Consider the following 126,910-nt stretch of genomic DNA (forward strand, 5'->3'; position numbering starts at 1 on the left):
TAGCAGGTCAGCAACTGGAAGCAGTTAATTCCAGAAATTATCTGGGAGTAGGCATTAGGAGTGATTTAAAATGGAATGATCATATAAAGTTGATCGTTGGTAAAGCAGATGCCAGACTGAGAGTCACTGAAAGAATCCTAAGGAAATGCAGTCCGAAAACAAAGGAAGTAGGCTACAGTACGCTTGTTTGCCCGCTGCTTGAATACTGCTCAGCAGTGTGGTATCCGTACCAGATAGGGTTGATAGAAGAAATAGAGAAGATCCAACTGAGAGCAGTGTGCTTCGTTACAGGATCATTTAGTAATCGCAAAAGCGTTACGGAGATGATAGATAAACTCCAGTGGAAGACTGCAAGAGAGACGCTCATTAGCTCAATACGGGCTTTTGTTGAAGTAGATGTAGAAGTAACAACGATTCACGAAAGCCCATTATAGAGACAGCTGTCTTCAAACGTGGCATTTATGTGTATCAATGATTGTGACCTTAAATTATTGCTGCTGTAATACAACACAATGAGCGGAAGGAAGTTTGCTACTAAAGTCACTATCATCAGATAGTGATTATCATCAATACAGTGACTCGACATACTTTCCCACCCTCCCAAACACTGCAGACATATAATACAGGTGGCCCACGACCAAACACGCCTACAGAGAAAATCTCTTATCACACTGACACTAAATTACGTGATCAGTAACTCTGCATATACTCTGTTTTTTCTTCTTCGTTCCAAGGCTGACTTTTCCTTCTTCAGAAATTTGTACGAAAATCGAAGTTAAAGGTCACAATAACGTGAAAACAAAACTTAAAATCCAGGAAACATTGTAACGCAGAATTGTTAATGATGGGAAAGCATTATATTGAGACGACAGGACTTCTGTTGGGACTGACAAAAATGTAACAAGTGCTATTTCTGATTTTTTTGTTTTTTGGTGCTGTGCTGATAGGAGATGGAAGAGGACACAGCACCAGAGGTTAGTTTGTGGACTAGACTGGAGCGTTAACTGTGGTAAATTTGCAACCTTCTGGCTTGCATTTGGACAGGCTTTTCAATATCATTCCACTTAAGGATCCAATAAAAGCAGGCTACCTGATGAGCAACATTTATGGAAAAAAGGCTAAACACATTAATATTACAACAATCACAGCCAATATAAAGCTTCAGTTATAACACCGAGGTGAACATCACAAGTTACAAACAACAGAGAGAAGGAACAGGAACCTGCATAACTGTTGTAAACAGTTTAAGACATGTGCAGTAGACAATAAATAACAAGTAATTTGCTATAAATAAGTAAATAAATAAATAAAATGTACAAACATCAGTACACACTGCACATACTGTCACCAGGTTGTATCTAGACCAAGTGGTTTTTTAAAAAGTATTTTTACTGTCTTGTTCTTGATAATCACATATTACTGTCAAGAAAGTAAGACATTTTACAGCTAATGACTAAATTTTGTTTTTTTAATGACAACTTTATCTTTTGCTGGACTGACAGTATTTTGGCGTGACAGTGAATGCTAGGGCAACACCAGCTAACTGAATACAAATAACCTCAATTCTAGAAAAACTAAGCAGAGGATACAAAATACATTGCACGCACTACTGTGGCTACTGTTTTCCTTTTCTTTTAAACTGACAGAACTGTGACAATAAAGATGGTGCCATACTATCAGAGAAGTAATAATTACATGTTCACTGAGCAAAATACACAAAAGTTACAAGCAACTGCTGTAAGAGTTTGGATATCCAGGAAAATTCAGTGTGGTGTCTAGCACCAGCTTCAGTTTACAATCTTAATGTGATTTACTCATAACCAAACACATCAAATTTTGAAGTACTGACCACAACTGAGAAGAGAGTGCACAAGTCGGGCATGCATTGTGATGTGTTCTACAGCAGAATAGTACACACACTTCTAAAAAGCATTTTCCAAATACAATTAATGAAACATTATAACTCTGACTGAATTGAAGTGTGCTAACATGTCCAGAAAAAAAAAATCAAATTTTCAATGTTTGTTTGTCAGCAGCTGCTGTTACAGTGATTGTTAAAATTAATCCCTAACTCACGAGGTGACTTTTCTGTAACGTATACTACAAGGTGGGTTCTTTGGGACGCCATAGTTTAACCTATGATTTAAGGTGCAAATCATTTGAAAATTTAAATTTAAGTCATATAACAATTCGTTTTACAATTATTTGTGTTTTGTTCAAATACTTCTTGTCGATTGCATTGTACTAAAGAATGCCTACAGTATTTTACTTTTTATCATACAAAATCACATACCTCTGTGCATTTTTTAAAACGGTACACAAACTGTTACAGCACTGAATTTGATGTCCTGAAAAATTACATTATCTCTCTATCGGGCACATTTTCAAGTGAAAGTAAATTTCAGGGTTTAAACCTGCACAGAAAATTTCACTCCATAGGTATAAATGAACGTCTGCAAAATTGACATTCAGTACTGTAACAAAGTAGTTATAAGAAAATTGGTTCATAAATAAAGAAATAATAAATGTTTAAAATAGTGAGTGACTCATCAAAACACCCTGTAGACACAGTCCACCAGAACTGACCGCTGAGGGCTCGTTCAAAAATTTTCAGGTGGTCTGAAAGCATGCAGCTCACGAGTTAAGGGTTAATACTAATACTGCATCTGCAACTACCCAGATGTGTTTTTCCTTACAAATACATATTCCATTCAGTTAGAGCACCACCAATGGTAGAATTTTCTCATCCATTTCATGTGTACAACAGTAGTGTGACATCTGCATCCACATTTCACTAGAATTTTCTTGTTTAGCACTGGTGCTCTGCATATAAAATAAAAGAAATTGGGAGACCATAAAAATCATACGACAAAACACGATGCTGACAATGAAATCCTTTAGTAAGGCAGTATTTCTTGACAGCAAATAACACAAAGCGTTGACAGTTGCTCCCCATTGAACGTACACACTAATTCAGTCACTGCTACCTAACCCTTCTGTTGCTACAGTCGTACTCTTTGTATTCCCTGCTGAGGTAGCTTTTGTTACAGCTGCATTGCTTGCCAAATACTTGTGCCTTTGCTAAGGGACCAACATTAAAATACTTACTGTGCAATGTTTTGCAAACTATTAGGTCAAAACTATTGATTTTTGCATATCGTACAGTCTGATACCTTCACTCAAAAAACAACTTAATTTATTTTCTCTATCCATCATACTTACTGCACCGCATCTAATTAAGTAAAACATCGCACAAAATTTTAAAGAGTTTGCAGAAGTAAAAATTCATTGTGTAAAGTTTGTGATATACGAGTTACAATCAACTGTACGCAGAACACAAAATGTAGATAAGATATTGAAATTTGAGGGCAGAAAGGTATCTCATTTCATCCACGAGTTATTGGGTTTTATATGTGATGGAGAGTCCAGCACAATGCACCCAGTTCCATCTGTGGGGACTTGCAGGCTTTTAAGCAAAACATTGAGCAAAATTTTTAGATTTTGCAGAGCTAGAAATGCATTGCATAAACTTAGTGTGTTTGATTTTACCTCATACATTGCACTGAGTGAAATTTATTTAAAACTGACAACAGAAAACTATCTCATTGCATTCTCGAGTTATATCTAGAGGACGGTCACGCACAATGTACTCGTTCATGTCGTTGCATATCATGTGGTCATAAGAATCATCATATCTCATAAATGATTCAAGATTTTGCACACAATAGCACACAATAAGGCATATATATTATGTTGTATGATAAATACTCGAAACTATTTTATAACTGGTCTGCAGCAGTGAGAGGTCAGTGGCTCAAGACACATTCAGATGTCTGTAGCACTGTAGAAAAAATCCTAGTGGTGCACGCATGCACGTCCACAACACCTCGGGAACAGCACAGTACGACTTTTATACACACCCACAGCAGCAAAAGGGTGAAGAATTGCTAGCTCATCAGAATTTACAAATGGGCATTGCAGATCCATTGTCTTCACAACAGGAATTCAAATAATATTATTATATGTGGTTTGGTTCCACCAAAACATTTTCAAAATGATCTGCAATTACCTTACTTCAAAATACTTTCTGCCCCTGTTAACATGGTATTACAGAAAATCCAACAAATAAACAATGTTACAAAAATAAATAAATATCTTTGGTTTCACAGCATTAGAAAGCACTTGGTAGACCTCCCTAATGCAAGGGCCAATAACTACTTCTGTGAAGTATAAAATTTTGGCCCAGTTACACAGTTACAGCTTAGATGCAACCAATATTGTGAATCATTATTCCCTATAAACATCAAATCACTTTTACGAAATGAATTGTGCGTACAGAATATTCTGGCAGAGAGTGTCCTTTCATCTATTTCGTCTGTCGTGTGCAGATCTTTTTATTTTACGCCACCTTGGCGACTCGCGTGTTGACGACGGCGAAGGTGGCACGACACCCAGTCCCCGAGCGTAGAAAATTTCCAAAGCAACCGGGAATCACAACTGGACCCCTAGCACAGCATTCGGTGACGCCGACCACTCTGCTACGGAGGTGGACACGTCACTTTTGTACGTCCCCTAGGAAGATAATAGCTATACTGCTATCACTTCGAAAAATATTATCACTCTCAGTATCACTGTTACTACCACCATCACTCCTCACCACTCCCCGAACTGTCATCCCACACTTCAGTCCGCATCGTCGAGCTCCGCATTCTCTCCATTTTCTTCCTCTGCACCTTCCGCATCGTCGAGCTCCGCATTCTCTCCATTTTCTTCCTCTGCACCTTCCGCATCGCTCTCGTGAAACTCCTCGTCTGCATCCGGTTCCTCCACTTCGATGTAGCCGTGGAGTTCGAGTCCGGGCATCTGCTCGACCAGCCCGTCTGTGGCCGTAGGGTCGCCTCTGCACCACTGGACACTCAACACCCTGTGGTGAGGATGGAAACAGAGCTGTTACTGGACAGTCACACTGAAGTATCTCTACAGAGAAGTTTATGGCAGTACTGCTGAGATATTTCAACTGTGTACATGCAGGCTCATATTTACATAAAAAAAAAGATTAGAAAACAATCAGAAAGAAGGTAACAAATAATAGAGAAATACGGTACATAGGGAATGACAATTAAAGGTTGCAAAATATGCAACCCTAAGTGAAATATCAGTTTCGAGACTTGGCAGAGATCTGTGCAATGGAGCATAGTGTTGTGTTACTCGTAGCAGAGACTGAGGTCAGAAGGATTTCTGGTAAGTATATTTATGTAATATAAAATATTTACATACATTATTATTGTAAATTTGACACGGTATTTAATAATTAATTTGGTGTCATATTTATGGTTATTTTAATATGTTTGAGCATACAGCTTCATGTGTATATTAATAAATAAAATAAAAAATTAAACAAAATTTAAAGAAAAAATATACAAAAACACAACACAATAACAAAAATTATAAAAGATAAAAAATATGAAAAAATTAAAATATAAAACAAAAAACCTCTTGCAAGCATGTGACCTTCTGGTGGTGAGGCTAGTATGCTCTGAGGACACAGTAGGCTATACTGGACATGTTCATCCATACCAGGCAGGTAAGTGTAGGGGAGCCAGACTTACGATCCCCAATTCGAGCAGCGTGGTACTGAAGACAGTAAAAAAACCTATTCCTGATTAGTCAACAAAAATCTACATCTGTTGCCAAGCTGTGGCAGTCTGATGTCAAAATTCTGGTACAGTAAAAGTTGGGAACGAGAATGAAAACTGCTATCTTAGCACAAAAAAAGGTGAGTATGTACTGGACAGAGTTAGGGACGTAAAAAAGGGAACTAGCTTCTCGATCTACCTGGCAGCTCGAAAGACATTTAAATCTAAATAACAATATAAGGGAAAGGATATGTTGCTACTCACCATAAAGATGACACACTGAGTTACAAACAGACACAACGAAATTACTGTTACACATTTAGGTTTTGGCCAGAGCCTTCTTCAGAAAAAAGAATGCACACACATTCACCCACACAGGCAAGCACACCTCGTGCATACGACTGCCATTTCTGGCATTCTGGTCCGAGCTGGTACAGATGGCAGTCACGTGCACGGGAGGTGTGCTCGCCCGTGTGCGCACGCATTCTCTTTTCTGAAAAATGCCCTGGCTCAAATCTAAAATGCGTAACAGTCTTTTTGTTGTGTGTTTGCAACTCAAGGTGTCATTTTTACTGTGAATACCAGTCTATCCTTTTCCTTATATTGTTGATATTTCAATGCGGAGTTTCCTTTTCTCCCCCAAATACTGTTTACGTATTCATACTTTTTTATGAGTTAACCCAGTTTCCCCAGTGCAGTGAGCTCTCGCACCTGCAAGGTGTTGGCACATCTGCATCTTGCAATTTATAGGCTAAAGTCCCTCATTCTGTGTCCAAAACCATAAGATTCGCCAGCCCAAAACCTTAAGATTCGCCAGCCACAGTAAACAATATATAATATGGTATGGCTGAAGAGCTTACACATAATAGCTAAAAACATTTTTCTGGGGGTTGATTTGTTTCTGGGGAGAATACTAAAATGATTTTTAGGCTTCTGGATGGGTGGGGTGTTGATTTTTTTTCCCCCAAGGGGACCATATGCCCCCAAACCCGCCCCCTGTACGGTAAGGGGAGTAAAAACAAATACACACAAATTTATGTGAGTCTAGAGTGGGATGCGCCCACAGCAGGAAGGATCTGACAGTCGAGGTACATTTATAATAGGAAATATCCCAGAGGAGGATGTGCATGCATCCTAAACTTTAATCACACATTGTGTCATACTGCACAACATGACGAATGCCACGTTAGATAAGATGATGACATATGTTGTGTCATACAAAGTGACATGTATTGTGTTTCTTTACTTGACAAAATGAATTACATTACATGACATGGGTACTAATACCAACAAGTAAAAAAGCATGAATATGTCAAGGTGTTTCAATTTAAATATCTTTAAGTTGCTAGTTAAGTCAAATAGCTATTTCCCTTCTTTTACATCTGTAACTCTGTCCTGAACATACCGTATTGACTCGAATCGAAGCCGCACCTGAAAAATGAGACTCGAAATCAAGGAAAAAAAATTTCCCGAATCTAAGCCGCACCTAAAATTTGAGACTCGAAATTCTACGGGAAAGAAAAGTTTTAGGCCGCACCTCCAAATCGAAACAAAGTTGGTCTATTGTAATATGAGACACAATTTAGGTTGAATGAATGACGATACAGCTACAGTAGTTTGGTTCGAATCGTTAGCTTAACAGTTAAGCTTTACCAGGTAGCCACTGCTATGCGTCAGGTGCTCCATCTGTATTTGTACGGATACCCTTCCTTTTTCACGTGCTTCATCTGATTTGAATCTGTTGCTTATTTTGCTTTGATCGGATAAGTGCCGTTCTCTTTGTTATAGGTGTTTACGTCACTCTAAGCTGAATATGCATTATTTTACTGTGTCATGCATTGTTTGTCGCATTCTGATAATGAGTGTTTACTACCTGTCGCCGCTCACAGCATGGCTTGCTTTTGTACCACCACTTACAATAAAAAAAAAAAAGGGAGGAATTGTCTCATTGGCGAAACAATGGCAATAGACTGCTATTTGTTGTTACTTACACTGCTGCTTTCTTTGATAATGATCAACAAGAACCAAATAATAGACTGTGTATGATAGATGTTCTGCACGAGAGTTCAGCGAAACTTTTTCTCCGTTTGAAAATCTTTGCAGACGCCTCTTTTGTACATTACATTCTGCACAGAAATTAGTCATCTTAGATTTAAAAATCTAGTCAATTGCCGTGCTTCATTTCTGATCGTATCACTATCAGGCATAAGAATAATATGAATATAAACATGACACGATTTGTATATTCTTCCGCATTTGCTGTTGTCTCACACTAGTTTCATAGGTTATTAGGCAGACAGGATTTAAATGAGATAGCAGCAAATACGAAAGAATACATGGCAAAATGTTTATATTCGTATTATTCTAATGGTGAAGAGAATACTGCATGTGATTCACAATTCATAAAAGTTCCTATTAGCAACCATCTCTTCTCACAGGTAGGAAAAAATTCAGAACGTAGAGTTGGCCATATTGACAAACACCCCAGTCTTGCCAGTCGGATTTTCGTAGCCCATTGAAATGCTGTTACATTCGAAGATGAACAATACGGAATTTGTATTTACTTCGTTGGATAATGTATGAAAATGCAGTGGTCGAAACTCGGGGCGGAGAAAAAAGCTCGTCTTCCACCTTTTTCTTTAAATGTATTTACTGACGCCGAAGTTTTGGCGCCAGTATTTATCTTTGTGCCTGAAAAGCATGCCTGTGTAGTGCTACATATATTCGACGGCAGAAGTTAGTTGTGGCGGCACCTACCAACATTTTTCAGAACTTCCGCTTGCTTTACACTCGATTCTATGCCGCAGGCGGATTTTTGGATTACAAAAACTGGAAAAAAAGTGCGGCTTAGATTCGAGTAAATACAGTATTCACGTTTCCTTGTGCTATGATGGGTGCATTTTTCATTCTGGTAACACTATAATAATCATGTTTTATGATTGACCGGCCTATCTGAAAGTCCTTATTCCCTTCTTTCTAATGAACATCTTATCTCTTCTGAAATATACGTATTTCAAAAATTACCCTTATTCAAAATAATTATTGTCTTCTGCATTCCAGTGTTTGATCCTCCCACAAATGTCATCCTTTCATAAATCTGATGTCATACTACTGTAGCCCCCAATTTTTCTATTTTACTAAAATAACATCTTAAGTAAAGAAGTACTTCAATTAAAACAACTGAGTCTCTAGAAAATTCCTGGCTGCACCCCACAGATAAAATTGCACATCCAAATCTGCACTATATGAAACAGAATCCATCATTTAGGCTAGTGGAAAACTAAACAGCACACAGTTAAACAAAGTAACATACTTCTCCAATTCATATATGTATTCTCTGGTTTTCCTGTATTTATTTATTTATTTATTTATTTATTACTGCAAGTGTAATAACTCTTAATGTTTTCATTTTGAAAATAAGAGCTGCACACAATGCTAAAGTCTTGAAAATATACTTTAATTATGTTATGAAAAATTATCTGAAATTTACTCACAGCAATCAAATCAATCAATCATTAATCGGACAATGAAAGAAGACGACTTATAACACACTCTTTCAGTTGGGCTGATAATCTTACGTCTCACATTTTTGGGTCATTCACAGCAATACAATCCCTGTGACAAGGAGTTGGAAATAGGTGTGGTACAAACACAGACTTTGTGGTTTGAGTGTGTGGCGGAATGCAAGATCAGCAAAGTGAAGAGAATTCAGGGAAGGAAGTTTTCACTTCACAGCACAAAAAAAAGGCTGTTTAAGATCTGGCAGATGACAGAGTTAAGTTTTTCTAGTTCGGAATGGTTAGTGGGTTGGCTGGAGGCAAAGACATGTGGATATGGCCTGGGAGATCTGCCTGTGGACTAGATTTGGGGTTAAAAAAATGTGCCAGGTCAAGACATCAAACCTTTGCCTTTTGTGGGCAAGTTATTTACCAACTGACAAGAGAATTGTGCCTTCGCGTCATTGATGATGCCAAATTTATGGTATATACAGGGCTTAGCCAGAAATGAGTGGTAGACGCAGGAGTGCCAGATGGTCAAAAGTTTGGTGGGGGGGGGGGGGGGGCGGGAGGTGGCAGCATTTTTGGTACAGGTTGGGCAAGGTATGAGCCACATTTATATTCCTGTCGTTTCCAGGCAGTGGAGGAGTACAGAAAAGTAATCAGAGGGTCTTTGGGCAGAGTTGCTATGTGGAAATCTCTCTTTAATTTTCCGTTCTCTCTCTCTCTCTCTCTCTCTCTCTCTCTCTCTCTCTCTCTCTCTCTCTGATGTAGAGATTATAATGCTACCTTTATTAACATATGGCAAACATGGGCAAGGCTCCAATTAGGATATTTGACAATGCTAAGTTACATCATATCTCTATTACATTTTTACACGTACAGAAAATCAATAACAGTCAACCAAAATCATTAACTATGGTTTCTGTGACCGTAAAGACCAATTACAAACATGAAATCTGAAAAATTTGCTAACAGCAAAATCTTATAAAAAATTATTTAATTATGAAAATAACGCTGTATTGTGAAATGTCTGTCTGCTTTCATAAAACATTGCTTCAGTATTACCTATTCATTAGAAATGAGACAAATGAACAAATTGTTGGAAAATTAAAGAGATTTACACTAAAACAACAAAATGATGCACCACGAACAAATTTTCTAAATGGGATGGAAATCTGTAGATGTGATGAACACGTACAGACAAACAAATGATCACAATTTCAGATAAATTGGACAATTCATTCAAGAGAAAAGGATTCACAAATTGAGCAAGTCAATACTGCATCGGCCAATCTCTAGCCTTTGCCTCGGCACTGATTGACAGAGTTGTTGTCTGATGCCCTCCTGAGGAATTCGGTCCAATTGGCACGTTAAGTCATCAGACACCTGAGCTAGTGGGAGGGCCCAGCCCATAATGCTCCAAACTTTCTCAATTGGAGAGAGATCCAGCAACCTCATCGGCTGATGTAGGGTGTGGCATTCGAGAAGACGAGCAGTGGAAACTCTCGCAGTGTGCGGGACGGCATTATTTTCTGAAGTGTAAGCCCAGGACAGCTGGTTCTTTCAGTTTATCCCACCTTTTTACAGTTTCTTCAGTTTTAATCTAAAGTTCTTAACCAATAGACTGTGGTCAGAGTCCACATCTGCCCCTGGAAAAGTCTTGCAATTTAAAACCTGGTTCCTAAATCTCTGTCTTACCATTATATAATCTATCTGATATCTTCTAGTATCTCCAGGGTTCTTCCATGTATATAACCTTCTTTCATGATTCTTGAACGAAGTGTTAGCTATGATTAAGTTATGCTCTGCACAAAATTCTACCAGGCGGCTTCCTCTTTCATTTCTTGGCCCCAGTCCATATTCACGTACTATGTTCCTTCTCTCCCTTTTCCTACTCTCGAATTCCAGTCACCCATGACTATTAAATTCTTGTCTCCCTTCACTACCTGAATAATTTCTTTTATCTCATCATACATTTCATCAATTTCTTCGTCATCTGTACTACTGTAGCAGGTGTGGGCTTCGTGTCTATCTTAGCCTCAATAAAGCGTTCACTGTGCTGTTTGTAGTAGCTTACCCGTACTCCCATTTTTTTTATTCATTATTAAACCTACTCTTGCATTACCCCTATTTGACTTTGTATTTATAACCCTGTATTCACCTGACCAAAAGTCCTGTTCCTCCTGCCACCGAACTTGACTAATTCCCACTAAATCTAACTTTATCGTATCCATTTCCCTTTTTGAATTTTCTAACCTACCTGCCCGATTAAGGGATCTGACATTCCACGCTCCGATCCATAGAACGTCAGTTTTCTTTCTCCTGATAACGATGTCCTCCTGAGTAGTCCCCTCCCAGAGATCCGAATGGGGGACTATTTTACCTCCAGAATATTTTAGCCAAGAGGACGCCATCATCATTTAACCATACAGTAAAGCTGCATGCCCTCGGGAAAAATTACGGCTGTAGTTTCCCCTTGCTTTCAGCCTTTCGCAGTACCAGAACAGCAAGGCCATTTTGGTTAGTGTTACAAGGCCAGATCCGTCAATCATCCAGACTGTTGCCCTTGCAACTACTGAAAAGGCTGCTGCCCCCTCTTCAGGAACCACACGTTTGTCTCGCCTCTCAACAGATACCCCTCCATTGTGGTTGCACCTACGGTACGGCTATCTGTATCGTTGAGGCATGCAAGCCTCCCCACCAACGGCAAGGTCCATGGTTCATGGGGGGTCAGATATAGTGCTACCTAAAGAACTACAGTATATAAAACACCACAATCAGATAGATTTAGAAGGTACTGTAAATCTCATTGTACAATCGACAAAAGTAATGCAAGAAGCTAAAAAGTTATACAACCTAGCAAGGCTTCATATTCAATAATTAGAATGAATTCTGAACAGACAATATTGTGAATCATGTACCATCAAGAGCGATGTTCATCATTAATGGATTAAAGTTAAGTATCAAACTAATTACGTCCGCTTTCTGAATTCTAATTCCTTGTCATGTTCCAGACCTCACGTCAGTACAGTTCTTCCCTCCTCACGCCAGCCTGCGTGAGCTAAAACGCGTGCATTTCGGCCTCCTCTAGTAACACGGTGTTGGCTCTTTTGCCAACACAACAGAAGCTATAGACAAGTGTCTTGGCCAAGGTCAAACTTGTCACCGTAGGGAGTGGGGGTAGCCACCAGACCCGTACATTCCGTAAGTACATTGATAGCTGTAGGGAAAAGTGTAACACAAAACAGGGAGCTGTGATCAGCAAAATGCTCCCGAATCCAAAGCCGTGGAGTGCGGTCGAGATACGGTGACACTACACATAACTTTATAGACAATTACAGACACAGGAAAGTCGTGTGAAATGCCGCTTCTAAAGATTATCTGAATAAAAATTTGAGATGCGTTGCCTTGAGCATCAAGTATTAGATAAAGTCTCCTTCATATTACTGTAAAGAATAAGATATAGCACTGCAAGTTATGAAGTAGGAAAACAGATAAATAAATCAAAATTTATGAACAGTGTATGTGAAAACCGTGGACGAATGTTACTGCTATGGTGACATAATGTTGTTGTTGTTGTGGTCTTCAGTCCTGAGACTGGTTTGATGCCATAATAGCACATCTGAAAGGAGAGATGGGGCATGTGTTGCTCCCCAACAAACTACTAAAAACACAACTGAGCACTAATGACACAAAAAATACAAAATTGGAAAACATAAGTTCTGTTCTAGTGTAATTTAGTCTTGAGATTCCCAAATTTGTCAAGTCCTAGTTATGCTTACCTACATTAAATATAATCTTTCAATATTAAAGTTGTGTAAAAATAATTTTTTATAAAATAAAGTACAGATGACGCACTGGAAGTTAACTGATCTTCACATAACGACTATGAACCACCCTAAAGTACTTCACAGTTTCAGAAGTAATCACTGACACGTTTTATTTTGAAGTGTGAAATAAATGGTTCAAACTGGTATAAAAGTCACAGGTTAGTAGCTAACAAAATGTTATCGCAAGCCTTATCACTGCACGTTCCCGTGCAGAATATCTAAAATCTCGCTGTGGCCGCCTCCTGAATTTGCCAACAAAACATTGTCATCACTTTGTATTTCTCACACCTGTTATTTAGATAATTCTTTACACACTGTCACTTTTACATTTTTTATTGTTGCCTTTTCATCACAATCAATGCAGCGCAACCTCCTCAGCAAAGAAGGTGAGCATTAGCAGAAGGCTCGTACAGTAGGGTGATGTGTGGAAATGATAACACCCACAGGTACACGTACTCTTCACACAAATTTAGTGGATGCCCTTTTACTCCTACGCATCTGTGACTGCTCAAAAGGAAAGAGGCATCCTGTGGACACAATATTAGGAAGCATAGCAGCTGCTTCACAAATGATTGAGGCAATACGATTGCTCCGTCATAATTTTGTACTTCTGCTCGTTAGGTTTTGCAGTTTGCTGTAATTCTGCTTCAAATAAGTCAAGTTTGTCGAGTGAACAAGAAATTTTGGAAGTGCTAAATGTGAACTGCCGAGTTTTTACCTAAGTGTAGATCTTTCCTTACCGGAGGCTGACAAGCTTTCCCGGAAACCTATCAAATGGCACTCCAGTAACAAGGGAACTGTCGAGTGTCAGGCTGCGCACACCGGATAGTTCGAGGATACTGTTCAGTCCTGGCTGCAGCACTGGAAACTCTAATTCTTCCATGATCAACGTGTGAAGTTGTGGTAGTCTGGCGAGGCAGGGGATCAGGGCTCCGCCGAGACCTTTGCAAGCTGACACGTTCAGTCTGGAATAAAAAGAGGAAAATGTTAATTTCAATCGTCATCTGTGAAACGGAGCAACTTTGATGAAAATAAAAAATTTATCACCAACTACGAGAGAATGTCTTACACAGCTCAACTCCAATCTAAGAGGGGCATTTCGAAAGTTCTGCACACTGTAACATAGAACTAAAGAAAATAATTTACTTTACAAAATACCATCACAGGCCTTCAATATACTCTCTGTTCCTGCTTATGGCAGCTTCCCAACATTTTGGCAACTTCTGTATTCCAGATAGGGCATCTTCACTGTCGGGCTGTCTGATCGCTTGGGTCACCTCACTGGAAGCTTCTTCGATGTATCGAAATGTTTTCAACAGAATTGTTCCTTCAGTTTGGGAAACAAGCCAAAGTCTGGTAAGGCAGCTGAGGAAGTAGACCCGTCCATATTTGTAAAATGTTTCTCACACTGGTACGGTAATATGTGGTGTTGCATTATTGTGCTAAATGAGGAAATCAGCTGCAAGTACGTCAGGTCTTCTCTGACGAATTCTCAGGTGCAAAACATTTTACAGAAACAGTTTGTAGTATGTGCCAGTTACAGACATCCTCTGGAGCACTCTATCTGTAGCTATGACTCTGTCCGTGTCATACACAAAGATCGTCATCAATTCACCTTTCAGTGTTGGCGGCAGAATTTTTTCGGGTACTTAAACTTAAAACTTTTACATTGTGACGATTGAAATGTCAGTTCCAGCTCAAAAGCTCATATCCACATTTCATCAGGTGCAACTATCCTTGCCAGAAACTGTTCTGTTCGATACCACCGAATCAATTCTTCTGCTATGCTTTTGTGACCAGCTTTCTGCTCTTCACTCAGGTCATGCGGAACCCATTTGGCCGCAACTTCTCTCATCTTTTAATTTTCAAATTTTGATTTCTGTATGCTGAATTGATAGACATTGGCCTCATATGCAATTTCCTCACGTTTTTCATCACTCCTCTCTCAAAACATCATTAGTAATAACTTGAGAAATGTAGTCTGTTGCAGTTGACAGCCTTCCACTTTTTGGTGCTTACCTGACCTTCACAGTAAAAAGCAGGGAAGTCTTGTAAATTCCCATTGGGTTCTTTCCACACACGAATTTGATTTTGACGTAGAAATGCTGGTCACTACATGTAATTTAACTTGCCCCTGTCTCACTTCCATTAAACTGAATTACTAAGAACAGTGTCACGCGAACCGGCAAACACACGTATGACCTTCACACCTGAAGTCTCATCCCCAACTGACACAAATTTCCAACTCAATTACACCACTCTAACAGTCGTGAGTGTGTAGTGCGCACAACCACAATAACAATACCTTACACAAAATGGAAGGTTCTGAAGCAAGGAAACAACTGTGTCTCAATTTGAAGAAAAAGTTATGCTACACATATAAACAGCCTAAATATCTGAATATAATTCTCAATTTGCAAGCCCTCGATAGCACGGTGGGAAAGAATGAATACTGTAAGTAAACAACTCTCTTACTATAAGAAAAGTTAAAGCTGTATTCAATACAACATTAAAAATAAAAAAGTAAATGTAAAAGTCAATGAAACAGTACCGGAGATGTATCGCACATCACTGCCCTCTATTCCACAACGAAAATGATGCAGCAACGACTAAATCAAACATTTAAACACCTGAAACTTCCTGGCAGATTAAAAGTTTGTGCCAGACCGGGCCACAAAACTGTGAACATTGCCTTCTGCAACTAATGCTCTACCGACTGAGCTACCCGAGTACTACTCATGACTCAACCTCACAGCTTTACTCCTGCCAATACATATTCTCCTGGCTTCCGAATCTTACAGAAGTTCTCTCACATACGAGGCACATTTAAATGTACTAAGGTTTATTTTTTAGTAAATAGTGTATTTGAAAAAAATTACAGAATATTGTTAATACATCAGTTGACTACTTTTCCACATAATCATCATCCTGTTCAATGCACGTGGTGAGCCACGGCACAAGCTTCTTTACTCCCTCCTTGAAGAACTCTCGCGCCAGCTCCTTACCCTACCTCAGAGCATCTTTCTGCACCTGCTGCTGGTCAGTTCAAAATTTAATTCCACTCGCGTGCTTTCACAGAGGTGAAAAGGTGATAATCTGAAAGTGCCAAGTCAGTGGAATATGGGGGTGGTTCAAAACATCTCAATCAAATAAGTCCAAGACAGCCTCGGTGGCTAAGGCCGTGTGAAGGTGGGCATTGTCGTGCAATGAACACACTTCACTCCTCAGCATTCTCCTCTTCTTGTTTTAGAAGAAAGATTACGGAAAGGCAAACCTACGTTTCTAGGATTTGTAACCTTAGCGAAAGCTTTTGACAATGTTGACTGAAGACTATCTTTCAAATTCTAAAGGTGGCAGGGGTAAAATACAGGGAGCAAAAGCCTATTTACAATTTGTACAGAAACCAGATGGCAGTTATAAAAGTCGAGGGACATGAAAGGGAAGCAGTGGTTGGGAAGGGAGTGAGACAGGGTTGTAGCCTCTCCCCGATGTTATTCAATCTGTATACTGAGCAAGCAGTAAAGGAAAGAAGAGAAAAGTTTGGAGTAGGTATTAAAATCCACGGAGAAGAAATAAAAACTTTGAGGTCCGCCGATGACATTGTAATTCTGTCAGAGCCAGCAAAGCACTTGGAAGAGCAGTTGAATGGAATGGACAGTGTCTTGAAAGGAGGATAGAAGATGAACATCAACAAAAGCAAAATGAGGATAATGGAATGTTGTCGAATTAAGTTGGGTGATGCTGAGGGAATTTGATTAGGACATGAGACAAAGTAGTAAAGGAGTTTTGCTATTTGGGGAGCAAAATAACTGATGATGGTCCAAGTAGAGAGGATATAAAATGTAGACTGGCAATGGCAAGGAAAGCATTTCTGAAGCAGAGAAATTTGTTAACATCGAGTATAGATTTAAGTGTCAGGAAGTCGTTTCTGAAAGTATTTGTATGGAGTGTAGCCCTGTATGGAAGAGAAACGTGGACGATAATTAGTTTGGAGAAGAAGAGAATAGAAGCTTTCGAAATGTGGTGCTACAGAAGAATGCTGAGGATTAGATGGGTAGATCACATAACTAATGAGGAGGTACTGAATAGAATTGGGGAGAAGAGGAGTTTATGGCACAACTTGACAAGAAGAAGGGACCGGTCGGTAGGACATGTACTGAGGCATCAAGGGATCCCAAATTTAGCATTGTAGGGCAGTGTGGAGGGTAAAAATCGTAGAGGGAGACCAAGAGATGAATACACCAAGCAGATTCAGAGGAGAGAGGCTGCCAGCACATTTTGCTGTTGCGTTTCCAAGGACGACATTTAGCACAAACTAGCGCGAGCAAAACACGACAGCTGTGTTACAAATGTAGGACCAGATAGTCTCTACTGGTCAAAATCACCGTGAACCCTCCCGCCACACCACACTGCACTGAAGCACATACGCAGACAGCAGACACAGGTACAAATGTAATCAACATTTTCCAGGTTTTAGTGTACTTTGTTATTATTATTATTATTATTATTATTATTATTATTATTATTATTATAATATTCTTTTCTCAGACGTTATGTCTGGTTAAAAATGGAAAGTGGCGCGGACCTTGATCAAGCGTGACTTCCTTTTAACTGTACGGTATATGTTACATTGCATTTAGGAACTTTCAGGTAATTGAACATGTATCAATAACTACAGATTTCTGTAGTTGTATATATACGTTTGGATGTAGCTGTATTGCATTGATGTACTGGTGCATATTGTGTGGTATGACTCCTGTAGTTGATAGTATAATCGGTATAATGTCAACTTTATCCTGATGCCACATGTCCTTGACTTCCTCAGCCAGTTGGATGTATTTTTCAATTTTTTCTCCTGTTTTCTTCTGTATATTTGTTGTATTGGGTATGGATATTTCGATTAGTTGTGTTAATTTCTTCTTTTTATTGGTGAGTATGATGTCAGGTTTGTTATGTGGTGGTGTTTTATCTGTTATAATGGTTCTGTTCCAGTATAATTTGTATTCATCATTCTCCAGTACATTTTGTGCTGTATACTTGGATGTGGGAACGTGTTGTTTTATAAGTTTATGTTGTAAGGCAAGCTGTTGATGTATTATTTTTGCTACACTGTCATGTCTTCTGGGGTATTCTGTATTTGCTAGTACTGTACATCCGCTTGTGATGTGATCTACTGTTTCCATTTGTTGTTTGCAAAGTCTGCATTTATCTGTTGTGGTATTGGGATCTTTAATAATATGCTTGCTGTAATATCTGATTTTTATTGTTTGATCCAGTATTGCAATCATGAATCCTTCTGTCTCACTGAATGTATTACCTTTTCTTAGCCATGTGATGGATGCGTCTTGATCGATGTGTGGCTGTGTTAAATGATGTGGGCGCTTGCCATGTAGCGTTTTCTTTTTCCAATTTACTTTCTTTGTATCTGTTAATGTTATGTGATCAAAAGGGTTGAAGTGGTTATGAAATTGCAGTGGTGTAGCCGATGTATTTATATGAGTGATTGCTTTGTGTATTTTGCTAGTTTCTGCTTGTTCTATAAAGAATTTTCTTAAATTGTCTACCTGTCCACAATGTAGGTTTTTTATGTCTATAAATCCCCTTCCTCCTTCCTTTCTGCTTAATGTGAATCTTTCTGTTGCTGAATGTATGTGGTGTATTCTATATTTGTGGCATTGTGATCGTGTAAGTGTATTGAGTGCTTCTAGGTCTGTGTTACTCCATTTCACTACTCCAAATGAGTAGGTCAATATTGGTATAGCATAAGCGTTTATAGCTTTTGTCTTGTTTCTTGCTGTCAATTCTGTTTTCAGTATTTTTGTTAGTCTTTGTCTATATTTTTCTTTTAGTTCTTCTTTAATATTTGAATTATCTATTCCTATTTTTTGTCTGTATCCTAGGTATTTATAGGCATCTGTTTTTTCCATCGCTTCTATGCAGTCGCTGTGGTTATCCAATATGTAATCATCTTGTTTAGTATGTTTTCCCTTGACTACGCTATTTTTCTTACATTTGTCTGTTCCAAAAGCCATATTTATATCATTGCTGAATACTTCTGTTATCTTTAGTAATTGGTTGAGTTGTTGATTTGTTGCTGCCAGTAGTTTTAGATCACCCATGTACAGCAAATGTGTGATTTTGTGTTGGTATGTTCCAGTAATATTGTATCCATAATTTGTAGGATAGTGGGTTCAGAGCAAGGCACAACCAAAAAGGACTTAATGAGTCTCCTTGGTATATTCCACGCTTAATCTGTATTGGCTGTGATGTGATATTATTTGAATTTGTTTGGATATTGAGTGTGGTTTTCCAATTTTTCATTACTACGTTTAGGAACTGTATCAATTTAGGATCTACTTTGTATAGTTCCAACATCTGTAGTAACCATGAGTGGTGTACACTATGAAAAGCTTTTTGGTAATCAATGTACACTCCTGGAAATGGAAAAAAGAACACATTGACACCGGTGTGTCAGACCCACCATACTTGCTCCGGACACTGCGAGAGGGCTGTACAAGCAACGATCACACGTACGGCACAGCGGACACACCAGGAACCGCGGTGTTGGCCGTCGAATGGCGTTAGCTGCGCAGCATTTGTGCACCGCCGCCGTCAGTGTCAGCCAGTTTGCCGTGGCATACGGAGCTCCATCGCAGTCTTTAACACTGGTAGCATGCCGCGACAGCGTGGACGTGAACCGTATGTGCAGTTGACGGACTTTGAGCGAGGGCGTATAGTGGGCATGCGGGAGGCCGGGTGGACGTACCGCCGAATTGCTCAACACGTGGGGCGTGAGGTGTCCACAGTACATCGATGTTGTCGCCAGTGGTCGGCGGAAGGTGCACGTGCCCGTCGACCTGGGACCGGACCGCAGCGACGCACGGATGCACGCCAAGACCGTAGGATCCTACGCAGTGCCGTAGGGGACCGCACCGCCACTTCCCAGCAAATTAGGGACACTGTTGCTCCTGGGGTATCGGCGAGGACCATTCGCAACCGTCTCCATGAAGCTGGGCTACGGTCCCGCACACCGTTAGGCCGTCTTCCGCTCACGCCCCAACATCGTGCAGCCCGCCTCCAGTGGTTACGCGACAGGCGTGAATGGAGGGACGAATGGAGACGTGTCGTCTTCAGCGATGAGAGTCGCTTCTGCCTTGGTGCCAATGATGGTCGTATGCGTGTTTGGCGCCGTGCAGGTGAGCGCCACAATCAGGACTGCATGCGACCGAGGCACACAGGGCCAACAGCCGGCATCATGGTGTGGGGAGCGATCTCCTACACTGGCCGTACACCACTGGTGATCGTCGAGGGGACACTGAATAGTGCGCGGTACATCCAAACCGTCATCGAACCCATCGTTCTACCATTCCTAGACCGGCAAGGGAACTTGCTGTTCCAACAGGACAATGCACGTCCGCATGTATCCCGTGCCACCCAACGTGCTCTAGAAGGTGTAAGTCAACTACCCTGGCCAGCAAGATCTCCGGATCTGTACCCCATTGAGCATGTTTGGGACTGGATGATCGTCGTCTCACGCGGTCTGCACGTCCAACACGAACGCTGGTCCAACTGAGGCGCCAGGTGGAAATGGCATGGCAAGCCGTTGCACAGGACTACATCCAGCATGTCTACGATCATGTCCATGGGAGAATAGCAGCCTGCATTGCTGCGAAAGGTGGATATACACTGTACTAGTGCCGACATTGTGCATGCTCTGTTGCCTGTGTCTATGTGCCTGTGGTTCTGTCAGTGTGATCATGTGATGTATCTGACCCCAGGAATGTGTCAATAAAGTTTCCCCTTCCTGGGACAATGAATTCACGGTGTTCTTATTTCAATTTCCAGGAGTGTATGTGTAGTGTAACGACCTTTGTTTAGTTTTAGCTTGATATGTCACCTCTGCATCTACTATCAGTTGCTCTTTACATCCTCGTGCTCCTTTGCAGCAGCCTTTTTGTTCTTCATTTATAATTTTGTCCTGTGTTGTATGCGTAATTAATTTCTGTGTAATGACTGAAGTTAATATTTTGTATATTGTTGGTAGGCATGTTATGGGGCGATATTTAGCTGGGTTTGCTGTGTCTGCTTGATCTTTAGGTTTCAGATAAGTTATTCCATGTGCAAGTGTATCACGGAATGTGTATGGGTCTCCAATGTAACTGTTAAATAATTTAGTTAAATGTGAATGTGTTGAGGTGAACTTCTTTAGCCAGAAATTTGCTATTTTATCTTTTCCAGGGGCTTTCCAATCGTGCGTAAGATTAATTGCTCGGGTGACTTCGTGTTGCAAAATTATCACTTCAGGCATTTGTGGTATCATCTTGTATGAGTCTGTTTCTGCTTGTATCCACCACGCATGTCTGTTATGTTGTACCGGGTTTGACCATATGTCGTTCCAGAAGTGTTCAATATCTGTTATGTTTGGTGGATTGTCTATTTTAATGTGTGTGTCATCTAATGGCTGGTAAAATTTCTTTTGGTTTGTGTTGAATTTTTGGTTTTGTTTCCTTCTATTTTCACTTTTTTTGTATCTTCTAAGTCGTTTGGCCAATGCTTGTAATTTTTGCTTCTTTTCATCTAATTGCTCTATCTTGTGAGATGTTACCTAACCTTCTTCGTTTTTTGTCTGATATTTCATTTCTTATAAATTGTGTTAGCTATCCGATGTCTTTTCTCAGTTTTTCTATTCTGATCTGTAGCCTGTGTTGCCATGCTGGTTTTGTGGGTTTCTTCTGTGTGTTGGTTGGTTCTGATCTCTGCCTAATGTGTATATTTAGTGTAGTGAGTGCTCCTATATAAACCAGTAGTTTTAATTCTTCCATAGTAGTATTTTCATTTATTTTGTTGTGTATGATTGTGTTGATAGTTTTTATTGTTGTTTCGACTTGTGGGTTATTTGGTGGTCTATGCAAGAATGGTCTAATGTCTGTATTTGTGTCTTTGTATTCTATATATGTCAGCTGAAATTTTTCTTCTATATCTAACATGTGTGTCACTTCGTGTTCTATTTGTGCTTGTTCTGGTGGCTGTCTTAAGATTTCGTTTTCCTCTGATTGTTTTTTGATGCGTGTTGGTCTTTGTTTGTTTGCTCTGGGATGTTTGAGTCCTTTACTTGGATGTTTGAGTCCATTACTGTATTTTCTTCTTCTAACTGCACATTATTTTGTTCCAGTATTTGTTGTACTTGTTGTTTGATGTTTTCTAATTCTGACTGCGGTGTCCTGTTATTTTTTATTATTACACGGATGTGATCAGCTAGTCGTCGTTCTGTTAAAAATTTTAATTCCGGGTATCTGGTAATAAATGTTGTGTATACTTGTGATCTGTATCCAGTTGTGTTGGTTCCTGTTTGTTGATTGGTAGTAACAGAACATGAGGTGTCGATTAACTTCATCTGACCATCTCATCCTCTGTCTTTGTTTTCCTTCTAGGGTGGTTGCAGGAAGCATATCCTGAAAAACACCTCTATTCGGATTTAAATCTTTTTCCATGTGGCTAGCACTGTTGTTACCATTGTGGACGGGCATAGGGTTCAAACGTCATCCCTGACCACGACGGCTCTTGTCCGAGGCTTCTTTAGTTCTGTCCTGAACCAAGTAATCACACTAAAAGTGGGGTTAGCCCTATTAGTGGTTTGTTCTTTTAGTCGCCTTTTACGACTGGCAGAACATACCGGAGGCCTATTCTTTTCCCGGGCCTCCACAGGTATTATTATTATTATTATTGACTTTTTTTTCTCAGACTTAAGTCTGGTTAAAAATGGAACGTGACGCGGACCTCGGTCAAGCGTGACTTCCTTGTAACTGTATGGTATGTGTTATATTGCATTTAGGAACTTTCGGGTAATTGAACATGTATCAATAATTACAGATTTTTGTAGTTGTATATATATGTTTGGATGTAGCTGTATTGCATTGATGTACTGGTGAATATTGTGAGGTATGACTCCTGTAGTTGATAGTATAATTGGGATAATGTCGACTTTATCCTGATGCCACATGTCCTTGACTTCCTCAGCCAGTTGGATGTATTTTTCAATTTTTTCTCCTGTTTTCTTCTGTATATTTGTTGTGTTGGGTATGGATATTTCAATTAGTTGTGTTAATTTCGTCTTTTTATTGGTGAGTACGATGTCAGGTTTGTTATGTGGTGTTGTTTTATCTGTTATAATCGTTCTGTTCCAGTATAATTTGTATTCATCATTCTCCAGTATATTTTGTGGTGTGTACTTGTATGTGGGAACGTGTTGTTTTATTAGTTTATGTTTTATGGCAAGTTGTTGATGTATTATTTTTGCTACATTGTCATGTCTTCTGGGGTATTCTGTATTTGCTAGTATTGTACAACCGCTTGTGATGTGATCTACTGTTTCTATTTGTTGTTTGCAAAGTCTGCATTTATCTGTTGTGGTATTGGGATCTTTAATAATATGCTTGCTGTAATATCTGGTGTTTATTGTTTGATCCTGTATTGCGATCATGAATCCTTCCGTCTCACTGTATATATTGCCGTTTCTTAGCCATGTGTTGGATGCGTCTTGATCTATGTGTGGCTGTGTTAGATGATAAGGGTGCTTGCCGTGTAGTGTTTTCTTTTTCCAATTTACTTTCTTTGTATCTGTTGATGTTATGTGATCTAAAGGGTTGTAGAAGTGGTTATGAAATTGCAATGGTGTAGCTGATGTATTTATATGAGTGATTGCTTTGTGTATTTTGCTAGTTTCTGCTCGTTCTAGAAAGAATTTTCTTAAATTGTCTACCTGTCCATTATGTAGGTTTTTTATATCTATAAATCCCCTTCCACCTTCCTTTCTGCTTAATGTGAATCTTTCTGTTGCTGAATGTATGTGATGTATTCTATATTTGTGGCATTGTGATCGTGTAAGTGTATTGAGTGCTTCTAGGTCTGTGTCACTCCATTTCACTACTCCAAATGAGTAGGTCAATACTGGTATAGCATAAGTATTTATAGCTTTTGTCTTGTTTCTTGCTGTCAATTCTGTTTTCAGTATTTTTGTTAGTCTTTGTCTATATTTTTCTTTTAGTTCTTCTTTAATATTTGTATTATGTATTCCTATTTTTTGTCTGTATCCTAGGTATTTATAGGCATCTGTTTTTTCCATCGCTTCTATGCAGTCGCTGTGGTTATCCAATATGTAATCTTCTTGTTTAGTGTGTTTGCCCTTGACTATGCTATTTTTCTTACATTTGTCTGTTCCAAAAGCCATATTTATATCATTGCTGAATACTTCTGTTATCTTTAGTAATTGGTTGAGTTGTTGATTTGTTGCTGCCAGTAGTTTTAGATCATCCATGTATAGCAAATGTGTGATTTTGTGTGGGTATGTTCCAGTAATATTGTATCCATAATTTGTATTATTTAGCATGTTGGATAGTGGGTTCAGAGCAAGACAGAACCAGAAAGGACTTAATGAGTCTCCTTGGTATATTCCACGCTTAATCTGTATTGGCTGTGATGTGATGTTATCAGAATTTGTTTGGATATTAAGTGTGGTTTTCCAGTTTTTCATTACTGTGTTTAGAAACTGTATCAATTTAGGATCTACTTTGTATATTTCCAAAATCTGTAGTAACCATGAGTGGGGTACACTATCAAAGGCTTTTTGGTAATCAATGTATGCGTAGTGTAGGGACCTTTGTTTAGTTTTCGCTTGATATGTCACCTCTGTATCTATTATCAGTTGCTCTTTACATCCTCGTGCTCCTTTGCAGCAGCCTTTTTGTTCTTCATTTATAATTTTGTTCTGTGTTGTATGTGTCATTAATTTCTGTGTGATGACTGAAGTTAATATTTTGTATATTGTTGGTAGGCATGTTATGGGGCGATATTTAGCTGGGTTTGCTGTGTCTGCTTGATCTTTAGGTTTCAGATAGGTTATTCCATGTGCAAGTGTATCAGGGAATGTGTATGGGTCTGCAATGTAACTGTTAAATAATTTAGTTAGATGTGAATGTGTTGAGGTGAACTTCTTTAGCCAGTAATTTGCTATTTTATCATTTCCAGGGGCTTTCCAATTGTGTGTAGAATTAATTGCTCGGGTGACTTCATGTTGCAAAATTATCACTTGAGGCATTTGTGGAATCATCTTGTATGTGTCTGTTTCTGCTTGTATCCACCGTGCATGCCTGTTACGTTGTACCGGGTTTGACCATATGTTGCTCCAGAAGTGTTCCATGTCTGTTATGTTTGGTGGATTGTCTATTTTAATGTGTGTGTTATCCATTGTTTGGTAAAATCTCTTTTGGTTTGTGTTGAATGTTTGGTTTTGTTTCCTTCTATTTTCACTTTTTTTGTATCTTCTAAGTCGTTTGGCCAATGCTTGCAATTTCTGCTTTTTTTCATCTAATTGCCCTATTGCTTCTTGTTGTGAGATTTTACCTAACCTTTTTCGTTTTTTGTCTGATATTTCATTTCTTATAAATTGTGTTAGCTGTCCGATATCTTTTCTCAGTTTTTCTATTCTGATCTGTAACCTGTGTTGCCATGCTGGTTTTGTGCGTTTCTTCTGTGTGTTGGTTTGTTCTGATCTCTGCCTAGTGTGTATATTTAGTGTAGTGAGTGCTCCTATATAAACCAGTAGTTGTAACTCTTCCATAGTTGTGTTTTCATTTATTTTGTTGTGTATGATTGTGTTGATAGTTTTTATTGTTGTTTCGACTTGTGGGTTATTTGGCGGTCTATGCAGGAATGGTCTAATGTCTGTATTTGTGTCTTTGTATTCTATATATGTCAGCTGAAATTTCTCTTCTATATCTAACACATGTGTCTCTTCGTGTTCTATTTGTGCTTGTTCTGGTGGCTGTCTTAAGATTTCGTTTTCCTCTGATTGTTTAATTGATGCGTGTTGGTCTTTGTTTGTTTGCTCTGGGATGTTTGAGTCCATTACTGTGTTTTCTTATTATTATTATTATTATTAGATGCTGTCCTTTCATAACCACTATAACCACTTCTTGTTGAGAGTCAGAAAAAAAGCCTTGAATCACTTTTTGAATACGTTTTAATTTCACGTAACTCAAGCCCTACATCGAGAGAAATGAAATGAACCTCTAAATCTGCATTGTTTTGCCGAAGATCTTTTCTTTCTGATTCTATAATTTCCAATTGTTGGCGTAAATGTGCACTGTTGCATTTACAGCAGTTTTCGTTTTCACAATTAACGTTTTGTCTAGTAGTAATTTCTTCATTACTTGGTAGTATATTTATCTCTAAAATATCATTTACTTCTTTACGGTAACTTTGTTTTGTACCTGAATATTTGCCACATTGTTATGCTCATTATTACTCCCTAAATCATAACTGGAGGATGGTAAATTTAGGGTCGGAATAGCATCAGTCTTCATCTTGTGTTCTGAAGCGATATTCAACAGTTCACTTTTCAACTGAAAACGAATCTGCACATTTACAAGCATTTACCCATTTTCATTTCATCTTATCATTTTTAGGAAATATATGAAGTTCAATCCTAACTAACTTGTGTGCTACGGTTAGTACAACTGGCGATCACACGGCAAATCATTATTTTTCACTTAAAAACTCATTGTAAAAATCACTCAATACGCTGATAATTACAGCATAACTCTGAACTCAATCAGCAGTCACTAATAAAAATTCACACATCCGTAAATAACCTCAGTTTCACTCGTAACTGCAATTACGACACAATACGTTGTGGCAATTGCAGGCTCCCGGTCGGGTTCACTCCGACGTCAGCAGCACAGCTTGCTACTGCACGTACAGCTCGTGATCCCTACTGTGTGTTCTAGTATCTGTGGCTACATCATTCCAGCTAAAACTCTATCCCAGAGTATCGACTGTTGCAGCGGAGTGCAACTGTCTCAGCAGTCCTCGACCAGATGTTTTGGGTGGCAATCTAGAGAATTCATATTTGGTACCGTTTTGCTCAGAGATATTGCCAAGGAGACCTCAACAGATACGTGACAGCCACCGGCCTTACCACGTCAGAAATGTAACACAAGCTGTCTGAATTATAAGTTTTTCTATGCAAACTTGATCCGGTTGTGTAGCCAGTGAAACTCATAGCATCACACTGGGAGCCAAATCCATGTGTCAACGATAGTCACAACCTGACAACGTTCATTCTGCTCCGCGTGTCGCTGCAGGTGCCAGGGTGAATCAAATATGAAGCAGAATTTTTTTTTACACATCTTTTCGCAAAGACGATGCGGCACTATCTCTGCACATTGTTGCTTTCATTTTCAGTGATTGTTCTCCACTGCTAGAACATTTCTTTAGTCAAAATCACGATGTCAGAGCAAGAGGTAAATCATCTGTTACACGAAGCCTTATAACTGAGTTTCTCACAACGTGGGATGTAAAACTGTCCGAAATTTTGAAATAAGGTATTTCAGTGTCTTTGTTGTTCGGAAGTACTGTGCAACGTTCCTTCGTACGAGCACGCGACTCCGAAGGAACAGGCACTGCGGTTACTACAGCCATTATGAAATATGTGAAATGTATTTGCAGTGCAGATAGGGGCAACCGTCACCTGTACAATGGTATCACAGAAATGAAAATTTGTGCTCGACTGGGACTCGAACCCGAATATCCCACTTATCGCGAGCTGTCACCTTACCGTTAGGCTATCCCAGCACACTCCACAGTCACACCCAAACTTTTGTATGTCGTCAACTGTGTGTCTACGACCTGGACACTCATATTTGTTACGTATATTCCTGTACAGGGAAACATCAGTTAGAGTCCCAGTCTGGAGCAAATTTTTACTGTTGTCATGCCACTATACAGCAGACAGTTTCCCACATTCCAAACTGAGAGTATATTTAGTGTATTTCATAACAGCTGTAGTCACCGGCGTACCTGTTTCTTCTGACGTGGGCACACGTTCGAGGGAACATCGCATCACACTTCTGATCAACACAGGCACTGCAATATTGTGTTAATTCACCAAAACCAGGTAAGTGACTTTCAATTAAAATGTCTCCACTCTATGAGAATACACATAATGAATATACAAGTACAGATAGTCAACACACCGTTGACAACATATGGAAGTTTTGGGCCGGCCACAGAGTGTGCTCGTGCAGCCTAAAGGTTAGGCAACCGCTTGTGATAAGTGGGAAATCGGGGTTCGTGTCCCGGTCCGGCAGGAATTTTCCATTATCGTCAATCAACTGTACAACTGACGCTTGTCCAGACAACTGCGAATACATTTCATGAAATTTTGAAACAGCTTGAGGCACAGTTCAGGGACAACACTCTGAGAAAGACTCAAGTGTACGCATGGCACAAACAGCCTTTACAAGGACAACACACAGTCGAGATTGCAGCTCACTGACACCAACTGGGGACCAGCACAAGTGAGGAGAATATTCACATCCTCAGTTAGCTTACTGAAGACAGTCACCAAATAACAGTCACTAAAATTGCTACTTAAGTTGGCGTAAGCTACGATCATTACTGACAAAGTGTTCGCAAGACGGGTGCCTCGTCTCTTCATCGCAGAGCGTAATCGTCATCTCGAAGTATGCAAATGGCTACAGACATGCTGCGAAACCAAAGGGGAACATTTTTTGCAACAGATTGTGACCTGTGATGAATCATGGGTGCACCATTGCAACCTGAAATTGTAAAAAAGCACACACAGAATGGCACAAAAAAAGGACAAATCCATAGAAGCCAAAAACTGCCTCTCACCACAGAAGATTCTCACAATAGTCTTTTTTTTTTAATTTAAAAGGAGTCCTCACTGATTTTCTCCAAAAATATTGTACTGTGAACAGTGCATACCATTGCCAACTTTTGGAGCAAACAAAACATGTCAGGAAAGACTTGCCTTTCCCATCCAGGATGTAATTGTGCATTGTGGGAAAACTCAGCTCGACACATTTGCCCAGTCGACAAAAAAATTCAGGAATTATTGTGGATCTCACTAGAACAGCCACCCTAAAGTCTGGACTTATTGCCCTACGATTTTCATTTGTTCAGACAGAGAACACAGATCGTACGACGATGGCGCTGTCTAACTGTGCGCACACGGTTGCTGTCACAGCCATGTTTGTTTTATGAAAGAGGATTGAGAAACTGCCTATCTACTGGGAAAAGTGTGTTTTCTATTCAGGAGACTATACAGAAAAAGTAAGTTCACGTGTAGGAATTTTCCTGTAGCATAAATAAAATAATAAAAAATAATTCCAGTTTACAAACTGTTCAAAAGAATTAGGGGAACACGTCTCAATGTCTGGTATGTTAAATCCATTTTGTTACAGGTGGCACTTGTGGTCTTATTGCACCGCTCGAGATCTTTGCTTTCAATGTAGCTGACGATTTAAACTGTTTACCCCACATAAGGTGTGTTACACATTACAGCGTCAGAAGGAAGCGAGTGCCAGTGTCCCAGAGTTTCCTAGTGAGATACGTGCACAGTAGTTGTCATTTTTTGATGTCTTATTCGATCCACCACATGCAGTACGATATCTTAAAGCAGGGCAAGTTGTAAGAGTGGTCTCTTAGATGCAGAAAGGATTGATTTTCGGTCGTACTGCTGCAGATGCTAATGCCTCTCCATGTGTCATCCACAGGTTTTGAACCTACTCCAGGGAGACAGGTCAGTACAAAGGTGAGTGGAGAAGGTTGCCGACACATTACAACCCCACACAAAGACCGATATCTGGTCACCTCTGCATTGTGCTGTCATACAGTACTGTACGATGATCTCAGAAAGTACATTGGAGCCACTGTGCCCGATCAGACAGTAATGAACAAGTTACGAGAAAGTGCCGTACGATCTAGAGTTCCTGTTCGAGTATCCCAACTGACACAACGTATCACAGCCGGCTTTCAGTTGTGCCATTCCCACGTCCACTGGCAAACTGTGTTATTCGCAGACAAATCCGTATACCGTCCGAACCGAGGTGACGGCCGCATCTGTGTGCGGAGACGCGTGGTGAGCGGTACCCGCCAAATGTTGCCCAGGACACCGAGTAATTTCCAGTGTTCTGTAATGTCACAGGGAGACTCCAGTGTCGACAGCCATACGAATCTCATCATCCTCGAGGGTCACCTGAGAGCCAGACAGTATCTCGAACACGTCCTGTCGGATCGTGTGACGGCTGCTGCACATGACGGTGGCTCCGAATTTCTTCTAATGCCAGGGCTCACGTGGTGAGTGTCAGCAGGAATGTTTTGCGAAGCCCGGACACTGAAGTAACAGACTGGCCAGCGTCGAGTCCATACTTAAATCCCACAGTGCGTATGTGGGACAGGCTTGACAGATGTGTTTGCGATTGTCTTGTCCTACCACAGAATTCCCGTGAACTCTCGTGGGCTCTGACTGAAGAATGGGAACGGATACCACAGGGTGATCTCCGTAGACTTATAAAAAGAACGTCGTGTAGGTGTCGGGCAGAGGGGACATAAAATGTCATCGAAGCTCTACAGTCCGACTAAGCAACCGAGACGATGGGACGAATGACTGTTTCCACTCTCTTCTCGACACCTGTCAGACATTTCAGCTCTTTTTGTGTAAACAATTCTACATCTACATATCTATATATATATATACTCCACTAGCCACCAAGTGGTGTGTGGCGGAGGCCACAATTCGCGCCAAAGTCATATTTCCCCACTCTGTTTCACTTGCGGATTGCACGAGGGAAAAAACGATTGTCTGAACGCCTCAGTACAAGCTCTAATTTCCCTTATCTTTGAACGGTGATCATTGCACGATTTGAAAGTTGGTGGTAATAATATATGCTCTACATCCTCAGCGAAGATCGGATTTCAGAATTTAGTGAGCAGCCCCTTCCGTTTAGCGTCTCGTCTGTCTGCAAGTGTGTCCCACTTGAAACTTTCTGTGAGATTTGTAATGCTCTCGTGATGGTTAATGTACCAGTCATGAATCTTGCTCCTCTTCTTTGGACCTTCTTAATCCCTCGAATCAGACCCAACTGGTAAGGGTCCCATACAGAAGAACAATACTCTAAGACTGGACGAACTAATGTATTGTAAGTAATTTCCTTTGTTGAAAGACTGCATTGCTTCAGGATTCTACCAATAAACAGCAATCTAGAGTTCACCTTGCCCGTTACTTGTGTAATCTGATCATTCCATTTGAGATCATTTCGAATAGTCACACCCAGATACTCGACGGATGTTACCGCTTCCAAAGACTGGGCATTTATTTTGTACTCCTACATTAATGGGGATTTTCTTCTTGTTATACGCAGTACGTTACACTTACTAATATTGAGAGATAACTGCCAGTCATTACACCACGCATTTATTTTCTGCAAGTCCTCATTGATTTGTTCACAACTTTCGTGTGACACTACTTTCCTGTAGACTACAGCTTCATCGACAAACAGTCTAATGCCGCTGTCAATACCATCAACCAGATCGTTTATGTAAATCGTAAAAAGCAGCGGACCTATTACACTGCCCTGGGGCACACCTGAAGTGTTTAGATTGAAGTCACCCCATTTATGACGACATACTGCTCTCTACCTGATAGAATTGAGGATGTAATGATGATTTGTTTGAACTTAATTTGTGAACGGTAAAGGTGTAATTTGGTAACATACCGAGTCCTCAATTATCTCTCAACAGATGCCCAGTTCACCCCCTCACATCTATCGTGTGCTACAGGCAGAAGTGGAGATCAATTAGTGATAGCAGTATAGCTACAATTTTTTGTTTTTAATTTTTTTCCCTAAAAATGAGTTTGGTGGGATGTTGTGGCTTCCATAAGATTTGTATCATCTTTCAGTGAGGAACAGTTTTGAGAATAAATATTGGCCAATGCATTAAATCATAACTGAAATTTGAGCTACTATCATGTAATTGTGCCTTTTAACTGTTAATTGCTGGTAAAAAGTGAACAAACTAAACTATACAGTTCCAGAGGTCTTTTCAAGTATCTAACATGTATGCCAGGGTCCAGTGGCTTTACACGAGTGCACGGACATCCCTAGCACTGCCCCCCCCCCCCTACCCAGGCCAAATTCCTACTCAAGTGTCAGCCCACTTTGTATTCCCCCTAAACTCCAACAGCATTGCAGAGGCTCTCCCATCGAATGAAACGGGGGATCCTGCCTCAAACACAGGCATAGGTTCTTTAATCAAATGAAAGTCTATGGTTCCAGAGACATTTTCAAGTTTTGAGCATCTACGATGCATATATTCGTACTGTAGTGACAAATGAAAATCTGTAACACCACCAGGATTCAAACCCAGGTCTCGTCACTAGTCAGATGTGCTAATCACTACACCATCCTGGGACAGTGGCTTTACACAACTGCATTGACATCCCTAGCTGTGCCTCCCTCCTCAATTAAAATTTGGAGTAAAAAGTAAAGATATGTATTTGAGTACAACACAAGTCTTTCATTTGAAAAATGCCTTCATCTCTTTCCACACAGCTATGTTTCATACTACAATTCAGAGTCCTCTAGCACCAGAGGTTTGCAAACAGCATTGTAGAAGCAGGAAAGTCAATCGAGTAATATGCGTAACATATAATACCTCAACCGATATTCAGAACGGAATAAAAAATTCAGAAACATTACTCATCAGAGAACCCTCGTAGGACACTTCGTGGAATCTGAAGTTTGTCGCATGCCGCCTTCACAGTGTTACGATTTTAATGGCCACTGGTATATTTCCATTTAATGTCATGACTTACCACTTCTCAATACGGCTTCAGTCCACCACATACACTCCCTTTGTCAGAAAGTTCCATGAGAGGATTTGTTATTTCTGAGTTTGCAATACTCAAAAGGAACAAACTTCCCTCTTTTTTTCCTTTTTACCTGGTACGTGTTCGTCTTTGTAATGACCTCAGCCGTGTTTCTGCGAAAACTGACAAGTTGGCAGAGCTGCGCTTAGCAACACACTGTTCGGGTTCTCGGTGCATTAGTTTCAATGACGCAACGGACGCCAATGCCAATTGTGAGCAAAGAATGAACACTAAGTTCTGTATTAAACTCGGGAAAACCCTTACTGAAACTCGCACAGTGATTAAGTGAGCACACGCAGGAGTGGCACTTTCGAGAAGTCACGTTTTTGAGTGGCACTGAAGGTTCTGCGAGGGCCTCTGCTCTCGCTACGAGACGACCTCAGAGCTGGTCGTCCATCTACAGCGCAGACCGATGCAAATGCGGAGTGTGTAAGGCAGTTATTGCGAGAAGACTGTCACGTAATTGTGTGTGCAACATAAGAAGAACTTAATTTGAATCGTGATGTGTGTCACGAGATTTTAGGCGAAGATTTAGGGAAGCGGAAACTCGATGCAAAACTCATCCCTCACGTACCGACAGACGATCGGAAAGAGGAAAGGCGAAGAATTTCTGCTAAACTACTGGAGAGAGCCAGACGTGATCCCAGATTTCTGTCAGAGATTATTGTCGGGAACAAAAGTCGGTGCTACCAGTACGACCCTCAAACGAAACGGCAAAGTGTCGAACGGTGGAGTCCCGGATCACCGGCCCCAAATGACGACCGTCGAGGACAGAGGTGCGTCGATCGCATTCTTTGATAGTAAATGGTCAGTTCACCATTAGTACGAACCTCCAGGGCAAACGGTGAAGCAAATTTCCTTACATCGAAGTCTCGAAATGTTGCGACGAGCAATTCGACGTCGCCGCCCCGATTTGTGCCATTCTCTGGACCGGTTCTTCTTACTGCACAACAATGCAGACACCGTACTGCTTTATCTGTTAACGAGTATCTGGCCAGACATTCTGTCATTGCATCCCATATCTGCCATATTTGGCCGACCTCACACCTTGCGATTTTCTCTCGTTTCTGCAAGTGAAAAGGCGACCGAAAGGAAAGCGGTATCGAGATATCGCAGACATCCGACGAGCAGTGATAAATGAGCTTACTAGCGTTGTAGTTAGAAATTTCCTTGTTTCCTTCCGAGACCTCTCCAGAAATGTTGGCAACTGTGTATAGACAGCCAAGAGGACTACTTTGATAGGAGCTAACATCACTACTTGGTAAGTGGAATTTTCTATTTTTTTAAAAATCTTTCCTCGAACTTTTCTGACAAAGCGAGTACGAGTGACTCAAATAATTGTCAACTGCCTCACAAGTTATAGTTTCATTACTCACAAGGAGAGGTCCCCAAGGGTGGGACTGACTTTCTGAAACCTCTTATATGTCTGTGTGAGTTAGCGTTCCAGGTATCACATCCTGCAGCCATTCACCCTGGGGGACCCTCATTTGTAAGTAACGAGTGGAAAAAAAAAAAAAAATAAATAAAATAAATAAATAAATAAATAAAAAAATTCTGAACTTCACATGATGATCTAAAGCCTTAAAAATAGTGCTAGTACACAGACTGATGCCTGAAGTACTTTCCGCACTCACACAAGCCTGTGGATCGAAATCTCATCATGTGCTTTGATACTTCTTATTTTTTTTAATTTTTATTGAAATGTTTTGCTCATTTGTTTATTAAAAATTAATTGTTTTAAAAGTTTTCTTTTTACTTATAATCCTTTGTCATAGCATTTTTATTTCTATATTAACTTTTGATTTGCTCTAATTTTTTCTTCCTTTCATTCTTCTTTCATTTGGAATCTTTGCCCATGTCATTTTAATATAATTATGTATTACCTTTGATATAATTTCTTCTGTCCTATCTTCCTATATTTTTGTTTATATTATTCCATTCATTATTTCTATTTCTCGTTTTGCTTGAACTTGGTTTCCTTTCAGTACCTTCTTTTATCTGCATTTTGCCCACAGCGCAACAAGAATGTGTGTTTTAAATATTTGTATTATGATTACCATCCAAAAAAATACACATCTTATAACGAAAAATATACTTCTGACACCATTGCACATCAATATAAATTAATTAATTAATTAACCGAACAAACACCATTGCACATCAATATAAATTAATTAATTAATTAACCGAACAATCAGTTTAATAAACAGCTGCAAAATACTAACGCGAATTCTTTACAGATGAATGGAAAAACTAGTAGAAGCCGACCTTGGAGAAGATCAGTTTGGATTCCGTAGAAATACTGGAACACATGAGTCAATACTGACCCTACGGCTTATCTTAGAAGCTAGATTAAGGAAAGGCAACCCTACATTTCTAGCATTTCTAGACTTAGAGAAAGCTTTTGACAATGTTGACTGGAATACTCTCTTTCAAATTCTGAAGGTGGCAGGGGTAAAATATAGGCTATTTACAATTTGTATAGAAACCAAATGGCAAAGAGTTGAGGGGCATGAAAGGGAAGCAGTGGTTGGGAGGGGAGTGAGACAGGGTTGTAGCCTCTCCCCGATGTTATTCAATCTGTATATTGAGCAAGCAGTGAAGGAAACAAAAGAAAAATCCGGCGTAGGTATTAAAATCCATGGAGAAGAAATAAAAACTTTGAGGTTTGCCGATGACATTGTAATTCTGTCAGACAGCAAAGGACTTGGAAGAGCAGTTGAATGGAACGGATAGTGTCTTGAAGAGAGGGTATAAGATGAACATCAACAAAAGCAAAACGAGGATAATGGAATGTAGTCAAATTAAGTCGGGTGATGTTGAGGGTATTAGATTAGGAAATGAGACACTTAAAGTACGTAGTGAAAGAGTTTTGCTATTTGGGGAACAAAATAACTGATGATGGTCGAAATAGAGAGGATATAAAATGTAGACTGGCAATGGCAAGAAAGCGTTTCTGAAGAAGAGAAATTTGTTAACATCAAGTATTGATTTAAGTGTCAGGAAGTAGTTTCTGAAAGTATTTGTATGGAGTGTAGCCATGTATGGAAGAGAAATGTGTACAATAAATAGTTTAGACAAGAAGAGAATAGAAGCTTTCGAAATGTGGTGCTACAGAAGAATGCTGAAGATTAGATGGGTAGATCACATAACTAATGAGGAGGTGTTGAATAGGATTGGGGAGAAGAGAAGTTTGTGGCACAACCTGACTAGAAGAAGGGATCGGTTGATAGGACATGTTCTGAGGCATCAAGGGATCACCAATTTAGTATTGGAGGGCAGTGTGGAGGGTAAAAATCGTAGAGGGAGACCAAGAGATGAATACACCAAGCAGATTCAGAATGATGTTTGCAGAAGGTACTGGGAGATGAAGAAGCTTGCACAGGATAGAATAGCATCGAGAGCTGCATCAAACCAGACAACAACAACAACAACAACAACAACAACAACGTCTCTTGGTTTTTACTAATAGATTGCCATTTTCAAATAATATAAAAATAATTCACATGCACATTCATTCCAAATGGAAAAAGAACAAAATTACATTTAAACTAGTTAACTGAATAAAACCATAATAAAAATAATTTTGATACAAATTTAAAAATAATAAGAAAATTATAGTACCTGAGAAGATTCGAACCTACAAACTTCTGCACATGAGGAATGTAGCTTAACCATTACACTATTCCACTGGCCTGTATAGTATTGCTATACTTAAGGCTGTAGACTCTAGAGTCGAGAGCACCACACAAAATTACTATTTTTTTTGTCTGTTACAATATTATGATAAGAAAAGTTGCCACTCACCATACAGCAGAAATGCAGAGTTGCAGATAGGCACAACAAAAAAGAGACAGTCACAAATAAAGCTTTCGGCCAGTAAGGCCTTCATCAAAAACAGATGACACACATGCACACGCACACAAATGTTGATACTGTAAGCGTGCGTGCGCAGGCTGTCGTGTGTGTGTGTGTGTGTGTGTGTGTGTGTGTGTGTGTGTGTGTGTGTGTGTGTGTGCGCGCGCATGTGTTTTTTTGATGAAGGCCTTACTGGCCGAAAGCTTTATTTGTGATGGTATTTTTTGTTGTGCCTATCTGCGACTCCACATCTCCGCTACATGGTGAGTAGCAACTTTCCTTTTCCTAATGCTGTTATGTTTCATCCTGGATTTTCCAGGAATGTCTCTTGTCAGTTACTCAGTCTCCACTACATTGTGAAGTCAACAACACTACTTACATTTCAAGATGTTTAAGGTGGTAGACCTGAGAGAAGGCTGCATCAGACAGTCGATCAGCTCCTCTGAGATTGAGTTCCCTTAAAACAGGGCACCCACGGCTGATGGCAATTACTGTGTTGTCGTCCATGCCGAATGCAAATTCTAGATCCAGCAGCCTCAATTTTGGTAGACCAGTCCTGCAAAACACAATCAATTACATAGTTTACGCTGTGGAAAATTATTTATCTTCATAACAGGAAAAATTAGAGACAGCAATATGATACAATCTGCTAACAATCTCATGCCATATCCTACCCAACAATTTTCATGACTTTGGCATTCTAAGTGGGTGCCTTCCGGAAGTAATTCTTGCGAAAGGAATTAGGTCACAATACCACTGTTTTTGTTTTTTGTTCTGTTTTGTTTTGGAAATACTGTATCTAGGTCACAGAACATGATGCACTATCCGAATATAAGATTTAATTTTGACCGGTTTTAAATACACTTGACTGATCACAAATTGTGAACACTAAAGATGTTGATATGATAGTTATACTGCGTGGAAAGAAAAGCAGCCTGATGATAAGGTCAGAGCAGGGTAGGTAATATTTAATCAAGCAGAATTTTCCAGACAGTTGCAGGTCAAAATGCACTTATGAACTTGCAGCATGCTGCAGGTGAAGAATAGGTCTGCAACTTGACTTATAATTGAAATACATGGTTGTAGCTTTGTCATAAGTTGAGAAGTATCTTTTTTTTATTTCTTGATGGTGACTAGTTTTAGATAAATGTATCCATTTTCAAACCATCCGTGCTGTAAGTGTGTTAAATACAGGTGGCAGCCCATGTACAGAAACTGCCCCTGCAGTAATAAAAGCAATATATGGCTGATTTAACAACAAATTACACCACATATGACTGTACTTGTACTGATATGTTACTCCAGAACGAACACTATCAAAGTACTGGATGGATGCCTGGGTTTTCTTACTCGGTCTCTAAAGTCGCCGGCCATTCAGTTCTCGATTACAGCTAATATGTTGCAGGAGGCAGTAGCAACTACTTGCCAACAGCTGGAAAATAATCAGCTGAAGGTACATGATATTCAAATCACTTTAATTATGTAGCTGGACGCCCCAAAAATTTTAATTCATTTCATTCTCAATAGACTACACGCTGAGGTGATGAAAGTAATGGCATAGTGATATGCACATATACAGGTATCGGTATTACTGCATACTCAAGGTATAAAAGGGCAGTGCATTTGTGTTCACACGATTTATGTGAAGAAGTTTCCAATGTGATTATGGCCGCACGATGAGAGATGAGTGTTAACGGACTTTGAATGTGGAATGGTAGTTGGAGACAGATGTAGGGGATATTCAATTTCAAAAATTGTTAGGGAATTCAGTATTTTGAGATCCACAGTGTCAAAAATGCCGAAATACCAAGTTGCAGACATTGCTTCACACCACGGACAATGCTGTGGCTGACTGAGACTGTAGAATTGTTAGTCCTCACACACAACCAAGAACACGTCAAATAACTGTAGAAATCGACACGAGACATACAACGAACATATCCGTCGAGTCAGTGCGGTGAAGTTTTTTATGTTAATAGGCTACAGCAGTAGACGACCGACGCGAGTACCTTCACTAACAGAATGACACAGCCTGCAGCGTCTCTCTGGGCTCGTGACCGTACGGGTCTGGGACCTAGACGATTAGGAAACCGTGGCCCAGTTAGGTGAGTTCTGATTTCAGTTGTGGGAGCTGACGGTAGACCCCACGGAGCCACATATCCGAGTGCAATCTGATAGTGGCTCCATAATGGCGTTAACTGTCCGGGTCATCCGGGCCAAAAGAACCGATCGTCGATTGGAAATGATTATTTTCAGTTACTTTGAGACCATTTGCAGCCATTCGTGGACTTTGTGTTCCAAAATAACGATTTCATGTCAACGGGCCACGACTGTTCGCAATTGGTCTGAAGAACACTTTGAACCGTTTGAGCAAATGGTGTGGTCAGCCACATCGTAAGACACGAATTCCATTGAAATTTAATGGGGTGTAATCGAGAGGTCAGTTTGTGCACATAACCCTGCACCGACAACACTCTCGCAATTGTTAATGGCTGTAGAGGCAGCAAGGGTCAGTATTTCTGCAGGGGGGCTTCCGACGACACGTCGAGTCCGTGCCACGTCGAGTTCCCGTACTAAGCCAGGCAAAAGTAGGTCGGACACAAAATTAAGAGGTATCCCACGACTTTCGTCACCTCAGTGTGTATTAATGATGCTGTAGGAGGCAACACCTACTACTTGCCACAGCGCAGCATTTCAACCACTTTAATTAGCTGGAAACTCCAGAAATTTTCCGTTCTCAGCAGACTATATATTCACGTAAAATAGTGTGCGTTCTACATGTAACTTACTTAAATGCCAGATGACCTACGCCAGGTGGTAGAGGCTCATTGATCTGCATCTTGAGTTCCCGCAAGTTCTTCAGGCTTCCCAGTGCAGTAAATGCCTCTCTCGCCTCGTCGCGGACTATGTCAAAATCGTAAAGTTGCAGCCGTTCCAAGCAGTTGGCACAGACTGTCAGCAGTGGCAGGACACATCTGGGTAACAACAGGAACGAGTCTTATGAAAATATTTCCCTCCTGCCACAGTCTAGAACTCAAAAATGTACCTCTTATTGTAACAATAAATTAAGAATAATTATGCTGTAATTACTGTAACATTGACATTACAAATATGAATAGTGTGTCATTTGCTACTGAAATATGGGATCGTAATTATTAAAATTTATTAACTTCTGTCAGAAGTACACCTGCCCTGAACAATTTTATTATATTATTATTTACTGTATCTGCCTGGTGCAAGTGGTAACACTACTACAAAGATATTATTGACAGAACTTCACATCTGTTACACTGACTGCCATTCTTACATATACCTCCATCAGCACATTATGAAATTAACTGCAAAGGATTTCATAGATAAAAATCACGGATCACAAAATGTATTACTGAACTAGCTGTACCTGCTCATGCTTTGCTGGTGCTGAGTCTACTTAAAAAAAAAAAAAATTAGTATGTACGGAAACTTTATGTACGTCCTAATCTTCTCTCCCCTGCTGCATCTGTCCATCTTTCCCTTCTCCTTTCTTTGTCCATCTCATCCTCTTTTTTCCCCCTCTCTGTTAATCACTCCCTCCTCCCCTTCTCAGTCCATCTCCTCCTCCCCATTTTCTGTGTCCATCCCCCCCCCCCCCCCCCACCCGTCCCATCTCTCTCTCTCTCTCTCTCTCTCTCTCTCTCTCTCTCTCTCTATCTATCTATCTATCTATCTCACTCACTCACTGACCTCAAGCCTTGCTGCTTCCTATTGCAAATTCTGATTCTGTAATAGTATTCTAATCCTAAACCAATAAGACATAAATATAACTTTCCTGTTAGCTAAAATCGTTTTATCGTATATCTCAAAATTACCAAGTAATTAATGAAGAACTTTTGTTGCTTAACAATTCTGAACAAACCAACATTTACTTTTCATAACATATATACCAGATGTCATTCCAGTAGGTATATAAGAACACTTGAGTCTTTTAAGAAATGAACATCTACGTTTGCACTTATACATAAAATGCAGATGTTCCTAATTGCAAATCGCTGAAAGTTTTTGACCGAATGCTTTGAAATTTTCACACAACGTTGCACTGGAATAGACATATGTTTTTATATGCTTAATTCTTTTAGTATATGTAATATATAACTTTCTGTAAACTTAACAATAGCAAAATGTTGTTACAACAAATCTCAAAAAGTTTTACATATACAATTTTCAAAGATACACTATTATGAAAAAATGAACATTTACATTTTTATTTATATAGATCACTGGAATTGTTCCCCCTTCAACAGTTGATTCAACCTACACTTTACATTAAGAAAAATCCCATATGCAACACCACATAATTAACTCCTTCATACTGAAGCGTCAGATACAATGCAAACACAGTCTGAGTAATTGAAATGAACATACGAGGATGGTTCAATAAGCCTGGTGAATTTGCACGAAAGAATGGAATATTTTTGTTAAGCCTTCACAGCTGGTAAACGCGAGTATTCCAAGGATTGCAGGCACAATTTCAACAATGTAAAGCATACAGTTGACGTTTGACAGCCATCTGAACTAGTAAGTTTGTCAACTCTATTCGCCCAATTGAGATCACCGCCAACGAAACCATTGACAAAATTCACAATATAATGCAAGACCACCGAATTAAAAAATGCACATGGTTGCCGAGACTCTAGGCATGGAGAATTGGTTATTAAGAGGGCATGTGCGAGGTGGGTGCTGTGACTGCTCCCAGTCTACAAAAAGCAAAATATTTCAACACGGTGTCAGGTGGCGTTTAATTGCAATCTGCAACACTTTTTGTGTCAATCTGTGACGAAACCTGGAACCACCATTACACAACCAAGTGAGAAAGACAATCAAAACAATGGATGAAGGCTTGTGAAAGTGCACTGAAGAAGGGATAGACCATTTTGTCAGTGGGAGAAGGCAGAAGCACAACGTTACCCTATTACACTCCATTGTCACATCGTCAAACTTGCGTAAGCGAAAAGAGAGAGAGAGAGAGAGAGAGAGAGAGACGTTAGCACGCAAATAAGTGGTCTTTCACTAGAAGAATGCACCGTCGCACACATAAGTGATAACAATGGCGAAACTGCACAAATTGTGCTTTCAACTGGTTCTTCATCCGCCCTATGCACCAGATGTAGCCCCTTGTGACTTCCTCCTGTTCCCTAACTTGTAACTTCTGTTTGCTGGGAAGAAAATTTCCAGCAAATGAGGAAGTGATTGTTGCAGTCAAAGAGTATTTTGCGGAGTCTGACAGGACCTGCTTTACTGACAGAAGGAAAAAGCTGGGGGATAGCTGGACAAAGTGTATAACCCTCAAAGGAGCTTATGTCGAGGAGTAAGGCAAGTTGTTTATGAAACAAACATTTTTTTCCTTACTTATCAATCCAATCTTGTATTTGAGACAGTGAAATTTTATTCTGTTTATAGCAAAACTGTGCCAAAGCTTCACTACTGATCATTAAAATTGCTACACCAAGAAGAAATGCAGATGATAAACGGGTATTCATTGGACAAATATATTATACTAGAACTGACATGTGATTACATTTTCACACAATTTGGGTGCATAGATCCTGAGAAATCAGTACCCAGGACAACCACCTCTGGCCGTAATAACAGCCTTGATACACCTGGGCACTGTGTCGAACAGAGCTTGGATGACGTGTACAGATACAGCTGCCCACGCAGCTTCAACACGATACCAAAGTTCAACAAGAGTAGTGACTGGCGTACTGTGACGAGCCAGTTGCTTGGCCACCATTGACCAGACGTTTTCAATTGGTGAGAGATCTCGAGAATGTGCTGGCAGTCGAACATTTTCTGTATCCAGAAAGGCCTGTACAGGACCTGCAACATGCGGTTGTGCATTCCCCTGCTGAAATGTAGGGTTTCGCAGGGATCGAATGAAGAGTAGAGCCACGGGTCGTAACACATCTGAAATGTAACTGTTCAAAGTGCCGTCAGTGCGAACAAGAGGTGACAGACATGTAACAATGGCGGCCCATACCATCACGCCAGGTGATATGCCAGTATGGCGATGACGAATACAAGCTTCCAATATGCATTCACTGCGAAGTAGCCAAACACGGATGTGACCATCATGATGCTGTAAACAGAACCTGGATTCATCCGAAAAAATGACATTTTGCCATTCGTGCACCCAGGTTTGTCGTCGAGTACACCACTGCAGGCGCTCCTGTCTGTGATGGAGCGTCATGGGTAACCGCAGCCACAGTCTTCGAGCTGATAGTCCATGCTGCTGCAAACATCATCTAACTGTTCGTGCAGATGGTTGTCGTCTTGCAAATGTCCCCATCTGTTGACTCAGGGATCGAGACATGGCTGCACAATCCGTTACAGCCATGCGGATAAGATGCCTGTTATCTTGACTGCTAGTGATATGAGGCCATTGGGATCCAGCACGGCATTGCACATTACCCTCCTGAACCCACCGATTCCATATTCTGCTAACAGTCATTGGATCTCGACCAACGAGAGCAGCAATGTCGTGATACAATAAACCGCAATCGCGATAGGCTACAATCCGACCTTCATCAAAGTCGGAAACGTGATGGTACGCATTTCTCCTCCTTACATGAGGCATCACAACAACATTTCACCAGGCAACGCCGGTCAACTGCTGTTTGTGTATGAGAAATCGGATGGAAACTTTCCTCATGTCAGCATTCCACAGGCGCCAACCTTGAGTGAATGCTCTGAAAAGCTAATCATTTGCATATCACAGCATCTTCTTCCTGTTGGTTAAATTTCGCGTCTGTAGCACATCATCTTGGTGTTGTAGCAATTTTAATGGTGAGTAGTGTACCATTATTCTCCAGTAAGCAGGGGAAGGGCGGGGGGGGGGGCGCGAAGAGCAGTTAAAACCCCGGATTTGGGGTTGTGCTCGCTCCACAATAAGTGACTCCAGCAAACGCTGCACACAGATCCCGAACGGTCTTGTTGCTCGTGGACAACTGGAGAAAAGGCATTCCAGAGATAAACGAGCAACAGTACAGTATGTCGTTCAATTTGGAGCAGTGAGGAACTTGGGTCCCTGATACAGTGCGAGGAGCTGCCGCCACATGGTGAGTTGTGGTTCCCCAGGCTCGACACAGAGACTGCGTACTCTGGAGATCTGTGGCCAGCTTAGTCCCCTTACAGTGGACAGCATCAACAACCTTCAGGTAAAAAGACTTCACAATCTGTACGCCACGTACACACAGTTCAGTCCCAGTCGCACAAAAACCCTGTAAAACTGGCAGAGACATGCGTTATCCACTCCCCGAGACCTGTGGCTTATGTACTTTAAGATGTTTGGTACCTTCTGATCCTGGCTTTTGCAATTGCGTCCCTCATATGTTAGTGAGGTAGATGCAGCAAGAATGACACACACACACACACACACACACACACACACACTCTCTTACCATAATCACAGAGGTTACATTATATAAGCTTTGTACAACTTTGCATTAAGCCAAATTTTTGGAGACTGCAATTGCAACTGATCATTGTGACTGGGCACCAGAGTCATAAATACAACACGCTGACACAGTGTAGGGGCATAGTGCAGTGGTTAGTATACAAATTCCTATACGTAATCAGAAGTCTGATTATTATTTTTACTCAAGTAACTGATTTAAATGTAATTTTTTACTTCATAATTCCTCGGCACATCATTTTCATCATTATCATTGAATTTTTTTATTTCCTCTTACTTTTCAATCTATCATTTTTTTTCGTCTGGAATTTGGCTGCATCACCACCGAGTGCCGACAAGGACCACTCGTCGGTCAGTAATGCTACAGCTCTTTTTGCCAGTGTGAGGATAGCTTCGAGTAACCAAGCACAGAGAAATTACAGTTTGCTTTTAGTGCTGAAACTGAATTTTTTCCATTGTGAGTTTGCCCGTAGTGGTTAGCTTTAATCGCCGTGAATGAAACGACTGTGATTTTATTTCTGCCACAGGTTTGTGACTGTCGTTTTCTCAGATAAATTGCATATCACGAAGTTGTAGTTAGCTTGAGACACAAGTTTAACTTCAATGTTACAAAACACATCTCCTGCCACTATTCAGTCACATATAACTTAAAATCGGCCAGTGACAGAGCACTTCGCATTTCTGACATACCTCATAGCGGCCACTTACAACACCGCTCCATGTTAGACATTAACTTTTTTGAAGTGACCATATCTGTGTGTCATCTATAGTAGAGTGGTTTCCAGCACCCAACGTGGCAACACAGTAGTGGCAAGTGACAGACGTCAAGTCAATAGCAAATGAATTTAAAGATTTGTCACTTTAATAGCAACCACACCTAAATCCAAATCGTGCTCACTTATTTAACACTGTCCTCTCCTCTTCCTGAACTTGCCTTTGACAGAGACACTGTCATCAGTTCGTAGCAGCTTTCACATAATAGCTTTGTAAAATCAAATGGATAATCCCTGCTGGGAAAACAACACACTTTTCAAGAGGCACTATTGCAGAAATTTACAGATCCAGAATTTGAGACCGACTGCTGATCGACTCTACTGCTGCCAACGTACATTACGCTTACGGACCACAACGAAAAGAGAAATTAGGACTCACATGGAGGCTTATAGACAATTGTTTTTCTCGCTCTATTTGCGAATGGGACAGGAAAGGAAATGACCAGTAGTGGTACAGAAAACCCTCCACCATGCACCTTATGGTGGTTGGTGGAGTATGGATGTAGATGTAGATTTCTTCATCTGTGAATAACTTGGATGGTGATCACATCATGTAAACGCTCACATGAGGTCATTTCACAGACATACTATATAACACGCACGCACGCGCACACGCACGTGCACACACTCTCACTCACTCACTCTCTCTGAGGACGCATAAGTCATGGGTATCTGCTAATATTGTGTCAGGCCTCCTTTTGCCCAGCACAGTGCAGCAGCTTGACGTGGCGTGTACTCAACAAGTCTTTGGAAGTCTGCTACACAAATATTGAGCAATGCTGCCTCTATAGCCTTCCATAACTGTGAAACTGTTGCCAGTACAGAATTTTGTGCACAAACTGATCTGTCTACTCTATCTATTGCTAGCACCTTAATCCCGCAGTGTGCACAGGGTCTGCACAGATATGATAGGATTTGGCACGCTTAGTTTGAAGAGGTGGTCAGATGCCTTTCCTGCTGCCCCCCCCCCCCCCTGCTGCCCACCCCCCTGCTGCCCCCCCCCCCCTGCTGCCCCCCCCCCTGCTGCCCCCCCCCCCGGGACGGAATCTGTGTGCCCCAGCTGTCTGCGTCTAGTGTAAATCGGGAATTAGTGCAAACGTGTGTACGGTGTGTGAATCGTGTAACTGAGGCGGGATGTAGGAACCGGCCTGGTATTCACCTAGTGGGATGTGGAAAACCGCCTAAAAGCCACAACCGGGCTGGCCTCGTCATTTATCTGCCGGGCGGATTCGATCCGGGGCTGGTGAGCCTACCCGTGTCCGGGAAGCAGTGCCTTAGCGCTCTCGGCTAACTTGGCAGGTGAACTTATCTCTCAATTATGTCCCGTAAATATTCGATGATATTTGTATCTGGTATTATGGGAGGCCAAATTGTTCACTCAAACTGTCCAGAATGTTCTCAATACCAATCGTGAATAATTGTAGCCCGGTGACACGGTGCACTGTCATCCATAAAAATTCCATTGTTGTTTAGGAACGTGAAGTCCACCTATGGCTGCAAATGGTTTCCTGTTAGCCGAATGTAACCATTTCCAGTCAGTTATCGTGACGAGCCCAGGAGAAGTGTCGCACGCCGTTAGCATAGGCACTCGCATTGCCACAGCCCATTAATGCTAAATTTCACCTTACTGTCCTAACGGATACATTTGTCGTACATCCCACATCGGTTTCTGCTGTTCTAAGTGGAGTGTTGCATGTAAGTTAGAACCGACAACTCTAACAAATGCCATTGCTCTTGGTCATTAAGTGGAGGCCCTGGCCACAGCATTGTCTGTGGTGAGACGTAATGCCCGAAATTTTGTATTGTCAAAACACTCTCAACACTGTGCATCTCGGAATGTTGAATTCCGTAACAATTTCCAAAATGGAATGCACCATGCTGAAGTGTTTTTCTTGTTGGTTTAGGGTTTTATGTGGCTGCTGGCTCACTCCTTCTAGTCGAAGCAGAGTCAGAACTCTTCAAGAGATGTGTTCACCTGACTTCGTCTCTGATGTATTCTCTGGAAGCAGAGGTTCCACTAATCGGTGCATCTGAAATCCCGTTTGTAGCGGAGGAAATGCTCGACTTCTTCACATTCTGCAACTGTTACTGGAGCAAAAGAAGATAACTTCTACTCGTGTCATGAAAAAGCACATACACTACTTTCCTTTTACAAACATATATTTACTAGAATGTGTGTACAGATCATTAGAGTGACTCATGAATTTGAGTAGAACACAACTTTACATATGAAATACACCGCAAAGGCTTAACATGACAATCAAAATTACAACATATGTCTTTTGTTACAAAACCATCTTGTCTCGTTTTCATTCCTGGAGAGCGGCTGCTCCCTGAATGTCAAGCTGCCGTCAAGCTGTGATGCCAAAACATGAAAGGACCCTCCCCACCCGTTGTAACACGTAACAGGTGATCCAGTTTCTCGTTACACCTGGTCATTTTCTCCTATTCCACACCTCCCATTTAATGTCTGTACATACGAAAACAAACACCAGTGCACAGTATACATTCCGTGACTTACTCCGTATTTAATATTATTCTGTCACGATCATCTTTCCTTGTACTAAACAAAGGGTATGAAATGTCGTTTGCTTGAACAGCACGTAACACTGCAATGTGTTTTGCTGCATCTACAAGTTCCACTGTAGCAGGACTTTGAATTTCGCCGCGCTACATTCGTTCCCTCATATATATTCAGAGGATGGAAGCAGCAACATAAAATACATTGCATTTAATCTCAAGATGATTTTGATTTGTATAAATTAGTGATTCCTGGATGTTTGCAAGATTTCGGAGCAGCTACTACTTTTCACGCAGAAATGAAGTAGGAGATTTTCGAAGACCTGGACGCCGCACGAAAGAAGACATGTTAACATGGTAAAGGATGAACTCTTATCTATGCCATTTCCCCCTGTTAATCACATTTTTTTGTTCTCTGTTCTTCTTTCAAATAATTTTTGTAGTGGAAATTGGTTCGACTTTTGCTCAGAAACGCCACAGGGACCACCCCAACAATAGCTTTTCCGAATCACGAGGTCCGATAACTTTTCTGTAATACGAAGTCCGATTTGCATTTCATTCTTTCCCTTTTTCACAGTCATTAACAATTTTAAAACCCCCTTTTTATTCACCATTTCTTCCCACATTTTCAACCTTTCCTTTTCTTTTCTTCTCTCTTCTTTTTTTATTAACCACTACACCACATTCAAAGTCTTAATTCCTGACTAAGGCCATAATCGTGCCGGAAACCATTTTACACAAATCGCCCGAGAACAAACTACAGCTCCATCCTTTTATACCCTGTGTATGTGATACTACTGCCATCTGTTTATGTGCGTACCGCTATTCCGTGACTTTTGTCACCTCGGTGTAGGTGATTACATTCTAAAGCATAGTTTGTCACAGGCAGTCTGTTGTGTACATAGTTCCGCGTAGTCAGCGCGTACACAACTTTCCCACTAGAGCGCGCCCCGCTAAGCACAACAGCGCTGGCACAGCGCTCGTCCGTCTCCGCACTACGAGATGGCGCTGCCTTAGAGACAGACCAAATTCTGTTTCCACCGATCCGCGTATTAATATGTAACGCAGCCAATGAGATTGCTGCTAACGTAGAACCTTTTCTCCTCACGGATCACACTCGCACAGTGATACCTGAACGCGCGAGGTATTATAACGAGTGTACAGACCTCCGATCAGTCAGTCTGCATTAGTCTGTGCCAGTCTGCATTAGTCTGTGCCAGTCTATAGTCAAGTTTCAGTCTGCGCCTAATAAGATTATCATATTCCTGTACATAGCCATGAAGAGAAATGTATAGACACTTTGTCAAGTATCAGAGATATGTGAGAATAAGATTAACGTACCATGACCAAAGGAACTTCAGATTGTCAATTGTAAACAGCATCCAGAATCAAGTTACATAATGTCTATGCTTTTTATTATTTTAATAAATGTGTGTGAAAATTAATCAAGTTCTGTTTAATGTCGGTCACCGTCAATCTGCCACTGTAAGCGTGCAAGTGGCATTTCTATCGCCTGGCCTAACGGCAGAAGATAAACACACCACGATAAGACCACGAGACATATTGCTGACACTCATCTACTTCGTTAGAGCGACAAGTCAAATAATCTGATGGTGTGTGTACCGAAGGTCTTACAGTACGCACACCACACAGTCACAAGTCAAAACACACGGTACGAGGAAACAATGAGAGTGACAACAGTTTTCAATAGGGCATAAGGGACAGTAACAGTGGAACTGGCTCCCTATGTCCCTCATCTTTCTGACCTGACTAAGCATATAAGGGTTAAAGGTGCGATAGCAATAATTTGAAGTCTCCTTTACATTTAGCATTTAACGATTACCTGCACATAAATGAAGAAGGAATATGCTGAATATTGAATTACTGCAAAGGAAATGCACAGGATATATTACGTAGTGTGAAGACACCAAATGCACGTAAAGCACACTTGTCAACCACACACAGTGACAATTAAAAGTTAGACAGTGATACAACGAGATTTAACAGCACTCACCTTCTTCCAGCCATCGTCCACTTTATCCGTACAGACTTGAGAGTGTTCCTCTTGCCATTGAAGAAGTGCCTCAGGTCATCCATATAGGGAGTCGCGATTCCGAAGTCAACCTCGGCTAGCCTCGGGCACCCGTCGCCCAAAGGTCCCAGCACGGGAGCGCTCCCCGCGTAGCTTACAGCCAGAGACAGTACTCGGAGGTGCTCTAGACGTGACACTGCCTCCGAACATTCCTCGGACTGCAGTACTCGATCGGATAGTGTCAGCGTGTGTATCCTGGAGCACTTCTCGAACAAGTTCTTCAGAACCTGCAACCGAAAACCAGTTTCCCTGCTTTACAGATGCCTCCGAACGGAGGAGCGTGAGATCTTTAGAGAAAGTAAGAACCACTACTGGTTGCTCAAACAGATTCTGTGTGTCTTTTATGAAGCATAGAATCAATTTCAAGCAACAAAGTCTGTCAGGTGGCACACTCCAGAACATCAAAGTTGGTGCAGGGAATGGCAACTGAATCTCAATGTAGACAAGTGTAATGTGCTGCGAATAACCAGAAAGATAGATCCTTTATCATTTAGCTACAAAATAGCAGGTCAGCAACTGGAAGCAGTTAATACCATAAATTATCTGGGAGTACGCATTAGGAGTGATTTAAAATGGAATGATCATATAATGTTGATTGTCGGTAAAGCAGATGCCAGACTGAGATTCATTGGAAGAATCCTAAGGAAATGCAATCCGAAAACAAAGGAAGTAGGTTACAGTACGCTTGTTCGCCCACTGCTTGAATACTGCTCAGCAGTGTGGGATCCGTACCAGATAGGGTTGATACAAGACATAGAGAAGATCCAACGGAGAGCAGCGCGCTTCGTTACAGGATCATTTAGTAATCGCGAAAGCGTTACGGAGATGATAGATAAACTCCAGTGGAAGACTCTGCAGGAGAGACGCTCAGTAGCTCGGTACGGGCTTTTGTCAAAGTTTCGAGAACATACCTTCACCGAAGAGTCAAGCTCCCTCCTACGTATATCTCGCGAAGAGACCATGAGGATAAAATCAGAGAGATTAGAGCCCACACAGAGGCATACCGACAATCCTTCTTTCCACGAACAATACGAGACTGGAATAGAAGGGAGAACCGATAGAGGTACTGAAGGTACCCTCCGCCACACACCGTCAGGCGGCTTGCGGAGTATGGATGTAGATGTAGATGTAGAAGCCACCAGACTGACTTCTTGTCAGGCAGGAAACACTTTGAACCCATTTCAGTCTCGCCTGGCAAATAAAGAGCTCTTTCTCACTGTGAATGTCACAGGTGATATCTCTCGCAGTCTGTCAGGTGGCACACTCCAGAACATAAAAGTAACACAAGCAAAGCCACCAGACTGACTTCTTGTCAGGCAGGAAACACTTTGAACCCATTTCAGACTCGTCTGGCAAATAAAGAGCTTTTTCTCACTGTGAATGTCACAGCTGATATCTCTGTGGAATCTGAGCAAATTATCTGTTTGAATGACTTACATTTTGGGACAAACAAACTCAATATTTTTTTTTTGTGAACTGATTACATACCACCCCACTAACAACATGCACATTAGAACAAAATGTTTACTCAGAAAAAGTTCAATACAGAAGAAGGGCAGAAACTTATCTGAAACTTCCACTTACAAAATGCTGCAGAAGGTGATTATTTTGCCAATGTTCATAATGGGTATCAGTACTAAGCAAAGAAGGGAAAACTGAAAGGTGAAATGGGTATGTAGAAGGTCTTTACCAGGGAGATGAAGGCAATATTATAGAAATGGAAGACTATTTAGATGAGGATGAGGTGGGTGATATGATGGTGTGAGAAGAACTTGACAGAGCACTGAAAATCAAAACAAAGCCCAGGGAGTAGACAACATTCTGCCAGAACTATTTATAGCTTTGGGGGAGTCAGCCATAACAAAACTTTTCCATCTGGTATGGAAGATGTATGATGCAGGCAAATATCATCAGATTTCACGAAGAACGTAATAATTCCAATTCCAAAGAAAGCAGTTGCTGACAGATGTGAAAAATACAGAACTATCAGTTTAATAAGTCACGGTTACGAAATATTAACACAATTTCTTTACAGAAGAAGAAGAATGGAAAAACTGGTAGGAGCCAACCTTGAGAAGATCACTTCAAATTTTGAAGAAATGCAGGAACACACGAGGCAATACTGGCCCTACAATTTATCTTCAACATAGGCTAAGGAAAAGCAAATCTATGTTTATAACATTCATAGACTTAGAAAAAGCTTTTGACAACATTGACTAGAATACTCTCTTTGAAATTCTGAAGGTTGCAGGGGTAAAATACAGGGAGTAAACGGCTATTTACAACTTGTATAGAACCCAGATGGCAGTAATAGAGTTGAGGGGAATAAAGGGGAAGCAGTGGTTGAGAAATGAGTGAGACAGGACTGTAGCCTATCCCCGATGTCACTCGACCTGTACATTGAGCAAGCAGTAAACCAAAAACGAAGAAAAATGTGGAGGACAAATTAAACTTGAGGGAGAAGAAATAAAAACCTTTAGGTTGCCGATGATAATGTAATTCTATCAGAGACAGTGGTTGAATGGAACAGACAGTGTTCTGAAAGGAGTATATAAGATGCACATAAAAAAAGCAACACAAGGATAAGGGAATGTAGTCAAATCAGGTTATGCTGAGAGAATTAGATTACAAAATGAGGCTCTGAAAGTAGTCGACAGACTTTGCTATTTGGGAAGCAAAACTACTGATGTTGGTCGACGTAGACGATAGAAAATGTCGACTGATAATTGCAAGGACAGCATTTCTGAAGAAGAGAAACATGTTACCACTGAATATAGACTTAAGTATTACAAAGTCTTGTCTGAAGGGTGTAACCATGTATGGAAATGAAACATGTACTATAAAAAGTTTGGACAAGATGAGAATAGAAATGTGCTGCTACAGAAGAATGATTAAGATTAAATGGGTAGATCATGTAATTGGTGAGAAGGCACTGAATAAAATTGGGAAGACAAGAAATTTGTGGCACAACTTGACTAAAAGAAGAGATTGGTGGATAGGACACTTTTTAAGACATCAAGTACTGGAGGCAAGTGTGTGTGTGTGTGTGTGTGTGTGTGTGTGTGTGTGTGTTGGGAGGGAGGGGGGGGGGGAGATTGTAGAGGGAGATCAAGAAATGAAGACAGTAAGCAGATTCAGAATGATGTAGGTTGAGTTGCTCAGAAATGAAGAGGTATGCACAGGATTGAGTAGCATGGAAAGCTTCATCAAACCATTCTTTGACAGTCATTGTAAATGACATCCGGAACCAGATTTTGCCTTTCTCAGACATTCTTTGTCAAAGGTTTGCCGAAAGCAGTCACCCTGCATTCTTGATTTTACTGTCAACAATCTCTCAAATGTTTTGTTACCAGTAAGTAGGTGAACTAAACCGTGTTCTTGTTTTAGTTACCTGACTAAATATCCTCTTACATACAGAATTGTTGTAAGGAACTTACATAACATGAAGTAATCTGCCAAATTTTGAGCTTCCATCACTACTTCTTTATTTTCCTATCGAGTACCACTGCAGATCAATTCTTTCTTTCATTAAGATTTCATTTGTTAAATTATATACCCGAAATGCACGGACCTGTGATTGTAGTTCATCCATGGCATTCTATTATTTATTATTTATTATTTATTTTATGGCCTTCATTGTACCACTCTAGTAAAAAATACAAAGTTGTAAACAAGTTCTTAGACGGGGATACAATTTGGTTCAACAATAACTTAATATGATATTTAGGTAATATAATTATTAGAGTCTATTCTTATAAGAAAGGTGTTTTGCTCTTCTGTCTGCCCAATATTTCTTCATTCTTTCAGATATTTTCTTTCTTTCTTCATCTGAGACCACTCTTCCTGTACTCCTTTTATTGATTTTCATTTGCAGTCTGGTTTGCGGGTCTTGCAGTATTCTGGTTTTCTCTGTCTAGTTTTTTAGGTCATCTACTGTAATTTGAAGTTCTTTTATATCTTCTCTAATTTCTGTGATCCATTTAATGTTGCTCTTGCTATTCCACAATTTTTGTATTTTTTTTTTTACTAATTCTGTTTTCTGGAGTTCTCATCAGATGTCCAAAGAATGAGATGCGTTTCTTCCTGATTGTGCTCATGACTGGTTCTATTTTCTTATATACTGTTTCATTTGATGCTATTCTGCAATGTCCATTTATTTTATACCGTTTATTTATACATGTCCTAATTATTATTCTTTCTATTTTTAGCATTCTGTCAATTTCTGCTGTATTAGTTGTTTTGAAGATAGTTTCAGCTGCATACGTTATTTCTGGTTGTGTAATTGTTTTATAGTGTTTTAATTTTGCATCTATAGATAGGCTTTTTTTGTTGTATGTAGTTTTGGTAATGTAATTTGTGTAGTTCAGTTTTTTTTTTTAATTCTATTCTACCATGATGGCTTCTCATTTAGATTGTATGTTGTTATTATTATTATTATTATTATTATTTCTATTTTTCTCAGACCTTAGGGCTGGTTAAAAATCGAAAGTGACGCGGACCTTCATCAAGCGTGACTTCCTTTTAACTGTACGGTACATGTTACATTGTATTTAGGAACTTTCGGGTTATTGAACACGTATCAATAATTACGTATTTCTGTAGTTGTATATATACGTTTGCAAGTAGCTGTATTGCATTGATGTACTGGTGGATATTGTGTGGTATGACTCCTGTAGTTGATACTATAAGTGGTATAATGCCAACTGACTTCCTCAGCCAGTTGGATGTATTTTTCAATTTTTTCTCCTGTTTTCTTCTGTATATTTGTTGTATTGGGTATGGATATTTCGATTAGTTGTGTTAATTTCTTCTTTTTATTGGTGAGTATGATGTCAGGTTTCTTATGTGGTGGTTTTATCTGTCATAGTGGTTCTGTTCCAATATAATTTGTATTCATCATTCTCCAGTACATTTTGTAGTGCATACTTGTATGTGGGAACGTGTTGTTTTATTAGTTTATGTTGTATGGCAAGTTGTTGATGTATTATTTTTGCTACATTGTCATGTCTTCTGGTGTATTCTGTATTTGCTAGTATTGTACATCCGCTTGTGATGTGATCTACTGTTTCTATTTGTTGTTTGCAAAGTCTGCATTTATCTGTTGTGGTATTGGGATCTTTAATAATATGCTTGCTGTAATATCTGGTGTTTATTGTTTGATCCTGTATTGCAATCATGAATCCTTCTGTATTTTCTTCTTCTTCTTCTTCTTCTTCTTCTTCTTCTTCTTCTAATTGCACATTATTTTGTTCCAGTATTTGTTGTACTTGTTGTTTGATGTTTTCTAATTCTGACTGGGGTATCCTGTTATTTTTTATTATTACACAGATCTGATCAGCTAGTCGTCGTTCTGTTAAAAATTTTAATTCCGGGTATCTGGTAATAAATGTTGTGTATACTTGTGATCTGTATCCAGTTGTGTTGGTTCCTAGGTTTGTTGCTTGGTAATAACAGGACATGAGGTGTCGATTAACTTCATCTGACCATCTCATCCTCTGTCTTTGGTTTCCTTCTAGGGTGGTTGCAGGAAGCATATCCTGCAAAACACCTCTATTTGGATTTAAATCATTTTCCAGTTGGCTAGCAGTGTCGTTACCATTGTGGGCGGGCATAGGGTTCAAGCGTCGTCCCCGACCATGACGGCGCTTGTCCGAGGCTTCTTTAGTTCCGTCCTGAACCAAGTAATCACACTAAAAGTGGGGTTAGCCCTATTAGTGGTTTGTTCTTTTAGTTGCCTTTTACGACTGGCAGAACATACCGGAGGCCTATTCTTTTCCCGGGCCTCCACGGGGTTTATTATTATTATTATTATTATTATTATTATTATTATTATTATTATTATTATTATTATTATTGCTATTATTATTATTGCTATTATTTCGCCTAAATATTTAAATTTATCAACAATTTTGATTTCCTGTTCTCCTATTGTAATTTTGTTTGCAAATGGTGGATCAGTTAGCATAATCTCCGTTTTTTCAAATGATATTCTAAGGCCTACTTTCTCTGCTATTTCTTGTAGTGATTTCACTTGTTGCCTGGCTTCTTGAACGGTGTTGGCAAGGAGAGCAAGATCATCAGCGAATCCCAAGCAGTTTAAGCTAATATCATCTTTTTCACTTCCAATTCTCATCATCTTTGGATTGTCCTTGTACCATTCTCTCATTATGTATTCCTGTGCACAGTTGAACAGTAATGGTGATAGGCAGTCACCTTGTCTTAAGCCTGTTTTTATGAGGAATGGTTCCGAAATTTCTCCTCTAAACTTCACTTTGGATTTGGTGTTGGTTAGAGTGAGTTGTATTATTTTAATTAGTTTTGGATGGAGTCCTAGATTTCTTAAAATTTTTAATACTGGAGGTCTGTGGAGACAGTCATATGCCTTCTTAAAATCTACAAATGTTATTGCCAGAGGTTTGTTCTGTTTCTTGTAGTGTGCCATAATCAATTTTAAACTAATTATCTGCTCTGCACAGCTTCTCCATGGTCTGAAACTTCCCTGATATTCCCCTAACTCCTGTTCTAATAGCTCCTTGATTCTTTCATATAGGATCTTGGATAGAATTTTGTATGGGCAATCTAGGAGAGAGATTCCTCTGTAGTTGTCTGGGTTGCTCTTATCTCCCTTTTTGTGTAGTGGGTGGATAATAGCTGTGGTCAAATGTTCGGGAAATCTTTCTGTTACCCAAATTTTTGTTAGAGCCATGTGTAAGGAGGCCTTGGCTGTCACTTGCATATTTCCACATCTCAACAAAAGCCTGATCTTCTCCACATGCCTTATAATTTTTTTTGTTCTTTAAGAATTTTTTCTACTTCTTGGAAAGTTGGAGGGCCTAGTTTGTTAGGTTTGGTTTTTATTGGGGTATTTATGTTGATTTGTAAGAGTTCTTTGGGTTCCTCGCAATTCAGAAGTTTGTTAAATGCATTTGCCACAATTTCTACATTTTCCTTGTTACTGTGTGTCATTCTTCCATCTTCAACTTTCAGTATTAGTGTAGGGGCTTCATATTGTTGTAGTTGTTTCCCAAAGATTTTATAGTAGTTCCTGGGGTTGGTTTTATGATAATTACCTTCTATAGAGTTTATAATATCTTTATGAAATCCTCTCTTGAGAATGGCATTCAATAACACTGGAAACTTTTCCATGCAATTCTTCAGGGTGTAAAATGATGCATGCTAAAAAAATCTCATTTGCACAACTGTAGAATTCCTAAGCATTTCACTTTTCAATGGGAATTTGTGAACCATGTATTCACACACAGCAGTGCAGTATTTTCAAACAGATGAAAAGAATTTCTCATCACCACCACCACCACACTTGAGACAACCACAAAGGATCAAATCACTATTACCCCTCTGGTTTATTCTGCTGTGATAATCAACCTCAAAAAGAGGAGAGGATTTTACCACTGAAGGTTATACAACTTTACACATCAAATTTTGCGATGTCCAGCACCCGATCTTGTAGTAAATGGATGCAACACACACTTAAAAGCAAATTTATATTTACTTTGTCAAATGTAGGTAAAACATCTAGCAAAAACAAATGTAAAGCCTTACTAAAATTGTGAACATAAAAATCCTTTTTTCATGAGCCAAATTGTAATTGAGGAATGCTTCAATTCTCTTCTGGTCCCGTTTTCCCACAGTCCACCATATACTGCCATATCTGTGCGCTCCAAATGTACACAGAATTGGAAATTTCTTCCACAAATCAAGGCCTATATTTCATACTAGTCGACTTCCCTGGGCCAGGAGTACTGTATCAATTTAGGATCTACTTTGTATATTTCCAATATCTGTAGTAACCATGAGTGGGTTACACTATCAAAAGCTTTTTGGTAATCAATGTATGCGTAGTGTAGCGACCTTTGTTTAGTTTTAGCTTGATATGTCACCTCTGCATCTATTATCAGTTGCTCTTTACATCCTCGTGCTCCTTTGTAACAGCCTTTTTGTTCTTCATTTATAATTTTGTTCTGTGTTGTATGTGTCATTGATTTCTGTGTAATGACTGAAGTTAATATTTTGTATATTGTTGGTAGGCATGTTATGGGGCGATATTTAGCTGGGTTTGCTGTGTCTGCTTGATCAGAGTGCTACTCTGCTTTTTATGATGACCTTGATCTGTCCATCATGGGTTATTTTGCTGCTAGGTAGTAGAATTCCTTAAATTCATTTACTTTGTGTCCTCCAATTCTATTGTTAAGTTTCTTGGTATTCTCATTTCTTCTACTTCTTATTACTTTTGTCTTGCCTCATTTATTCTCAGTTCATATCCTGTGCTCATTAGACTATTCATTCCATTCAACAGATCCTGTAATGTCCATCTTTTCAGAGATGGTTGAGGGACTCAGCTGTTTTATACTGGATGTCAAATCAAACACCTTTCAGCCGTCTAGTTTCCAAACTTATTTTATTCGGCTACCTGTTCCAGCGTTTTATTACGCCATCTTCAGGCCCCTGACCGACATGTAGGAAGATTCTATCTCGGTTATGGTCAAACCAGGGGACAGCAATACTGGTGTTAATAGATTTATGCTTGCTCTAACGATCAGTTCAACCATCATCTGCCAACTTTTAAACAGTCGGCATAGTAAACTGATGAAACTGGCAGCGAAATAAAATAAGTTTGGAAACCAGACAGCTGAAAGGTGTTTGATTTGACATCCTGATCCTGTAATTCTTGTTCACTTCCACAGAGGATAGCAATGTCACCATCAATTCTTATCACTGATGTCCCTGCACCTCCAATTTCAAATCCCTTCTCAAAATCTTTCTTTTATTTCTGTCAATGCTTCTTTGACATATAACTTGAACAGCAGGGGTGAAATACAACATCCCTATTTTATACCCTTTTTAATATGAGCACTCCCTTTTTGTTCTTCCAATCTTATTCTTTCCTTTTTGTTTTTGTGCATACTCTATACTGCAGCTTACCCCTACTTTTCTCAGAGTTTTGGACACCTTGCACCATTTTACACTGTCAAACACTTGTTCCAGGTTGACAAATCCTATGAATGTGTCTTTCTTCCATTATCAATCACAAAGTCAGAACTGCGTCTCTGGTGCCTTTACCTTTCCTGAAGCCAAACTGACTGTCATCTAACAGATCCTCAATTTTCTTTTCCCATCTACTTTATATTATTCTTGCCAGCAGTATGGTTGCACGAGATGTTAAGCTATTGTGTGATAATTCTCATACTTTTCAGCTTTTGCTGATCTTCAGCACTGTGTGGGTAACACTTTTCAGAAAGTCTGATGGTCTATCAGCAGTCTCATACATTCTACACACCATTTTGTTGCCATATTCCCCAATGGTTTTAAGAATTTCCAATGGAATTTATCCTTCCCTTCTGCTTTATTCGATCTTAAGTCATCCAAAGCTCTTTTAAGATCGTAATACCAGATTCCCTATCTCTTCCTTGTCAACTCCTGTTTCTTTTTCCATCACGTCATGACATAAGTCCTTCCCCTCACAGAGGCCTTCAATTTACTCTTTCCACATATAAACTCTCTCCTCTGCTTTTAACATTGGAATTATCATTGCACTCTTAATGTTATGGCCCTTGCTTTTAATTTCGTCGAGCTTTGTTTTAAATTTTCTATATGCTGAGCTAGTGCAATTACTCATTTTTTAATTTCTTCACTTTTTTATGCAGTCATTTCACCTTAGTTTCTCTGCACTTTCTATGAGGGTTGGAACTTTAATAATGGCAACTAATTATTTACAGCTCCTAAAAAATAGATATATGTTTCAACGTTTTACTGACCTTCAAAGTAGTCACCTACATTGTATATAATCCACTGCCAGCGATGTGGGAGTCATAGGATACTCTTAGCAGTGCCAGTTGTGTAGCCAGTACGACCGGCATGGTCTATTACCCGACGAATTTGTAGCAGCTCTGAAGCGAATGCCGTGAAGTGTTTCTTTCAGTTTAGAAATCGAGTTGAACTCACGGGGGCTTAAGTCAGGGGAGTGCAGTAGGTGGTATAGCACTTAGCAACCCCATCAGTCAAACAAATCAGTAACAGCTTGCACTGTGCGTGCTTGAGCATTGCCCTGCAAAATGATGGTCAGCTCCTGCAGAAAGTGTCATCATTTCTTTCTCTATGCTGTTCATTTTTGGAACACGACGTACGAGCAGCTTAGAGATTCTTCCTGGATAGTCTCTTTAAACTTCAGTCTTCTCTTCATTACTAAGTTATGATCCGAATCAATATCTACTCCTAGGTACACCTTACAATTCAATATCTGATTTCGGAATCTCTGCCTGACCATGATATAATCTAATTGAAATCTTACTATTTCTCCCAGCCTTTCCCAAGTATACCTCCCCTCTTCTTGTGATACTTGAACAGCATATCAGCTATTACTAGCCAAGTCAAAATAATAGATTATGCTGAAATAACGTGAGGTAGAACTATTTCACCTACTATTGTTGCAATCCTGATAATAGTTATATTTCTTTTCCTTTCCTCATTTTTCATTTTAATCTACACATTGTGTAGTGTGTGGTCAAATCTGTCAAACTGTTATTCAGACCATCATTCACACAAATTTATTATCCAGGTGATAATTTTCCATGTTTTAATGTTTTTATATCCGGGGAGCTAAGTACAAATATAAAACAATTTAAACTCCATGTTGGAATATCAACAATATAACAAGATAGATTGCTACTTATCATAAAGATAGAACCAATTACATTGCAGACAGGCACAAATAAAAGACCTTAACACATTAGCTGCCAGATGAGGTGTTTTTGCTTGTGTGGCTGATGGCGTGTGTGTTTCTCCTTCATTTTCTGACAAAGGCTGTGGCCAAAAGCAAATGTGTAACTCTCTCTCTCTCTCTCTCTCTCTCTCTCTCTCTCTCTCTCTCTCTCTCTTTTGGTGCCTCTCCGCAACTAACAGTAAGTAGCAATTCATCTTTTCCTTACACTGTTAACTAAAAAAAATTAGTATTAAAGTTGGGATACACCCATCATTACTTTTTCATGTTGTGCCATTTTACCTCTTTAATTTCAAAGTTTGCCACTATACTTCTGCTGCTCTAATGTTGCTGGACCAAAGACAACTTTCATTAATCAATTAAGCCACTAATTAAGAATTTCAGATATGACAGCAGTATTTGTATATAGGTAATTCCAAGTATAGACACACAAAATATTTTTGTAACCTTTTGTATTTTACTAACTGTTACCATGTGAACTGAGCAACTGTTAGAACAAACAGCTCAACTAAATTAGTAGACCCTCATCTATCAGTTTTACAACCAAAAATTTATTTCCAGAGATCACAAAATATTCATACACAAGCCTTTTAAATAGTCTATTTGTGCTCATCTGGATGTCTATTTGTGCCCATCTGGATCAAGTTATGCAGTGAAAGATATAAAATTCTGTCTGCTGTAATATTTGGAACAACTAATATTTTCAGCCATTTCTTTTGTTAACAACATGTCTCTGTGAAATATTGCTGAACTATTTTGGTTGCTTCAGAGAAACTGTGTTTACAAGACTGTGCTCCGCAGACACATTTTTTGACCTGTGCCATGTTGAATGCTTATAGTACCTTTAATAATGAGCTGTAATCAATATATTTTGCTTTTTTTTTTTAAAAAAAATCACAGGTTACAAAAGGATTAAGTTCACAAAAAGTGCTGCCGAAATTTTACTTAATGTGCGAGCTAGGCTGGTTTTTGCACAGCGTAGACAGCAGAGTTAAGAAACTGGTCACCGTCCAACAGGTCACTTTAAATTTAATAAATGTGTGACTGAGTGGAACTGAAAAACAGTTGTGTTGCATCCATTACTTTATTACATTATTCACTACTCAAAAGGTTTTCACTGTGGAGGTGACAGTCTGGAGGTACTACTGAGAGGACGAGGCTCAAAACAGGTTAGTAGCATCACAGTGTACTGTGTAATATAACAAATAGGGAGCAAGAAAAGGTTAGAGCTTATTTTTTACATCTTCATCTGAATTTTTTATTTATTTATTTATTTATTTATTTTTCCTTTGTCACAGTAAGATTGCTCGAATGTTAATACAGTAGCAAAGGTAGACACAAATGTGCGCCTGAATGCTAACAAGGCTCTCTTCGGAGAAAACACGTCAAAAAATGCCTTCAGATTTTTTTAGATCAGAGTTCCAACGTCTGTGTTGTTCTTACTGACAGGGTGCACGGCTGCTCAAATGCTACCAAGGGAAACTCCCCCTCAGATGTAGGAGAAAAAAAATAGGAACAGGGAATGGACCAACAACAAGAAGGTTAAGAGGTCACTGTGTTGGCCTGCCATATGGGCAAGCAGTGTTCAAACTTCCCTCATGCTAAATTTATTTTGTATTGTTTTCCCCACTGTTCACTGTATTCAAATCTGTGTCTGTGTCATCGTGTACCACCCGTTTGCAACACCGAGGTTTAAGGAAGGGTCCTCTAACAACAGTTGACTCCACACAACTACTCTATTAGCAGCCAAAATGATGTGGCTTTTGGAAGGGAATTACAAATGTTTGATGACAAGTCAACCAAATCATCCACCGGAATACACGTCTGGTATGTCTTACACAGCATTAATGGTAGTACGTGTGTCATATGGTAGGAATGTGATCATTCCCAAGGCAATGATACATTTACTTGCAACAGTAACTTATTCTTACCGTACGCACTCAGACACCGTGACCACTTAACTGCGATGCCACGTCCGTCCAGCTGCGCTCGACATTGCACTTGCTAAGTTTGGACTGTTCACAGTTTCAATTTTGTTTTTTTTCCACAGTTTAGTATGCCTTCTTTCTATTTTCATGCTCGATCTGTGTTCAGTTTGGACAGGCTATCTACTGAGCCATCTTACCACTAAATCTGAGAGAAGGTGCGATGGGGTGTTTCCCTTGTGTTTTTCCACGAGTGAAAAATATGATTCCAAGCTAATACAAAGAGTGTTCAGTTTATTTATCCACTGATGCACCACTACCTGCTAGAGAAGAAGTTACGTTGACGGTCTGGAATATAAGTACATCAAATAATACCAAGCATCGAGGCATCTGCCAGTGCAACATCAATCGTACGTAAAAACATAAATCTCTTTGACACACGGTCTGCTCTGCACAGAAATTTTAGATATTTATTACTTTAATACATAACATCAATTGAAATGTTTTTTTTTTCCTTTATATGTGCACCGCAGGCATAACCACAGCCGTCCACTGTAGTGTAATTTCACAAGTGGGAACAGTAATAACACAGTTCACACATTTGAGAAAATTGAAGTTTACTTTCATCAAAAACTTTCTGTAATAAAAATTATTACTTTCTTGTTAAAATTCTACAAGAATTGCTATCCCGTCAAACTGCAGCTCTGGAATTGATCGACAGTCACAATATTGCCGTTGAACCCTGCATGTAGGAATGAACCGGTACACCCTTTGTTCCTGAGCATCTAGTTTTCTACAATATGAGCAGACCTTTACCAGTGAAATCAAATAACATTTATCTAGCAACTGTATTTTAATCAGTTGTTTCAGTTGGCCCTGCAGTGTAGTGTCACAAGACTATTGGTGGCACCCACTGACTTTAATCATCGGCACAATCCATTTACGAGGAAGGTTTAATAGTGCGTCTTTTATGTTCCACACGTTTATTACGTTACTAAAAATAGTGGGAATATATGCGAGAATTCTGAAGACGCGTCGCACTGCTGCATACGTAGTTCCTAGCCCAGACGCACAGAGCCCGATGACAGTCAAAATAATGTTTGTGCACTGTTCCCGGGTGGGCTGTGTATATTTGTTCTTTGAAATTTGTATCTGGCTATTACTGGGTGAGCTACAAGTTACACATCCCTAAATATAAAAAAAGAAAATAGTGTGGTGGGAAATTGAGTTTCTTACGGTGGAAATGTGGGAGACGCATAACACGTGATAACGAAGTAGCTTCCCTCTCAATGGCAGAGTTTAGTTAGGTACGTGTGAACAAATGTGTTCCTACCAGGATGAATGTGTGTTCATTCTTGAAAGTTACTTCAAATTGTACTCTTACGTAAAATACCAGAAAGCCTTCGGGATAGCTTTCCCCGAAACAAGTGTGCCTAATAAATCGACAATTTCGTGGCAGTGTGAGCGACCAAATGTTCCGGGCGACAGGTGTTAGGTGACACCTCCATCAAAAAAGTAGCAGCCAACATGAAGAAATATGTTGAGGCACGTGTTGCATCGAGTGGACGACATTAACAACATCCACTCGTATTATCGGAAAAATGTATACTGTGAATTATATATATTGTAATAAAGATTTGAATTTTTTTGAATTTAGGGTCAGGCAACTTCTGGTTCCCTCTGTATTTACAATGTATGGATTTTGTTCTGATATTCTGGAGATGTGAGACTGTTTGCATCCATTTTAATTATATACGAATAAATATCCGAGTGTAAACACGAGTACGTTTGGATACTAATACTACGATTTGTTTGTACGACGAAGGTGGGATGTTTTGGGAAATATATTTTAATTTTATACCTAGAGAAGAAAGAATTTACTCTGAATGAGTGCAAAATCGATCTGTGCACACGGAGGAGGGAACATTATAACAAATTTTTGCGTTACTCAGAACTGATTGTTAGAAGTAATTATCTTGGGGTTGAAGCTCTTTTTTTCTGTGTTTGCTTTAACAATATGTATGTTTTTGGATAGGGTCCGCCCTTAGAAAAAAACAATTTTGTTTTTTAACACAAACATGATTCACTGCAGTTGCAACATCTTCATCTGTTAAAGATACAGAGTGTTCTTTGCTGTTTGTACACATGTAGCTATTAGTTTTTAAATCTTAATTACAGGTATTTGAAACAACACAAATTACGAATTCATACCTTTTTACCACATGGGGTGGTTTTTCTGATCTGTTGTGTTTCTACAGTGACCATTTTGTTGCACAGTTTGTCATCTGTAACCACTTATACCTTACAGCAGATAAATTGTTTAAGCCAAAATTATGATTTGAAAACTTGTTATATCTACGCCCAAAATTATTTAATTCTATGTGTGTGTGTCTATTTACGTAATGTTTCACTTACATTTTCCTTTTAATCTTCATAACTGTCAAACACTATATATTGAGTTGCCACTGTAACTGTTTCACTGCTTTACCAGCTGTAAAAACAAACATGGAGGGCGGTGGAACAACTGAAGGTGTACAAACAAGATGGCTGACAGTGGAACAGTTGAAGGTGTTCCTGGCAGTTGTTCTGAATCTTTCGGAGGTGTCTGATTTGTTTGTTTTTCTTCTTTTTGTGTGTGTGTGTGTGTGTGTGTGTGTGTGTGTGTGTGTGTGTGTGTGGAGGGGGGAGGGGGGGGGCGGTTGCTGGGATGGTGGGGAGTGGTGGGTGAGAGCTCTATTGGTCCGTCTTATCTAATAATTCCTTGAGAGCATAGAACAGATTGCCATTGCAGAGAGCTCAGTATTCGTTTATCACTTGTTTGCCTTCCACTATGGCTTTTTGTATTTGATAATTTTCCTTAATTATTAGGTTTTTTTTTGGGTGGGGGGGGGGGGGCTGTTGCTGCATTTGAGAATTTTGTTGTCGAGTTATGTTTCTTCTCCACGAGGTGCTTAGCAAATGTGGAATGACAGCTGTTACTTTTTAATGCTCTTCTGTGTTCTGTGTATCTGGTTTTAAAGTTTCTGCTTGTCTGCCCTATATAAACTGACTTGCAGTCCTGGCATGTTAGCTGGTAAATACCAGATGTGTTTTGTTTCTCTGTGCTTGTATTGGTTGTCCTTAGTTTTCTCTGTATCGAGTTGTCTGTCCTGTAAGCTACTTTTACCCCTTGTTTTTTTGAGTATGTTGCCTATACTGTGGACTGTTTTGTTGTTGTAGGTGAGAGTGAACTACCTGCTTGTCATTGTGGGTGTTTTCTGTTCGTTTGTGTTCATCAGTGGGTTTAGTGTGTTTGTAAGTTGATGAGGAGGCTTTTGTTTTTGTATGTCAGGTGTCCTTTTTAATTTTGTGGTTCAGTTTATCTATAGTGTTTATGTCATATCCATTTGTCTGATCGTCTGCAATTCATTCTTGTAGTTGTTTTCAGTGAGTGGGGTTTTGTTCAGTCTGTGTAGCATATATTGGAAGCCGGCTAGTTTGTGTGTAATCGGATGATTAGAGTCTTTGTGAATGGCTGTGCTGGTGGTGGTCACTTTCCTGAATACAGAGAATTGGTGTTGGTTGTTGTTTCTGTATATTGTGAGGTCAAGGAAGCTTAACCTTTTGTCATGTTCTGTTTTTATGGTGAATTTTATTTTTGGGTGTACTTTGTTTATATCACTGTGGAATTGTTGGATGCGACTTGGTGTTTCATCTACAAGGCATATGATGTCATCTAGATAACAGTACCAATATATTATCCGGTACTGTTTGGGTCTTACTATTGTTTTGAATATTTTATTTTCAATGTGACTGAGAAAAATGTTAGCTACGAGTCCACTAACTGGTGACCCCATTGGAAGCCCATCTACTTGTGAGTGGAACTGATCGTTAAATGAGAAATAGTTTTGGTCTGTGATTAGTTTTAAAATTCTAGCTACTTCTTTTATGTGGGGTTCAGGATTTTGGCTTGTTGTTCTAATTGTCGTTTGATGATGATGATTGTTTCTGTGGTGTACATGGATGTGATGTCAAATGATGTGAGTGTGGCTTTTGTGGGTATGTTGATGTCTTTGATTTGTTGTGTCAGCTCTTCAGTGTTGTGTATGCTTCTGTTATTTGTGTATATGTAACGTTTCTGTAAGTATGGGTGCATTTCTCTGGCTAAGTGGTATGGGGGTGCACTTCTGAAATTGACTACAGGGCGTATCGGAATGCCATCCTTGTGGCGCTTTAGTAGGCTGTTCAATATGGGTGCTTGGGGGTTCTTTTGCTTTCTGATTTGCAGATATGTCTGAGATATTTTTTAGGAGTGTTAGTGTGTTTTTCTGGTATCTTTGTGTTGGGTCACTGGTTAGCTTTGTTATGTTGTTGTCTTCCAGAAATTTTAAGACTTTTCCTTTGTATTCATCCTGTTTTATTATTATCATGGTGCTGCCGTTGTCCGATCTCGTAATGAGCGCCTCATTGTTTTAAGTTTGTCCTTTATTTTTCTGGAGGTTTTCTTCTTCTTCAGTTTTTCTTCCTGTCAATATGTTGTTTTTGTTTTCCTTTATCATGCATCTTATTTCTTCTGCAACTAATTCTCTTGTCAGACCTGCACTGACGTTTGGGCTATTGTTTCTTTTTGTTGTTTTATGATGTACTCACTTTCTGTGATAAGATTCTCCACTGTCTTGTGTGTGATGTGTGTGTTGACATTGTATTTTGGGCCTTTTTCTAGAAAATTTATTTCTTGGTTGGTTAGTTGTATGTCAGTAAGGTTTATCAGACGTTTGTGGAATTTATCTACTTTAAGGTATAAGTGGTTGCAGATGACAAACTGTGAAACAAAACGGTCACTATAGAAACACAACCCATCAGAAAAACCACACCATGTGGTAAACATGGTATGAATTTGTAATTTGTGTGTTTTTTCAAGTATCAGTAATTACGATTTAAAAACTAATAGCTACATGTATACAAACAGCAAAGAACACAATCATTAACAGACGAAAAATAAAAGCAAAATGAAGGTGCTGCAACTGCAGTGAAACATGTTTGGGTTAAAAAACAAAATTGTGTTTTGCTAAAGGCGGACCCCATCCAAAAACATACGGATTGTTAGAAGTTTGGTTGACTCGATGACGGGTTATCGTGAAAATTACAAACAGTTGCTATTTTCCTAGCATTATGGCCATTTCTCAAGCAATCTAATGCCAAACTTGCACTTCAAAACAAAGCTAAAATTATGTCAGTGTCACAGAAACGTTGTCCTTTACTGCTAAGGAGGACCACCACTTCGACAGGCACAGTTGACTGACGAAACATGTCCCGGGAAATCGGCTAATCTCAGGTGGAGACCGACGTTTGGTACTGCCGCAGCCTCACTCCGTGGGCAACCAAGTTTTAGGCAGAAAATTATGCTTCTAATGAAAGTCTGCTACAAAAAACTGTATATAATTTCAGAAACGAGTACAAGCTGGGAATAGACACATTTTCTTAGCCTCACTTACTTACCTAGAGATATTAAAAGGAAAAGCATAACTTTCAATATTTAAGCCTCAACACTGAAGTGAATAATGTAGCACTTACCGAATAGCTGAGCTGCTGGTTGGTATGCATGTGCAGCTCTGACAGTCTGTGGCAGCTGCTGTAGAGCGCACGGAAGACACGGGACCTGACGGGACGCACCATGCGTACTTTGACGAGGTTCGGGGCATCGCAGAAAGTCTGTATCGCCCCTTCGTCGGTCATGCCGCCCTTACAGGTGTCAGTGTCGCAACCGCAGTAGTGCCTGTCACATAGTGGTATGCTGAGAGCTTATTTCCGAATAGGAACACCGACACATGGGAAAGACAACTTCTCTTTCCAATACCAACACTCTGCAGTAGTACAATTTTAGCGTCTACAATCAAAGTTACGAGGGCGTGATGAAAAGTAACACAAAATTTTTTATGTAAAGACCCCTAAAGCTTTTTAAATTAATCTATCAACTGAATGCATGAAGTCTCTGAGTCCAGGATAATGTTATGGCACTTTATTTGTAAAGGTTGACTTTTCTTTTTACAATTCACAGTTACCAGTGCCGTCGTCAGTGCATAAAATATTCTGATGGAATCAACATCAAAATCTATATACATAGGTACATAGTAGGAGCTTAAATGTATCTACATACACAGATGTCAACATCGATACCTACACAGAATATTTTATGAGCTGAAGATGGCAGTGGCCGAAACTGGCAATTCTGAATTGTAAAAAAAAAGTTTTGTGATGAAAGTAGACTTTCACAAATAAGCTTTTAAATAAAAACCTTTAACAACATTGCGGCCAACAGACAAATTTGCAGCCAATAGACAAATTTGCCAACACCGTTACTGTAGAACGTTTGACTTCATTGACGGAGCCACTTCCTCACCTCTGCTCGCACCACTTCAGCGCTATCAAAGTGAAGTACTTGAAGGTTTTCTTCAAGTTTTCGAAACAGATAGAATTTAGATGGGGCAAAGTGGGGACTGTGTCGAGGACGACTGATTTATAGTGAACACGAGGCATCAGATTGTTGCAGCACTCCTGTGTGATGTGGTATTGTCATGAGGAAGGAGAGGGTGCCCCGCGGGTCGACAGTTAGAAACACTATTACAGTGCTCTATTTCTCAGGCACCGACATAGTTATGTCACACACTGCCACGTTACATGCTAGTGTCTGGAGACCTCTAGTGGAAAAAGTTGCTGGCAAAGTTGACCGAATAATATGTGCGACATGTAATACCTCAACTGGTATCGAGAACAGAATAAAAAATTCGGAGGCATTACTCTTCAGCTCAGCCTCTTATGTCTCACATTAAGCCAGAAGCAAACAGATAAATGTCTATTCAATACGATAGGCACAAAAATGGATCAACACAGACATTAACTTTAAGAATTATTGGTTCCCGCACGTGGCAATAGAAAGGAAGGACTATTAGGAAATGAATGAGGCACACATCCAATACTAGAAGCACAGGAGAAGTAACAGGACACGTCAAACTTAAAACAACAAATGAAATGGTAGCGGATTGATTTAATTGCAGACAACAATTGATATCTTGAGGGAGGCAGGCAAGAATCACAGAAAACAGGTGTGGAGCAAAACAATGAGCTCAAATTATACTAACCTGTCCTGTCCTCAAATATCTCCTCCCTCTGTCTACACCCTCTCCCCGTCATGTCATTGCTGTTATTGTTTTCACGTTTCAATACTTTTACTTTTCATCACTTTGCTGCTACTTTGAATATCCACATCATTCGTTGGGTCTGAGTCAGAGGTATAACATCATTTATCGTGATTTTACTTATTTACACCATACTTATCTCCAGCTCACCAGCCAGGCCATTTTAGCCGGAACTAAGAAAAATACACACTGCAAAAGCAGAGGGACGAATACGAAGAATGGTAACTGACAATGTGCAGGAGTCTGAATATTAAGCACTAGAGAAAGAAATTGAGAAGATGTAGATGTAGATGCTGAACTGATATAAATCAGAGGATAGGAGGGTTTCACATACTCAAAAGTATCACTGGCATCCAATTGCAGAAGCTCCACTGACAGAAATAACAAAATTAAGCAAGGGTCTGTAGGTGGTATAATTACTTTAAAAGTATTAGCTTTCAAAACTGAAGAGGAAAGGCAACCATCAAACGATACACTGACAGAAACATCTATTCATGCTCTGGAAATTTTATTACAAGAGCTCACTGTAAATTAGCGAAACCTGTGTGGTGGGTGCACCACAAAAGAGTCGTGCAAACTGCTCACAATCACACAGGCATCAATGGAAAATACAAAACTGTAAACTTTGGCGGCTGACAGACATGTGTGTGACACTACGACATAATTTCACTGTCCAACTGGCAGGGATAGTAAACAGGGGACATGTCGATATTGAGGCATAAAATCTTTCCAAATTTCATTCCATGAACTCAGTCGGACAGTAACTACACCTCACAGAAAAGAGCACGAAAAAAGTATACACAGATGTCAGCACTCTAGAGAGAACGAGTAGTCGGGCTCGAAGAACTCTGTCGGATCAATCGACGAATCACCGGACATTTGAACAGGAGCAATGCCACTATTCGACGACGTTGGCAGGAATAGGTGAACCGAGGCTGAACGCAGCGCCGAGAAGGAAGCAGTCGATCTAGAGATACGGCATAATGCGAGGACTGAGCAATTGTCAGGGAGGCACTCAAACCGCAGATTCACCATTATCGTCGATCCGACGTGCTACCGACGCTTCGGTGATCACAAGGACCCTTAACAGGTGGCTCACGCAAAGGGGGCCAAGCTCGAGGCACCATTTGTGCCGACAACCACATACCTCTGTACACCGACAAGCCCTTTCGAAGCGGCGACGGCCACATCTGGCCCGGGATCTCATCGACCGGAGTAGAATTGTCTTCAGTACGAATCCCATTTCAAACTGAGGCCTGCGACCGGCAAAGACGTGTCAGGAGATGTCCGGACAGTGGTGGGAAATAGACCTGACTGTCGCCCGACAACCGGGTGTGATCATCTGGCGTGCCGTTTCATACCGTAGCAGCGCCCATTTGGTTGTCATCTGCAGCACCCTCAGGCACAGTGGTACGTCACCCAGTTTTGTTTCCCTTCACGGCAAGCCACCCTCGCCTTACATTACAGCACGATAATGACCACCTGCAATTGGCGAGAGTTTCTACTGCTCGTCTTCGTGCTAGCCCGACCCTACCTCGACCGGCAATAAGTCTTCCCGACCGAGAAAGTTTGGAGCAGGGCCCTTCGACCAGCTCAGGATTTGCACCAATTCGACAGAATTTAGCACAATAGCCCTCAAGGAGACAACTGGCAACACTCAATCGATGTCAAGCTGAATAAATGCTAGAGTACGGACCAAAGGTGGACCAATGTGTTATTGATTTGCTCAATCTGTGAAGCTCTTTCTCTTGAAGAAATCACTCAATTATTTTGAAATTATAATCATTTGCTTACCTGCACACGTATTTCACATCTACTGATTTACATTCTATTCGGATAATTCCTCCACGGTGCATCATTTTTTTTCTCGTCTTACAGTTACAGTAATTATATTAGAAACAGGTACAGTGTATTTTTTTAAATTAATATCACATCATGTACAAAAATACATCTGACATGTTTTAGATCCACGAATAACTCTCCAATATGGATTTATAGGATGAACAATTCATCTAACATAATATAATTCAACAAGATACCACATTTGTGTGTCCTGTTATATGAGTAATTTTACATTTCTGTACATTTAAAGCACTTAATGAGCTCTGACTGAATACTGCATATCTTTTTCCAGACGGTACTTTGCTATAGATAACCCCATATCATTTGAGAAAATCCTGAAGTTACTATTAATTTTGTCTGCCAACTGATTAACATAACAACATGAACAGCAGGGGTACCAATGTACTTCCCTTGTGCACAACTGAAGTTACTTCGACTTCTGTTGATGACTCTCAGTCTCCTCTCAGTAATAAAATGTTTGGGTTTCAAGACATCACTTGAAAAACATTTGAGGCAGGTTTCACACGACCGACGATATTAGAACCCGTGCCTTCTGGAAGACACAGAAGATGAGAATGTGTGAGGCCTTCAGTGACAACTGTAGTAGAATACTGTCAAATGATATTTCACAAAACCTGAAGAAATTTTTGTCATATGTGAAGGCTGGTGGTGGCACCAAAGTTTGTGCCCAGTCACAAGTGAAAGAGAGGAACTGAAATCAAGGATATCGAAGCAAAACCTGAAATGCTTAACTCCATTTTTAAATGTTACTTTCAAACGAAAGTCCAAGATAACTGCCGTAATTTAATCCTCGTGCCACTGAAAATATGAACGGAGTAAGTATCTGTACCAGTAGTGTCGAGAATCAGCTGAAGTTGTTAAAACTGAACAAAGCTCCAGGGCTAAATGGAATCCCCATTTGATTCTATACTCAATTTGCAGCCAAGTTAGCCCCTCTTCTAACTATAATCCAATACAGATTCCTCGAACAGAAAACTAAGCCCAGAACAGGTCTCACCCGTCCACAAGAAGGGCACCTTCTCGACGCCAACCGGTACGTGTTCCAAAGCATCGATCGTGTGAAATACAAATTGCACTTTCCTCACATGAAATACTGAAGGCAGGCAGGTAGACTAAGTATTTCTCAATTTCTGTAACGTACTTCACTCAGTACCACCCCTACGCTTACTGTCGAAAGTACGACCGTACTGAGTAAAATTTGTGACTGGACTGAGTAGTTTTTGGTAGGCAGGACACAGTACGTTATCTCGGGGTCATAGTCAGATGGAGAATTCAAAAATGTACAAATGTGTGTGAATTTGTAAGGAACTAAACTGCTGAGGTCATCGGTCCCTAGACTCACACACTAGTTAAACTAACTCGTGTTAAGAACGACACACACACCCGATGCAGAATTAACTTCAGACGTGCCCCAGGGAAGTGCATCGGCACCCTTACTGTTCACGCCGTACATTAATGACCTTGCAGATATTAACATCGGACTTTTTAGAGACGACGCAGTTACCTACGACGAAGTACTATCCGAAAGAATCTGCATAAATATTAAATCACTTCTCAATAAGATTTCAAAGAGGTGCAAAGTTTGATAGCTTGCTTTAAATGTTCAGAAATGTAGAACCGTGCACTTCACTTCATAAAATGAAAAAATGTAGTATCCTATGACTATAATATCAGTGAGTCACTGTTGGAACTGACAAACTCATACAAATACCTGCCTATAGCAGTTTGTTGGGATACGAAATGGAAGGAACGACACAGGCTGAGTCGTAGGTAAAGCAGGGGTTACAATTTGGTTTATTGGTAGCATACTGGGGAAGTGCAGTCAGTCTACAGAGGAGATTGTTTACTGAACATTCGTACATCCAGTTCTACAATACTGCTCGAGTGCGTGGGACACGTGCCACGTAGGCCTGATGAGGGATACTGAAGGTATATGGAGAAGGGCAGCACGAATGGTCTCGAGTTTGTCTAATTTGTGGGGGAGTGTCACAGAGATACTAAAGGAACTGAACTGGAAGACTCTCGAAAATGGACAAACTTTCCCGGGAAAGTCTATTAACGATGTTTCGAGAACTGGTTTTAAATGATAATTCTAGTAATATCCGACAACCCCGTAAGTATTACTCACGTAGGGAGTGTGAGGATGAAATTCAAATAATTACATCATACACACACAGGCATTTGATCAATTACTCGTCACTTGCTCCACACCAATGGAACAGAAGAAACCCGAGTAACTGGTACAATGGCACGTACCCTCTGCCACGCACTTCACAGTTGTTTGCAGAGTATAGATGTAGACGCAGATGTAGAAAGTGGTCGTTCTATTCGAGATACCTAATTATGTTCGAGCTCAGAATAAGTTCTCAGATTGTGCAACAGATAGATGGTAATGATACTGGGCAGTAGCTGGTAATTTTCAAAATCACTCTCAAGCGATAAATGCTGAGCGCACAACTATCACGGCAGCAGATATTGATCAGTCGTTGCTTTTACTTACAGTTTCAATAACAGGTTGTCTCGTAATTGCGAACCTTGTCAGCAGTGCTCTACAGGTGAGTGAACTGGAGCCGGTACAGTATCAACTTCTTCTACTCTTACCTGGGAGGAGGTAATTTCGAGATTGAGTACCAAGGAAAGTGGTTTACACCTCTGATGGGAACGCCGTATACTGCCTAACCGTGATTTTAGGAGCTCTGTAGACCATTATGGGAAAATGAGTGTGTAACTTGGTAAAAAAAGAGGCACGTTTATTTCCCATTTCAGTTACATTGTACGAAATCTCGAAACTACGATCGGGAAAAAAACACTGTTCGATACATGTAAATTGGCGACACAGCAGAGTATTATCTTTGTCTCTTTCTGCATTAAACCTCAAAGGAAGGAAGTCCAGTGTACACAGGTGTCATTAGAGATGGAGTACGAGCTCGGATCACGTAGGCTCCGGAGACGAGAGTCCGAGTTTCTGACACCTACGATGTATACGGGGTGACTCAAAAATACCTTTACGAACTGACACGGCGCAACGGGCGTACGACAAAGATCAGAAATCACACAGGAACTGAGGTTCACAAAGACCATCCGGAGCTACTTCGCAGTGTCGCAGTTATTTCGTCACGTGCTACAAATGGATCTCACTACAGCAGATGCTCCAAGTTTTGTACGGACGGGTCGAGACACACCCGAAATCGACGCTGCATTGAACGGCACATCCTCACAAAGATAACTGGTGTATCTAAAAGACGCCTTGCCGCCTCAACAACCCTGCCAATAGGTCCTCTGGTGACGTAACGTGTTTCACGTACGAGACCCTTTAGATACTCCCACAGGGAAAGGATCAGTCGGGGAAAGACTGGGTGATCGTGTCTGCCACGCGAACGGCCCACCGTGACAAATCTGGCAGCCGGGAAACGGTGCCTGCAAATGTGCCCTCACTCGTCTGCCGAAATGCACTGGAGCTTCGTCATACGTAAATCTAATGCAGCAACGAGTAGGCACGGGAACGTCGATCGACACGTCCGGCCGAACCTCTCACAGGAATACGAGATACGTGCGACTGTCAAGTTACTCCAGGAGAACGTAGAGCACAATTAAATGTAAAGCCCACTCGTGACCGCAGCACTATCGCGGTGTTTCTGACCCCCAGTTCCTGTGTGACTACTAATCCTTATTGTATGCCCAATGTGCAATGTCAGTTTGTAAACTTTTTTTTTTAATTACCCTTTATATGCAGGCTGAAACAACAAATAAAAATTTGTACCACGGCGGGGATTCGAACCCGGGTCTCGTGCTCACTGGACAGACGTGTCGACCACTGAGGCCCCTCCAACAGCTCAGACTACCCCAGGACACCTCTGTCCCCAATCACATGTCAGCCTGCTTGGTTTGAATCCCGGCCTTGGTACAAATTTTCATTCATTGCTCCAGCCTGTACACACACACACACACACACACACACACAAACACACACACACACACACACACACACACACACACACACACACACACAAACTAGTGTCTCCAGCTGCCGAGGCCAGATTACCAGCAACAACACATGATGGGTGTGTTGGTCAGCAGGAGGCTGGGGCAGGGAGGGGATGCTGCTGCACGGTAGGGGTAGGAATGTGGGACAGTACATACTGCTTGTGGGAGCATACAGGAAAGCGGTGGGGAGAAAGTAGGGCACCTAGGTACGTTTGGAAAGTTAGACAGGTAGCAGCTGGACGCAGGGAGGGAGGGGGGGGGGGGGGGGGGGGGGGACAGAAGAAGAAAAACCTAAAAAGACTGTGTGTGTGCACTAGTGGAATAGAAGACTGTGGAGTAGGAACAGGGAAGGCAACAGGTCAGTGAAGGACAATGATTAACAAAGTTTGAGGCCAGGAGGGTTCGAGAATACATGCTATATTGCAGGGAGAGTTTCTACCTGAACAGTTCAGGAAAGCTCACGTCGGTAAGAAGGATCTAGACGGTACGGACTGCGGAGCAGACACCGAAATGAAAAAATGTCACGTTCGGAACTGCACTCCACAAATGGGTGGTCCAGCTGTTTCACAGTTATCATTTGTCGGTGACTATTCGTGCGGGACGGACAACTTGTTAATAACCGAAGTTCAGCTGACAGTACTTGTAAATCCAAAGTTTCCCCACATGAATGTTTCAGTACCAGAAATCTAGCTACAATATTGCTTTGATGCAGAACAACACAATGCTCATTTTATATCTCAGTAGGTCTCTTACCTGATTTCGTATTCCTTGTCAGCCCACAACTCCAAATCTTGTGACAGCCTTCTCCAACGCAGGCACACTTTCGGTACCGCATCTACCAGCACACTGAACGACACGTACGAGAAGATCTTTATTAAAACCTCGTCGGGCAAGTCGTCGATTTTCACACACCCGGAGTAAGTGTCGTGCAGTGTGCCGTCAGCAATTTCCGGTTGCCCCTCACCGAATGCCATGTCCGGGAAGATATCTGTCAAAATCCCGTCGGACAAGTTGTCGATGCTCTCACGCCAGGAGTACGTGCCGTGCCTCGTGTATTCATCTTCGCCCCAGAAACGAAAATTGACAAACAACCAATCTGTAACGGAAGAGAAGTTTGGTTAACAACAGGTATTTTACATCTAGAGTGCAAAACAGGGATCCGTGTACAAAACACAGGAGCACGACAATAAGCATTTGATAAGTAATGCGACAATTTTCTTCCGAAAGAAGGTTTCTTTTATTAAGAACTCCAATATACCATACCATTCCCCACCACATTTCCTACAAATCCCTCATTTTCTACATAATCTTCCTTACACTACCTTACTTGTAGCATGTGTATGCCCACACGGTACCGCTCTACCGGTCAATGATAGAGCCGATGTCTCGATGCACCGATAGCCTCCCCGGCATCCACGTTCTGCTTCCCACGGAGTGCACCCTTCGTTGGGCCAAACAGAGTCGGAAGGGGTGGACGAGGAGAACAGTTCGACGAAATTTTGTCAGCACCCCTCGGGTGGACAGCCTCGTGTGAAGCCTTGCACTGTCACGCAGAAGGAGGTGTTCGCCTGCATTTTTGTGGCGATGTACATGCTGAAGTCATTTTCTCAATTTCCTGAGGGTAGCACAAATTATTTCAAAGTTGACTACTGCCCTACAAGAGAAGATGTTAAACAGAATAACCTCTTCCGAGTCCCAGAAGACTGTCACCGTGACTTTACCGCCTGAGGGTGCAGCTTTGAAATTTTTCCGTCAGAAGAGAGGTGGTGCCATTTTGTTGCCAGTTCAAAATGCGGAATCCACATTTCACCCCTGTGACAGTGTTCCACACGAAATTGTCGAGATCGGCCTCGTAACGCACAAGCGACCCCGCACAGATGGTCTATAGTTGCCCTTTATTGTCTTCTGTTTAACAGTGAAGAGCCCTGTGGGCACACACCTCTGAGAACCCCAACTGGTGGACGACTGTGCAGTACTACCGACAGAGATGTCCAGTCGAGCGGCGAGGTGCTCGTTTGATATCTGCCGATCACCTCAAACGAGAGTGTCTGCACGTTCCGAGTAGTCACATCTGTGTGAGGCCGGCCGGCACATCGTAGATCAAATAGGTCTGAGTGACGTGCCTCGCCTAATGACTCACCGTGCTTTTGTTCGCTGCCAGGTCTCCATAGATGTTCTGCAATTGCCTACGAATATCTGTGATGCTCTGGTTTTCCACCAAAAGTAATTCAGTGGTAGCACTCTACTTGGTGCACCTCTATTACAGTCGCCATTTTGAAGGCTACATATAGCACCGCCACCTATCTGAACTTCATGAAACTATAGGCATTGAATCAGGAATATTCCACCATGTTCAACAACAAATTCCACATTTTTTTTAAACTAAAATATGCCGAGAAAAAAAGGTGTTGCATTACTTATTGAATGACCCTCATACAAACCCAGCAATGAAATTACATTAGAAGAAATATTGTAAAATTCTAACATGTGCAATCAAGAAGGCCAAACAAATGTATTATGCTACACAAATTAGCAAGTCAATCAATAATGTAGAAACTATATCAAACATCAGAAAAAAAGTGAGTCGAACAGGTGCATAAAATCAAAACAAGCAGTAATACCACAGTCCTCTGCTAATGATAAGACAAGAATAATTAAGTTTCAGCCTCAGAATCAATCATTTTCTCTCACTATAGCTAGAAAAAAAAAATCAAGGGGCCATGGTAAACAATCTCCCAGAGAAGCCATACAGCTATTCCGTCTCCCACAGAAGCCACAGAGCTATTTACTCATGTGCAAATCAGACTGCCACATATCATTTTAAAGCCCAACTCCTAAATGAACTGAAATAAGCCACAAAATTTCTCAAAAGTTCTGTCCTCTGGCAAGATACTGGCCCCGAGAATTCCAAAACCGTATCAAGACGTTTACGGTAGATCCTCAGACTAGCCCAGACATACAAAAAAGAAGCAAGAAAGAAGCAAGCAGGGGACTTCAGTTCACACACACACACACACACACACACACACACACACACACACACACACACACACACACACACACACACACACACACACACACAGAGAGAGAGAGAGAGAGAGAGAGAGAGAGAGAGAGAGAGAGATCTAAAGATATTTTTTTTATTTATATACTTAAAACATGACTACAACTTATATTTTATGTCTGCACGCAGTAGTATTTGTATGTTACACTTTCGACAAAATGATGGATGCAATACATGTTCAAATGACAAGAGACATTCTTTTATGTGATATAATAATTAAAATTTAACAAGTTTCAGATCTTTTGCTTTACTTTTACTGTGAAACCTTGCTTCTGGCAAATTTTGTGATTCTAGGTCAACAGGTAGTTCCCTAAAGGTTGTGACGAGTGGATTTGCGAGTATCAAACTATGTGACATGGGCGTAACCAGCGAGGGGCAGGGGGTGGGGGTGAGGGGCAGCTGCCTGCCAGCCCCCCCCCCCCCCCCCCCTCCTAGAATATATTCGCAGTTTATCACTAGTTTACTGTTTTATTTTATAAGAAATGCTGCATGTTGTCTCGACTCCTTGTTTCCTGAGACTAGTATGACCTCCCCCCCCCCCCCCCCCCCGGTTCAGATCCTGGGTACGCCCTTGCTTTGTGACATAAACGACTAAAGTTTTTGATTGCACTGACTTAGAAGCTTACAACTTTTACATCACCAAGGCGCAACAGACTTTAGTATGCGACACAAATATGAACTTGACATGCCAAACTGTTCGAGAGGGAAGAAACAGACAGGCAGATGGATAAAAAAATTACAAAAAATATTTGTTTCATGTGATATAACTACAAATTAGCAATTTTCATATTATTTTTCCTTTACTTGTACCACGAAACAATGCTGCTTGCAAAATTTCACGACTTTAGGTCAACAGGAAGCACCCTATAGGTTTTGGTGAGCAAGTTTTCGCATATCAAAATATGCGACAAAAATGGCCGTTCATATCTTTTGATTGAAAAGTCTTAGAAGCTCAAAATTTTTACACCACCATAGATCTTTATATGCATCATAAATCTGGGCTCAATACATCTAGGTGTTTCCGAGAAAAAAGATTCTTAATAGTCGGGCACACAGAGAGACAGATGAACAACGAAGCGATCCTATGAGAACTTCCTTTTTACAGATTGAGACATGAAACCCTAAAAACATAATACTTTTGTCTTGAAGACAAAAGTTTTTATTTTAACTCAAATTATCATGATAAAATGTAAATTTGTTTATGTCATTAGGATAAAATGTGCACTCCCACTTATTTTACACTCTTAAGAATTCACTTAAACTTTTACTTACATCATGAAGTTAGAAACCTTTTAATTTCAATTTGAATCACGATGATAAAATGTAATATAAAAACTAGAAATACAGAAGCATCCAATTCCACCCTTCTGCTGTGACCCATGACATAAATATGGCAGAAATGACAATACACTATGACTCCAATATGGCGCCTATGACGTCATTACGTAAACATGACCACAAACACGAAAATACACTAAAAAACTAACACACACACGTTCCACAAAAACCTAATGAAACTAACGGAACAGGTGTGGGAAATTGGGGATTTTTGGGTGGGTACAAAGTAAATATAAACAAATTTAGACACACACCACCATACCAAACCACACAAAACGACAAAAAAAAGACGACAACACAAAACTCCCAAAAATTCCACTATACACAATATCCTCTGGAATCAGACACTTCCCTTGACCTATGCAGCTCAACAGCAGCTCCCGATACCACAAACTGGAATTGGAATTGAACACTTCCCTTGACCTATATAGCTCAATAGCAACTGCCGAAGGGGGTGGGCGCCGTGGTCTAGGGGTAGCGTCTTTGATTCATAATCAAAACGTCTTCGGTCCCGGGTTCGATCCCCGCCACTGCCTAAATTTTGATAAATAATCAGCATTGGCGGCCGAAGACTTCCAGCATAAGAAGTCAGTCTCATTCTGCCAACAGCCTTGTCAAAGAGGGCGGAGGAGCGGATAGAGGTTCAGGGCACTCTCGTCCTAGGGGTGGGAAATTGCCCCTGAAGGCGTAAGAATCAGCAATGATCAATGACATGAGGATGCAGAAGGCAATGGAAACCACTGCATTAAAGACACGTAACATGTATCCACAGGACATGTGGCCTGTATTTGAAGAAGTGTCATGATGATCTCTCCATTGGCAAAAGATTCCGGAATAGTCCCCCATTCGGATCTCCGGGAGGGGACTGCCAAGGGGGAGGTTACCATGAGAAAAAGATTGAATAATCAATGAAAGGATAACGTTCTACGAGTCGGGGCGTGGAATGACAGAAGCTTGAACGTGGCAGGGAAACTAGAAAATCTGAAAAGGGAAATGCAAAGGCTCAATCTAGATATAGTAGGGGTCAGTGAAGTGAAGTGGAAGGAAGACAAGGATTTCTGGTCAGATGAATATCGGGTAATATCAGCAGCAGCAGAAAATGGTATAACAGGTGTAGGATTCGTTATGAATAGGAAGGTAGGGCAGAGGGTGTGTTACTGTGAACAGTTCAGTGACCGGGTTGTTCTAATCAGAATCGACAGCAGACCAACACCGACAACGATAGTTCAGGTATACATGCCGACGTCACAAGCTGAAGATGAACAGATAGAGAAAGTATACGAGGACATTGAAAGGGTAATGCAGTATGTAAAGGGGGACGAAAATCTAGTAGTCATGGGCAACTGGAATGCAGCTGTAGGGGAAGGAGTAGAAGAAAAGGTTACAGGAGAATATGGGCTTGGGACAAGGAATGAAAGAGGAGAAAGACTAATTGAGTTCTGTAACAAGTTTCAGCTAGTAATAGCGAATACCCTGTTCAAGAATCACAAGAGGAGGAGGAGGTATACTTGGGAAAGGCCAGGAGATACGGGAAGATTTCAATTAGATTACATCATGGTCAGACAGAGATTCCGAAATCCGATACTGGATTGTAAGGCGTACCCAGGAGCAGATATAGACTCAGGTCACAATATAGTAGTGATGAAGAGTAGGCTTAAGTTCAAGACATTAGTCAGGAAGAATCAATACGCAAAGAAGTGGGATACGGAAGTACTAAGGAATGGCGAGATAAGTTTGAAGTTCTCTAACACTATAGTTACAGCAATAAGGAATAGTGCAGTAGGCAGTACAGTTGAAAAGGAATGGACATCTCTAAAAAGGGCCATCACAGAAGTTGGGAAGGAAAACATAGGTACAAAGAAGGTAGCTGCGAAGAAACCATGGGTAACAGAAGAAATACTTCAGTTGATTGATGAAAGGAGGAAGTACAAACATGTTCCGGGAAAATCAGGAATACAGAAATACAAGTCGTTGAGGAATGAAATAAATAGGAAGTGCAGGGAAGCTAAGACGAAATGGCTGCAGGAAAAATGTGAAGACATTGAAAAAGATATGATTGTCGGAAGGACAGACTCAGCATACAGGAAAGTCAAAACAACCTTTGGTGACATTAAAAGCAAGGTGGTAACATTAAGAGTGCAGTGGGAATTCCACTGTCAAATGCAGAGGAGAGAGCAGATAAGTGGAAAGAATACATTGAAAGCCTCTATGAGGGTGAAGATTTGTCTGATGTGATAGAAGAAGAAACAGGAGTCGATTTAGAAAAGATAGGGGATCTAGTATTAGAATCGGAATTTAAAAGAGCTTTGGAGGACTTATGGTCAAATAAGGCAGAAGGGATAGATAATATTCCATCAGAATTTCTAAAATCATTGGGGGAAGTGGCAACAAAACGACTATTCACGTTGGTGTGTAGAATATATGAGTCTGGCGATATACCATCTGACTTTCGGAAAAGCATCATCCACACAATTCCGAAGACGGCAAGAGCTGACAAGTGCGAGAATTATCGCACAATCAGCTTAACAGCTCATGCATCGAAGCTGCTTACAAGAATAATATACAGAAGAATGGAAAAGAAAATTGAGAATGCGCTAGGTGACGATCAGTTTGGCTTTAGGAAAAGTAAATGTTGTGGCGTAGCAAGACAGCCACACCACTCGGAGGTAGCCGAAAGGCACGCTAACTAATGCAGACGGGCGTGAAGTCTGAAACAGGATAACTATTGAATGGTAGCAAGAAAAGTACGTAGTTGCTTTATACTTAACTTTTATTCTCTGATGAATACAGCGTTCTTCTTGAGACATTTATACTATAACTCTCAAAGTAGGTAAGGCTAATGGCGCCTTGCTAGGTCGTAGTCATGTGCTTAGCTGAAGGCTATTCTAACTGTCTCTCGGCAAATGAGAGGAAGGCCTCGTACGTCTAGTCGCTAGCAATGTCGTCCGTACAACTGGGGCGAGTGCTAGTCCGTCTTTCTAGACCTGCCATGTGGTGGCGCTAGGTCTGCAAGTACTGATGGCGGCGACACGCGGGTCCGACATGTACTAATGGACCGCGGCCGATTTAAGCTACCACCTAGCAAGTGTGGTGTCTGGCGGTGACACCACAGTAAAGAGACGAGAGAGGCAATTCTGAGGTTACGGCTAATAATGGAAGCAAGGCTAAAGAAAAATCAAGACACTTTCATAGGATTTGTCGACCTGGAAAAAGCGTTCGACAATATAAAATGGTGCAAGCTGCTCGAGGTTCTGAAAAAAGTAGGGGTAAGCTATAGGGAGAGACAAGTCATACACAATATGTACAACAACCAAGAGGGAATAATAAGAGTGGACGATCAAGAACGAAGTGCTCTTATTAAGAAGGGTGTAAGACAAAACTGTAGCCTTTCGCCCCTACTCTTCAATCCGTACATCGAGGAAGCAATGATGGAAATAAAAGAAAGGTTCAGAAGTGGAATTAAAATACAAGGTGAAATGAAAGGATATCGATGATACGATTCGCTGGTGACATTGCTATCCTGAGTGAAAGTGAAGAATTAAATGATCTGCTGAACGGAATGAATGGTCTAATGAGTACACAGTGTGGTTTGAGAGTAAACTGGAGAAAGACGAAGGTAATGGGAAGTAGTAGAAATGAGAACAGCGAGAAACTTAACATCAGGATTGATGGTCACGAAGTCAATGAAGTTAAGGAATTCTGCTACCTAGGCAGTAAAATAACCAATGACGGACGGAGCAAGGAGGACATCAAAAGCAGACTCGCTATGGCAAAGAAGGCATTTTTGGCCAAGAGAAGTCTACTAATATCAAATACCAGCCTTAATTTGAGGAAGAAATTTCTGAGGATGTACGTCTGGAGTACAGCACTGTATGGTAGTGAAACATGGACTGTGGGAAAACCGGAACAGAAGAGAATCGAAGCATTTGAGATGTGGTGCTATAAACGAATGTTGAAAATTAGGTGGACTGATAAGGTAAGGAATGAGGAGGTTCTACGCAGAATCGGAGAGGAAAGGAATATGTGGAAAACACTGACAAGGAGAAGGGACAGGATGATAGGACATCTGCTAAGACATGAGGGAATGACTTCCATGGTACTAGAGGGAGCTGTAGAGGGCAAAAACTGTAGAGGAAGACAGAGATTGGAATACGTCAAGCAAATAATTGAGGACGTAGGTTGCAAGTGCTACTCTGAGATGAAGAGGTTAGAACAAGAAAGGAATTCGTGGCGGGCCGCATCAAACCAGTCAGTAGACTGATGGGGGAGGGAGGGGGGGTGGGGGGTGGGGGGAAGCAACTCCCGATACAGGAACACCCACAGCCACAACTACACATTTGAATCTAACACTTCCCTTGACCTACATCGGTCAACAGAAACTACCGATACCAAATGAAAACCCAAAACTACAACCACGTTCACAATCATCACTACCCCAAAAAACACAAGCAACAAAAGTGCAATCTAACACTTCCCTTGACCTGTTATCCTTACATCTCCACATATAGCCGTCCCTGGTCCGAGATGCCAGAGCTTTAGTAAGCCTCATTTCTTTACAACACACTGAACATTTCACGACTTCATCCAAAAATCCAAATAGTCAAAGAAATTTTATTAGAGACAACGCACAGTGCCCCATCATCGCCGACAACCGAAAACTGTTGACCTTGTCAGTCATATCCATACCTACCAAAGACATAAAAAAGGCAATTTACGAAAATTCACACACGACGAACAGAAAAAAACTACAATAACGTCGACATAACAAAACCAAAATCATTAACTCACTCAAAGCACAGTCACTACCGATACCAAACACGTGCAATGCTACCACGCAAATGAACGCCATACTTCACGTAACACTCTACCGATAAACACACCACCAGAGAGAACCACCAATCACATCAAAAAAACACCAACAAACATGCCACTCTGACGAACTAAATTCCACACTGCCATGACGTCACACACCACAACAGCCTTACGTGACGGGTCAAAGCCGACGGGTGGTATCAGACGCTTCAGTCGACTCCTTAAACTTATGCCACTAAGCTGCATATTTTAATATAATAATCACTCAATTGTTCTTTGAGAATAAGTAATTTAGTATATGTAGGACATATAAAATGGTCACACAGTAGTGTATTACTTCTCTCGATTATTACTAATACACACTTGTACGACATGTAATCGACAGGACCAAATAAATATCAGATCAAATCCGAAACTGCCATTTACGATCGCTTCGAGTCCAAATTCGAGGCAGGCAAATCTGAGTGAGAATGCGTGTTACCGTCATTTTGTGAAGCAGCAGTCACAGGGGGTGGAGGAACCTCAGGTGCCGCACTGCTCCGACACACTTCGCTGTCTTCACCAACCACACGCAGCATTCACCACCGTGCTCTGGTTGTGACACCATTTCCATTTCACTGTCTCGTCCGCCTTCAGACCTCCCAGAGCTGGAAGGTTCTGGGGAACGAGTTGTCATATGGAATCCTGTCAGAGGTACTTGCAGGCACTGCAAGATGCAAAGAAACAAAAATTAATGTGGATGCACGTGCGCGCACACACACACACACACACACACACACACACACACACACACACACACACACACTGGAGAAAGCTGCCTGTCATACACTTCTACGCATACACAGCAGTCCTCACAGTTTTACAATTCTTGCCTCCACAACAATATTCACAAAGCATGAAAAATGTTAAAATTCAAATGTTAATCTGGGATCAGCACCATTCCACCATAATTTGTAAGGTTCAATCCATTCTTAACATCTTGCGTATAATAACCACTTCACCTGTATTTTGGCCGTTTATTACAATCACTACTGGTTTTGTGGCGTTAAAGCCACATCTTCAGGTGTCGGCCTACTTCTTGTTCCCAGTGTCAAGGCCATCACCTTTAATGTACAGCAGGGGAGGGAAGAGCACATCCAGACTTCCCAGTACTACAACTTGCTTCATAAAAATCCTTGTGCATGAGGCAAGCTGACAATAGAATTTCTTTAAAATTTCCTGACAGCTTTCAGAGCTCAATAATTCTCCAACAAAGGGCAAATGAAGACACTTAACTAACAGACCAAGACCCCACAAAATCCCCCCCCCCCCCCTCTCTCTGCCAATGCAGAGGACCAAGCACAAAGAAATATCAAAAGCATGTTTGTGAAAACTCTCTGTACATGTACCACTAACTACATACCTTTGAAAGAATCAAAAGCTGTAGCAATTTTGGGCATTCACAGTTTCCACCTGTTATTGCCTTCTGTTCATCTAAAGCTTAATTACTCTGTTCTGAAAAATGTTGAGGTTACTGAATGTCCACCTTTTTTTTTTCAGAAATATTTTGCTGGTTGTTTTGGATATTCTGCCTGAGGAAATGATTATCGCAAAAAAGATACATCAATATTTCTCTTGAACTTCCACCAAAATGGGAAATACGGAAGCGTCCGATCCCGCCCATCTGCTTTGTCCCTTGACGTCACAAATATGGCGGAAACGACCATACCACGATTCCAATATGGCGCATATGAAGTCGTTATGTACACATTACGAGGACAAAAATACAACAAACACACACACTTTCCACAAAAAGCCTAATGACACTAATGGAACAAGTGCGGGAAATAGGAGGTTTTTGGGTGGGGACAAACTAAATATAAACAAATGATATGAATATAATAGAGGGAAACATTCCACGTGGGAAAATTATATCTAAAAACAAGCATGCTGTAACTTACCAAACGAAAGCACTGGTATGGCCCGGGACTGGAATGACTCCTTAGCCTCTCCCTTAAAACCAACATCCTTTCGTCTTTCCCTCTCCTTCCCTCTTTCCTGATGAAGCAACCGTTTGTTGCGAAAGCTTGAATTTTTTGTGTGTGTGTGTGTGTGTGTGTGCGTGTGTGTGTGTGCGTGTGTGTGTGTGTGTGTGTGCGTGTGCGTGTGCGTGTGTGCGTGTGTGTGTGTGTGTGTGCGCGCGCGCGCGTTTGTGTGTCTATCAACATTCCAACGCTTTCGCCTGGTAGGTTACATCATCTTTGTTTTTAGATATAAATATAAACAAATGTAGACAACCACCCCCATACAAAACCACGCAAAACAACGAAAAAACCGACATCTCAAAACTCCCCAAATACCACTAAACACAATATCATCTGGAATCTGACACTTCCCTCGACCTATATAGCTCAACAGCAGCTCCCGATTCCATAAATTAGGACCTAACACTTCCCTTGACCTATACAGCTCAAAAACATCTCCCAATACAAATACCAACATTCATAGCCACACATTGGGATCGAACACTTCCCTTGACCTGTTATCCTTACGACATCTCAACATACAGCTGCCCCTAGTCCGAGACACCAGAACTTTCAGTAAGCCTCATTTCTTCACGACATACTGAACACTTCACGACTCCATCCAAAAATTCGAAAAGTTGAAGCAATTTTATTAGAGACAACGCACTGTCCCACATCATAGCCGACAACCGAAAACTGTTGACCCTGTCAGTCATATCCATACCTACCAAAGACATAAAAAAAAGCAATTTACCAAAATTCACACATGACGCCACACTTGAAAGCTAAACTAAAAACATCACCTAACACACCACCATAGAGCACCACCGATCGCATCAAAACGACACCTGCAAACACGCCACTGTCACAAACTAAATCCTACGCCGTCATGACGCCACACACCACAACAGCCTTACATCACGGTCAAAGCCAACGGGTGGGATCGGAAACTTCGGTCGACCCCCAAAATGTTACACGTAAGGCACTGATACGATCCATTACGAGAGTGCACTTCAGTGATAAAATTATGCATCATGTTTATCACTCCACTGAAAATTTCCTAGAAAACAAACAAAACATTTCAGTCTGTTTACCATTTTTCACAACACAGTTTTGTCGTCATTGTGCGTAACATCAAACTGATGTTTGTGGTCACCCACTGTATCTTTCAAGTTAAATGTATTCCCAGGTGACATAATGTAATAAAATGGTTGGGGGAAGTGCAAATGGAATTGTGTAACAACTATAAACACATATTCACCCAAAATTAGACAACAAAAACTTACCATGGGTATATTTTTCGATTTGTCAAAGGCATTTGACACTATAAATCATGACAAATTGCTACACAAACTGGAAAATCTTGGCATTAGGGGAATAGCTAACAAGTGGCTCAGCTCTTATCTTAAGAACAGGGAACAATATGTGGAAATAGATCAAGAAAGGGACAATGTCATTAGGAAATTTAATTCCAAGCTACTGACTGTTAAATATGGAGTGTCACATGGATCAGTAATGGGTCCTGTTCTGTTCTTACTCTATGTAAATTACCTAAACATAAGCAATGACAGCAGTAAAATATTTCAATTTGCTGATGATACAAGTGTTCTAATTACAGAAAACTCAGAAGAAACTCCTGTAAAAAATATAAAAGAAGCCACTGACAGGCTTACATGTTACTTTGATGACAATGACTTAATAATAAACACTGGAAAAACTGTAGCTATGGATATACACACAGCACAAACAAAAAATCTGATGTCACCCAATGTAGACCTATACAGACAGACAATTACCAAAACAGCCTGTAGCAACTTTCTTGGACTTCATCTACAACACAACTTGAAATGGAAAACACATATTGAGCAAATGAACAAAAAAATTAAGTACTTCTTGTTTTGTGTTACATACATTAAAAAATTGTACCAGCTGCAACCCCCTTCAGTGTGCATATTTTGCAGTTGTACACTCTCACCTCTGGTATGGGATTATGTTCTGGGGAAATTCTGGAGATGCCATCAAAACATTCAAAATTAAAAAAATAAATAAATAAATAAAAATTATAAGAATAATGGAAGGGGTAGATAATTGCAAATCACGTAGACCATTGTTTTTTTAAAAAAAAAAAAAAGGATGATCCTGCCACTTCCTTGCATATATATACTTGAAAATATAATGTATTTAAAGCAAAACTTACATACAAAAGGACAACTGATCACTCAAAATTACACAATACACAGCTACGATACAAGACAAAAATTGGATGTACATGTTCAAAGCACCAACACGAAGTTATTTGAAAATGGTCTAGTATCCTAGTATCAAACTATACAATGCCTTACCAGATACCATTAAACACATACAAAACATTGGTCACTTCAAATCTAAATTGAAGTCTTACTTGGTTGATCACTGCTTTTACACAGTAAATGAATACCTACAATAATAAATTTTTCTTGTTAACCCAACGTAGTCTCATTCAGAAGAACATTTGTATTTTATCTCTCTGTATATAGCGTAACAACATTTATTTAAGTATTCATCATTAATTGATATATTAATGTGTGTTATTATGTACAAAGGTATATTATATGTAAAATTGTTAATATTTTAACATAAAAATCTAAATATCTCTTGCACACTGTGCAGCTGTAGATGAAAATGGATCAATAAACGAAATCAAATCAAATCACCTCCTATCCCCCTCAACCCCCCTCCTTTACATAAAAACAGTTTTTAATGAAAAAGCACCTATTTTGCACTACACCACTATCGTTTGTGCCTTTTTATTATACCAAAAAGGGTATAGATTCAAATTATTTTCCATATATTGCACCATAGTTAACTAACTCCATTGTGCAATAATCCACTCCTCAAAAACCGTCTAATAATATGAACGTCTTCATTTGAGCTATATCATACAACGTTTATGAAGTCATTGTTTTCATAGCAGTTGGGATGGTCATCTATTGTGCATTTCACTGTGAAGCTTTGACACACGTTTCGAAACATGGACTTTATCTGGGATCTGACAAATAGGCCTCAATATAGGCTCAATGTACCTTTTAAAAGCTATTTATTATGCACATATGTGACTAACGTAACAGGAACCACAGTGTTACTAAACGCCAGTCTTTGGCAGCGGTGGTTATGAAATACCGGTACAGGTTACTGTCACTACAAAAAAGTATGTGTGATACAAAACACAAGGGCGAAACCGTAAACAAATCACTTCCGGCGACATTCTGCATGAATGAAGTGACGTTCAGATTGACATTCCCACTTCAAACAAAAATACTGTTTCCTAAGGGAAGGAAATTATTTGCCATAGAACTACTTTATCGCTTCCACAACTGCACCCGCTCCAGTACAGTACTTAACTGCGTTTCGTACAACACAAAACACAGCGTCAGAAATAAAAGAAATATGCAATACTGCAGAATGAAAATGTGTTACACGTGTAAAGAGAATATTGTGCAATTACGACATTCTCACCTTATATCCTGTCGCGCCCACCTCACCGCAGCTACACGTCGCAGGAATCAACAGATCCGACAGGCACACTCTCTTATATGCTTCTCGCGCCCCCACCATTGCCGGTTGCACAACTTTGCGCATAATAATATGAGTCATATCACTCCCACTGATGTCTTCTGTCACTACCACACTTTACTTGCTCAGTTGTCTGATTAACCGAACCACAGAAGAACAAGAATGTGAAAAACTGTACCCAACATTTTCTGAACCCCGCAGATACAACGATTCTGAATTATGACATCTAGCTCAACCACGTGCTCAACCAATGATGACATCATCTCAGCTAATCGGGGAGCGTAGACGCTCGCTGTACAGTAATTATTCGTTTCACTCGTTCCTCTTTTCCGTGCTATGCAAGCATATGCAAAGAAATACAAAGACAGCCCCATATTATATAGTACAAGCAGTTTGCTTCAGTTAAGCTGGCAACGCAAATCCAAATAACTGAATATTTTTGCGCGCGAGAGTTGCGATAGTGTGTTGATTTCGTCGTCGTCGTCGTCGTCTATGGAAATGTCAGTTGTAATTGTAAACTTTTCAAGTGAGAAGCGCTTCTTGAGGAACTACTACGCATCGCTAGGAGCGGCAGAACTGTGAAAAACGAGTGTGTTGATATTGTTACATCTAACGAACATATTCACGAGAAATATTTTAGTAAGCTCGATAGCGTTGTATACTTTTAATGTTGTTAAATAAAGAATTATATATAGTGCCGTTAGGCCAGTAAGAGATACGTCTTTCTTAAGTTCAGACAATGGAGAAGGAATGCATGATTTTCAGTTCGAAATGTTTTCCAACCCAGATCGGGGAACAGTAGAGGCAGAATCGTGACGTTCTACAAAGGAAACAAGATAATTTGTGGCTAGCAAAGGTGGGCTGTATATGGAGGACGGAGCATAAATATCATATAATGCACACTACCGGTATGTGAGATAAAAAAGTTCTGAAGCATTTCAAGGTAAGCTAACATGCCAATGAAAAAAACCTGTGACACACATGACGCTATAGTCCTTGTGATTATTGTTGCCCACGATACTGCAGCAGCGACTACGTGGCATTTGCAGTTGTGCCTTGAGAATGACAGGGTGTGCTCGTGCCGAAATATCGGCGGTGGTCGACGACGTCACACGGCAGCAAACCCGTAAATTATTTGAACATTCAATTCGCCGGGAAAAGTTAAGGTCTCATCTTTATTTCTAATTGTCAGAAGGTATATTCGACAGGAACTCATGCATGTATTGATGACAGTCTAATCCCTTTCAGAGGCAGATCCCGATTCAAAATATTTATGCCCAAGAAACCTGCTAAATATGGCATTTAGGTCATGTGCCTCATAAATGCACATTCTTCATATCTGTATAATGCTTACATTTGTATGGGAAAAGATAGTGTTGCTCCATCACTATCAGACGAAGAGAAAAAGTTCCAAAAGCCAACACAGTCTGTGATTCGTCTTTCCAAAAGTATAAATGGGACAAACAGGAATATCACAGCAGACGACTGGTTTTCCTCCATTGAATTGTGTAAGGAGCTGCTGAACAACAGGTTGACATATGTTGGAACTCTAAAATCCAACAAAAGAGAAGTACCAAAAAGGGTTTCTTCCCAACCCAAAGACAGAAGTGGGCTCCAGTATTTATGGTTCTACTAAGAATCTTACACTATTTTGTTCCAAAAAAATCTAGGGTAGTTTTAGCGCTTTTATCAATGCACCACACTGTGTATAATGATGAAAGTAGCAACAAACTGGAAACTATCAGTTTTTATAATGCCACAAAATCTGACATGACACTCTAGACATGCAGTGCAGCAACTACTCAGTTAACCTTGATGGCCACTGGCAGTATTTTACTTTCTAATACTGTATCTGTGAGCTGCGCAAATTACCATGTTATGTAACTTCATAAAGGTACGATGTCAAGATTTGAGTTCATGAAGAGCGTAGGTACGAACTTAAACAGACGTCATATGCAGAGAAGGCTCCAGATTCCCAACTTACCGGATGACATCAGGAAAATTATTTCAGGTATTTTGGGTTAAAAGCAATGAGATAGGAATCCAACAAAAAGAAAAATAAGAGACAAGCTAGAGAAGAGAAATTATTGTCCCTACACATTGAACAGCATGACGGCATACAAGTGTGTGAAATGTGATAAGCCCAATTGCTTTCAGTGCTTCATGAAAAGATGTAAAATGTGTGTAGAAAGATTATACTTTTTTTCCATTTCTTTGCATGCATATCAGGCGGCCGCGGTGGTCTAGCTGTTCTAGGCGCTCAGTCCGGAGCCGCGCGACTGCTACGGTCGCAGGTTCGAATCCTGCCTCGGGCATGGATGTGTGTGATGTCCGTAGGTTAGTTAGATTTAAGTAGTTCTCAGTTCTAGGGGATTGATGACCATAGATGTTAAGTCCCATAGTGCTCAGAGCCATTTGAACCATTTTTGCATGCATATCAAGATATTTGAGAAAACGCATGTCAGGTTTAGAAACTATTTCATTTGAAACAGTAACATTAAATTTTGTGAATTTTGCAAAGGAATAATATACTTTATAAACTATTTCATGTAAAAACTAGATCTAAATTTTATATTTTTATCGTATTGTATTGCAAAATGTGATTGGAAGACAATTGTTACTTATTTTCGATATTTACTACAGCGGAAATTCTTTGAAAAATTTCGTCATCTTAGTCTCCCAGACGGATGTTACCGTAAACGCCAATTTTTCACACGTTACCAACTAAGGGTTAAACGCCTGCGCTGGCCACCAAACTCCCCAGACATGAACATCATTGGGCATATCTGAGATGTCTTGCGACGTGTGTTCAGAAGAGATCTCCACCCCCTCGTAATCTTACGGATTTATGGGCAGCCCTGCAGGATTCATTGTATCATTTCCCTCCAGCACTACTTCAGACATTGGTCGAGTCCATGCCACGTCGTGTTGCGGCACTTCTGCATGCTCGCGGGGGGTCTGCACGATATTAGGCGGGTGTACCAGTTTTTTTTTTTTTTTGGCTCTTCCGTGTATGATGGCCGACGGACGTGGTGCAGTGATCAGCTCACTGATCTCGCATTATTATTAGATTACAGACGACTATCTCCGGAGAGAACGGAAGTTGCAGATACTGTTAACTGATAACGCATCGTAATTCAGAGGTAGCAGATGGGAGCAATTCACGACCGCAAATGAAACACATACTGGTATCACGATTCCACCCCGAAGCAAGCATCATTGCAAAGCTGTTTAAGCAATTTAGTAGATTTATACGCTGCTACACAGCACAGTAACATACAAGATGGATCGTGTTCGTCTCGCCATTTCAGCAACTCTTAAATAACTTGCCACGTACTTTGACAGGTTGTACACGAACTGGATTAACGTTTAAGAAACGAGAAATGGATGAATGGGAACAACCACTGCCTGAAGTACCAAAGAGAAGAAAAAATAAGCCAAGCCTTTATTAATCTAGGAGAAAAGGCCGAGCAGAGAAAAAAGTCTTACGACAAAAGATTAGGACGCACTGCACAATTTCATATAGAACAAGAAGTATTGCTGCAAAGGCACAGAAAGTCTAACAAACATGAAAAACTTAACCGCAAATGGCAACTCTTATACATTGGCCCATTTGCGATTACACACGTCCCTCGTCCAGAATCATATGTACTAGCCTACCCTACAAGTGGAAAGGACATGGGCCTTTATCCCTAAAAGGACCTAAAGGAATTTGACGCTGAATGGGCTTGACAAGTGGTTAAGCCAACTCATGAAGTTATTGTGTTTAACTATAGTGAAAATATTTCACTATAAATTATGAAAGATGTTCACTTAGTTTTAGGAGAAGTTACTCTACTGTTATTTATATGTGTGTAAATTGAATTACGGCAAGTCATTAGTTATTTGAGACTTTGTTCACTGACAATAGGATGTTGTGAAATAAGTAATTAGCTGAATTTAATCGCCATGATGTGAATTCAATACCAAAACACATATACCTCCCAACCACACACTGATAAATGTAACAGGGAGAAATAAACGATTTAGCATCACTGTCTAACATAGCAGTCGCGACACTCACTTCTGTAAAGTTGTTACCGTTTGACAGATGGAGCGACACTAGCGCTCCAAGCAGCGAGTAAGGTGAACGTCAGACGCGTCGTAAGCATATTGTTCGTTTTGCATCCATTTCCTAAGTAATTTACAAAATATTTGAGATATTTTCTTGCCTCTAAGGGTTTGTATAGTATCAGAAGGCATATATGTTTCTAAAAATGATTCCAAAATAAGCGCAAACATGGACAAAAGCCGTGAATCAAGTAGCAAGCTACAACACATTCGTGAAAAACGCTTGTGACGTTGGATAGAATTGCAGCTTACCACGTTGATATCAAAAGAATATAAACACACAGATTCACACGTAAGAAGCACAGACATGTACCTCTACATGCAAAAGCGATCGACAGCTCATTTATCGTTCTGTAGGCCTACTGTGTCTGTCATTGTCGCCTGTTGCCACAAGTACGATCTTCATCTTTATATTATTCTAAGTGGGACAAGCAACTGCCAAATAGTGGGATAAATATGTTGAAAACGCTATAATGAGCTGATTCCACTACATTTCACGCAAAACCAAATATTTCAACAATTTGCAAACAGTCTGTCAGTGAACAAGGTGCAAACAAAATACACTCCTGGAAATGGAAAAAAGAACACATTGACACCGGTGTGTCAGACCCACCATACTTGCTCCGGACACTGCGAGAGGGCTCTACAAGCAATGATCACACGCACGGCACAGCGGACACACCAGGAACCGCGGTTTTGGCCGTCGAATGGCGCTAGCTGCGCAGCATTTGTGCACCGCCGCCGTCAGTGTCAGCCAGTTTGCCGTGGCATACGGAGCTCCATCGCAGTCTTTAACACTGGTAGCATGCCGCGACAGCGTGGACGTGAACCGTATGTGCAGTTGACGGACTTTGAGCGAGGGCGTATAGTGGGCATGCGGGAGGCCGGGTGGACGTACCGCCGAATTGCTCAACACGTGGGGCGTGAGGTCTCCACAGTACATCGATGTTGTCGCCAGTGGTCGGCGGAAGGTTCACGTGCCCGTCGACCTGGTACCGGACCGCAGCGACGCACGGATGCACGCCAAGACCGTAGGATCCTACGCAGTGCCGTAGGGGACCGCACCGCCACTTCCCAGCAAATTAGGGACACTGTTGCTCCTGGGGTATCGGCGAGGACCATTCTCAACCGTCTCCATTAAGCTGGGTTACGGTCCCGCACACCGTTAGGCCGTCTTCCGCTCACGCCCCAACATCGTGCAGCCCGCCTCCAGTGGTGTCGCGACAGGCGTGAATGGAGGGACGAATGGAGACGTGTCGTCTTCAGCGATGAGAGTCGCTTCTGCCTCGGTGCCAATGATGGTCGTATGCGTGTTTGGCGCCGTGCAGGTGAGCGCCACAATCAGGACTGCATACGACTGAGGCACACAGGGCCAACACCCGGCATCATGGTGTGGGGAGCGATCTCCTACACTGGCCGTACACCACTGGTGATCGTCGAGGGGATACTGAATAGTGCACGGTACATCCAAACCGTCATCGAACCCATCGTTCTACCATTCCTAGACCAGCAAGGGAACTTGCTGTTCCAACAGGACAATGCACGTCCGCATGTATCCCGTGCCACCCAACGTGCTCTAGAAGGTGTAAGTCAACTACCCTGGCCAGCAAGATCTCCGGATCTGTCCCCCATTGAGCATGTTTGGGACTAGATGAAGCGTCGTCTCACGCGGTCTGCACGTCCAGCACGAACGCTGGTCCAACTGAGGCGCCAGGTGGAAATGGCATGGCAAGCCGTTCCACAGGACTACATCCAGCATCTCTACGATCGTCTCCATGGGAGAATAGCAGCCTGCATTGCTGCGAAAGGTGGATATACACTGTACTAGTGCCGACATTGTGCATGCTCTGTTGCCTGTGTCTATGTGCCTGTGGTTCTGTCAGTGTGATCATGTGATGTATCTGACCCCAGGAATGTGTCAATAGTTTCCCCTTCCTGGGACAATGAATTCACGGTGTTCTTATTTCAATTTCCAGGAGTGTAAAATCATCACACGAAGGAAGCAAACCTAACAACAGAAGTGAATGAAATATGTTGGAATTGTGTGAACAATATATTTCGTGTGTGACGGCGCAAAGTGCACTGTGTAAAATAGACCTCTTTGGCATTGTCTAACACTCTTTGTGTGCGCTAATTATTCTGTTGTGTTCGCTGTAAATTTTTTTTTGTTCTTGAATGTGCAAGTATAGTTATTAGTAAAATGTCCTTTTTTTCTCCTTAATACTTATTCAGCTGCGCAAATTCCAATAGGTTATGGGCCCAGGCTGCATTTGGAATAAGTATATCAATAAAATAGTAGGGAGAAAGTACTGGAAAAGTTCCAATTTACGTGAAGTGGGAGTTACCCTTACAAGACGATCGCAATTTTTTTTCCGCATTATTTTTCGGTGTTCTTTACGGCAATAAAAAGCAAGTTACCGTTAAGAATGAATGTGGCAGAAATTCCACAGATTGGAAAACTTATAAATCGCGAAAACTATGCAACCTGGAAGTTCGCAGTAGAAGCGTATTTACGTTTAGACGACCTATGGGACGTGGTAGATGGGCAATGAAATCCACAGATCAGAATTATTCAAATAAGGATAGGAAAGTAAAATCAAAATTGATATTACTGACTGATTCGATGAATTATGTTCACGTTGAAGAAGCTGCTACAGCGAAAGAAGTCTGGGACAATTTACGAAGTGCATTCGAGGATGGTGGTCTTACGAGAAAAGTAGGATTATTACGCGAGTTAATTACCAATCGTCTGGACAAATGTAAGAGTGTAGACGAATACGTTAACAAAATAATAACCACGTCGAACCAACTGAGAAACATCAGATTCGAGATCGCTGACGAATGGATAGGAACATTGCTGTTGGCAGGACTGCCCGAAAGGTATGCACCTATGATTATGGGACTTGAAACTCGGGTATACCAATCACAGGCGACAGTGTTAAGGTGAAAATCCTGCAGGACGTAAAGAGTGCTCCAAGCTGTTGTACAATTTTGTGAATTTTGCAAAGGAATAATATACTTTATAAACTATTTCATGTAAAAACCAGAACTAAATTTTATAATTTTTTCGTATTGTACTGCAAAATGTGATTGAAAGACAATAAAAATATTAGTATTAATTTTTCACCAAGCTTTTAAATTGTTACTTATTTTCGATGTTTACTACAGCGGAAATTCTTTGAAAAATTTCGTCATCTTAGTCTCCCAGACGGATGTTACCGTAAGCGCCAATTTTTCACACTTTACCAACTAAGGGTTAAACGCCTGCGCTGGCCACCAAACTCCCCAGACATGAACATCATTGGGCATATCTGAGATGCCTTGCGACGTGTGTTCAGAAGAGATCTCCACCCCCTCGTACTCTTACGGATTTATGGGCAGCCCTGCAGGATTCATTGTATCATTTCCCTCCAGCAGTACTTCAGACATTGGTCGAGTCCATGCCACGTCGTGTTGCGGCACTTCTGCATGCTCGCGGGGGGTCTGCACGATATTAGGCGGGTGTACCAGTTTTTTTTTTTTTTTTGGCTCTTCCGTGTATGATGGCCGACGGACGTGGTGCAGTGATCAGCTCACTGATCTCGCATTATTATTAGATTACAGACGACTATCTCCGGAGAGAACGGAAGTTGCAGATACTGTTAACTGATAACGCATCGTAATTCAGAGGTAGCAGATGGGAGCAATTCACGACCGCAAATGAAACACATACTGGTATCACGATTCCACCCCGAAGCAAGCATCATTGCAAAGCTGTTTAAGCAATTTAGTAGATTTATACGCTGCTACACAGCACAGTAACATACAAGATAGATCGTGTTCGTCTCGCCATTTCAGCAACTCTTAAATAACTTGCCACATACTTTGACAGGTTGTACACGAACTGGATTAACGTTTAAGAAACGAGAAATGGATGAATGGGAACAACCACTGCCTGAAGTACCAAAGAGAAGAAAAAATAAGCCAAGCCTTTATTAATCTAGGAGAAAAGGCCGAGCAGAGAAAAAAGTCTTACGACAAAAGATTAGGACGCACTGCACAATTTCATATAGAACAAGAAGTATTGCTGCAAAGGCACAGAAAGTCTAACAAACATGAAAAACTTAACCGCAAATGGCAACTCTTATACATTGGCCCATTTGCGATTACACACGTCCCTCGTCCAGAATCATATGTACTAGCCTACCCTACAAGTGGAAAGGACATGGGCCTTTATCCCTAAAAGGACCTAAAGGAATTTGACGCTGAATGGGCTTGACAAGTGGTTAAGCCAACTCATGAAGTTATTGTGTTTAACTATAGTGAAAATATTTCACTATAAATTATGAAAGATGTTCACTTAGTTTTAGGAGAAGTTACTCTACTGTTATTTATATGTGTGTAAATTGAATTACGGCAAGTCATTAGTTATTTGAGACTTTGTTCACTGACAATAGGATGTTGTGAAATAAGTAATTAGCTGAATTTAATCGCCATGATGTGAATTCAATACCAAAACACATATACCTCCCAACCACACACTGATAAATGTAACAGGGAGAAATAAACGATTTAGCATCACTGTCTAACATAGCAGTCGCGACACTCACTTCTGTAAAGTTGTTACCGTTTGACAGATGGAGCGACACTAGCGCTCCAAGCAGCGAGTAAGGTGAACGTCAGACGCGTCGTAAGCATATTGTTCGTTTTGCATCCATTTCCTAAGTAATTTACAAAATATTTGAGATATTTTCTTGCCTCTAATGGTTTGTATAGTATCAGAAGGCATATATGTTGCTAAAAATGATTCCAAAATGAGCGCAAACATGGACAAAAGCCGTGAATCAAGTAGCAAGCTACAACACATTCGTGAAAAACACTTGTGACGTTGGATAGAATTGCAGCTTACCACGTTGATATCAAAAGAATATAAACACACAGATTCACACGTAAGAAGCACAGACATGTACCTCTACATGCAAAAGCGATCGACATCTCATTTATCGTTCTGTAGGCCTACTGTGTTTGTCATTGTCGCCTGTTGCCACAAGTACGATCTTCATCTTTATATTATTCTAAGTGGGACAAGCAACTGCCAAATAGTGGGATAAATATGTTGAAAACGCTATAATGAGCTGATTCCATTACATTTCACGCAACACCAAATATTTGAACAATTTGCAAACAGTCTGTCAGTGAACAAGGTGCAAACAAAATAAAATCATCACACGAAAGAAGCAAGGGAAATTATGTGGCTAACAACAGTAGTGAATGAAATATGTTGGAATTGTGTGAACAATATATTTCGTGTGTGACGGCGCAAAGTGCACTGTATAAAATAGACCTCTTTGGCATTGTCTAACACTCTTTGTGTGCGCTAATTATTCTGTTGTGTTCCCTGTAAATTTTTTTTTGTTCTTGAATGTGCAAATATAGTTATTAGTAAAATGTCCTTTTTTTCTCCTTAATACTTATTCAGCTGCGCAAATTCCAATAGGTTATGGGCCCAGGCTGCATTTGGAATAAGTATATCAATAAAATAGTAGGGAGGAAGTATTGGAAAAGTTCCAATTTACGTGAAGTGCGAGTTACCCTTACAAGACGATCGCAATTTTTTTCCGCATTATTTTTCGGTGTTCTTTACGGCAATAAAAAGCAAGTTACCGTTAAGAATGAATGCGGCAGAAATTCGACAGATTGGAAAACTTATAAATCGCGAAAACTATGCAACCTGGAAGTTCGCAGTAGAAGCATATTTACGTTTAGACGACCTATGGGACGTGGTAGATGGGCAATGAAATCCACAGATCAGAATTATTCAAATAAGGATAGGAAAGCAAAATCAAAATTGATATTGCTGATTGATTCGGTGAATTATGTTCACGTTGAAAAAGCTGCTACAGCGAAAGAAGTCTGGGACAATTTACGAAGTGCATTCGAGGATGGTGGTCTTACGAGAAAAGTAGGATTATTACGCGAGTTAATTACCAATCGTCTGGACAAATGTGAGAGTGTAGACGAATACGTTAACAAAATAATAACCACGTCGAACCGACTGAGAAACATCGGATTCGAGATCGCTGACGAATGGATAGGAACATTGCTGTTGGCAGGACTGCCCAAAAGGTATGCACCTATGATTATGGGACTTGAAACACGGGTATACCAATCACAGGCGACAGTGTTAAGGTGAAAATCCTGCAGGACGTAAAGAGTGCTCCAAGCTGTTGTACATTGGAGAAGGAAGGTGCGTCTGCTCTCTACTCAAAAAACAAAAAGAAGAAATCGGTGAGGTGCTATAAATGTCAGAAGATGGGACATATTGCGTCTCAGTGCAAAGAAAAAGTAAGCCCAAGATCAGACACTCAGCAAAAGAGGTATGTTACTGATAGCCCAGAGAGAAGGACCAATAACAAAGGTAAGGCACTCTCATGTTTTTATTCTTTTGGTGGGATGAGTAATCGTGATATGGAATGGATTTTAGACTCAGGTGCATCAGTGCATATTGTTAAAGATAAATCACTTCTTTATGACATCAAAGATAAGACTCATATGGGAATATCTACTGTTGATGGCAAGCTCCAGTGTCACCTGGCTGGGAAACTAATTCTACATGTAAGTGTAAATGGTGAATCAGATATGGTTACAGCACACAATGTTTATTATGTGAAAAATGTGGCAACTAACCTGCTGTCTGTAGGGGAAATTGTCAAGAAAGGAAATACAGTCACTTTTGACATGCAGGGTGCAAGAGTAATCAGCTACAGCAAGTAATGAAAGGGGTATTTTTAAGTTGGATACCATTGACAGTAAACATAAAAATATTAGTGATTTAGTATATTCAGCAGAAGGTTTTTTATGGCACTGGAGGCTTGGACATCTAAATAGAAAGAGTATGCCTATAATAAAGGATATGGTAAAGGGAATACAGAATTTTAGTGTGTCCAAGGATCTTTGTGATACATGTATAAAGGGAAAACAAGCAAGGTTACCCTTCAAGAGTAGTAAGAGTAAATCCACAGAAGTCTTACAGTTAATCCACACAGATGTATGTGGCCCGATGGAGTGTGAATCCATAGGTGGGAGTAATTATTTTCTTACGTTTATTGATGATTACTCACGATATACTCATGCTTATTTTCTTAGTTCTAAAGACCAAGTGAGAGATATCTTTGAGGAATATTGCAATATGGTTGAAAGGTGGACGGGAAAGAAGATCAAGATCATCAGGTCTGATAACGGGAAAGAATATATTAACCATAAATTGAAGAAACTTCTGGCAGAAAAGGGAATCAGGCATCAAACTACCATAAGGTACAGCCCATCTCAAAATGGGGTTGCTGAGAGGTCTAATAGGACCATTGTTGAGAAAGCAAGGAGCATGATGACTGACGCTGAATTATCCAAAGATTTTTGGGCAGAGGCAGTGTCAACAGCTGTATATTTGAACAATAGATCACCTACAAAAGCATTAAAGAATAGAACCCCTTATGAGATATGGATAGGAAAGAAACCTGATCTAAGCAATATAAGGGTTTTTGGGTGTGATGCAATGGCACATATTCCAAAACAGCTAAGAGGAAAATGGGATCCGAAAGCTAAAAAGTATATTTTTGTAGGCTATTGTGAAAATTCAAAGGGCTACCGATTAATGGATCCATTGACTAAAAAGATTGTCACAAGTAGAGATGTAATATTCTTTGAAAATAGAAAGGACTCAAAAGAGAGCAAAACCACTAAGTCAACTGCACCTAGTTCAGAAGGTGAAACCTTGTGTGAGGAAATAGAAAGTGAAGAAGAGGAAGACGACAGCCAAGGACAAATGGATACAATTTGTGATGACAATGAGTTAGAGGATGAAACAAATGAAGAAAACAATGTAAGGCGTTCTTCTCGTGTACCAAAACCGAAGGAATATCCGGATTTTGAGATGTATACAGCACAGTCTTTTAATGATGAGCCAAGAACAGCAGAAGAAGCAATGAGTGGCCCAAACTCTCCAGAATGGAAAGAAGCGATGAAGAGAGGATTAGAATCTTTATATCAGAACGAAACCTTTGTTGGGTAGATATGCCAGGAGATAAGAAACCACTGCAGGCAAGATGGGTATTCAATTTGAACAACCCTGAAAGCTCATCACCAAAATACAAAGTAAGACTTGTGGTAAAAGGATATTCACAAAAACAAGGGGTAGATTACGAAGAAACTTTTTCACCTGTAGTCAAGTATGCATCATTGAGATATCTTTTAGCCTTGGCAGTAAAACGAAATTTAATAATTCATGTTAAAACGGCATATTTAAATGGGAAATTGGAGGAGGAGATATACGTCATTCCACCAAGGGAAGCCATAAAAACCAGATCAGAAAGTAAAAAGATTTGGCGTTTGGGAAAAAGTATTTATGGGCTTAAACAAAGTGGACGTTGCTGGAATCGATGTCTACATGAAACTCTAATAAATATGAGTATGAAGCAATCCAAGGCAGATCCCAGCATTTACTACAAAGGGAGAAAAGAAGAAATAATAATAATGGCGAAATGGGTGGACTATTTCTTTATCCTGACTGAAAGGCCAAATGAGAATTTTCAAGAAACAGCTGCAAACCAAGTTTAAGGTGCATGATTTGGGAGAAGTCAAATGTTATTTAGGTATGCAGATTACTAAGGCTGAAGATAAACAAGAATTGAGCATAAGTCAATCATCATACACGGAAAAAAAATTTAAGAAATTTGGTATGAGTGATTGCAAACCCATAAGTACTCCAATGGAAGTAGGAGTGAAGTTAATTGTAAATGAGACTGATGTGGAATGCGACAAGAATGTTCCTTATTAAGAAGCAGTAGGGAGTCTGTTATATTTGTCTCAAACGTCACGACCCGACATTGCTTTTGGCACCAATGCAGTGAGCAGATATTGCAGAGACCCAAAGGAAAAGCACTGGAAAGCTGTAAAGAGGATATTCCGATACCTAAGAGGAACCTCAAACTATGAGTCAAAATACCATAGAGATGGAACGCAAAACTAGAGGGATATAGCAATGCGGACTGGGGGAGTGAATTGGGAGACAGATACTCCACCACTGGCTGCTGTTTTAAATTAATGGGGGGCCTCACATCATGGTCCTGTCAAAAGCAAAAAACTGTTGCATTGAGCACCGTAGAGGCCGAGTATATGGCACTATCTTACACCACACAGGAAGCATTATGGCTACGAACATTAATAAGTGAAATAGAACCCAATTTAATTGAGGAACCTACAACCATCTTCTGTGACAATAAGGGACCCATAAACCTAGCTAAAAATGATGTTACTAGTGCTAGGACAAAGCATATTGATATACGGCACCATTTCATTCGGGACCACATAGAGCGACAGAACATTGCCGTGGACTATCTGTGCACAGAAGACATGTTAGCTGACCTTCTGACCAAACCCTTGGAAAGGGAGAAGTTTCTAGAAGATTGTGGGACTATTTGGTTTATCTTGTGGAAGCAACACACAAACTATAAGTTCAAGGAGGGGTGTTGGAATTGTGTGAACAATATATTTCGTGTGTGACAGCGCAAAGTGCACTGTGTAAAATAGACCTCTTTGGCATTGTCTAACACTCTTTGTGAGCGCTAATTATTCTGTTGTGTTCGCTGTAAATTTTTTTTTGTTCTTGAATGTGCAAATATAGTTATTAGTAAAATGTCCTTTTTTTCTCCTTAATACTTATTCAGCTGCGCAAATTCCAATAAAATACATACCTACAGTCTTCAACATTCTTTTGTCCTTGTTCACTTGATCCTTCTGATACAGTTTCTGTCGCTGTCTGTAGGCACTTTCCTTGTCCTGTAATAGTTTTGCTCGAAGTCTAGCGATCTACACTTCTTACACTTCACACACTTTTGTAAGACACGAAGAACTGCACTTAATGTAACCACTTCATCGACAAAGCAGGTCTGTGTTGACGATTCACACGAATCTGGCACTGATACATGGAGAATTGAACTGGCTGCTTCTGTGTCTATACTGTTTTACAGCTTTAGATGGATTGTCGAATCTTTGTGGCAATTTCCTCTTCATCATCACTTGAGGTGACTTATTTGAGATGTCAAACTGTGTGCGTACTACATTCCACACGAGTTTATTATTGTCTGCGTTCATGAACTGCTTTTGTTCGAAATGTAGCGAACAAAACCTAATATTACTATTCACATAAACTGGGTCTTTTTTCATAAGGTCTTCTCGTCTGCTATTTAACCAGCCATTTTCTGCTCTGAAAACGAAACATTAATCATTAATACCTACGTAGTTTGCAAGTGAATCCTGACGATACAGTTTAGTAACGTGATGGTATATACCTCTCAGGATGCTTAGGAAACCTAAAAAAAGGCAGTTGTGGTGTCTTCTTCCTGTTGTTGCTGCAATTTATTGCGCTACAAACGCTCCCGCTTGTAAAAACCATCGTAGAAATCAAAATAAAACAACCACTATTCGCTTTCACGATCGCGCCGAACTCACAGTTTAACTTACTGGTCGCTTGGGGCGCTGCTGGCAACAAAATCGAGGCCAAGTGTCGCGACTGTTACGTTAGAGTTAAGACTGTGGTAGCATTATGATGAGAAACAACGCACAAGTGCAGCAGATATTTGCATCGCAGGACAGCGACCTCGGTGCGTACGTGAGGCAACACGAGAGCAAAACACTGCTTCACTTGGCTGATACTCAGCTAACATTGTTATCTGCACACCAAGTAGGATAACCCGAAACATTACGAATATCAATTGTAACTAAAACAAATACCGAGGTTTACACTATAAAAATAAAACTACAACAAGATCAGAGAACTAAGATAAGAAAAAAATTTTCATGGAAGGAAAGAAAATGAAAAACTACAGGAAGATATCTACGTGTTGGGTTACTATTTACAAAAAAAAAAAAAAAAAAAAAAAAAATGGTTCAAATGGCTCTGAGCGCTATGGGACTTAACATCTGAGGTCATCAGTCCCCTAGACTTAGAACTACTTAAACCTAACTAACCTAAGGACATCACACAGATCCATGCCCGAGGCAGGATTCGAACCTGCGACCGTAGCGGTCGCGCAGTTCCAGACAGAAGCGCCTAGAACCGCTCGGCCACACCAGCCGGCTACTATTTACAGTATATACACAAAAATCTACGTATCAAATAAACTAAGCACTATAGAATAGCAAATCTATATACAGGGTGGGTCACCTAACATTACCGCTGGATATATTTCGTAAACCACATCAAATACTGACGAATCGATTCCACAGACCGAACGTTTTCTTAAATGGAACCCCGTTAGTTTTGTAAGCACACCTGAACATATAAACAAATACGTAATCAGTGCCGTTTGTTGCATTGTAAAATGTTAATTACATCCGGAGATATTGTAACCTAAAGTTGACGCTTGAGTACCACTCTTCCGCTGTTCGATCGTGTGTATCGGAGAGCACCGAATTACGTAGGGATCCAAAGGGAACGGTGATGGACCTTAGGTACAGAAGAGACTGGAACAGCACATTACGTCCACATGCTAACACCTTTTTATTGGTCTTTTTCACTGACGCACATGTACATTGCCACGAGGGGCGAGGTACAAGTACACACGTGGTTTCCGTTTTCAATTACGGAGTGGAATACAGTGTGTCCCGACATGTCAGGCCAATAGATGTTCAGTGTGGTGGCCATCATTTGCTGCACACAATTGCAATCTCTGGCGCAATGAATGTCGTACACGCCGCAGTACATCTGGGGCAATGTCACCGCAGGCTGCCACAAATGCGTTGTTTCATATCCTCTGGGGTTGTAGGCACATCACGGTACACATTCTCCTTTAACGTACCCCACAGAAAGAAGTCCAGAGGTGTAAGATCAGGAGAACGGACTGGCCAATTTATGCGTCCTCCACGTCCTATGAAACGCCCGTCGAACATCCTGTCAAGGATCAGCCTAGTGTTAATTGCGGAATGTGCAGGTGCACCATCATGCTGATACCACATACGTCGACGCGTTTCCAGTGGGACATTTTCGAGCAACGTTGGCATATCATTCTGTAGAAACGCGATGTATGTTGCTGCTGTTTGGGCCCCTGCAATGAAATGAGGACCAATGAGGTGGTCGCCAATGATTCCGAACCATACATTTACAGTCCACGGTAGCTGTCGCTCTACCTGTCTGAGCCAGCGAGGATTGTCCACGTACCTTTAATGCATGTTCTGTAGATTCACTGCCCCGTGGTTTGTGAAACCCGCTTCATCGGTAAACAGGTAGAACTGCAACGCATTCTCTGTTAATGCCCATTGACAGAATTGCAGTCGATGATTAAAGTCATCATCATGTAATTGCTGATGTAGCGACACATGAAATGGGTGAAAGCGGTGACGATGCAGTATGCGCATGACACTACTTTGACTCAGTCCACCGGCTCTCGCAGTGTCCCGTGTACTCGTGTGGGTTCATGACAACAGCAGCTAACACACCAACTGCACCCGCTTCTCCTGTGACGGGCCTGTTACGGGCCCGTTTGCGTGCTACGACCATACCTGTTGCATACAGTTGGCGGTAGATGTTTTGCAATGTGCGGCACGTTGGATGCTCTCTTTCCGGGTACCATTCTGCATACACCCTGCAGGCTTCAGCTGCATTTCGTCGACACTCGCCATAGATGAGTATCATCTCCGCCTTTTCAGAGTTCGAATAGACCATGGTCACAGTTCCTACAACACTACACTATCACAGACGTCTGGTAACACGGTGTACTACAGTTGGTCTGCGTGCGGAGACGAATGCAGAATAGCAATAGCAGCAAGCGCTACATGCGGACACTGCGACAGCTAGACCAAACCACAACAGTGCACTACAGCCACACTCGTAAACACGGTCGTCATCGTAAACATGTCCCTGCAGATGCTGCTCGCCGACCGTGGCCCGTGTTTGTTACAACTCGCAACTGAACGTCGGAGGTTTCAAGCGTCAACTTTAAGTTACAATATCTCCGGATGTAATTAACATTTTACAATGCAACAAACGGCACTGATTACGTATTTGTTTATATGTTCAGATGTGCTAACAAAACTAACGTGGTTCCATTTAAAAAAACGTAGGTTTGTGTTAAAAAACATACTTCCGTGCATTTTTGTATGGTTTGTATTAAACAATAACACTAGCCCCTCTCCTCACGTTCGGTCTGTGGAATTGGTTCGTCAGTATTTGATGTGGTTTACGAAATATATCCAGCGGTAACGTTAGGTGACTCACCCTGTATACCATGAAAGATTGAATAATCGTAGCGATATGCTCACACTCTAAATAAGCCACGAGTTTCATATGCACGCATAGTATGAATATGGAAGAGGCAGAAAGGGGAAGTCTAAGCGATAGACATTTACTTACTTTTACTTTACACGTGGCTAAGGCCTTATCGACCATACACCTGCTCTACGAGCCTCTTCCAATTATTTCTATCCAGGGAAATTGTTGTCCAATCAGAGTTGATGCGCATCCTAGCTGCATCTTCCCAGATATTCTCCATCCACCTAATCCGAGGTCTTCCTCTTCTTCTCTTTCCTTCTAATTTCTTAGTGGATGCTATTTTGGGTAGTCTGTTCTCCGGCATCCTTGCTACATGACCAGCCCAGTTCAGTCTTCTCTTCTTTAACATTTCCACAATGGTACTATGTTTGTACAGCTCCCGTAGTTCTTCATTTTTCCTTATCCTCCACTCCATGACATTTTCATCGAAGATTGGTCCAAATATTTTTCTTAGTATTTTTCTTTCAAATATCAACAGTTTTTCTTCATCTTTTTTCCTGAATGTAATAGCTTCACATCCATATAATGCTACTGGTACAATAGTTGACTGATAAAAACGGATTTTGAATTCAGTACTAAGTGATCTCATCCTTAAAATTTTGATACAGCTGTAAAAAGTTCTATTAGCTGCTGCTAGACGGGTGTCTATTTCTATTTCTGCTCTATTGTCTCTGCTAAAAAGACTCCCTAAGTACTTGAAGTGGTCAACTGCCTTGAAAGTGAGACCATTTACGGTCAGTGGTGTATTCTTTTGGAGTTTTTTACTTATTACTAGATATTCTGTCTTTTCTTCATTCACATGAAGTCCAGCATTCTCAGCTATTTTGTAATAATTTTGCATCATCCTGATTAATTCAGCTTTTGAAGTGCTTATTACGGCTACATCATCTGCATAAGCAAGTCTAGTAATGTTCTGTCCCTGCAGTTGGATCCCTTGTGGATTAGTTTTGGTGAATTCTCTATCAATCTTCTCTAAGATAATATTAAATAGAATAGGTGAGATGGCATCCCCTTGTCTCAGTCCAGTGTACACCTTAAAATTTTCAGTCTCTCCTGCAGGTGTCTTAATTTTGCATATGGTTTCTTCCAAACACATTTTAACTAATTTGATTAATTTTAATGGTATTTCAAATTCTTTCATGGTGTTTAAGAGTGTCTGTCGGTGTATGCTATCATAGGCCTTCTTGAAGTCTATAAATAGAATATGGATATCTACATTAAATTCCCATGCCTTCTCAGTTATTTGTCTCAATGTGAATAAGTGATCCAAAGTGGATCTGTTAGTGCGGAAACCACATTGGTAGTCCACAATCAGTTCTTCAGTTATGGGAATCAGTCTGTGTAGTATACACATCGACAAAATTTTATACGTGACATCGAGTAGGGCAATTCCTCTGTAGTTATCACAGACAAGGGGATCATTCTTCTTAAAGATGGGGCATATAATTGCAGTTTTCCAATCGTCCGGTATGTTTTCTGTCTCCCAAATTGTTTCAATTAAGGAATGTAGTTCTATTTCCAATTGTAGTCCTCCATTTTTTAAAAGCTCAGCATATACCTGGTCTTCCCCACAGGCCTTGTTGTTCTTTAATTTATTTATTGTTTGTCTTATTTCATTTACTGATGGTGTGGTGACTTGTATATCAACTGTATCTGGTTCTTCAAATGTAAAGTTATATTGTGGATCATTGCAGTTGAGCAGCTGTGTAAAGTATGTCTTCCATGTGTCTTGTATGTCATTCTTGTTTGTAAGTATTTTCCCATTATGGTCCTTTATAAACTGTTCCCTTTTAGTGAATTTTCCCAAGGACTTTTTTATATTCTGGTACATCTGCCTTGCTCTGTGATGCTTGAAATCATCCTCCGCTTCTCTTACCATGTTGTTGTAGTGTTTTCTCTTCTCTTGTCTTAGAGTTCGTTGTGTTTCCTTGCGGATTTTATAGTATCTCTCCTTTAGTATAATACTGTCCATGTCTTGTAACCATGCCTTCCTCGCATTTTGCCTCTCCAGTACTCTTTCTTGGCACTTTATATTAAACCAGATTTTGTTAGTTCGTTTTCTTTTACCTATAGTTTTGGAAACTACATCTTGAATACTGTTTCTGAGGTGTCTCCATCTACTTTCCACGTCTTGCTGGTCACTATGTGTCAGTCTAGATTCCGATAGGTTAATTTTCATTTCTTTCCTAAAGTTTTCTTTTATTTTTTCTTCTGCCAGATTTTCTACATCGTACCTTTTAATTTCAACCCTATTTGTACTTTGTTTCTTTTTAGCTTTATTTTCATTTGAGCTATGATTAACATATGATCTGTCTCACAATCTGCTCCCCTAAAAGTTCTAACGTCTTTAATACTGTTTTGAAATCGTCTTTGGATGGCGACATGGTCAATCTGGTTCACTACTTTTCCATCTGGTGATATCCATGTCCCTAAATGAATGCGTTTGTGTTGGAATTTTGTGCTGCTTAATGTGAGACCATTTGCCATTGTAAAGTTTATGAGTCGCACATCATTCTCTGAACTTTCATCATGTAAGCTGTAATTCCCAATGGTTGGTTTGTAGATTTCTTCTTTTCCTACTTTGGCATTAAAGTCTCCTAACACTACTGTTACATTATGTCTACTTATTGAATTATATGGCTGTTCCAGTTGACTATAAAATTCTTCTTTCACGTCATCTTCCTTATCTTCTGTGGGTGCATGAACATTTATAAATGTAATATCAAACCACGGAGCCTGAATTGTAATGTGTGATATTCGGTTATTAATTGATTTGAATTCCTTTATTGTGTCAATTGCTGTTTTATGAATGTAAAAGCCCGTTCCAAATTCATGGCGCTGACCGCAGTCTCCATACATTATTGTCCTGTCTCCTATTTTCATTGATCCCGTTCCCTGCCATCTTATTTCTTGGAGCGCTACCAGTTGTACCTTGTATTTTCCTAGTTCGTTTATTAGTATTTGTGCGCTTCCTGGGCGGTATAGATTCTGACATTCCGCGAACCAAAAGAGAAATCCTTGTAACTTTGCCAATTTCTGTTCCAGTAAATTCTGTCCTGTTTCCGAGGCATACCTTGAGTGTCCTGACCGGCCATTGTTTTACATGAGTGGGTTGGTAGCCCTCTGCACAACCCCCAACCTGGAGGACCAGGAGTCTTGATTTTGGGGGTACTCTACCCCTAGGGATTTGCCTTCACCATGGCTTAACGAGTCTTCCCTACCCGTGCTCAATCCGCCACCCGGGGAGGCGCCCGATGGGGGACTAGCAACCCCACACGGGAAGCGATAGATAGACATGCTGTTAATATTTATTCTCTCACAAAAAATGATTGAATTCTGAGAATTAGTCAGAAAATAATCATTTCAAGTACTTTTAAGCAAATGACATTAAGAAACTTGTGTGACACGATGTTAGAATTTTATCTATAGTGCTGCAAACACTGAGTAAATACAAAGTGTACAACTTTGCTTCCGTCGTTTGCCGATAGAGGGCGGTAACGGTAAGTAGCGGTCTAAAGAAACAGATCGCAGACATTAGGCAGTTAACTTGGACCTCGGCCAACATAACCTCATTCAAACATTAGTCGATTTGTGTCTGCATCATAAAGTTGTTCTTGATTGAAAATGTCAGTTTACGGGCCCAATTCTCGTCATTTGCGAGAGGTGTTAATGTTTTGTTTCGATACGAATAAACCATCGACTGTGTCTCATCGAATGCTCTCAAGTACGTATGGTATAAGGACGCTGTTAGTGAAAGAACGTGTCGTGAATGGTTTCATCGCTTCAAGAAAGGTGATTTTAACGTCGTAGACCGGCATAGTGGTGGTAGAGAGAATGTTTTCGAAGATGCAGAATTGGGGGAAATTGCTGACCGAAGACTCGCGTCTAACTCACGATTAGTGGGAATGAGACGTTGAACCGCGTTTGTGAACAGTTGCTTCAGAGGCAAAAACGGAAGGGATTTCTGCATCGCATTGTGGCTAGGGACGAAAAATGGGTTCATTGCGATAACCATAAGCGCAAAAAATCAAGGGGAAATCACGGCTATGCTTCCACGACGACGGCCAAATAGAATATTCACGGCTACAAGAACATGCTCTGCATTTGGTGGGACCAGCTCAGCGTCGTGTACTATGAGGTGTAAAAACCAAGTGAAACAATCGCAGGTGCTCGTTATGGAACGCAGTTATTGAGTTTGAGCAGAGCATTAAAAGACAAACGGTCGCAGTACAGCGAGGGACACGATCGAGTGATTTTGCAGCACGACAACGCTCGACTCCACGTTGCAAAAGAGGTCAAAACGTACTTGGAAAAGTGAAAATGGGAAGTCCTACCCCACCCGCCATATTCTCCAGACATTGCTCCCTCTATCACCTGTTTGGTCAATGACACATGGCCTGGTTGGCCAACACTTCCCATCTCAAGTTACAAATTGGATCGATTCGTGCTCGACTCCACGTTACAAAAGAGGTCAAAACGTACTTGGAAAAGTGAAAATGGGAAGTCCTACCCCACCCGCCGTATTCTCCAGACATTGCTCCCTCTATCACCTGTTACGTCAATGGCGCATGGCCTGGTTGGCCAACACTTCCCATCTCAAGTTACAAATTGGATAGATTCGTGGATCGCTTCGAAAGATGAACAATTTTTTCGGCGCGGGATTCGTACGCTGCCCGAAAGTTGCGAGAAAGTAGTGGCCAGCAGTGGAAAGTACTTTGAATGATACATGCGTAACCAGTTTGTTTCATTAAAGCCTCAAAAATTGGGGAAAAAACGGCGGAAGCAAAGCTGTACACCTTGAAGTTCTCCGCAAAACACAAAGACGCGTTCACAGATAATTTTCTCAATTATCGTGTGATGTGTAGACGGTGGATTTCAGCAGGAGATGATAAATGGTTCTTTCCATTCCTTATCACAACTCGCTGTAGATTCATAGACCACCTCATGGCGAATTTCAGCGAGGCATAGCTAAATGCATTTAAGCTTACTTGTTTTGGAAACGCGGGAGTGAGGTTCTCTATTCCTTTCATTAGCAATCTGGAATTACAAACGCTTGAGTTAAATGAGATGATGATAGTTTATGCATATCATCAGATTGCATATATGTATATTGTTTCTCCAGTCCCAAGAGGTAACGTATTTTTCCACTTATTCATGTAAACAAAGATGACATTATAATTTTAAAGTTAAAGGGAATACTAGCTCACCAAAGAAGTTGTAAACATAAATGGTTTATTAACGATGAACACTAATATGAAATAACTTGTCACCGAAATGTTACCCTTTGAATTCTGAAGGCGGATACGTCGTCTTAAATGTTATTCGTTTGTATTTAAATATTGTTATGCAAACGTCTAAAATGATATGACAAATTCTTGTATAAACATGTATATAAGTAAAATGTATTAAACCTCACGTGTCAACCAATATTAAAGAGACCTTTATGTGTAGCTAAGGAGTAAATTTACTTCTTGTTTTAATTTATTTATGAAAGTCACGTAAAATTTTACTCACTTGTACAAAGGCTTGCAAGGAAAAGTATGTATGAAAAGGGTGTTTAACATATGTGAAATGAAAAGGGACTTAAAAAAAGAGAAACGGTCCACACATCGTATGTTTAGCGAATGCTGAATGAGGAATACACACTCGTGTGAAGCAGTGGTCGAACTTGCATGTGCCTGCAATGGTGAAAACGTTTTAAGTGCCCTTTGTAATGACCGTTGGACGCCGAAATTTACTGCTAACAAGGAAAAATCCCCATTGCACCATCCTCAGATTTAGTGGTAAGTTGGCCCTTTGGATAACCCGTTAATAACTGAATACAGATCAAACATGAAAGCAAGTAGGTGTACTGAACTGTGGAAAACGAAGCAAAATAGAAACCGTGATTGGTCCAACCATAATATATGCAATATCGAACAGCGATATTCACCCTCGTGTCACGGGTGAGTGGTCACGGTGGTAGACTGCGAAGGTGGAGATCCGGTGCCAACAAAATTATGAAGTTCCGACCGGTCATTAACGTGTCTGTATTCAGATTTGTCTCTGTGTCATGGTGTAATGTCAATTTGCGACAGCGTCGTGTAACAAAGGGAACTCCAGATGTACGTATGTGCCTCCTATTTGTTCTACACAGGTACCACATGTTATGGTTCTTGCGTTCCGTTTTGAAAGTTTTGATTCTTTAACTCCTTTGTTGTACCGTAGTTCGCGGCCGTTTATTTCTTGTTTTCATTTCTGTGAGAGGTCTATCTGGTATCTCGTCTACTCTCACTGTTCATCACAGATTATGAGTCGGCCGGCCATTGTGACCGAGCAGTTCTAGGCGCTTCAGTCCGGAACCGCGCTGCTGCTACGGTCAGAGGTTCTGTGTTCAGTTTTTGACGGGTTGTCCAACGGGCCAACTTACCACTAAATCTGAGGAGAGTGCGATGGCGAGTTTCCCTTGTAAGGAGGAATGAAAGCAAGTATAGACTTACCTGGAATATGGTGAGCTCTCGATGTCATGCCGGTGAAATGCGACGGCCTTTTGGACACTGAAATGTGTGATGGACGGGTGGTCTACATAAACACAGTCGGAATATTGTGGCTTTCCGTCACAGCATCTAACTTTTCAACCGAACACAATCAACGTGCACTTATCCTACGGAGGTACCCTCTGGACGTGCAAGTCGTCGCCATCTACAATGTTACAGATCCGAGGCTGAACGGTTCTTCATTTATGCACTGCTGCTACCTCAAGGCACGCGCCGAATCAACACTGCTTGAACTGCGGAGATGTGGCCGCACAAACTATGGGTGGCGGTTACATCTCAAAAATGGTGCAAAAGACTAATTCACACATGCCCTTTATCGCGTCATGATCTCTCAGAAACTGAACATTTAAAGTTTCGTAAATTTCATGTAAATTACACTGGAGCGCCAAAGCAACTTTTACAGGAATGCGTATTCAAATATAGAGATATGTGAACAGGTAAAATATGACACTGCGGTCGGCAACGCCTATATAAGAAAAGTGTCGGGCACAGTTGTCAGATTGGTTACTGCTGCTACAATGGCAGGTTTTCAATATTTAAGTGAGGTTGAGCGTGGTATTATTGTCAGCGCACGAGCGATGGGACAAATAGGATCATTTCATGAGGGTACCGTGAATAGCTATCAGGAATCCGGTAAAACATCAAATTGCCACGACAGGATCCTGCAAGAATGAGACCGACGACAACTGAAGAGAACCGTACAATGTGAAAAAAGTGCAACCCTTCCACAAATTTCTGCAGATTTGTGCTGGGCCATCCACATGTGTCAGCGTGCAAATCATTCAACGGGACATCATCGATATGGGCCTTCTGAGCCGAAGCTCGATGACTGCACGACAAAAAGCTTTACGCCTCGCCTGGGCCCGTCAACACTGACATTGGACTGTTGAAGACTGGAAACACATTGCTTGGTCGGACGAGTCTCATTTCAAATTGTATCGAGCAGATGGACATGTACAGGTATGGAGCCTATCTCACGAATGCGTGGATCCTGCATGTCAGCAGGGGACTCTTCAAGCTGGTGGAGGCTATGTAACGTTGTGGAGCGTGTGCAGTTGGAGTGATATGGGACCCCGATACATCTAGATATGACTCTGACTAGTGACACGTACATAAGTATTCTGTCTGTTCACCTGCATCCATTGATGTTGATTGTGCATTCCGACATACTTGGGCAATTTCAGCACGACAATGTGACACGCTATGCATCCAGAATTGATACATAGTGGCTCCAGGAACAGTCTTCTGAGTTTAAACACTTCCGCTGGCCACCAAACTCTCCAGATATGAACATTATTGAGCATATCTGGGATGCCTTGCAGAGTGCTTTCAGAAGAGATCTTCACCCCCTTGTACTCTTACAGATTTGTGGACAGACCTGCAGGATTCATGGTGTCAGTTCCCTCCAGCACTACTACATTGGTCGAGTCCATGTCATCCCGTGTTGTGACACTTCTGCGTGCTCACAGGGACCTGTAACGGAACTGAAATGATGGTGGGCTGACAGTAATTTGGAGCCCGCGCGTCTGAAACAGGCGCGCTTGTGTGAGACTGCCAGGGAGTGCACCCTGATGCCATCTATTGGCGAAACTGGGAATAGCGCTGCCTGTCAGACAATGCACTAAGCTCTCAGAGTCAAATGTATTCTTTTTCTTGGTAATTATAAGTTATTACTGTATAATTTAATGTTGTAAAGCGCTAGTAGTAAATTATTATGACTGGTATGGACTCCAGGGTAGTAAATATAAATATTCTTAAATACTAAATGATTTCGGTAAAAAGGTGGTAGGGGAACGCCCCCACTCTTGGTGATACGAGCGTAGCTAGAGGTAGCTGGAGACACAGGGACTGAACAATGGAATGGCCTGGGGAGTGTTGACGTGATCGGACGTGCGTAACTGTGCTCAAGCAAAAGTGATTGTGCAACAGCGAAGAGGCGAATATCGTCGCCGTTTTTGGAGTAAAACGCGACGAATGGTTGTTGAAGCCGCCTCTATGCCACTGGGGCTGATTGTAAGAGTTCCTGCGCCCAGATTTTATGGCGAACGTGCAGTAGCTTATACGAGTGCTACAGCTCGTAGTTCCAGCCGCCATTAAGGGCATGAGGCGTGAAGAGCTGCGTTAGCCACCGGCATCTCACCACCAGCACCGACACGTCTAGCCAAGGCAAGACTGCTTGCAATTGTTAAGTCGAACTTTGTATACATGTAAAAGGAGAATACCAGTTTTCTTTTATGCAAGTGCAGAGGACAGAATATAGTAATGAGTAAAATTACGACGCATGTTGTTCATTGTAAAGTGTAGTAACCTCAAACATAGTATAGTGAAATCAGACTGAGGCCACCATCGCCTCTTTCATTTACAATTCTTTTGGTTGTAGAATACTTTAGCGTATAAGAATGTTGAAAAGAGCAATGGTCACACCAGAATGAGTCGCCTATTTACAGTTACTTAAATTTTTCTGAGCAACCTTTCAAGTAAAGTCACTTAATTAATTCTGTATCAATGGTCCAAAGAGTAATATCCAAAATCATTAAATAAGTTGAAGGATAGAATTTAGTTAACCGAAGTTGCATAACCTGTCTTGGTAGTAATTACCAAGCCACCTCACAGAAATTGAGAGAGTATTTGCTTTGTAGAATCATCTAGAATGATCAGAAATAGTAATATTCAGAATTAAGTTTAAATTCAACTCAAGCCATTTCACTTTGAAACGAGTCCAAAAATTGATTTATTCTTTTGCTCCTTCAGAGCTGGCGACCGTAGTTATAAGTATTTTCAGGAGGATTCGACGGTAAGTCTGCTGCTCTCGTCGTGCTGATAGGATTATCCACTGCTGCTAGCAGTGGTGATTGGATACATAAGCTCACTACCAAGTTAAGTGGGTCAGGTAGGCAGTGTTACCGTGTGAACTGTAGGGCACTGTAGGCCGTGGATCGAACCCGTTCAATCATCACAGCTCTTAGGGAAATAGTCCGGTTAGGAGTGTACTATTCATTAGGTAAATACTGGCGAGTAACGGTCAAAAATGTATACGCAAGTGAATTTAGCAAGGTCCACGTAGCACCTAGTTAATGTGGTGCAATGGCGAGGGTAGGAGTGGAGTAAAAGTGAGCTGAGCTTGTGGCAGCTGTGCTGGATTCAAATATTAACTACGTGAATTCACTACTGCCTCTTACCATTGGGACTGAGCTATTTACAGTTAAAATACATAGCAGTAAGCGCAAAGGCGTGACAGCTACAAGTCCGTATTGGTTTTATACATACGGAATTGGGAAGTGGGTCATTCCGTCAGTGGAGGGGGTTAAAACAACCGAGTCAGTGGAGAACATACCCCATTTACCGATGGAAAGATTCAGCGGTTCGGTCGCAGACCCTACACGATATTAGGAAGGTGTTCCAGTTTCTTTGGCTCTTCAGTGTACATTTACTGTTTGTTGTTGTTGTGGTCTTCAGTCCTGAGACTAGTTTGATGCAGCTCTCCATGCTATTCTATCCTGTGCAAGCTTCTTCATCTCCCAGTACCTACTGCAACCTACATCCTTCTGAATCTGCTTGGTGTATTCATCTCTTGGTGTCCCTCTACAATTTTTACCCTCCACGCTGCCCTCCAATACTAAATTGGTGATCCCTTGACGCCTCAGAACATGTCCTACCAACCGATCCCTTCTTCTAGTCAAGTTGTGTCACAAACTTCTCTTCTCCCCAATCCTATTCAACACCTCATTAGTTATGTGATTACCCATCTAATCTTCAGCATTCTTCTGTTGCACCACATTTCGAAAGCTTCTATTCTCTTCTTGTCTGAACTATTTATCGTCCATGTTTCACTTCCATACATGGCTACATTTACTGTTTATAATTACTTATAGCTAGTTGAAACAACATACATATTGAAGTGTATTCAAACACAGAATTCTGATTGTATGATTGTTACATGCAATTTTACTGACACAGTTCTTGGAAATCACTCTCCATGAATTCATCAACAGTGTAAAATTCTCGCTCTTTTAGCAGATATTCTAATATTGTCTTTTACTTGTGTAAGTGAGTCAAGTGAGCTGTTTTTGGTATTTTGTTGAAGAATTTAAGGCTCATGTGTTTGTGGCTATTGTGTGTGAGAGAAGGTCTTGAGTATGGTAAATCTATCATGTTGCTGTTTCTTGTATTGTGCAAATGAACATTATTTCTTGGCTGAAGTTGAAGTTTTCTTTAAGGGGGGTAGGACATCAAACGGGCCGACTTCGAGAAGGAGAGGCACCACAGGACATTTTAATTTGCACTGTCTATACTTTTACAAATAAATTCATAAAACTTTGTCAGCATGACCAGGAAGGATTCAGCATTCACACTCATAGCCGTGGAAGTTCAAAAACACGAAAAAATAATATTTTTTAAATGTGAAATTTCATGATTTTTTTCACTTACTGTTGGCTGCATTTGTTGCTATAGGCACACTTTTCTTCATAAGTAAGAGAGATTCTTCGATGAATTTTGCACAGCTTACAAACCATACTTACAGGTATATGAAACTCTAGAATTTATTTAATCTATGGAAAAATGAATGGGCCGTTACGTTTTAAACTTCGTGTTTAGAGAAAACTCGAATTTTATAGTTAATTATCTCAATTTTTACCACAGTTTTTAACAGATTTGGGAAATTCTATAGTTTCGTACACCTGTGTGTATGATTTGTATGCTGTGCAAAATTCATCGAAGAATCTCTCTTACTTACGAAGAAAAGTGTACCTACAGCAACAAATGCAGCCAATAACAAGTGAAAAAATGATGAAATTTCACATGTAAAAAAAAATTGTTTTGTTATGTTTTTAAACTTCCTCTGTTATGTGTGTGAATCCTGAATCCTTCCTGGTCATGCTAACAAAGTTTTATGAATTTATTTGTAAAAGTATAGACAGTGTATATTAAAATGTATTGTAGTGCCTCTCCTGCTCCAAGTCGGCCCGTTTCACGTCCTATCCCCCTTAATATAAATTATACAATTATAGAGGTAAAGGCTGGGGACTGTTCTTATGATAAGTATTCTGAAGTGACTTCTATGAGTCTCTCTGGGAGGCAATCCCTGAATAAAACTTAACAGCTTTCTTCTGCCATTGAAAAATGTAATCTGCCTGTGAGGAAATGCACGATCTCAAGGAATTCGCAGTCAGCGAATTGATTTCAAAGATGTAGATAGATTCTATAACTTGTTTCTCAAGTGACCCCTTCTCTTACTTTCTTCTGACACAGTCAAAGGCTTTTAACTGTTTCTTACATTTCTCCCTTGGTCATGATGATGATGATGAGTTTGTAGGGGTCCTCAACTGTGTGGTCATCAATGCCTGTACAAAGTCCCAATTTTTACACAATTCAATCCAGCCACTGTCATGAATGATAAGGATGTAATAATGAGGATAGCACAAACACCCAGTCCTTAGGAAGAAAAATACCCAATTCGGATGGGAATCGAACCCAGGACCCTGTTCTCCAGAGGCAGCAACGCTAGCCCCTAGACCACAATCTGTGGATACTCTTGGCCATGAGCCCTGTCCTGACATCATGTTTTGTGTGAAACAACTCTGAGAGCTTTTTTTTACTGACCTCTGTGATATAGAGCACTGTTAGGTACAATAATGCACCTATACAACAGATATGGGACGTGTGTTTCCAGGATACATGTAAATGTAATTTGTATTGTTCATCTCATCTTCCCATGACCAAATGGGGAGGCCTTACTGTTCCTATTCTGCACACAAGCATTCTGCTCTGATGTCACATCACCAGTGGAGATTTCCATAAGGATGTCTCCTCTTTACTGACATAACAAATAAATGTAGGGGGCATTTTGGAGGAAATGCAACCAACGGATAGTAGACTACCTATCATTTTCTGCAAGGAATGCAAATTTGCCCATTGCTTGGTCACTGGACTGTGTCTTCAAATAAGGTCACAGGCAGGGTTAAGTTACCCCGCACAGCAACAATGATTGGCCTATAGCAGTCCCATTCCCCACCAATAAAAGGTCAGTCTTTATGCTTGTAACATTTGAAAATTTCTGCATCTTTTTTAGATACCTTTCGAGACATATTTTTTAGGCAATACATTCCTAAAATAGCCAAGTAATATTAAAGTGTTTCTTTTTTTCAGTGTATCTATTGGATATTACTTACAATTCAAAATTACTTAATCAAATTAAAAATACATTTCTCGTCCACTTATTCGATGATGTCGACCGTTTTATACTGACTGGTAACCTATAGCGCATGGTAATTATAAAGGGTGAAAATACATCTAGTGTATCTAACACATAACTGTTTCAAACAAATTGACTGCTATAGCAGATCTTTGAAAAATCTGTTGGTAACAGTCATTTCCCAAACTGCAGACCACAGTTGTAAGATGATGTACTGTGAAAATATTCCAATGTTACACATGTTCTGCAACAGTAATGGACAGAAAGAGGATAAATAAAAATCCACTGACTTATGGAAAAGAGAAAAAAAATAAATGTTATCAATGATTGTTTTCCTTTGTTATATCAGTCTGTAATTTTCCATGGAGTTAATTCATCTTGCAATATAAAATCTGTTCCTGAAGAGCACAGCTTATCAAATGATTAAAGAAAATACAGTGTAGCAGATAATATTTACAAATGGGGATGGATTCAAGTTTCATTTAGAGCTAAAGAAGACAAACTTTGGCAGTATGGAACTTGGGGTTTTTTTTGGATATCAGTGGAAAATAAATAACCATAGTTCAGTGAAGATTTAGTGACATTTTGTTTGCATGAAGCTAGGTTTTCAGTAATTGCTGTAATGTAGAGTAAACATGGTGTGAAAATTAATATGAAAAAGGAAATAATGGTAACTGTGTCACATTTGATTGGATTTGTAAAGATGGGTAATGAAACTCATTCATCTCTTCATTTACATTTCCAATAAAGCTGTTCAATAAATTATGTGTGAATTTAAAGTACATGCTTCTTTTATTATTACATTTAAAAACGAACATAACATTATCAAATTTCCAGTTATCTTTTCACTTAGCACACTGCAGAAGCATTGTCATATTCATGATGTTAGGAATCAAAAACATTTGGATCTACAGCCTTTAAAGGAACCAAGTGTCTAGCAGTGTGTGATAAAACACAGTGTAAATAACACTCTCCCAGTGTGCAGTTTATGAGATATTTCATATTTGAAGCAGCACATTATTTATGGATTATGTTCCATACATACGTATTGAACATCATTTAGTATAGTATCCACTTCCAACAGGTAGATGAACTAAGCTTTATTCGACACGTATCTAATATCTATCACCTACCTGTAGTTCTGCGCAAGGCTGCTGCTTCTTCCACTTTCTCCTGCAACTGCATACCAATAAAATAAAATTTGCAGCTATACTGGTACAGTTTTGGCAAATCAAGGTAAATTGTTCCGGTTAACACCATGTGCACATTCTCACAATCAAGAAATCAGGTTTTTTTGCCATAGTACCCTTGACATTTTATGGTCCTTTTTACAATTTTTTATAATGAACTAATTGCTCTTGCAGTTCACTCTCCATATAATCTACAATCATTGATGCCACACAGAGGACGAGGTGGTGTGCGCTCATAGTCTCATCAGTAGGAATTATTGTGCCTTACATTTACAGCCAAATTGTGAAGTGCATGGCAGAAGGGTAGTCCCATTGAGCCAGTTATTACTGTTTCTTCCAGCATTCTACCAATAAGCTTTACCCACAATTGAGCCTACACAATCATTCCATTTCACATACCTACTTAATGTTACACCCAAGTATTTATATGAGTTGTCCGATTCCAACTGACTCACTGGTATAAGTCATAGGATGCTAGGTTTTTTCATTCACATATGGAACATGGGGAGAATGACTGATTGAATGCCTGTGTGTGTGTGTGTTGTAATTATTCTAATCTCATCCTCACACTCCCTTTGCGAATAATACATAAGGGAGGGTTGTACATTCCTAGCATTATCATATAAAGTCGGTTCTTGAAACATTGTTAATAGACTTTCCCGGGACAGTTTACGTCTATATTCATGAGCCTTCCAGTTCAATTCCTTCAGTACCTTTGCAGCACTCTCCCACAGATCAAACTTGTGACCATTCATGCTGCCCTACTCTATATACATTCAACATGCCCTGTTAGTCCTACACACTTGAGCAATATTCTAGAATAGGTCACATGAGTGATTTGTAAGCAATCTCCTTTGTTGACTGAATCCACTTCCCCAGCATTCTACGAATAAGCTTTAACCACAATTGAGCCTAAGTGATCATTCCATTTCCCATACCTACATAGTGTTAGACCCAAGTATTTGTACAAGTTGTCCGATTCCAACTGTGACTCACTGGTATCAGTCATAGGATGCTAGGTTTTTTCATTTTGTGAAGGTGAATGGTAATTCATACAGCATTGACTTAAGCAGTATATTACCTACCACACCATATACAAATTTTACACTAAATCTCTGTCGATCTGTTCGCTAACCCTACAGTATCATCAGAGTAAGGAGTTAAGGAAAGAAAAGTCTACCGTACTGAGTCAGTGAACATTAAACTTTATACCATTTCCAAAACTGTTGGTTATTCCATTTATAATGCAGTACACAAATGTATAATTTGCTTTAAGCTAATGTACTTCACAGCAGTATGTGACTGAGCTGTATACTCCATAAATTTTACAAGGCAGAAAAATAACGTCGTTTGTGTTTTACATATACAGATTAGATTATCACCCTTGTTCAATGACAATAAGACTTTTAGAGATGAAAAGTAAAGTGGCTATAAAAGATCCACTGATCAGACAGAAGCTGTAATAGGAACATCTACAGGGACAGACTGAAGATCATGTTTCACCAGAAATCTACTGTAATGATGTCTGATCACTATGACTGCTATAGAAGTAATGCGGAGTTATGAATGCCTCCCTCCTGAATATTTAACTTAGAAATTATTCAACTCTCTTCTTGTACTGATGAATTTTAGTGATATTACACACAAATGTGCCACTAAGTTGCAAGAGCTGAGACAATTCTTATCTGCACACTGTTAAGTACTATTTCAGAATGTTACAATCATTCTAGCCTTGCAAACATCTTAGCACCCCACATTGCAGCACAGTATAAGCGAGTGCGTCAACAAAGTTGGTGTGAGGTGTAGCAGTGGTGAATGCACGTTGTCCTGAGAAAATGAACCTGTATAAGAAATAGCATTCTAACAGGAAATGTCCTAGACACCAAGATTCTCTTTTATGACCAACACAAATGTGCGCCTCAGTGTCCAGCTTCTCAGGTGACACACACCTAACAGAACAACTTGTATATTCACTGACTTTCACATCTACTAGTGCACTGTTGCTCCTGTAAATTCAAGTCCACTCCACAAACCATGTAAGTCTATCCGAGTCTAAGTCTATCTGAAATATACCTGGATCACTCTGACAAAATGACTGACAGACACCAGAAGGGGAAATTTAATGTTTTTGCCATTACGTGTAAAGCCAATATGCCCATCCAGTGACAGCTGTACAATTCAGTATCAAATTCCCTTTGACATTTTCCGTTAACCTCTACTACTGAATACTATTTACAACTTTTGCTACTGGCTGCATCACTATTTTATGTGTTATAAAAAATAAGTACAAAGAAACAAAGTAAATTATGAAAATGAATTACATCAGTAATCTTGATTGTTATCCATAGGATGATACGACAACAACTAACAAAACAGAAGTGTGACCAAGCTGATTCTCTGGTTGGTTTTGGTACGGTAGCTCTTTTGTTAACAACTAGCAGTCAATCACTTGTTATTCTGACTCAAGTATAAGTGTGAGTGCATCTGAACTAACATTCAGCATGCTACCGAGATCAAACTGTGTATTACTGTCTATCAAAGAACAACAATGAGAGCTACTCCTGTAGTTAAGCAGCTGAAAGTTATCACAGCCTGTACTATTCTCCTCCAGAGAGATTGAATAAAAAAGAAAGAAGAACAAACATTTTCTATAAATACACAATGCACTTGTTCATGCTGTACCTGTAAATGCTGTTTTGACATGTATCAATATGCCTTAAGTCTATGATGAACTCAAACGCGTGGTATTAAAATATAATGGTGGAACTTATCTGCAGGGTCAAATATTAAAACGCAATCATGGATCTTTTACATTAATTTATTACTTTATGGATGAGTATATGACTTCTTACACAATCAAGTAATATGTCACTGACAGTTCAAGTTGTACATTCTTGTAACTCATTTGGCATGCTAAATGTTAATGGTCACTGACAGTCATGTGCACAGATACGAGACAGACATGAATATGCAGAACAATGAATACACAGATGTGAAATACATTGTAGGCAACTCTAAGTGTAATGAAAGCACACAATTAACATTGAGCATACAGTGATTGACAGTTAAGACTTATACGTAAAAAATGTCTCAATTCAACAAGATTGTTAATTTTTTTGTAACTAATTGTGTAGCAAGGGAATAACTTACATCAGTGTTACATAATACCGTATACAATCATTAATTTATTTTAATAATTATGACAGTTACTAAAATCCATATCAGAATAGGCCATACACTGAAACAGCAAACTTTTAATTTAGTATAAATTTCAGTATATAAATGAATGAAACATGGAAATACCATTATAATAACACACTTGTATGCTAAGTACCATAATAATAGCTGTGTATGGACATTTAGCAAAATCACCATGTGTGTGTGTGTGTGTGCGCGCGCGCACTTGGACACACACACACACACACACACACACACACACACACACACACACACAGTGATTTTGCTAAATGGGGACAACAGATAATAACACCCAAAAAGAGGTCATATGGACAAAGTCACAGATTTGTTCCAAGGTGGTGGAGGTGGAGAACTAGTATTTGACAGATAGGTTTCAATGATTGAGGTCACACATCAGAACACACCAGGCAAATGAGAACATTACGGCTGTACTTTTTTTAGTGGTATGGTTACAATAAACTATTAGCAACAGTTCAGCCTCAGTGTGTTGGGGAGGATTATTGGCGACTATCTTGAGGGACCCGCCATCCTTTCACAGAACCTTTAGGTGAGGCGTGTCAGCACTTCTTGCAAATAAGCCTGCCTCCCATGCTGGAATACATGCCCAGTACGGAGGGTAATGTGGCTCCTGCAGGGTGGCATTTCTGTTCACTTCTGCATGTTCGTGAGGCAGCATTTCGACAACATCTCCCCTGATCACACATTGAAGCTGCTCTGGTGCTGACGACTTGCTGGCGCAGTACCACCAAGAGTCTAGTACAGGTACAATGTCCCCAATTCCATGTGTTCACAAGTGTGATTTCAATCAGTGGAATCTATGCAGTTAAAGATTTTTTTATCTCCTCCTTCAAGTGGGTGTACCGCCATTAGAACAAGTATCAGGAATCATTACCTGCAGTTTGTCCCAATTTATCAAGATCACATTAGCCTTTTTTAGAGAATATTTAGCATGATCATCCATATTAGCAAAACAGCTCTGTGCATGGCTGCAGAAACAGAAACTTTAACAACATCCACGTCAGCACATATTATAATGTTTGACTCTGTATTGGCCTACAGCTACATAACATGTCACGGGCAGAGGAGAAAAAAGGACACTATCCACTTATTTCAATAATGATCTTTACATTAGTTGCTATGAACAAAAACTGAAATTTGCTTATACCAATAGCCCACGATTTAAGTAACAGAAGGAAAAGAAAGGCAGATCTCTCAGACTCGAGTATGACAGCGACCTACCTATCGTGAAAGCAAAGAGACTGTACAGAAAATAACATGCAGAGGAGTTGTGAAGGTTGCTGAAAAGTGGACATAGGATGGTCCCTCTCATCCTGGAATCTGAGTGAGCTCCCATGAAAAATAACAAACTCTGAAAGAACCTTATTAGTAAAATAAGACGGAAAATATACCCACACAAAGAAATCACGAGTTTAAACATTAATGTGTAGTAATTGTATATGACAATATTTGGGATAAACTGACAGAAGTTTCCAAAGTAGGTGGAAAAAAGAGTACACTGAATTACTTAGGCTCAACATTTTTAGCAAAACCACATTAGCCACCCATTTGGTCACAAATATAGAGGAGATAACATTGAAAGCAACCTGTAGATTTTACATTATCTTTATGAGTATAATATATCTTTATGAATATGATATAAATTCAAGTCACAATAGTAAAGAACAATAATACATCCTTAATGACCAGATTTAACTGGGATATAGGCTTTTCTTGAATAATTTTAAAGATGTTCTTAACATACTGATTTTAACTCTGTAGGTACACACAAATAAGCTTACCTTACAGATAACATTAGATAATTAAAACTCTTTTCTTATGAACAACAAAAATACATACAAGAGTTAGCAATTTTTGGATATCTCTGTGTGTATATTATTAATCTCCGAGTTTTCCAATGCTTTTGGATAATTTCTGAAATTAAAAAAAGTTGTCAGTATCAAGACTTTCCGGTATAAAGCATTCTTTAGTTGAAACTTTATCATGCACACATACACACACAAAAATAGCAGGATTACAGGCAATATACTTATTTAAATAACCAAATACTATGGAAAGCATGTCAAGGACAATCTAAATCCAGTCTTATGCCCACAGAGCTGCTGGTGTATTTGGAGTTTTTTTTTTTTTTTTGCCACTCAACAAAAGTATTTGTGCTCACGAAATGTATTTTCATCAAGTTCTCTTCTTATGTCCTAGCATACGCATCACATAAGTGCTAACTGTGGCCGATATTGCACTGAAGAAACAAATTTGTTAACAAAGAGAATCGCAGTACATCACGATGAAATATTCACCATAAAAAAATGGTGACAACAGTGAAGTAGCCAAACAAATTTTGTAGCAACAGAATGGTACATACACAATACAGCCTGCGGCACACGGGGTAGAGGCAGAGTGGGAGGTGGGCTACAGTGACTTCTTGCGTCATGTCGCACCCTGCAATCCTCTGATGATCTCGTTTCACATGAACAACAATTTTCAGCAACTCCATACACACACGAACTGACGAGAAGCTGA

General features: G+C 40.4%; 1 protein-coding gene across 1 annotated transcript; it reads right to left on the reverse strand.

Moving 5' to 3' along the window:
- Positions 1–354: 354 nt before the first annotated feature.
- Positions 355–90,019, reverse strand: LOC126109813 (F-box/LRR-repeat protein 17-like). Its single transcript, XM_049914873.1, has 9 exons — positions 89,786–90,019; positions 84,769–84,993; positions 75,827–76,169; positions 67,605–67,806; positions 49,314–49,618; positions 39,346–39,531; positions 36,936–37,112; positions 13,707–13,931; positions 355–4,924 (listed from the first exon to the last, which is right to left on the reverse strand). The coding sequence occupies exons 2-9, from the start codon at positions 84,863–84,865 to the stop codon at positions 4,684–4,686; spliced, it is 1,776 nt and encodes a 591-aa protein (XP_049770830.1). The 5' UTR covers positions 84,866–84,993; positions 89,786–90,019; the 3' UTR covers positions 355–4,683.
- Between the last annotated feature and the right edge of the window lie 36,891 nt (positions 90,020–126,910).

The sequence above is a fragment of the Schistocerca cancellata genome, chromosome 12, assembly GCF_023864275.1.
Source record: "Schistocerca cancellata isolate TAMUIC-IGC-003103 chromosome 12, iqSchCanc2.1, whole genome shotgun sequence".
Taxonomy (NCBI): domain Eukaryota; kingdom Metazoa; phylum Arthropoda; class Insecta; order Orthoptera; family Acrididae; genus Schistocerca; species Schistocerca cancellata.

Excerpts from the sequence above, each read along its gene's own strand:
- LOC126109813 (XM_049914873.1), bottom strand. The coding sequence starts at position 84,865 with ATGCTGCGTGTGGTTGGTGAAGACAGCGAAGTGTGTCGGAGCAGTGCG. Across the intron at positions 49,619-67,604 it reads ACCAGCAGCTCAGCTATTCG|GTTCTGAAGAACTTGTTCGA; the intron begins GTAAGTGCTACA and ends TTTCGGTTGCAG. Across the intron at positions 39,532-49,313 it reads TGGACGATGGCTGGAAGAAG|ATGTGTCCTGCCACTGCTGA; the intron begins GTGAGTGCTGTT and ends GTTGTTACCCAG.